General features: G+C 40.9%; 1 long non-coding RNA gene across 3 annotated transcripts; it reads left to right on the top strand.

Moving 5' to 3' along the window:
• Window positions 1–47,152: 47,152 nt before the first annotated feature.
• LOC136794659 (uncharacterized) lies at window positions 47,153–111,219 on the top strand. 3 transcript variants are annotated; one of them, XR_010841728.1, is made up of 4 exons: window positions 47,153–47,302; window positions 61,420–61,505; window positions 67,711–67,746; window positions 89,285–89,515. It is a non-coding gene; the product is annotated as an uncharacterized lncRNA (long non-coding RNA). The 3 variants fall into 3 exon arrangements; XR_010841727.1 differs by lacking the exons at window positions 67,711–67,746; window positions 89,285–89,515 and adding an exon at window positions 110,961–111,219; XR_010841729.1 differs by lacking the exons at window positions 47,153–47,302; window positions 67,711–67,746; window positions 89,285–89,515 and adding exons at window positions 52,847–52,957; window positions 110,961–111,219.
• The last annotated feature ends 32,960 nt before the right edge of the window (window positions 111,220–144,179 follow it).

Below are 144,179 nucleotides of genomic sequence, written 5' to 3'. Positions count from 1 at the left end.
TGGGTGAGCTTGGCTGGGGCCTGTGTTGTATTTAGTGGTGAGGGTGGGGTGAGAGGTGAAGCATCATCCTGATCTTTTTAGCTGGAGAAACAAATTCACAGGTAATTTAGAGATGTTTTCTAAGAAGATTGAGCAAATTCATGTCAGAGTCAGAGCTCTTATAAAATCGACCTTCAGTATCAAATTCACAAGTGGGGAGATTACAGCCCTGCAAAGTCCCCAGAAAAAGAGAATGTGAGCAGTGACTCCTTGGATTCAAAATGCAGCAGCTTGTTGGATCTTGAGGGCTCTGTTCACAGCCAGTTTGCTCACATTCCTAGGAGACGGTTTGCTTTGGCATCCATGTAATCCCTGCCAAAATGGGAAGCCCCCAAGCAAGGTAGAAAACAAAATATTTTCATCATTTGACATGATAAAGCACGTGGCTCTTGAGTAAGAAGAACTGGCACAGCCATGGGCATGTTCTGTCTTATCCCATCCACTCCAACTCCAGGGGAAACAAGTCTCCATCAGCCGGCATGTCTGAAGGGGTCTTCTCGTGGCCTGGGAGGGGACAGGAGCCATGCCCTTTCTTTGAGAACCATATATGGCTTGACTTTCCAACAGCATGGATTCTGCGGCTGGTTCAGCAGAGTTTCTGTTGGAGGTGACTGTGCATCCATCCCCCTGTTACCCTTAGAAATACCCTAGTGGTGCATCTTGAGAGCAAGAAGGAATGAGCTTAGAGCCAGAAAAGCTTGCAGATGTATGGTTGAAACATTTGTTTCACAGAACGACTGCTATAAATAGGATGTGGATAAGCAAGAAGGCAACAGCTTGTATGGGTGGTCTTGTCTTTGTGGCAGAGATATTTCCCATAAGCACACACCACTGGGGCTGACTCTGGATCTAATGAAGCTTCTAAGTCATCACTGTGACATGGCTCACAGCTGCCTTTGTGCCAAGCTTTCCCCCTCACTGTTCAAAACCCATCTATAATCATCTGCAAAAACTGCCACGAGAGGCTGGGGGCTCTCATCCACTGATCCTATGCCACTCCCGTGAAATCCTGTCTCCTCTGTGGATGGTGGAGGGTGTGTGTATGTATATGTTTGCACATGAATGTATTTGTGTGAGAGTGTTTAAACGTGTGCACGTGTGTGTGCTCCAAAAGTCTCAACGAATGCAAAGTTCTAAAATCTCAGGGCCTGTCTGACTCTCAAGTGCATGCTGTGGGAGTTCTCACTCATCCCCCAAGCAGAGGAGAGACTGAAAACTTGGAGCCGTGGCAGAGAGGATGCCAGGGAGACTGCAGATTGAGGATTTACCTGGTGGGTGACCAGGAGCACAGTGGAAACAGTGGTGTGTGGATAGCAGTGGAGGTTACTGAGGAAGGATGCAGGCAAGGCTCACCTTTGGACTCCTGTCTCTTGCTTGTAGCCCATGTGGATCAACCGGAAGTGGAGAGTTTAGAAGCCAATGTGAATACTCAGTCCCAGCAGCTGATGCAAGAGGAGAGAGAATGGGTCAGAAAACAACACTTTTCTGTGACAGAACATGAGCTCAGCAGAGTAGTTTGAGAGACTTTGTCTGGAAGCTGGTTATAATAAAGCTTTCACATGGTTGGGAAGAAATCATGAGTCTCCTTTTCTGTGCTTCCCAAACCTTTGTTTCCCAGCCCAATTTAGAAATAAATGATGGCACTGGGCAGGGTTCTCGTACATCCATTATCTGGGTCAAGGCTCACAGATCTGAGGTCCATCTCGCAAAAGGGGAAACTGAGGCTCAGAAAGGTGAAGCAGCTTGTTCAAGATCATAGAGTAGGCTCAAAGACCAGGTCTTTGGTGACATGCTTGGGCAGTCACAGGAGGTCCTGGTCCTGCTTTTCCTGGGGAGTTTGGAGATACTCTTAATGACAACAGGGTTTCTCTTCTCATGACAGAAACCCCAAGTGCTTATTTCACCTGGGAACTGTAACAGTCACTAAAACACACTATGTCATTTGCTCCCCACAACCCTAAAACCTAGATATCATTACCCCATGGACTGGAATAACTGAGGAGACTTCTCCAAGGCCACACAGCAAGGTCATGCCCAAGCCAGGATTCAACACAGACCTGTCTGGTCCAAAAGGCCATGCTCTGGTCTACTGCACTGTGCTGCTTCCCTAGTGGAAAGAAGGCACAACTGGAGACACTCCCTGTCCCTTCGCCCACGTGTTGCTGGCTCTCCCCAGGAGAGGAGGTGCACCGAGGCCATGATGCCCACTCCACATTCCTCCCAGGCCTCCCAGGCCTCCCAGGGATTAAGCCCTTAGAACTTCCCCCTGGTCCTGGGTGACATCATAGCATAATGAAGGTGACTGTGATGGCCAAGTTCATGCACTAAACAGAGGTCCCTTGTTTTAATTTATCATCCGAGAGCTCCTTGCACAAGACTGAGCTCCTACTGGTAATTAAGGAAGATGCTTTAACCTGGCTGAATGAGAGCAGGGCTTGGGGCAAAGTGGCAAAGTGACAGCAGAAGAGAGCTGATGTCATCTCTTAATTTGACATGGTAATGAGGGCACCGATAAAAGATAATAGGGGTAGGCTGACCATGGAAAGGCAGAGCGCAAAGCTCATCTGAAGGCTTACTTTTATGTAATTTTCTTGTCAAGTAGCTAAATGATTTTTTGTCTCCTTTTATTTCTCAGCTGACCCTTTGATGGAGCTACTACTAAGTGGTCACATGCCCTAAGCTTGATCACTGTCTACACAGAGCACAAAGATTCTGCAGCATAAACTACAAAGGTTCAAACCTAGCTTTGTCACTTTCAAGCTGCGTGACATTGGACAAGTTACTTCAACCCCCAGTACCTCAGTTACTGCATCCATAAAATGGTCATGATGATACTAGTACCCACCTCATAAGGCTGTTGTGAGGATTAAAGCGATAAATGTTGGGCTGAAGACAGAGCCAAGTGAGTGCATACGTAATAATAATAATAATTTGTTATTAGTACCTTGAAAGCTTTAACTATCTTTGAACAATTTTATAGTGTCTTTCATAGAGCAAGTGTTCAATAAATATCCCTTCTCACCACAAAAATGAAATGGTAATTATGTGACAGGATGGAGCTGTTACCTAAGGCTACTGGTGGTAATTATTTTGCAACAGGTAAGTGTATCAAATCAATATCTTAAATTTATACAATGTTACATCTCAATTATATCTCAATAAAGGTGGGAGAAAATCATAATAAATGTCCCTTGAATACATTTTCCTTCTCTTCCTCTTCTTTTTGTCCCTTTCTCTCCACAAATTGGGGGTTCATTTCTACTGTCAAGCACAAGCTGAAGTGAAATGTGGTGAAGACCCATTAGCATGTTAAGACAGTGAGGAAGGAAGATGGCAGTGGTTATGTTTCTGTGTTCAGGCCTTCCCAAGGTGAAGAGGTTCCCTTTCATACTCTCAGTATTTATAATGATCTTTCTTATAACATTTTTTGAATTACTTTCAGTTCAGTTATTCCTGTGTGAATTTTTCAGTTTATTGTGAGTTCTGAAATCTTTTAAAAGCCATTTTTCCATTCACCAAAAATTCTAGCAATTGTAGAATTCTTTGACTAACTTCTCCAATAATTTATGTTTATTTGTTACAAATTTTAATTATTTATATAATTTAAAGAAATGTATATTGGATGATATAGTTTTTATCACTTTTGGAGATATCTACAAAATTACATTTTTTTGATTTTTGATTCTTTTCAGAGTAGCAATTTAAGTAATTATTAAGGAATACAGTAGGATTTGTGCTTCTTATGAACATATTTATTGTTCAGAAAAGTGTATGTTTCCATGTAAGATTAATACACCATTCACCATAAATAGAAATCCTTGAAGGAGGATATGATGTTTCATTAGAATTTAAAATGTTAAAATTTACTATTTTCTTAGAAATAAAATAGTAACGCTACTAAAATAGTAATGTTACTATTAGAAAAACAAATTTAAGAAAAGGCCTTGGTGAAAGGATGGGGAAAAAAAGAACAAATTGGGAACAATAAAAATGATGTTCAAAGATACATGAAAAAAACTACCAAATGGAAGAAGGATATCCTCAAAGGTGAAGCATGGAAGCCTGGTTAATTCATGAATGCATCCAGAAGTGTGTTGTTATTACGTTCAAGAATATATTCATGAATATATTTACAAGATTATAGGTGAATTTAGATATTCAGCAAATTAGTCATTTGGTGATTTGCTTCTTAGAATTCTCTCTGCCTCGTCTTCTGAATTCTGTTATGAAAGAATTCTCTACTTGCCTGTCTGTTACTTGAGAGGAGTTTAAGCAGAAACAAAGTGAATGACTAATTGTTGAGAGAGATGTAGAGGGATCTCCATAATAAATTGATAGGAAGGCAGATCAGGGATTATTCTAGTAACTCTCTACAGTGAAGTATAAGATACATACAAGTATATAAGTCATGAGTGTATGGGACAATGTAACTTATATGCAGACCAGCACATAAAACATTACCAGCCTTCCAGAAAAGTTTCTTGTTCCTCATCCCAGACAATTTCCTTCCCCAAAGTAACCACTGTTCTGTCTTCTGTCACCACAGGCCAGCTCTGTCTTTATATGTATATTTTGAACTTTATATAAATAGAATCATTCATATGAACTCTGTAGTGTCATCTGTATTTCTCAGCATAGTGTTTGTGAGATCCCTTCTTGCTGCATGTGGGTATAATTTGTTCTTATCGTATAATATTCCTCAGTAGGAACATTCTGTTATTGTATCCATTCTATTGTTGATGAACATTTGTATTTTCCTTTGAACCTATTACAAAGAAGTTTGCTCTGTACATTCTAATATTGTACATGTGTTTTGGTGAATATATATATACATTTGTTTAAAAGATTTTGAAGATTTCTGCAAAGTTTTAATTTACTGACATTTTAATCTGACCAATTTGCGGGTTATACCCGGGTGTGGATTTGCTGGGTTACAATAGATGTGTATGTTCAGCTTTAGTTGATGTTGACAAAGAATTTTCCAGAGTGGTTGCAGCAGTCTGAGTTCCAGTTCCTCTCCATCCTTGCCAACTGTTGGTATTATGATGTATCACACACCCTTTCATACACTTATTTACCACTTTGACTTTCTCTTTTATAATGTGTCTACTCAATTCTTTAGTATGTTTTAAAAATTGGATAGCCTGTCTTCCCTATTGATTTGTAGGCATTATTTATATATTCTGGGTACAAGTTATTCTGGTCACGTAGGTATTAAAATCTTCTTACTGCCTTTGCTCTGTGAATCTCTGTTTTAAAATGTAGGGTATTAATAGAAAATTGGAGGTATGGTAAGGCCAACAGACCAGGAGATAAGTGCCGCTGAAGAGATGATTTGTTACTCACAGAGCCCAAGAGGAGGGGGCAGGCCATACCATGAAGGGCCACACGGGGAAGCACCAGGCTGGTCAAGAGGTGGAGCGAGAGGAAAGAAATGTGGGCAAGAGCCTTTGCTGTGGTTTCCATGAGAAGGAAAGTGTGAAGCAGGGTAAACTAGGATTGGCTGGTTTGAATAATTTCAGCAGGCTCTGGGGCACAGGGGCGTTTTCTGGTACCTGGTCCTGGGGTGGTAGGACAGGCAGATAGTGACCCAGAGAGTGAAAGCCCCATAAAGGAGGTGGTTGCAGTGTAGATTTATATTTGTAAAGTATGCTTGTGGGCAAATTGTTTTCTATCTCTAGGAACTGGTTAACTGGAGGAGGGGCAGTCCCTTCAAAATCAGCAAGGCTCCAGATGTCAAACCATCAGAATGCAGAAGTAAAGGTATGGTTACTACAGTCTCTGGGCTCCCTCCCTGCCTGAGAACTGTCTGTACCATAAAATGACTTACTTTCAAGAGACTCCCTATGGGAGGCTGAATTGTCCAGTAAAGCCTGTTTGCTTCTGAGCTGAGCTCCCTGACAGCCCCCTCACCCAAGCTGACTGGTCAGCCTAGGGATTCGAGCCTCACCAGGATCTGCCAGCAGTGCCAGAGTGGTGCCCTCACGTGGTCAGCTCTTCTCGGAGAAGACATTCATCACCTGTGTCTACCTGTCCAAGTGACTGCCCTGCCATCAGGTGGAGCTCTACTCTGCCTTCCCGCTAAGCCTTCCCAATTCCCCTTCTAAGCCCCCAGCCACATCCATGTTTCCTCCCTGAATTTCCATAGTAATTTTTTCTCTTCTTTTATGGAACTTTACAATTTCTGCTACTTGACATACGTTGTACGCACTTCTGTAAAGGGGATAAAGGCAGATGATGCACAAACAACATCTGCCTTTATCCCCTTTACACAAGTGCGGAGTACAGGAACTGAGTTAGTGTGTCTTGTTCAGTCTCCTGTTACTTCTTCCTTCTCTGCACCCCTGGTGTCTAGCACAATCCTTTGTGTATCACAATCCTTTGTGTTCAAGAAGTATTTATTGAATGACAGAAACTTAATATTTTATGTTAAGTTCCCACAGAAGCAGACCCTAAACCAAGTATTCTTAAATGAGTCATTTACTTGGACAATGATCCCCAGAAGCATTGGTGAGTGTAGCGAAGAAAGATGGAAGATTGGGGGGCTGCCAGTACAGCGTGGGCTAGAGAATTATTTACCCCTGAGGGCGGTTGTTGCTCATTCCTGCTGGTACTCTTTATAGGACACTGCCCAGAATTGTTCCATCTGGTTTATGTGTCCATATGTCACTGGGTGTGGGCAGCCCCCTGGATCTGTAAATTCCCTGACACATAGCAGAGCGTGTTCATGTGGTGGAGCAGTCCCTCTGCAGGGTCCTCGGTGGCTGCAGTGAGAAACTAAGCCATAGACCTGTGAGTGCCAATGGGTTATAGGTGGGGCACCAAGGCATCCATGATGTCTAAGTGGTAAAATAAAGGTTATGTAGCCACAGATCCTAAAATCTAGGTACCTATAACTATTGACCAAGAGACAGAGAAGAAAAGGGACAAGTTTACAGGCATTTCCTTGAGGGGAGCAAACAGCTGACATTGGGGGTAGGTAGCTGATGTCCTCATGGGCCTCCCACATTTCCCCACTCGGTACCTGGTTCCCAGCTGGGAACAGCTGGGCTGCGTCCCCGGCTAAGCTGTCCGAAAAACCATGGCATGGCCTGGGAGGCAGGCAGGGGTCCTCCCAGCTGTCCTACGCTCACACGAGCCCTCCCTCAAGCAGCAATATTCCTCCAAGCATGTGCTTTCATCTTTTCCCCTTCATGCAACCGGAGACCACTTCTCCCCTTTGCTGAGCCTGTTGGAGACCAATTCCTCCCTTGGAAACATCTGTGAGTCCTGGCCCTAAGCTAGCTCAGCCTTTTCTTATTTTGCTCCGAGTTCTCTTGCTGCACAGAGGTGGGGGGCCTCTGGGAGCCACTGGCCACATGGGCCTGGTGAAGTAGAGAAGGGTAAATTTAACCAAGGCTAACAGGAATCAAGATCGTGTGGACCCCAGCCCCAGCCCTACCCCCAACCCAGTTTAGGAAACCCAAGTCAGAAAAGCATATGAGAATGCAGTGGGAATGGATAAAAAGTGGAAACCGTGACTCTGGAGTTTGGCTTGAATGCAAACGTCATCACTTTTCCTCAACACACATGGGCATCTCAGCAAAGTTCCCTGTTCCAGACATTCTTGAATTGGCCAATTTATATATTTTTGGACATTCTTCTGGAGTAATCTGTCAATTAACATAGACCAGATTCCTTTTCTTTTTTCTGTTAGCAAAATTCTACAGAAATGTTTCCCGAACCCATCAGTTCCCTCGAGCTTTCTAGAAATCACAAGCAGGCGGCCCCATGTGTCAGCCGACTGCAGTGTTCCTAACAGTCCACTCGCCCCGTGCTTTGAGTAGTTCCCCCAGGACGGAGCTTTCCTCACGCTCTGGAAACAAGCCTAGGCTGAGAGGGCCAGGTACAACCGTGGAGTTGACAAGGGTATTTTTTTAATAGAGCACATTGATTCTGGGTTATGTTTTAAATACAGTAATGTGCTTAAAGGAAAGAAAAGAAGAACAAACAAAAAGGGTACTGCAGATTGGAAACTGGCATGATGTGGCAAGAACACTGGCCTGGAAGATCATCCACAAACGTTAATAAATAACACTGTGACCTTGAACAAGTCCCTCGACATTGCTGACTTCAGTTTCCTCCTCATTTACAAAACTGGGCAACATTCCAGCTCTAAAATTCTTAAGAACACAGAAAATATCAAAATACACAGACATGGATAATCCATACTCTATGGATATGGAAAACAGTGCCTTATGTGATAAACAGATACTTGTTAGTGGACTGAAAACTAAGTAGTGCATATGAGGATTCTGAGCAGGGAAGGCATGACACTGGACCATGATGTCATCTCTTAAATTTAATGGTTGTATATATTTTTATAATGTGTTTTATGAAGTGCATTAGCAAGATCTTGAAGCACAAAGTGCTGCTCCTCTGAATCAACATTTAAAGATTTTTCTCTCCACTCTTTCAGGTGTTAGAATAAAAACTTCAATTTATTTACAAGCCTCTTATGTGCGTGTCAGTATTACGAATCCACATACCAACCCATTCTTACATCCTTCTAGTGATGAAGGAGCTGCAGAGTTAAAGACGTGGCCAAGGTCACGCAGCTGGTTAAGTAGCAGGGCTGGGATCTGAAACCAGCACCTGTTTCTGTCCAGTTATCACCAGCACAATCCTGGTGATGCCATGAGATGCTCTGAGAACAATGCCTTGACTCTCAAAATTCACTTGGCTTCTCTCCAGTGTACTTGACCCTATGAAAAGGACTTTTGGAAACACTAACATATCTTTGTCTTCAGAGAAATTCTAGGGGAGCAGGCTGTGTGATCTGTGGGTGAGCTCAGCACAGTATCCCCAACAAAAGGAAGGTTCTAGGCTATTGGTGTGCTGGGACACCTGTTAGAGATAACACGGGCCAGCTTGTCTGAACAACTGTGATCGCATCTTCTGCAAAGGGGTCATTTTCTCAGGGGTCTTTCAATCTAGGCTTTAAGCTTCATCAAATCTCATAAACTGGTACATTGATTTGCCTTCTATCTTTTGCATTTGGTTTTCCAATATTCTAAGAACAGGTTTTGCAATGTCACCTGATCTGTAGAGTTTCTCACTGAATGCAAGTTTTCATGGTTTCAGCTGAAGCTAGAAACAGGATTAAACTCTGAAATGACCACCAGAAACCAAATTCTATTCTCATCTCCTCCTGAGACAAGGGAAGGGTGATGCAGTTTGCCCAGTCTCAAGTCTGTCTCACACGGCCAGCCTTGAGTCAGTCTTCTTCTTGTTTTAATTTGTTTATTTGTGATGGGGACTTGCTGCTTCTAGGAGGGTCTCATTAAAAAAAAAAAATCTCAGAAGACATCAAAAAGTTCTGACAAAACATCTTGATGATTTAAGTGTAAATATGTCAGAGACATATGGTTTCTATTATTCCTGAAATAACACATGGGTTTAAAAATCAAGGGAAGAAGTGTTTGGTAAAACACATTCAGGACTTGGCTAAACGTTTTTCAAAGGCCAGTTCTGAAGCCTGAAGGGGAAAACACCCAGAGGGGGGCAAGTCCAAGTGCTCCACTCCTATCTGGTTTGTCTCTTTTCTTGATCAAGGATGACAGTTGTGCTGCCACCAGAGCACTGATTTATCTGCCACCACGAGGAATTTATCTGGCGAGTTATGTTTTAGTGAGCAAGTCTAGGTCCTGATCCTATCCCCACTGTTTACTATCAATACTAGTTTTAGTCAAGTTAATGCATCTGAAAAATGAGAAAATTATATATATCATAGGATTGTTGTGAGCATTTGCACTAATACATGTCAACTACCTGGCACATAGTAGATGTTTAATAAGAGGCAGCATTTAAAACAATCATTATTCTATATATCTGTGAGTCTGTTTCTTTTTTGTTATATTCACTAGTTTGCTATATTTTAAAAATCCCACATATGAGCGATATCATACAGTATTTACCTTTCTCTGTCTGACTTATTTCACTTAGCATAATGTACTCCAACTAGGGGTTACCAGTGGGAGGGAGGGGCAAAATAGGGGTGGGGATGTGGGAGGTACAAACTACTGGGGGCTAGGTGGGCTCAAGAATGTACAACACGGGGAATACAGCCAATATTTTGTAGTAACTGTAAATGGAAAGTAACCTCTAAAAATTGTATAAAAATTTTAAAATAAAATAATACACATAAAATAATGTATACAGTAGAGTGATACAGCTTTAAAAAAATAATAATATTGAAACACATGCCCATGTACCCACAACCAGCTTAATAAAAAGAGCAGTAATAATACTTTGGAAAAAAATTAAAATGATCATTATTCATTTGAAAAGTGGTTATGGGAGGATGGGTGATGGAACCTCAAAATTGTTTTGAGGGTATGAAGAATCTGTGGGATCACATGAGATCCTTTACCCACCTCCCCAACCAGAGACACAGCTGGTAGAGGAATAGAGTAACAGTATCAACAACTGCTACACAAGAAAAAACAAAAGTGAGCCCCAAACTGGGAGGCCAGGATGAAGTCAGTCTCCACTGACCAACTCATCAGGGCATGTGCACCTCATTTAGGATATTCATGTTTAACTGATATTTGGATAATGTTTTTTAATTAATTAATTTTAACAACTTTATTGAGCTATGATTGACTTACAAAAAACTGGAGTATTTGAAATGTATAATTTGGTAAGGTTTATATTGTGAAACCATCACCAAAATCAACATAGTGAACATATCCATCACTCCTAAAAGTTTTCTTGTGCCCCTTTGTAATTCCCTCCACCTCTCCCCTTCACTGCATGTCCCCAGGCAACCACTGAAGTGTTTTGTCACTGTAGATAAGTTTGCATTTTCTAAAATTTTATGTGAGTGGAATCATAAAACATTTACTCTTTTTAATCTGGCTTCTTTCAGTCAGCATTATATTTTGAGATTCGTTTTGTCATTGTGTGTATCAGTAGCTCACTTCTTTTTATTGTTGAACAGTATTCCATTATATAAACATATGGTATTTGTTTATCCACTTTGATGATCATTGGGATTGTTTCTAGTTTTTTGTTTTGTTTTGTTTTTATTATTACAGATAAAGCTGGAATGAACATATGTGTGTAAATCTTTGTGTTTTCTTTGCTCATGGTAAATACCTAGGAGTGGAATGGCTGGATATTTTGTTAGGTGTATATTTAATGTTTCGAGAAACTGACAAACTATTTTCTAAAGTGGTCATACCATTTTGCATTCCCAGCCTCGCTGTATTTGTTCGTGTTCTTGTTGTTACCCATCCTAAATGGTCAGTCTTTTTTTTTTTTTTTTTGCGATACGCGGGCCTCTCACTGTTGCGGCCTCTCCCGTTGCGGAGCACAGGCTCCGGACGCGCAGGCTCAGCGGCCATGGCTCACCGGCCCAGCCGCTCCTCGGCATGTGGGATCTTCCCGGACCGGGGCACGAACCCGTGTCCCCTGCATAGGCAGACGGACTCTTAACCAGTGCGCCACCAGGGAAGCCCCGGGAGGCCCCTGGTCAGTCTTTTTAATTTTAGACATTTAAATAGATATATTATGGTATCTCACTGTGATTTTACTTTACATTTCCATAGTGACTAATGGTATTGGCCATCTTTTTGTGTGCTTGCTTACAATTCCTATGTCTTCTTTGGTGAAGTATGTGCTCAAACCTTTCACTTATTTTTAAACACTTAGATTTTTATTATTGTTTTTGGTGTTTTTAAAAATATTCTGTGTAAAATTCCTTTATCAGATGTATGATTTGCAAATATTTCCTTCCAATCTGTGGCTTGTTTCATTCTCTTAATAAATGTCTTTCAAAGAGCAGAAGTTCTTCATTCTGATGAAGCTCAATATATCAAATTTTTCTTTTATAGATTGTACTTTCAGTGTTGTATCTAAGTAATTTTTACCTAACTCAATGTCACAAAGATTTTCTCCTGTTTTTCTTTCTAGAATTTTTATAGTTTTAAGTTTTACATTTAGGCCCATGATCTATTTTAAGTTAATTTTTTGCATGTGGTGTGAGATTTGGTACAAGGCTCCTTTTTTTGTTTTTCTTTTTTTTCTTGCATGTGGCTATCTAATTGTTCCAGCATCATGTGTTAAAAAGACTATCCTTTCTCCACTGAATTGCCTTTGTACCTGTGTCAAGATCAGTTGATCATATATGTTTGGGTATATTTCTGGACTCTCCATTTTGTTCCATTAGTATATTTGTCTGTTTTAAAACAAATACCACATTTGTCTTGATTACTACGACCTTATAATAAGTCTTGAAGTCAGGCAGTGTGAATACTCCAATTTTTTTCTTTTTTTCCAAAATTGTTTTGGTTCTTTGAGGTCCCTTGCATCTCCGTATGAATTTTAGACTCAGACTGTCAATTTCTATAAAAAGCCTGCTAGGATATTGATTGGGATCAATTTGAGGAGAACTAACATTTTAAAGTATTGAGTCTTCTCATCCATGAACAAGGTGTATCTCTCCATTTGCTTAGGGCTTCTTTAATTTCTCTCAGCAATACTTTGTGGTTTTCAGTCTACAGGTCTTTCATTTCTTTTGTCAGACTTATCTCATATATTTTGTTATTATACATGGTATTAAAAAATTTTTAATTCCAACTGTTCATTGTTAGTATTTAGAAATACAATTGATTTTTATACATTGATCTTATATAATCTTGGTAAACTTACTCATTAATTTTAGCAATTTTTTGTAGATTCCATAAAATTTTCTATATAGACTTTATGTTATGTGTGCATAAAGATAATTTCACTTCTTTCTTTCCAGTGTGGACATCTTTTTCCACTTTCTTGCCTTGTTGCATTGGCTAGAACCTTCATGACATAGAAATAGCAAGAGTGGACATCTTTACCTTGTTCCTGGCCTTAGGGGGAAAGCATAGGATCTTTTACCATTAACTACGATGTTAGATATAGGTCTCTGTAGATCTCTTTAGTCAGATTAAAAATGTTTTTTTATATTCCTAGTTTGTTGTGAGCTTTTATCAGATTTTGATGATGGATTTTGTCAAATACTTTTGCTGCATTGATTGAGATGATTGTATGGTGCATTGATTGATTTTCTAATGTTAAACCATTCTTGCATTCCTATTCCTGTCATGATGTATTATCCTTTTTTGCATATTGTTGGGTTCAGTTTGTTAAAATTTAAGAATATTTGCATCTATATTCATGAGGGACATTGATCTACAGTTTTTTTTCCTTGTAATGTATTTGTTTGGCTTGGGTATCTTTTTCATTTTGATGTCATAGAATGAGTTGTGAAGTGTTCCCTTCTCTTCAATTTGTCTTAAATTGATATTCTTTCTTTTTAAAATGTTTGATAGAATTTGCTGGAAAGTAATTTTGCTTGTTGAAATGTTTTAACTAAAAATTCAATTTTTTTTTTTGGTGGTATGCGGGCCTCTCACTGTTGTGGCCTCTCCCGTTGCGGAGCACAGGCTCCGGACGCGCAGGCTCAGCGGCCATGGCTCATGGGCCCAGCCGCTCCGCAGCATGTGGGATCTTCCCGGACCGGGGCACGAACCCGTGTCCCCTGCATCGGCAGGTGGACTCGCAACCACTGCGCCACCAGGGAAGCCCTAAAAATTCAATTTTAAAATAGGCATATGGTTTTCAAGTTGTCTATTTCATCTGGAATGAACTTTGGTAGTTGTGTCTTTCAATAAATTTGTCCATTTCACATAAGTTCTTGAATTTATTAGCATAAACCTGTTCAAAATATTCCATTACTATTATTTTAGTATCTGTAGTATCTGTCACCTCCCTCATTCTTGATGTTGGTAATTTGTGTCTTTTCTCATTTTTCCTGATCAGGTTGGCTGGAGATTTATCAACTTTGTTAATCTTTTCAAAGAATCAGGTTTCAATTTTCTTGATTTTCTTGATTATTTCACTGTTTTCTATTTCATTGATTTGGACTTTGTCTTTCATTATTTCTTTTCTTCTGCTTATTTTGAGTTAATATACTCTTCTTTCTCTAGAGAGTTAAGTTGGAAAATCAGGCCATTTATTTGAGAACTTTCATTTTTTTCTAATAAATGCATTTGAGTGCCATACATTCCTCTCTATGTGTGTACTGCTTTAGCAGTGTCCTTCACATTTGATATGCTGTATTTTCATTTCATTCGGTTAAAATATTTTCTAACTTCACTTTTAATTTTATCTTTGACCCATGAGTTATTTACAAGTTTGGATTAAAATGTATAGGCAAATGGAAGGAGAGGGAATAGAATTGCAGAAAAAAGAAATATTCTTTATTGAGTCCTTTTTGGGCTTAAAACATGGGCTAAGTGTTTTTACAACATTTACAACTGCATTTACAACTGCAAAAACTCCATTTCTAAGGTATGGAAAACTGATGGCAAAGAAATTTATTAATGAGCTCAGGTTACGCAAGAAGTGACAGATTTGGAATTAGACCCTTTGTCTGCCAGTCTCCAAACTCACACTATATCTTCTTCCCACATTTGGGGTGAAAGGTAGCAAATCAGAATAATGGGAGAGTATGCAAATCAAGGATTCGTGCCTTCCTAGAGTAGGCTGATACTGATTGCTAAGTAAAGCATTGTGACACCTAGACTCTGACCTTTTTATGGATTCACAAACCTTAAAGCTGATGGAAATGATCATTAATTTAGAGTTCATGTAAGTCACTGTGGTTGACTACAGCATCAAAAGCAAAATTCTACCTTTCATCCACTGACTTATAGAGAACGGGTAGAGAATAGTGATCTACATGTGGAGAGCCACTTTGTGTGATGGTGGTGACCACGGGACTGAGGAACAGAGGTTGGAAGACAGATGGTGTTTCTTTTCATTAAGGCTCTGTTGTTTCTATTGTCTTTTTTACTGAGAAGCTGATCAAATCTTTCCAGTCCCTTTCTTTTTTGGCATTACTGATGTAGATATTCCTGGTTAGAGATAAATGTTATCTCAATGTGGGGTAAAATGAAAATGCTATACTGAATTAAATCAGACAAAATAGAGGTGTGGAGTTTATCAAGGAAAAATAACACATCTGGGGCTCAGGTATCCCTCATGGAGAAAAGAGAACATCTGCAATGAAAAGAACAAAGGAAGAGAGACCCTCATTGAATAACATATAGCAAGAGTCTATCAAAGAACCTCAAAAAACTGGGAACTACCTACAATGTGCTTTCTTTGTCCAACATGGAGAATTTCCATGTTGATGGCATGTCAGTGCCCCTCATATCAGTGCCCTGTGACCTGCTTTGTTTGCTGTTTGCTTGTTGTGTTTGCCCTTGGGGACACAGTTCCATTTAGGAAGGGGAGACTGCATACTACCCAGCCTAGCCCTGTAAATATTTGTATAGTGTTTATGACAGATGTTTTCCTGTTATGAAGGAATCTGACCTTCATTAAAAATCTGGAACTTTTTAATGTGATGCCAAAACATCAGAAAAAACAGCAGGGATTGCTGGTGATTTACACACATTTAAAGACGCAAATTCTTATCTGAACAAACTAGTAATTATCACAACTATTATTATTTGGTGGGAAAGTGGTCATAGGGTAGAATATAACCACAGTTCCTTTTTCTTTGCTCTAATCACCATCCTATTTCACCCAGCATTCTGCAAGATGGGTCATTTAATGCTCTCACTTCACAAACCAAAAATGTGGCTTTTCCTTACATCCCTTGAAGTGTTCTTCCTGATGTTTTGAACACCAGTTAAGCCACATACAAATAACCCTCAATATCTAGCTTATGTTATTTCTCATAACCATTTTTCATCAAGATGGTATAAATGTATAACAGGAAAAACTGCATAAAGGTATAAAGAAAAAATACAATACAATGAAAAGGTTAAGTCACTTTAATTTCCCAGAGGTGCAGTAACTTCTTTTAAGCTGAGGCATACGCACTAGGCTCACCCACTTAGCTGATATTTTGCCTCCTCATAATTGCTGGGATTTGGAGCCACCATGACTTGTGTTTGCCAGACAAAAGATACATGATGTTCTTCAGGGTTTCTGGAACGCAGAAGATATAAACTAGAAACCATGTGCATGGGGTCACAATAGAATCCATGTATGTTGTAGACCCAGGAAAAGAGAGCCAGAGTGATGTGACCAAGCACCCATCCAGGTGCATTCATTACCTATATTTTACCACCAGTCAGTTCTGGAGCTCAGGGTCTCAGTTCCATACCTGAGGTTATCAGATTCTGAGAAGGGACCCTGTTCATAGTGGGACTTAAAAGAACAATATGCATGAAAATGTTATAGTATCAAAATGCCAATTCATTACTTTACATTTTTAAAGTAAGGCATGTAACTAGAAACACTCAAAGTCCTAATGCCCAGTGTAATCTTTGGTTGATAATCGGGGTGAAAATAGGGAATATCAGGATTGAATAAGGAATAACACTATGTACCCATCATCTCTCTGCAGAGTTGGTTTAGAAATTTGTATTCAGGCTTCCCCTTATATTTGTATAACAGCTGGACTAGCACTGTTGAATTTTGCCCCAGAGCTTCCCATTTTCTGTTTCCCCAGAAGACAGGGCCGTTTCTGATTGCTGTGTTCTTCAGAACATGAATGTTTCATTCAGGTTACAGTTAAATCTTGCCTGGCTTGGGAGTCATTCACTCAAGGGACTGTGAACATCCTTGTTGTGATCCATTGTGGGTGGATGGGAGTTTTTAATCTCAGCAGATGATGTTATTTCCTCACTTCCAATTTCTTGGAAATTGGGAACTCATTAAAACCTGCAACACTTGCAAAGAAAGCAACATAACCTGTTTGCAGAGATACTTTGTATTCTTCGACTGAACATGTCACTTTTTCAGTAAAATTAACAGTGGACTAATATTCATTGTTAATAAAAGTTCTGAAGAGTCCTGCAAAGGACAGGCATGTGTCACACATCTGCTCAAGGGGCCATGGACTATGTTCACAGCAGCAGAGTTTGTTACAACAAAAATTGGAAACAACTTAAATATCTACCAAAAGAAGAATGGATAAAGCAGTTGTCATAAATTCAAAGAAATCCAACAATTAAAAAAAGTTAATTAGCACTCATGTATTAATATAGATACATCTAGAAAATTAATAAGAAAATTAAGTCACAGAAAGCCATGTACAGTATGAGACCATTTCTGCATTTTTAAAACTCTCAGAACAATGCCATAATTAGATTATGGAAGCATACATGTGTTGTTTAAAAAAAAAAAAATGTTTAAGTATACCCAACAATTTCTCCAGATTGTGGCTTCTTCTGGGAAACTAAGGAAGGGAATAGGACTGGGGTGGGCTAAGAAGGGCAAGTAAACTCTATCTGCAAAGCTTCATTTCTTCAGAAAATCTGGTGAAATATAGAAAACATGAATAGTTACATAAATCTAGGTGGCAAGTACATAGGTTATTGTTATACTCAATCTTCTATTTTCTGTTTTTAAATATTCCAAAATAAAATTTTAAAAAGAAAAAGGAATTTATATGGCATGGAAAAACTGATCACAGAAAAATATGTATTGCTTGATACGATTTATGAAAAACATGAATATAGATATGTATATTCATATGTAAGTGTATATCTAAAGTTGTAAAGGCACAGAATAAGGTAGGAGTGATGAATCACCAAGTTGTTACTTGTAGTTACCTACTGGCAAGAGAGAAATGGGTGCAGGCTGTGGGTAAAGGAGTACTTTTACTGTTTTTGACCTCTATATACATCTCTAATTTTATAAAATGTATGTGAAGCATGTGTTGACATATTACATCATAATTTAAAAATTAAAATGCAAATCCACCTTCCTTCTAAGAAAACAGGGAACAACAACAATAGCAATTCACACATCTTCCAAGGTGCCGCCAGCCGCGGCGGGTCCTCAAAGTGTAGCAACAATCGACGAGAGGGGGTAGGGAACTGAATGCACCAAGGTATGGGATCAGAAGGGCACAAGCAACTGATGGTTGCAAGGCAAGTTTAATAACAAAGCATAGCCATCTATGTCCCCCTAAAGCAGGGAATTTGCTTAGTCACCATCTTATCGGCATCAGCTGGTTAATTGGCTTCTCGGCTTAGTCACGCCTTATCGGCATCAGCTGGTTGATTGGCTTCTCGGCTTCTCCCTCAAAGGCACCAATTTCCCCTCCAGGGTTGCTTTTCCTAGCTTTAGGGAAGAACCAGGGACTCCCAGTAACTGAGCAGGTCCCTGGAGCGATTTGGCTAAAGGCCATCTCCTTTTTTACGTTCATACCATAAAGTCCAGGATGCATACCAAGGAGAGTACAATCGGGCCCTGAGGCTTATGAGGGTCTTAATGGCGCCTTCCTCAGAGGGCAATGCTCGCCACATTTCCCTCTCTTTTATTTTTTTAAAGCTTGATAATGCAATTTCAACCCATACACCTCCTGACGAAGAGCAGCGAGACGGCCAACAATAAAGCGTAAAAAACAAGGTAAGGCTATTAACATCAACAATACACATGACCCCACGGTAATCAATCCTGTGAGTCCATTTTGAAACCAATGCATTGGGTTTAACCATTGAAGCTGATCCAAGAGTCCTTGAATTAATTGTTGGGGCCCGTCTTCTTGTAGATGAGCTTCTTGAATTGCTTGTATTTCTGCATTAAGTTTTTGTATGTCCAAACTAATGTGTCCATCAGTCCATACACTTACAAAGTGCATTTTTACTTTGTTCCAATCCCAGTCAGTTTCATTATAAGCGTGTTGAGTCACACAAATCCAAGTATATTTAGCATGGCAAATCAAATGCATTTTCAATTTTAAAGCCATAATTTGGTCTCCTAAACCTATGAGAGCATTTTTTAACTCATCAACCTCAATTTTTAGTTGAGTATCAATATGACTTTGTAATGCTAATGCAATACTGGTATTTTTAGACAATTGATTAACATAATGTGCTTGTTGTACAGTTTTACTTAATGCTAAACCGGCGGTAGCGGCTGTGGCTGTTAAAGGGGCTAAGGCTAATATGATTCCAATGAATCGTTTAGGTCTTTTTAAAGCTTCAGATAATTCTAGCCAAGCTTGCATGCTAGTACTATGATACCATGGTTCAGAAATATTTACAGGCAGCATTACATAGGAAGGTTGTTTTAACATCATAACAGAAAAAGTTCCTTTCATAGGCAGAATGCAAGTACTAAAAATACAATTCTGACAAGTTATATTATATCCTAAGGAACCAGAAATAAACTCAATCTGTAAATCTCCTATTAGCAAGGCATATGAGGGTGTAACACAAGTAATAACCGGTTGATAAGAATAAGACAATGCAAACTTCCCCAAATCCCAATGTTTATAAAAAACCAAACTATTATCAGTAACAGAAACTGAAGAAATTAGAATGGTACCATTATTATAATTTAAGGTGCACCAGATTTGAGAATTCAAAATCAGATTGGGGAAAATCAGAAGGAAAAAAGGAGGGAAACTTCAAGCTTGTAACAGCTTTAACTACCTTTAAACTATGGCCGGCCAGTGAAGTCCCTTGTCCTCCTACATATACTTCAACACAAAAATAGCATCTTTGACTTTGCAGCTTCTATTAGAGCTCCACTTTCAGCTTTATGATTAGACCCATCTTTGTTGCTGTAATTACCAGTCTCATTCTTTCCATTTTTGTTATTGTTGCCCTGTGAAATCATTTTTTCTAGAACAGCAAGAAGATGTAAAGCTTTCTCAGCTTGATAGGTTAATATATACAGGTCTACGAGCAAAAAACACACTGCTTGGGCAAATTTTTCTTCAAAAGGTTCTATGAACTGATAAAGTTTTTCACCAACGGATATGGCTTCTGTATACTGTCGGACATGATACAGGATGACTGCTTGATTGTAATACAACATACTGTTTTCAAGATCATGTAGTCCATCCATTTCTTCAACAGCCGAGTGCACCTGATTCTTCAGTTGGTTAAGTGTCTGTCTTAAACTATCTGTTGTTATCTGGTTACTTTTGAAAAACTCAGCTACTGCCGTGTTCAAAATTATTTTATAATCGTCTTTGTTTATATCTTGTAGGCAGGCAAGATGTTGCAGACAGACATCATAATTTCCAGCTATGAAAGCCTGGAAAGCACTGGTGGACAACTCCTTCTCTTGATCAGTGATCTCAGGTTGGTTCTTGGATACTTTTTGTCCCATATTTTTTTACTTCTGACTATTGCCCCGAGTTAATATCAACTTTACTATGTGGCCACACTTTCACCCTTCACTCCGGGGATTCACCTACCGAGATTCAGATGTCCCTCTTGTCAGGTCCCTGTTCAGGCGCCACTTGCTGCCAGCCGCAGCGGGTCCTCAAAGTGTAGCAACAATCGACGAGAGGGGGTAGGGAACTGAACGCACCAAGGTATGGAATCAGAAGGGCACAAGCAACTGATGGTTGCAAGGCAAGTTTAATAATAAAGCATAGCCATCTATATCCCCCTAAAGCAGGGAATTTGCTTAGTCACCATCTTATCGGCATCAGCTGGTTAATTGGCTTCTCGGCTTAGTCACGCCTTATCGGCATCAGCTGGTTGATTGGCTTCTCGGCTTCTCCCTCAAAGGCACCAATTTCCCCTCCAGGGTTGCTTTTCCTAGCTTTAGGGGAGAACCAGGGACTCCCAGTAACTGAGCAGGTCCCTGGAGCGATTTGGCTAAAGGCCATCTCCTTTTTTACGTTCATACCATAAAGTCCAGGATGCATACCAAGGAGAGTACAATCGGGCCCTGAGGCTTATGAGGGTCTTAATGGCGCCTTCCTCAGAGGGCAATGCTCACCACACCAAGGTTGTCAGACTCTCTCTAGGGAATTCCAGGAATTTATTTATTATTTATTTATGGAATTTTATTATTTTTTTATACAGCACTTTCTTATTAGTTATCTATTTTATATGTATTAGTGTATATATGTTAAATGCAATCTCCCAATTCATCCCACCACCCACCCCCCCATTTCCCCCCTTGATGTCCGTGTGTTTGTTCTCTACATCTATGTCTCTCTTTTTGCCTGGCAAACTGGTTCATCTGTGCCATTTTTCTAAAGTCCATATATATATGTGTTAATAAACGATATTTGTTTTTCTCTTTCTGACATACTTCACTCTGTCTGACAGTCCTTAAATGACCCATTTTCATTCCTTTTATGGCTGAGTAATATTCCATTGTATATATGTACCACATCATCTTTATCCATTCGTCTGTTGATGGGCATTTAGGTTACTTCCATGACCTGGATATTGTAAATAGTGCTGCAATGAACATTGGGGTGCATGTGTCTTTTTGAATTATGGTTTTCTCTGGGTATATGCCCAGTAGTGAGATTGCTGTGTCATATGGTAATTCTATTTTTAGTTTTTTAAGGACCCTCCATACTGTTCTCCATAGTGATGTATCAATTTACATTCCCACCAACAGTGCAAGAGGGTTCCCTTACTCCACACCCTCTCCAGCATTTGTTGTTTGTAGATTTTCTGATGATACCCATTTTAACTGGTGTGAGGTGATACCTCATTGTAGTTTTGATTTACATTTCTCTAATAATTAGTGATGTTGAGCAGCTTTTCATGTGCTTCTTGGCCATCTGTATGTCTTTGGGGAAATGTCTATTTAGGTCTTCTGCCAATTTTTTGATTGGGTTGTTTGTTTCTTTAATATTGGGGTGCATGAGCCATTTATATATTTTGGAGATTAATCCTTTGTCCGTTGATTAGTTTGTAAATATTTTCTCCTAATCTGAGGGTTGTCTTTTTGTCTTGTTTGTAGTTTCCTTTGCTTTGGAAAGGCTTTTAAGTTTCATTATGTCCCATTAGTTTATTTTTGTTTTTATTTCCATTACTCTAGGAGGTAGATCAAAAAACGTCTTGCTGTGATTTATGTCAAAGAGTGTTCTTCCTATGTTTTCCTCTAAGAGTTTTATAGCCTTCAGTCTCACATTCAGGCCTCTAATCCATTTTGAGGTTATTTTTGTGTATGGTGCTAGGGAGTGTTCTAATTTCATTATTTTACATCTAGCTGTCCAGTTTTCCCAGCACCACTTATTGAAGATACTGTCTTTTCTCCATTGTATATTTCTCCTTTGTCATAGATTAGTTGACCATAGGTGCATGGGTTTATCTCTGGGCTTTCTATCTTGCTCCATTGGTCTATATTTCTGTTTTTGTGCCACTACCATATTGTCCTGATTACCGTAGATTTGTAGTATAGTCTGAAGTCAGGGAGTCTGATTCCTCCAGCTCCGTTTTTTTCCCTCAAGACTGTTTTGGCTATTTGGGGTCTTTTGTGTCTCCATACAAATATTAAGATTTTTTGTTCTAGTTCTGTAGAAAATGCCATTGGTAATTTGATAGGGATTGCATTGAATCTGTAGATTGCTTTGGATAGTATAGTCATTTCCACAGTGTTGATTCTTCCAATCCAAGAATATGGTATATCTCTCCATCTGTTGGTATCATCTTTAATTTCTTTCATCAGTGTCTTATAATTTTCTGCATACAGGTCTTTTATCTCCCTAAGTAGGTTTATTCCTAGGTATTTTATTCTTTTTGTTGAAATGGTAAATGGGAGTATTTCCTTTTTCTCTTTCAGATTTTTCATCATTAGTGTATAAGAATGCAAAAGATTTCTGTGCATTAATTTTGTATCTTTCAACATTACCAAATTCATTGATTAGCTCTAGTAGTTTTCTGATGGCATCTTTAGGATTCTCTATGTATAGTATCATGTCATCTGCAAACAGTGACAGTTTTACTTCTTCTTTTCCAGTTTGTATTCCTTTTATTTCTTTTTCTTCTCTGATTGCTGTGGCTAGGACTTCCAAAACTTTGGTGAATAATAGTGGTGAGAGTGGGCAACCTTCTCTTTTTCCTGATCTTAGTGGAAATGGTTTCAGTTTTTCAACATTGAGAACGATGTTGGCTGTGGGTTTGTAATACATGGCCTTTAATACGTTGAGGTAAGTTCCCTCTATGCCTAGTTTCTGGAGGGTTTTTCTCATAAATGCGTGTTGCATTTTGTCAAAAGATTTTTCTGCATCTATTGAGAAGATCATCTGGTTTTTCTCCTTCAATTTGTTAATATGGTGTATCACATTGATTGATTTGTGTATATTGAAGAATCCTTGCATCCCTGTGATAATGCCTACTTGATCATGGTGTATGATCATTTTAATGTGTTGTTGGATTCTATTTGCTAGTATTTTGTGAGGATTATTCTGTCAATATTCATCAGTGATATTGGTCTGTAATTTTCTTTTTTTTTGTAGTATCTTTGTCTGCTTTTGGTATCAGGGTAATGGTGGCTTCATAGAATGAGTTTGGGAGTGTTACTTCCTCTGCAAATTTTTGGAAGTTTGAGAAGGATGGTTGTTAGCTCTTCTCTAAATGTTTGACAGAATTTACCTATAAAGCCATCTGGGCCTGGACTTTTGTTTGTTGGAAGATTTTTAATCACAGTCTCAATTTCATTACTTCTAATTGGTCTGTTCATATTTTCTATTTCTTTCTGGTTCAGTCTTGGAAGGTTATACTTTTCTAAGAATTTGTCCATTTCTTTAGGTTGTCCATTTTATTGGCATAGGATTGCTTGTAATAGTCTCTTAGGATGCTTTGTATTTCTGTGGTGTCTGTTGTAACTTGTCTTTTTCATTTCTAATTTTATTGATTTGAGTCCTCTCCCTGTTTTTCTTGAGTCTAGCTAGTGGTTTATCAATTTTGTTTATCTTCTCAAAGAATCAGCTTTTAGTTTTATTGATCTTTGCTTTGTTTTCTTTGTTTCTATTTCATTTATTTCTACTCTGATCTTTATGATTTCTTTCCTTCTGCTAACTTTGTGTTTTGTTTGTTCTTCTTTCTCTATTTACTTTAGGTGTAAGTTTAGATTGTTTATTTGAGATTTTTCTTGTTTCTTGAGGTAAGCTTGTATTTCTATAAATTTCCCTCTTAGAACTGGTTTTGCTGCATCCCATAGATTTTGGATTGTCGTGTTTTCATTGTAATTTGTCTGTAGATATTTTTTGATTTCTTCTTTGATTTCTTCAGTGATCTCTTGGTTATTTAGTAACGTATTGTTTAGCCTCCATGCGTATGTGTTTTTTACGTTTTTTTCCCTGTAATTGATTTCTAATCTCATAGCATTGTGGTCAGAAAAGACACTTGATATGATTCCAGTTTTCTTAAATTTACTGAAGATTGATTTGTGACCCAAGATTTGATCCATCCTGGAGAATGTTCCGTGTGCTCTTGAGAAGAAAGTGTAATCTGCTGTTTTTGGATGGAATGTCCTATAAATATCAATTAAATCTATCTGGTCTATTGTGTCATTTAAAGCTTGTGTTTCCTTTTTATTTTTCTGTTTGGATGATCTGTCCATTGGTGTAAGTGAGGTGTTAGAGTCTCCCACTATTATTGTGTTACTGTCAGTTTCCTCTTTCATAGTTGTTAGCAGTTGCCTTTTGTATTGATGTACTCCTATGTTGAGTGCATATATATTTATAATTGTTATATCTTCTTCTTGGATTGCTCTCTTGATCATTATGTAGTGTCCTTCCTTGTCTCTTGTAACATTCTTTATTTTAAAGTCTATTTTTTTCTGATATGAGTATTGCTACTCCAGCTTTCTTTTGATTTTCATTTGCATGGAATATCTTTTTCCATCCCCTCACTTTCAGTCTGTATGTGTCCCTAGGTCTGAAGTGGGTCTCTTGTAGACAGCATATAGATGGGTCTTGTTTTTGTATCCATTCAGCGAGGCTGTGCCTTTTCATTGGAGCATTTAATCCATTCACGTTTAAGGTAATTATCAATATGTATGTTTCTATTACCATTTTCTTAATTGTTTTGGGTTTGTTTTTGTAGGTGTTTTTCTTCTCTTGTGTGTCCCACTTAGATATGTTCCTTTAGCATTTGTTGTAGAGCTGGTTTGGTGGTGTTGAATTCTCTTTACTTTTGCTTATCTGCAAAGCTTTTGATTTCTCCTTTGAATCTGAATGAGATCCTTGAGGGTGGAGTAATCTTGGTTGTAGGTTCTTCCCTTTCATCACTTTAAATATATAGTGCCACTGTCTTCTGGCTTTTAGAGTTTCTCCTGAGAAATCAGCTCTTAACCTTATGGGAGTTCCCTTGTATGTTACTTGTCATTTTTCCCTTGTTGCTTTCAATAATTTTTCTTTGTCTTTAATTTTTGTCAATTTGATTACTATGTGTCTTGGTCTGTTTTCTTTGGGTTTATCCTGCCTGGGACTCTCTGTGTTTCCTGGGCTTGGGTGGCTATTTCCTTTCCCATGTTAGGGAAGTTTTCAACTATAATCTCTTCAAATATTTTATTGAGTCCCTTTTCTCTCTCTTCTCCTTCTGAGACCTGTATAAATCAAATGTTGGTGCATTTAATTTTGTTCCAGAGGTCTCTTAGGCTGTCTTCATTTCTTTTTATTCTGCTTTCTTTATCCTGTTCCACTGCTGTGAATTCCACCATTCTCTCTTCCAGGTCACTCATCCATTCTTCTGCCTCAGTTATTCTGTTACTGATTCCTTCTAGTGTATTTTTTATTTCAGTTATTGAATTGTCCATCTCTGTTTGTTTGTTCTTTAATTCTTCTAGGTCTATGTTAAACATTTCTTGCATCTTCTCAATCTTTGCCTCCATTCTTTTTCTGAGGTCCTGGATCATCTTGACTATTTTTATTCTGAATTCTTTTTCTGGAAGGTTGCCTATCTCCACTTTATGTAGTTGTTTTTCTGGGGTTTTATCTTGTTTCTTCATCTGGTATATAATCCTCTGCCTTTTCATTTTGCCTATCTTTCTGTGAATGTGGTTTTCATTCCACAGGCTGTAGGATTGTAGTTCTTCCTGCTTCTGCTGTCTGTACTCTGGTGGATGAAGCTGTCTAAGAGGCTTGTGGAAGCTTCCTGATGGGAGGGACTGGTGGTGGATAGTGCTGGGTGTTTCTCTGTTGGGCAAAGCTCTGTAAAACTTTAAACTACTTGTCGGCTGATTGGTGGGGCTGAGTTCCCTCCCTGTTGGTTGTTTGGCCTGAGGTGACCCAGCACTGGATACTACAAGCTCTTTGTTGGGGCTAATGGCAGAGTCCAGGAGAGCTCACATCAAGGAGTACTTCCCAGAACCTCTGCTACCAGTGCGCTTGTCCCTGCAGTGAGCCACAGCTGCCCCCTGCCTCTGCAGGAGACCCTCCAACACTAGCAGGTAGGTCTGGTTCAGTCTTCCCTGGGGTCACTGCTCTTTCCCCCTGGGTCCTGATATGCACACTACTTTGTGTGTGCCCTGTAAGAGTGGAGTCTCTGTTTTCCCTAGTCCTGTCGAAGTCCTGCCATCAAATCCTGCTAGCCTTCAAAGTGTGATTCACTGGGAATTCCTCCTCCCTTTTCCAGACCCCCAGGTTGGGAAGCCTGACATGGGGCTCAGAACCTTCACTCCAGTGGGTGGACTTCTGTGGTATAATTGTTCTCCAGTTTGTGAGTCACCCACCCAGCAGTTATGGGATTTGATTTTATTGTGATTGTGCCCCTCCTACCATCTCATTGTGGCTTCTCCTTTGTCTTTGGATGTGGGGAATCTTTTTTGGTGAGTTCTAGTGCCTTCCTGTCAATGATTGTTCAGCAGTTAGTTGTGATTCTGGTGCTCTCGCAAGAGGGAGTGAGCACACGTCCTTCTACTCCACCATCTTGAACCAATTTAAATTCCAGGAATTTAAATCAAACCAGTTCTTCCCAGATCATGGACATCTGTATTTTTCACTCCCAAGACCCCCAAATAAAGGCCAAGGTAACACTGTCCCAATGGCTATTCCTGGGGATGGGGGAAGGTTGGAAATACTGTGGATTCAATCAGGGACAAACAAACAAGGGCACAGGGAAAGACTGGAGGAGAGTCTAGTTCAGGGTCTAGTAGTGTCTCTGAAGCCACCTGAAGGCCCTGGGCCCCTATGACTGAGTCCAGTGTTCTAACATAATTCATGAGAGAGTGCAGGACTATATTCTTGCAGCATGGAATGTCCTCTCACTTCACTTCCCTCCTTAATTCCCTAATCTCTTGGCTTGATTATTGTACCCACCTATCTGGTGGGACCCCCAACTTCTGTTCCTGGGCTCCTGGCCCCCATGGTGGAGGGATGGCGGATGACATGAAGCTGCACAGCTGTGGGCCATACTGTCTCCAACCTAGACTCAGTCTGGCCCCTAGCACTGCTCAGAATATCACCATATTACTAATGTTGTAGTGCTTTCACATCTCTGTAGTGGTTATTTTAAACTTTCTGTACACCCTTCAAGTCTTACACCTCAGCAGATGGTCTCAATTCTTTCTTTTCAGAGAAAATAAAAGACACTAGGCAAGCAGCCCTTAATTTCTAGCAGCACATTAAATTCATCTGCCCTGTGTCCATAATGCCCACCCATCTCCCCTTGTGCCATGGTTCATCCCTCCACCGGTGCCCCTGAGCCATCCTTCCATCACCTTAGTAGCCCCATATCATCAGCTGTCTCTCCTCTCACCTGTGTCTTCAACATTTCCCTCTCTGCTTTTAGCAGCACTGAAACACACTCATATCTCTCATCTTTGACTAAGAGATCCTCCTTTAACCTCATTCACCTCCACCTGGAACTTTATATTTGTCTTCACAAGACTTTCTGAACCACACTGGGTTTTCTCCCCCAGGTTACCTGGTCCTTTGTCTTAATGCTGCACCTCAGTCCTGCTGCTTGTACTAGTCAGAAACCATGGGTATCCCTTTCCTCACTGATTCTCTCACCCTGCCCCTCTTCAAGCCACTTCGTCCTTTCAAAGGAAATCCATCTTTGATTGTGCTTTGCCATCTTTGAAGCTGCAGGGTAGGCCCTAAATTTATTACTGATGTTTATGGCAGTGCCCAGAGGCAGTTCGGTCACCTATACTGAGAGCTGAGGGTGGTTTCCTCACTAGCTACCTCAGAAACAAGCTCATCTGGAAAAAGGTGATAATTTTCTACTAAAAACTAATAGCCTGGTTTCATAAAAAGAAAGCTAAATTCTGCCTTTGAACATGACTTTGACTATCTTTCTTGTGAAATAATAATCTTGGTGTTTTTATTTGAAGGAACTTTGAGTCGCTCCAGAGCCCAAGCATCTGATCCTCAAATGTCGATCCTGATGGAAGGCTTCTCTGAGATAACAATGCATCTTGTTTGCCACAGCATCATAACCCTCCTCTGAATGTGCCCTGTAGTCTAACTCGTTGTTTACAGGTCTAGCTCCTCTGTCAGATTGCAAGAGGGACCATCTCTTCACGCCATTGTCTTGCTATGCTTTGGCAATGGTTTCATACCTTGGGACAATGGGGGAGGGGCTCTCTGGATTGTGCCATAATTAGGGTTTGTGACTGGACAAATCTGGATTCAGATCCCATCTCCATTACTGACTAATTATATAATTTTGGCAAGGAACTAATTTCCCTGAGTCTCAGCTATCTAATTAAGAGAGAAATAATTTCTACTTTAGAGATTGGTGTTAAGAGTATTTTGTCCATAGTAAATGCCAGAAAAATAATAGCTATTATTTAGTATGTCTATTATGATTAGTCGGTACACTGTAGGGTTAGGGAGAGTGTATAACTTTGTGATACCGTCTTTAGTTTCCATGAAGGAGGAAAATGGTTGTATCTTCTGAGGTTTCAGTTGGGGTATCCTACAATTGCCCTATACGGTGAGATCCTGTCATACATCAACTTAATCTGTGTTATCTGATCATGTACTGAAGCTTTAGCATAACCAATCTCTATACCTTCCAACTGCAAACCACTCTTTGGAAGGAAAAAAATGTGTCCTGGCCGACAGTTCTATGGCCATGTAACAGGACACCTTGGTTCAGCTCCAGCGGTAGGTGGGGGGAGGTTGGTTTGGGATGTTGGACGTTTAAAGGATCCCAGGATGAACAGAAATATCATCTGGAGAACAAATTTTCTGTCCTCCCACTGATTTGCTTGCCTTTCTTTTTCTTTTATTTTTTGTTTTTGGTGCAGGAGAGAGAATAAAAGGAATAAAGGAGAAAAGACCAAAAAAATGTGGATTCTCTTTGAAGGTCCCCAGAAGCAAATCCCCTAATTTCTGGGTTGGGATGGGATCACATTCCACTCATCAGTGGGCCATTGGTGCTCGCTGGATAACAGCTGCTCAAGCGGGTAGGGTGAGGGTGAGGGGCAGGGGCAGGTGCTCTAAAAAGAAAACAATATTCTGCTGTTGTAGCCTGGCCCCTGCCTCTACAGTTGGGAGAAATGCTAGGAAATTGGCTCCCAGGCTGTTCAATTATACAGAATACGAAAATTTTTTAATGAAAAAAAAAAAAAAAAAATCCCTGAGAACTACAGAATCTGGAAAGTTTGAGTTTAAAAACCTTAAAGTTTATAAACTAAACGTTTAAAAAAATGCTATCAACTCCTACCACTGTTTAACAAAAGAAAGAACAATTTTAACACCAAAAATGAAGTAAAAATATATCCTTGGAATAAAAGAAACTCCTTTGCAGAAAATGTAGTTTCAACCTTGTAGTTCTTTTTTTTTCCTCTTTCTCCATCCATCCATCCAACCTTCTAGTTATTTAGTTATTGTATGTCTCCCTAAATATTTATATGATACTAGGCTGATTTTCCCTATTTCTCTGTGGATCTTTCATTATGAGCTAGGTCCAGTCCTCAGAAAAGGAGTTTAGAACCCTGCCTTGGAGGTTATCTACTACAAGATTTAGTTTAAAGATGAATATTCTGAAACACAGAAATTAAGTGACTAGACCCTTATGGTTGTACAGCTAGTGGCAGATCAGAGTTGGGGCCAGTCATCAGATTCCTGGTCTTAAAACCAAATGTTACTGCCTGTCTCATCATTATGTCATCAGCAAAGGACACAGTCAACATTCAGGTATCTATTGCAATGGGGTTCTTATCCACTGGTCTCCACCAGAAACTCAGGGTGGCTGCTTCAGACACTGTCTTCTGTTACAGCCCCAGTCCTGTCTTCACTGATCACAGTCCTTTTCCTGCTTGACCTCCCCAACATTGGCTCTGTGGGTTAAGTGTGCCCCCACATTGCCAGTGCCCAGTCCCAAGATGGGGGAGGCAGGCACTGCTTGCTGCTCCCTTTCCTCCATCCCTTGGAGATACCAAGTTTTCCCAATTCCATCTCTGAAATGACTCTTCTATCTTGTTATTCCTCCCTTGCCCCAAAGATCTCATTCAGACCTTCATCATTTCCTCTTCAGAATTGTTGCAGCAGTCTCCTCATTGGTCTTCCTAGCTGCAGATGCTCTTTTTCTATTTATTCTCTGAAATAAAATATCAAAAACAAATAGCAACAAGAAAATAATAACAGCAACAGTAAACTGTAATGACTCCAGTTGCTTCCACTAGCAAATTCTCTTCCTGCTCTCATCTCTGAGCACCATGTCTGAGCTTCACCCAGTTACTGGCCATTCCAGGCCATGTGCTTCTGAGCCTTTGGTCATGCCATTCCTTTGACCTGGAATGCCTTTCCTCTCATTCTCTGTTTTAAAATCTCCCACCCTCCCTTAACGCTCACTTCAAATGTCACTCCCAATGCCACTTCATTTCTCCCTTCTCCAGCAGAATTAGTTTCTCTCTCCTCTTTGTCCCCATAACTCTTAGCCCACCTCTATCCTTGAGTGAATATCAGGGGATGTCATGGCTGGTTGCGTATTTCTCCTCCACAATAAATTGTGAGCTCATTGAAGCAATTTTGGGGCCTTCTCCATCACTGTGTCCCTCCCAGCATCTAGTTCTACACCTGGCTCCAGGTGAGCATGTGACTAAAATGTGTTGAATGAGTGAATGAGAGGTCTAACCGCATCTCTTTTAGGAAGTACAGAAGCAGAACTGGGAGGATCGATAGGCTGGATTCAATGTCTGGATATGTAAGAATTGAGTGGGAAGAGATTTGAAGTGAGAGACTTGGCTGGGTATGGGGGGAAATGTTCCCAGGCTAGAGCTTTCTTTCTGGCGGTTAAAATACAGAAAATCTTCACTCTGGGAATGAAGCAACGTCTTGTCAATGGGGCCAAAATATTCACACAGATTTATTAGAGGTTGAAAGACTCTGAGACAATCCACCTTAATCCTACACCTGTCTGTAGGATTTGTATTAAATTAAAATTAATCATTAATAATGAATGAACTAGATTTTGATATCAAAAGCCTTTGATTTTATTTTCAAACAAATATTAAAGAATAACTAAGAGTGAGATGTTTTGATGCCATTCTAACTGAGGTGACCATGCACACAGTGGAGAGACCCAGGGAACTCTGCACAGTTTCGGGAGGCAAGGTGGGAAAGTGAGTCTGTCTACCTCTGTAAATTATTGTTTTGTAATCTGACATCTTGAGCAGCTTTCGATATAATGCTCTTAAAAATCAAAGCCAAACACTCCAATGGAAAGTAGTAGAAGACCTGAGCTCTAGCATCTGATATCTAAGTGTGGTTGGGCCACTTAAATTCCATTAGCTTCAATACCCTCTGTAAAATGGGAATAATGACACAGCACATCCCTCACAAGATTATTCTGATAACGTAATAAGATAACATATGAAACATAACTAGCTAGAACCTGCAACAAAGTGGATTCTCAAGAAATATGTGAATTCCTTTCTAAAATAGGTAAGACAACTTGGATAAAAGTTACAGGGAAACATCTGAAGGTCATAAGCAACCTTGAATTGAGTTAAACAGCAATGTTGGCAGAAAGGACATGCAACTCTCCAGGCCTGGTCTGTAAAATCCTCCCTCATAAGATGTACTTCTCTTCCCCATCTGCCAGCCAGATAGAAAGGATCCAACAGAGGGGTCAGAGGCTGTAGAAGATGGCAAAGATGTGGACAGCCTCGGTCCCTAAGTCACTTTGTGGAAGGCAGCCTGCTGAACCTTTATGAGCATGAGAAACAAATTTCTATCTTTTAAGCCACTGAGACGTGGGTTGGTTGGTTACAGCAGCTAGCCTACCCTGACCAAGGGAGTCCTGAAACTATCATTGCTCTGATGCTCTGCATTTATCAGACTCTTAACAGAATATTTATTTCCTGTTTTGATATTTGTGTTCCAAAAAGGCAAGAAGAAGCTGGAGAAAGATGAGAGAAAATTAGTCACGTATTAGAACAAATGATGGCAAACTTGTCCTTACAGAGATTTAATTTAGAAAAAGGGCTGAGGGCAACTTTATTTTTTCAGCTTTAGAATACTATATTTATTGTATTGTGTCGTTATTTAAATTTTGTGAAAAACCTATCAAAGCTTTATCTCTTTTTCTTTAAACTTTTAATATGAAGTATAGTTGAAGTACAATATTATATGTTACAGGTGTACAATATTGTACAGGTGTACAATACATTCACAATTTTTAAAGGTTATACTCTGTATATAGTTATTATAAAGTATTGGCTATATTCCCTATATTGTACAAGAGGGCAACTTTATTATACAAGTCCCTTCCCATTCCAATGTATGTAGACTTATATCTGGGCACCTGTTCTGAGTCTGTGTCAGTGGTTCTCAACTCTGGCTGCACATTAGAATCACCTGGAAGCTTTTAAAACTGTATCCCCAGACCAGTTCAGCTGTAATCATAGTCCTAGAAGTGCATATGCATTTGAGAACCATTGATTTATATAAATCACAGGCCACTTTTTATGACTTAGATGTTCAGAGTCATAATATCAAATAGACATTGGCTTGGAGAATCAGACACACTAGAAAAATCCTTGGCAGGAGTGGATTGTAGAAAGGGTTTGGATTTGGGAGCCAAACGAACCTGGTTTGAAACCAGGTTTGCTTGGTTGATCACTAGCTGATGGCCTTGAGGGAGTTACTTCAATGCTTTTGACCCTCTGTTTCCTCAGCTATAAAATGGGGATTTGACAGTATAACCTACAGTGTTGTGAGGAGAAAAATGAGCTAAAGTCTGTACAGCTGGAAATAGAGTAGATACTCAACAAATGGCAGTTATTATCATGCCCAGTGTTTATAAACAAAGAATGTCAAATTTACAAGCACCACATTAAAACTGCTGAAGAAAGATATCCTGAAAAGATTCTAGACAATAAGCAATGGTAAATTGTGATTAACTGAACAGTGTTCATCATGATTATTTTCGGATATATAAAGTCCTGTTGACATTATCTTTACAGAGTGTCTTATCTTTATTGCTTTAGTTTAATGGATATAAAAATATTTATAGGGATCACTAGTGACACTGGTCTGCAAACTCTATTTTTCCACACACTCCTGACTTATTCAATTTGAGGACTAAATACTGCACTTTTTTTGCATAAAGAAATAGTTTTTAAGATGAGGGTTAACCTAATCAGTCAGCTCTTGTAAAGCAGGTCTTTGAAATATATAGTGATAGACCCTGATGAGGCTCGGGAAGAGAAGCGAGACACTGACCCTGTGTTCCAGAAGCTTACAGGCTCCGGGGACTGGTATTGTTGTTGTTGATGCCCTGGTTGTTCTTTTGCTTAGTTTTATGTCATTACAAAAATAGCAGCCAAGGATGCAAATCAGTATGATCAGTGCCAAAAGAGAGGTGCAGAATGTAGGCATGGCAGAGGTCAGAGAAAGAGGTGTTCGTTTTCGTTTTGATGATTGGAGAGATTTCCCAAAGGAAATAGCCCAGGGTTCACATGCATAAGGGGATTAGAAACATTCCACTCTTGGAAAAGGAGTCGGTGAAGGAATGGCCCATGCATGTCTGGAGGACAGCAGTAGAATCAGTTTGCCGGCATTCTAGGGAGGGTTAACATGGGGGACACAGTAGGAGATGAGGCTGGTCAGGCCATGCGGGCCAGCTTGTTGAGGGTACTGAATTCCAGACTTCTCCTTTGCTACATGCCACATCTTCACAGTCCATGCAAGGTCCTATCTTGCTTCATTTCTTTTTTTTTTTTTTTTTTTTTTTTTTCAGTACGCGGGCCTCTCACTGCTGTGGCCTCTCCCGTTGCGGAGCACAGGTCTGGACGCGCAGGCTCAGCAGCCATGGCTCACGGGCCCAGCCGCTCCGCGGCATGTAGGATCTTCCCGGACCGGGGCACGAACCCGCATCCCCTGCATCGGCAGGTGGACTCCCAACCACTGAGCCACCAGGGAAGCCCCATTTCTTCCTTTTTATCCCCATTCCATACTCCCATTCTGCCCCCTCACTCCAACTGTATACAATAGATACATCTAAAATGTATTTTTACAAAACAGGACTGGTGATTTTGTAGCAGGTACTTTAATTTCTGAACATGGTATTGTATGTCTCATTCTGATTCATATTTCTTTCGCTCAGTGATACCATCTTAGGACCCATCAGTATTGCTACAGGCCCATTGCAAATATCGCTTCCAAATGCTGGATAGTATCCTATGCTGTGCACCCACCACATTTTACCATCCACTGCCCCAGTGCTGGATGCCTAACTTGGCTCTGCTTACTTGTCACAACCTTCTTACATGACCTGTGTGAAAACTTCTTTGAGATACATACTCAGGAAATGAATGGCTGGGTCATGAGTATGCAACTACATCATTTAAGTCAATTGAGCTAGATTGCTTTCCAGGATGGCTGCACCAGCTCACTCATCTTTCAGCAGGATATGGCACTCCTGTACTCTCACATCTCCACTAACACTTGGTGACATCCAGCCTTCTAATCGTTGCCAGTCTTACAGCTGTTAAGTGATAAAATAGTGTTGTTTTATTTTGCCTTCACTGATCACTAATGAATTTGGACATCTTCATATGCATAATAGCCCTCTGGATTTCCTCTTTTGTAAACTATCTATTCATATCCTTTCTCTGTTGTTTTTCAGGTTGCTGTCTCTTTCCGAAAACCAGTTCTTTGCATAATATAGGTTAGATCCTTGCTACTCAAAGTATGGTCTCTGGTCCAGCAGCATCAGCATTATATATTAGATATGCAGAATCTCAGGTCCCACTCCAGACCTACCACATCACAACCTGCATTTTGACAGGATCCCCATGAGGATATGTACATTGAAGCTTGAGAAACATTGGTCTACATCTGTGCCGTCCAATATGGTAGCCACCTGCCTATTTAATTTCATTAAAATTAAATTTGAAAATAGTAATTTAAAAATTTAATCAATCTAAATGTGCAGTTCTTCATTCACCCTAGCCACATCTGGCTAGTGGCTACTGCATTGGGCAGTGCAGATACAGAACATTGCCATCACTGTAGAAAGTTCTGTTGAACAGCACTGCCAGATCCCTTGCCAGATTTTTACATTGGAAATCATTTGTTCAGTTTTTATTTTTTCCTCTCTATGCTGTGGTGAGAAGCCTGAGGAGTGGGGGAGAAAATTAATGACAGTGGAGTTTGGTGTTTGTATGGAGGGCTCATGGGTTGGAGGGAAACAGCACTAGGTGTGAGGGGCCCTGGATGAGGAGTGTTTGCTCTCTCCACCTTTATCAGGAGAGTGAAATTCTGGGATGGATGACTGAATGAGGCTATGGAATCCCTACTTATAGGTAGAGTCAATGAGAAAGGGAACGGCAGGATGACGGGGGAAGAATATATTTTGAGCATGTCCTATGAGCTTGACTCTGTGCTAGGCAACCGACTCACCTGGTTCTTCTTTTCACAGCTCTATGGAGTCTCCAGCTATCTCCATCCCACCTATGAGACCACTGAGGCTCACAGGCCTTAAAACTGTGACTGGCTCCAAGTACTATTCCTTTCCCACTGAACTATTAATTCTAGATATTTGGGAGATCATCTGATGGCATGGATTTGGACCTGCTGATCACTCTAACTCTTTTCCATGTCTCTACATGAACATGCTCAGCTCAGAAAGGAATTTACTTGGGATGAGATAAAATTGCAGGGATCTAAGGCTTTGAAAGTTTCATCAGCTGGCCAGCCCCCTTTGTAGCACTTCTCTCAAAGCTGCCCGGGTGGAAGGCAAATTTAGTGTTCTGTCATCACATGGCACTGTCATTCTGGACGTCCTTGGTGTTCCCACCAGGTCACTCAGTGTGGTCATGTGACCCTCCCTTGGGCCCAGAAGGTGGTGGGTTTGAAAGCAAATGCATGTGAATTATGACACCAGACAATTAGAACCATAGGGAGAGCTCCAAATCGCTATTTTTTTTAAGTTCCTATAGGACATGATATCATAATGAGACTTATCCTAAAGATTGAATGCAAATACACAGGAAGGTTCCCTTTCTATTAGCAAGGCTTTAGCCACAAGATGGTAAATGTGCTGAAATCAAGAACCATGTGAGAATGAAATGAAGAACTTAAAAAGGAAGAAACCACTTGCTGGGTGAGAGCTCTTTGGGTAAGAATTTGCCAAAGAGAAGGAGGGGGATTCAGGGGTCTAATGGGAGATACTGAAATGTAGTTACTTAAAAAATGATTTCTTCTGCGAGCTTTTACTTCTGAATCCACCTTGGTCACAAGTTCACAGGCAGCAGTGAGCGACACACCTCAGTGAAGTTCATGTCTCCTAAGAGAATGGAGGGGAATTTTTTATCAGTGGAACCCTTTATCATCTCAATTCTGCCTTCTGACCCTTGTCATCACGCACACATGTTCTGTAATATTTACAACAGTCTCATGAAAATGTTGGAACCACATTTACACTAAAGTATAAATGACTAATAAAATGTCAATAACTTGGCCTAGTTTGTGTTAGGAACAGAGATCAAAGCCTGAGCTGAGCCTTATTCAGAACTGGACTAAAGTATTTATGAGCATATGCTCTGTGCAAGCCTTGAGCTATGGTTTATAGGGGGAGGGGAAGCTGAAAAGGATAAATTGAGGTTCCCATTTCATAGGATTTCAGAGTGGTAAGGGGTGGTGGTGGTAGATAAGTATAAATTACTCCAGCAAGATAGAACATGTTAATGTAGATCCAAATGCTGTGAGTGATTGTTTGGACAAATGAATTCCAACTGGGAGGGTGGGAAGGGTAACTTGAGAGTAACTTAAAGGTTACTTAGGGTTTAAATATGCAGAATTTAAATATGTGCATGGTTAAAGCTATTCCAGGCAAAACAGAACAACTTGAATAACATTTATTAAAAGAAGGGGGCAAATGTGTGTGGAATAGGAAAGATGAGTAATCTGCATTACCAGCAGGTAGAGGATAAGAGACAATGTAAAGAAAGACAGTGGCAGTAAGGTCAGGTAGGGGTTAGGTAATTGAAGGCCATGAGTATCAAGCTAAAACTCTGTTTTGTGTGCCACAGGGAACCACAATGAGTAGCTAAGCTGAGCGGGATGGATTCTCTTCCAGAGCACTTTCAGGTCTAAGGGTCAGTACAGTAGGGAGGATTTTTTAGGGTGGAAACTGGGTGCGTATTTCAGGATTTAGCCCTAAACTTATATTATATTAGGTATCTGCTATGCTAAATAATTTCTAGGACATACAAAGAGTGGAAAAAATACAGGATATGATGAAGTGAGATTTGTCAATTACAGAGCAGAGGGAAAAGTACTTTGTGAATTTAGACAGGAGGAAGTGTTGAGTTAGATGGGGAATCAACATGTCTCTGTGGGTCAGCGGAGAAACAGATATTCTTTCTTAATTTTGGATTCCTTTTCATTCCCCACAGAGTCCAAATACATATTCTTCAAGGTCTCTTTCTCTTTTCTTAAGAGAACAGTTGAAGGACAAGGTGAAAGTGACTGGGGAAGTTTCACGTGGGGAACAGCCAGATGGTTGCCCATGGGATATGCTGGTTATGCAGGATATTAAACAGTTCTCTTTCTTCTGTGGAAGCAGGACAGGTAAGTTTTACAGTCCCTGATTTGCACATGTGAAGACTTAGGCAGCAAGATACGGAAGACATGAAGCTATCTGTCTTCTCACTACTCTAGAACTATCTGGAGTCTCTAGAATTGTCATGGCATTTGTCCTCGGCTTTTCAAGATTGAATTACATCTTTCCAATAAGGAGGAGCTAAGGGCTGTCCTGTAGGAGATGATCCCAGTCTTCGTTCTTCTTCAATTGTTCTGGTCTAGGAGCATGTTACGTGTTGAATTGTGTCCCTGTCAAAAGATATATTGAAGTCCTAACCCTTCGCGACTGTGAATGTGACTTCATTTAGTCAATAGGATCTTTGTGAACACAGCCAGCCTTCCTCTGCAGGTTCCACCCATCCAACCAACTGTGAATGAAAATACTACGCCGGGTACTGTTGGTTGATCCAGATGCGGATCCGCAGATAGGGGAGACTGACTGTAGGGGAATTGAGCATCCTTGGATTTTGGTATCTGCGGGGGTCCTGGAACCAATCCCCCACAGATACCAAAGGATTACTGTATACTCAAGTTCAGACATGATCATGAAAATGTGCCCTAAATGACAATTACTGGTGTCCTTATGGAAAGGGGAAACTTGGATACAGAGACACACACACCCAGAGAAGATGATGCAGAGATTGGTGGCATGAAGGCAGCCATGTGATGACAGAGGCAGAGATTGGAATTATGCTACCATGAGCCAAGGAGAGCCCAAGGCTGGAAAAGGCAAGGAAGACTCCTACCCTATAAGGCTCTGGAGGAAACATGGCCCTGCCCACACCTTGAATTAATCTAGCCTCCAGAACTGTGAGGTAACTAATTCAAGTTGCTTTAAGCCATGCAGTTTGTGACGTTTTGTTATGACAGTCTTAGGAAACCAATAAAGAGCACCTGTCAGCTATTTTTTTGAAAAAGTCTTATAACTGAGTTGGGAATATAGCACATGGAGAGAAAGCATATTCAATTGTGTTTTTATTCTAAAAGCATCCAAATAGCTCACTGATCTCCAGAACTCTAGCTAACATCATCCTTTGAGTATAGGAAAGCACTGTCATATAGTTTGAAGGGTGTCAGAGGCCCCCTTTGCCCCCCACTATTTTCTTTCTTCATGTCCTACCATGAGAAATTCTTCCCCTTGGGTTAAATATAGTCTGTGTGCCAACTCCCTTTTAAAATGCAAAAGATTCTTGAGAGGGGCCACTCCTTAAAGAATTAATATCTTGTTCTGTGCTTCCTGGGGGAGGGAGGTAGAGAAAGAGCCCTTGAAAGTGAAAAATGAGCCAGGAACTTGAGAGGGAACCTGGAACTGAAACTCTACCTTACTTTACCATATTTTCCTGAGCTATTCCTAAATGTTTTTGAGGAACTTCAGCTATGTTTTAATAATCTAATTACTGTAGAAATCCGAGAAATTTCCAATGCATATTTGGAAAGTAGTAAAGAAGGAACACAGTCATTGCAGGTCATCATAAGACTATTATTACCCTTCCCTTCTTGGTGTGCTTCTTTCCTTTGTGTGTGTGTGAAAAAAATAATTATTTTTTTCTAATTCCCTGAAGAGATCCAAAGCAATGCTTCTTCCTAGCTAATGAGTTGTGTTTAGAGTTTAGACAAGTAACCCTAAGAGCTCTTGAGGATGGAGACATGGAGGCATTTGCTAGGGAGTTGGCTTAGGGTTCTATTTGTTGGGGTTCTTTTAAGGGTCAAGATAAATTTGTATGGAGATAAAAGCAACTCACTTGGCAGAGATGAGAAAATGCTTGTTTCTCCAGGGGATTTTCAGGCTGTTGACCAAAGAACTACTCTTTCATCCCTTCCTAAAGGGAGTTTCTGACAGCAGTCCTCAAATCAAGTGTTTCCAAATATTTATTGAGTCCAGGTTTTACTCATAAAGTATTTCTAATCAGGAAATACAACTAGATATCACCCAAATTCAATTTTAGAAATAATTTCCATGCAGCTGAGTTCACATCTCAACTATTGACTTGCTCCATTGGCGGAAGAAGAAAGACTATGAAGTTATATATATATATATTTTTAATTGAGACTGTTTTGTTCACAGCATCTCATGATCAGGTCACCAGTCTTTGGAGTTAAGTTATTCACACAAATGAGTCAGTTTTCAGGTTAATAGCAGAGATAAGGATGGAATGTTTCAGTCTCAAAAGAAAAATCAAAACATAGTACAGCATTAAGGAGGAGAAAAAGAAAATCTAAGAAAAAAAATTCAGCATGAAATTAAAGGAGAACCTGACTATGGTCCCATTTCCCCATCTGAGCCTAGAAGATAAAAACGGTAATAAATTCATTCATCTACACCCACTTTAAATATCGGAGCCGATCAGCAGTTTCACTGATGTACAGCCAGACTTTGAAGTCTGTCTTAGCTCTCTGGAACTCGACCAGCCACTTTCCAGACCATGTAATGTATTGCAGATCTTTCCACATTATGCATTCCAGATGGCCACAGTAATTCTTTGTGTGTTTTCTCCTTTCTTATTTGGGTTACTGGGGTAATTTGGGAATAAAGCATGCATGCTGCAAAGTGAAAATTGACATACAGTTACTGCCCTGTGCTGCTCAGATGATGATGGATATTAAAGAAACTGAAAGAGTTAAAAATATATACAGTGAATGGAAAGGGGTGGGGAGAAGGGATGGAGGGAAGCTTCCTTAACAGTTGTTTTTGCTGCTCGCCAAGTGAAGGGCGCTGGCTGGTTATTGCTTCACGACTGTTTGGGGGAGTTACTAATCATCCTCCTTCCCAACACTCGCTTAGCCAACGTGCAATCACCTTGACCTTGAAGTTAGGTGACCATATGATTTATCCACAAACTGGGATGAATCTGAGAGTGAAAGAGGTGCTATTAATAATTACACCTGGGGAATGGGTTTAAATCCCCTTTACAAATAAGGACATGTGTTCATGCAACGTTGAAAAGTAACTTCTAGCAGGATGCTGAGCTGTTCAAATCCTGGCTGTATTTAATTCAGCTCTTGTTCAGTGCAAAGAGGCCGCCAAGTGGCTGTTGACCCTTGGGCTTGTGGTAACTGGACTCTCTATTTCCACACACAAAGTCAACACATGCACTTCATAGGCAAAAAGTGTTTGGTCACCAGACGGCCTGTTTTGCCTCGGCAGCTCTCACCCCGCTTGGTCCAGTTTGCCCAAAGCTGATTTATGTGGCATCCTAGGCCTGTGACTGGGTGTGCTTTGGGGTTGCTTTATTGTTCCTATTCAGACTGTGAGAGGATTCTGTGAATGAAGTGAAATAATGGCATGTAGCCCTTTCTAGCAAAGGAGACAGTCTTTTAAAAAAATAATTTTAAGGCTGAATTTAAATATCATGACTGCAAATGCTGCATGTGCTTTAACTGCTGCTGTTTTTCGACTCGAGTTCCCCTTTGGTGTACTGCCATAACAGTCATTCTCAAACTTTGCTCTCCACCACAGTCGTCTGTAAATCTTATTAAAATGTAGATGCCAGAGCCCCATCCCTGGAGATTCTGACTGAATAGATCTCATAAACATCTGGAAGAATCTATAGGAGGCAAAAATCCTATAGAAATCAAGGCCCCTGAAATCTTATTTCTCATTTTCTCATAAGGTTCTCCATCCTGTCCATGAAAACATAGTTCTGGAAAACTTGCCAGCTTTCCAGTTTCAGAGCAGGGAATGATTCCCCCTCCAAATCATCTGCAAGCGATGACTCTCATCTGGTGAAGAAAGATGGATTTTATTTTGTGAGACACCAAACAAACTATTGCAGGCATCTTGCTGTTTTTCCAAGCGGTTCTCATTTTCTGCCCTGGTGGTGAGGCCTGTGCACACAAGGGCAGTTTTCTTTGCGATGAGGCAGGAAGCTGAGGAGTGTCTTCTCCCACGGGAGCTACAGCTTGCATTTCACAGATGCAAGAGGCTCCCAGATTTGGAGGAGGCAACTGGAATTCTGGACTTGGAGCCAAGCTCCCAAATATTCCAGGTTAACACAACAGAAAAGGCATGTGTATTTGTGTCTGTGTTTTCTTGCTCCAGTACAGACATGGACAGATAATTCTCAGAAATGTTTCATTTTTCTGGAACCTTCTGGAAAATCCCACCTTTGTTTATTTGCACAAAGACTGCCATGTGATTCAGATGCACAACCAGTCAGGAAAACGCGCTGCCATGTAAAACAGGATCTTCTGAATATTTTTTTTTGTCTTCTTTTCTGACTATAACAATATTACATTTTTTAACACTTGGAAAAAAACAGAAAAGAATGACAAGAAAAGCAAACCACCCAAAGCCATACTTTTCAGGGAAAATGAATGCTAATATTTTAGAGTATTGCCTTCTGAGTTTTGTATCTTCTTCGTACACGTGTCATGACATGGAAATCATAATTAGTATACTGTTTGATAATCAGATTTTAACTTGGTGTATTTTGAGAACTGCCCCATACTGTTAAATATTATTCAAGCACAAGATTTTTAGTTTTTTATTTTGTGGCTTCCCTAGAAAGACAGATTAAAAAAAAAAAAAAAAAAAAACCTGCCTGTCGTCTGACATTTACATGGCTTCCTTTTAAAAAATGTTTGTATATTCTTGCAATGAATACCCTTGTATTAAAATTTCTATTTAACATTATTGATTAATGTGTGGAATGTCCATTGGTGCATAATGCCAATATGGAACCTGGGCAGTCTAGCTCTACCAATGGCCATAGTTGATTGGCTTCCATGCGGACAAACTCTTGGACAAGCTCTTTGACTCTGTAGTGGGAGCCACAAAACCTCACCCAATTCCCTGGAAGGGTTGAGAACTCACTAATCTATGCCAACCTTTCTGACACTGGCCCTTTTTCCAGTTTTGCTCTAATGGCAGGAGCCATGAATTCTAGGATTTGAAGAATGGGGTTTGTGGTGGATGGGATTTTTCTTGGTTTCTTAGTAGCTGTCGCCATCATTACCTATGTTCCCTTTGTGGGGGAATAACATAGGCAAGACAGACATCATGCAAATTAGAAGCAAAAGAGCTTTTACTCATTGACATCTTCCTATGAATCTACAACATACAGTACAGGAAGCAAGTCTGATGAGGGGAAGTGACTAGTGTCTTCTTAATCTCTGTGATCTGGACCACCTACTTATATCTTTAATCTATCCCTTGTCACTTTCAATCTGCAGGTTCCAGTCTCAGTGTCTCAGCTACACGGCCCTGCTAGTGAGTTCTCCTGTTTTCTCTGCCAAGACCACTCCCCATCCCCTCCTCTCCTCCTCTTGGGTGAACTTCTGCTTGCCTTCAAGGTTTCAGCTTAAGCGAGCTTCAAGCCAGGTCAGTGCAGACAAAGTGGGGCCTTGAACTTTGAGGAAGCCCCTCCCATAACATTGGGGGATACAGGTACTTTAAATTTTTGTGAACTTGGTAGGTAGAAACTGAAAGCAATCTTTTGTTAAAAATTGCAGATGTTGTTATTGCAGGAGATGGAGACAAATGCTTCTTGAGGGTAGACTGTCCTTTTATCCAGGAAAAACCACACTGAGGGAACACTGGGTAGATGTGTGTAGAACCAGGGTCTGCACATGCTGTGAAGATGTTGTTCTAAGATGCTCACACTGCTTCATGAGTGAGAAAGAAAAAGGTATTTCTATGAAGGAGGCAGGGAAGCATCTCTGTAAGCTACCTTTATTTTTAGGTTGCTTTTCGAGAAGTATCACAATGAGTAAGATGTCATTGTCTCACCTTGACCCTGGAGCTGGGTCAGGGCCTCCATGTTTGGAGAAGAGAGACTAGGAACTGAGGAACTGTTTCCATTGGAGACTTGGTGAAGCCATGGGCACGATCAGAATTCTTTGGAGCTCAAAGGGACAACACTCAGCAACTCTATGATACGCCCAAAGGCTTCTGTTTTCCATAATATGTTCCAAATGGTTTTGTAGGTAGGTGGAGAAACCATGGTCCTTTTGGTATTTATTGGATAGCCATCAATGTTACCAAATTTTCTTATTAGTGCCAGTGATGTTTTAACTAATTCTCTTGGGTATCTAGGTAAATAATCATAGCACCTTGAATAGATAATAATTTTCCTTTTCATTCCTTGTAATTATACTTCTAGTTTCTATCTTATGTCTTTTCATAATGAAATAAGCCACATTACACCCAAATCCAGTGCTGTACAAAAAACTTAAATGCTGTTAAGTTTCTGAGCAGCTGTTGGGAATGAAGGATTTGTGAGCAGACAGAATGAACAACTGAGACACATTTCTAGCATTTTGAGAGTGAGGTAAAGATGTCCTAAGGTAATGATTTGTTTTGTTTTGATTTGAAAATAAAAAATATGTGCACACACATACACACACACACATTCCTACATATGTATATATTTTAGATGCCATATTGAGTGGGTTTGGTGATATGGTAAATCAATAAAACAACTCTAAGGCTCAAAGCGTGAAGCTTGGTGGTCTAATTAATTGTTAGCAGGAAACTATTTTTAATAGACAATGAAATCATTCATTTATCTGTAAAGAGGTGATAGGAAGTATTTTAATTAAAATACTCCGTTTACAACAAACACATTTAATACTGTGGATTTGGGGGAAATTTTTAGTTCAATTTTTACTATACTTTTGTGGTCTGAACTGTAACCCAGCTGTACACCAAACTCTGTTAATTATCATGTGTGCTATGCTTTCCTGGCCTTCAGAGCCACTTTATGGGAGTGTGATCTCATTTCGGTCTCGAAACAACGCTTCGATATGTATCATAATAGAAAATAGCCTCTGTTGAGCACTTTACAACCACAAAACACTTTCCCCTGATACAGCCTTTCAAGGTCATGTACATATGCATTGCTGGTGACATACAGTCCAGCCTCACGGTGGCACCACTTGGCACCACTCTGGACACAATGCGCCATTTTGTGCTCTCGTGCCTGGGCGTCTCTTGTTCCCTCTGGTGAAATGCCCCTCCCTGCCTTATCTAGCTGCTGAGCCCCCTGAACATTCAGGAGGTGCTCCCCTTCTTCCCCAGGGGGTGATGGAGTTGGGTAGTGAGGAAGTAGGAGCAAGCACAGGAAGCATGGTCCTTGAGAGGGAAGGATTTGGCTCAGCTAGTGACCACTGTGGGATGGGGAGGGGTCACCCCCCGATCTGCTTAAGTGACAGAAGCTCAGGCCAACAGATGCCCCAGCCGTCCATGGCTATGCCAATGGCGTCCTGACAGCGCAAAGCTACATCACCTTGGTGATGTATCTTTGCAGAAGGAAGGTATCTTCCTTCTGCACTTCTGATCCCTAATCAGCTCGCTTCCATCTCCAGGGAACAATATTGGGCGCTCATCCCAGGATCCCGCCACCCACCCTTAGAGAGGCCCATCGAGTGTGTGCGCGTACGTGTGTATGTGCGTGTATAGTACACTTCTTCTCAGAGGAGAAAGGGAAAGAAAATGAGTTGTTTGTTCATTTTATAAAGGGGAACAAAACAATGGAGCTGAGCAGCTCGGAGTCTTGTTGTTGTTAGCTCTATCTGTTTAGGTACCACTTCCACCAGGAAGCCTCCCTCTGGTCCCCAGCCTGGGTCCGGTGCATCCATCCACCCTCATGCTCTCCAAACTCCTGCCTATACCCATCTTTTGGTACATGGAATAAATGGCACTCTCTTGGCAACAAGGGACAGAGTCCCAGTTCAAATTCTCTCAAGAAAAGGAAATAAAAGGAAGAGGGGGTTTATTGAATCAAATAGTCAAACCACAGAGAGGTCTGGGTGGAGATGGCCCTGTGTCTCGATGCTCTCAGGAGGCTGTGTCTCTGCCTCATCTTTGCTCTTCTCAGGGACTTGGCACTGTTCTTTCCTGTCATGGTGGCTTTGATGGCCTGGGTGGTGAGCAGAGAAAAAAGACAGTCTTCCTTACCAGCTTGGATAACAGGTTTATTCCCAGACCAGTCGCTCCGGTCAGAAGGTTGACATGGGTTGATTGCTGAGGTCGTGAGGCTAGAGCTCTTCCTGGAGGAGCACTGGGGCACTGCCCCTGACAAATGGAGAAATCTGTGACCTGAACCATCCTCCTTTGTTCTGTCTTCTGGGAGCACTCACTCCTCTGCTGTAACTGTTATTTCTTGTCTGTCCTTCCCTCACCCACAACGCCTCAAGGATGAGGATGATATCTGTACCCATTGTGTGTCTTTGCTTTAGCACAGGGCCTGGAATTCAACAGCTCTTTAATAAATATTTGAAAAATGAAGGAATGAATGAATGAAATCATATGTGACAGTAGGGGCCATATTAAATCAGAAAGGAAAGCCATGCTCGGGCTCAATGACAGCACACATGGTCTCAGGTATGTTCTTGTGTGAAGTGGGATTTAGTACACATGGGCTCTGTGCTTCTGGGTGATTTTTTTCACTTTCTAAACCATAGGCCGTACTGGAGATTAAGACTAGAGCTCATGAGGCAGATCTGAGTGCGTTCAAACTGCTCTGGCACCCCGAAGGTTGCACGCCATCCTAAAACCTCTAGCTGGGTATCTCGTCCCCCCTGAAAAGGCAGATGCACTGAATTTGTCTAGAAATCTCCATGTCCCCCAACTAATGTCAAAAATCTCACATTATGATCGGGTGATCTAGGAGAACGTTTTTCCTGCATAACCTTCCTAAATGCCTAAGTGGCAAACATCACCGTCAGAAAATGCTTAAGCACTTTGTTTTTCACGACCCTGTTTGCAAATAACAAATTAGGTTGACTTGACTTTCTCCTGGAGCATTGTTTATATTGCACTTTGCCCATGAAGAATGTTTTGAATTCGAGCAAATTAAGCACTCTCCAAATGTGGTGTTTAAAATAATAAAGAACTCTCCGGAACATTTAAGCGAGGCTGGAGGCTTTCCTGACAACACCTGTGATTCACCAGCTGTTGCCATGGAATTTGGCCACGGACCCTCAGTGTGTTTTTCCTAACATTAGTTTGGCAGATGTCATTACATTCAAAGTCCTAAAGAGAACCGTTTCTCTCCCTAGGACTTGCTACAGGGAATGAAGTTGTCTTAGCATCTAGTCGAGAGTCGCTAGCATGAAACAAAACTGTAATGAGGTTCCTTAAAATATGGGGTGTTTATGTCCCCAGGCTGCTAAGACTTCTCAGTTCATAGGAGACATTATTTTGGAGTTCTGTGGAGGGGCTGCCCTTGAAAAGTAAAAAAACAAGAAAAAAAGAAAGACTCTCACCTGAAAGTTTAGTAGGGTGGCTTTGTTTGGCAGGGGACCTGTTTACCACAAAAGTATATGAGGCTATTTCAGGACGTGTCTTGTTGACTTCTGGAAGGATTTATGAGGAAATGTGTCATGTGTCATGGTGGTAATGGAATTATCATTGCTCTGTCCTTGTTATTTCATAAAGTACTGGAATTTTTCACGCTGAACCTCCATGATAAAAGATCATTTCAAATTTTGGTTGTGCAGGGTCGGGAGAAGACCAAATATGTAAGTTCTGTGCTCTTTTCTTAACACACTTTTAAAAACTATTATTTTCTTTTAAAAAGTGAGGGATAGACTAATTTACTACCTCAGATTTAATGAATTTAAGAATTTATAGTGGTAAAAGTGCTAAATTATGCCCAAATTAGTTTATATATTGAGTGCAATTCCAAAACAATCCCAGAGATTTTCTTTCTTTTTAACTTGGCAAACTGATTGTAAAATTCATCTGGGAGAATACTTTTATGAAAATAGTTAAGACAATTTTGGGAAAGAAGATAATAAGGGAATATTTGAATTATCAGATATTAACAAATATAAAACTATAGTGTTTTGTAAAACATGACACAAAATAGATGACTTACTTGAAAAGGAAGTGTTCAGAAGCTGTCTCTGATGGCTACAGGAATTTAATACAAGACAAAAATGGCATTTCAGATAAGTGAAAAAAAGAATAAACTATTCAATCAATGGTATCGTGACAATTGGTTAAACATTTGGAAGAAAAGCAAAGCTACTTACCACCACAAACATAAATTCTAAGTAGACTGAAGATTTGAATACTAAAAAGAAAGTAAAGCAAAGGAAGAAAAAATAGGGAAGGCTAGATAAAGTGTTTGCTAACATTTCTGATATAGGTTTTATATGTGTGCGTACGTGTGTATATGTGTGTGTGTGTATGGATGCCACATGTATGGTCTCCATTTTAACCTTCTTTTTACCCTGAGAATGAATGAGAACTCAAATATAAACATGTCACTCCCCTATTTGAAGTCCTGCAGTGGATCCATACCACCTGCCTTGAGATGGTTAAATCCTGAACCCTGCATAATCTTTGCAGTCTCGGCTCTTGTCACTTTCCCATATATCCTCCATGAGAACTATGCAAGTTCTCAATTTTTTTGAAGAAGCAACCACCTTCCTTGCCTCTGTACCTTGTCCATGCAGTTCCCTTGGTCTGAAATGCTCTTCTCTTCCTCTGTCACTTGAATGGCTCCTGTCGTCCCAGATGTATTTGTCAGGGTTTTCCAGAGAAATAGAACCAACAGGATATTTATTTATACTTTATAGAAATTGTCTCAAATGATCATGGATGTTGAGATTATGCACGCTGGAGAAACAGGAAAGCTGGTGGTATAACTCATTCTGAGTCCAAAGGCCTGAGAACTAAGGGAGCGGATGCGATAAGTCCCACTCTGAGTCTGAAGGCCTGAACCAGGGGCACTGATGTCTGAGGGCCGGAGAAGATGGATGTCCCTACTCAGGCAGAGATCAAATTCCCCTTTTCTCTGCCTTTTGGTTCTATTCAGACCCTCAGCAGATTGGGTGATGCTTACATGCATTGATGAGGGAAATCTTCTTTACTCAGGTTACAGATTCAAATGCTAATCTCTTCCAGAAGCACCCTTACAAACACACCCAGAAATCTTGTTTTACCAGCTATCTGAGCATCCCTTAGTTCAGTCAAGTTGACATGTAAAATTAACCATCACACCAGGCAGACTTGGACCTACCTCCATGATGTTGCAGATCAGGGGTATCTCCGTTGAACACTTATCCAACTAGGCTATAATTACTGAAGTTTGAAAGTTATATCTTGATATATGATAAATTTGCCTCCTAGGAAACAAATAAAAGAGAACAAAAGGATATCAAGTATAAAGTTTCCCTCTTCCCCATTCCAACTTCCCTCCAGTGCCACTTTCCAGAGTTAACTTCAGTTAACAGTTTCATGTGTCTTTACAGAGATCATCTGAAAGTATAGCTATAGATACATGTCTCACCATCCTTTTCTTACACAGATGGGATCATAGCGAATATACTGTCCAGCATATTGCACTTTATATAATTATTGCTTTTACTTGTTTGTCTCCCTGAGCTCTCACATAGACATTGGCGTGAAAGGCAACCCCAGAGTTGTTCAGCATAAAACCTGCATAACTGTACATGGCAGTACAGCTGTCTTCCTTGCTACATTGGGAGCCACTTAAAGACAAAGACTGTGCCTATCTTTTATTTCCATATCTTTGCTGCCTGCTACAATTCCTGGTATATAGAACTGAATGAATGAATGACTGAAAATCTCTAAACATAAAGTCTTATATTCCCTGGGTTATTAATATTCATGGTCACATAAAACCCTCAGTTCTATAATATGAACACAGCTATGAATGTATCCTAGAGAGGTAACCACTTTTCCAAGCCATCAGTCAAACTGGGGTGACTATTAGCACTAGTCCACCTCTTTGTGATATACTTGGATCTATTTTAAGTAGAAGAAACTTTTGGGATCAATTACTCCAACCATTTACATCTGTGGTTTAATTTTACAGATGAGGACATTAAGGTTCAGAGAGGCAAAGTGTCTTGCTCTTGGTCATGAGATAAGTTAATGATGGAGTTGAGAATTCACTTTGGGAGTTTGGACTCTGAGACACACATCCTACTACAGCCCCTGGAAGATGCAACATGGAAGAATATACAGAATTGTAGATGTTTGGGTAAAACTTTGGGAAGTGCTAGGGATTCCTTAAAGAATTTGGTGCTTTATGTCTGCCTAATTATTCCAGGAAGCCTGCTTTATCATTTAGGATTCTTTGGGTTGCAAAAAACAGGAAGCCTAATGCACACTGGCTTAAACAAGAAGGTTATTCATTGATTCTCCTAACTGGAAATTCAACTGTAGGCTGAGATTTGGGATTTGTTTCATCTGGGGCCCTGGTTCATTTCTCTGAGGTTCCATTAATTATGACTTGCTCTCTGTGTTGGCTTTATCCCCATACTGACCTTCCTTTTTGGTAGCAAAATGACCGTTGCAGATTCAGGCTTCATATCTCCCTTCTGCCAATTCAGGTGAAAAGAGAATGCTTCTGTCCCAGGCTTCCCAGCAAGAGTCCTGAAAGTCACCTGGATTGCATCAGTTTAGGTGGCATGCCCACCCCTGAATCAATGACTATGGCCAGAAGAAGAAAGCACAATGATGGGCTTAAGCTGGTCATGCCCTACTCCTGAAGATTCCCCCCAAACAGAGATCACATGGGGTGGCAGGAGGAGTCGGAGGCAGTATGAGGTTCTAGATACTGTTAGGAAAAGGAAGGGTGAAGTTGGATGCCAGATTAGGCAACCAATAAAGCCTGTTTTCAGTGCTGCCTGACAGTCTCCTATATACAGGACCCAACCAGTGACGCCTTCCCCACCCCATAGATTTCCAAGCTTCTGCAGAAGAATGCTCATATGGGTTCACAAACCAGTCTAATCGGCCCAATGAAGATATCTGAGGGATTTTTCCCCCCATTTCCTTCTTTTCTTCTGCCTATTCCATCTCCACTGGACACTGTCTTATTGGCCAAGCACTGTTAACATGTAGATCAGAGATGACAAGCCCATCATCCTCCATCTGACATCACCACCATCCCCATCAGGGCATTCGCCTCCAAAGAAGAGAGTCTGCATTGATTTCACAGTTTTTAGAGAGGTCTGGAAGCATAGTTCCTTGTGCCCCAGTGTCACAAGGAACTCTTAGGAAAATGATTCTTTCAGTATTTTCTTTATGAAATGATTTGAGGAACAATCTGAGGTCAGACACCTCACTAGTTGGAACTGATTTTCCTCTCCAATGCTGAGGTCATTTGGCTGCCTGAAAATGCCTTCCTTAGGATAAGGGCTCTTAACAGGAGTGTCCATGAACTTGAAGGGGAAAAGATAATCTCTATTTTTAACATCTAGCTGAAATTCAGCATTCCCTTCAATTATAAATGTAAGCAACTGACCACAAATTGTAAGGGCACTGCTTGCGACTTTGCCACCAATGGAAACCTCAGAATCCTACATATCATACACAATAACTGAAGCTATCCAGGACTGCTCTTTATGTTCACCAGGAATTGGGAATCATAGTAGTTACTAAACTCACGCCTGGATCTTGTTATTTAAAGAGTCAATAAAGAAGCACAGGGCTTCCCTGGTGGCGCAGTGGTTGAGAATCCGCCTGCCGATGCAGGGGACGTGGGTTCATGTCCCAGTCCGGGAAGATCCCACATGCTGTGGAGCGGCTGGGCCCGTGAGCCATGGCCACTGGGCCTGCGAGTCCAGAGTCTGTGCTCCGCAACGGGAGAGGTCACAACAGTGAGAGGCCCGCGTACCACCAAAAAAAAAAAAAAAAAAAAAAAGCACATATGTAAATGACTTTGAAATATTTATTTTATTGGAGTATAATTGCTTTACAATGTTGTGTTAGTTTCTTCTATACAATGAAGTGAATCAGCTATATGTATACATATATCCCCTCTCTCTTGGACCTCCCTCCCACCCCACCCCTCATTCCCACCCCACCCCTCATTCCCACCCATCTAGGTCACCACAGAGCACAGAGCTGCGCTTCCTGTGCTTTATAGCAGGTCCCACTAGCTATCTATATTACACATGGTAGTGTATATATGTCAATCCTAACCTCCCAAGTTATCCCACCCTCCCCTCCCCACCCCCACTGTGTCTACATGTCCATTCTCTACATCACATCTGTGTCTCTATTCCTGTCCTGGAAGTAGGTTCATCTATACCATTTTTCTAGATTCCACATAGACATGTTAATATATGATATTTGTTCTCTTTCTGACTTATTTCACTCTGTATGACAGACTCTAGGTCCATCCACATCTCTACAAATAACTCAATTTTGTTTCTTTTTAAGGCTGAGTAATATTCCATTGTATATATGTACCACATCTTCTTTATCCATTCATCTGTCATTGGATATTTAGGTTGTTTCCATGTCCTGACTATTGAAAATAGTGCTGCAATGAACGTTGGGGTACATGTGTGCTTTTGAAATTATGGTTTTCTCAGGGTATGTGCCCAGTAGTGGGATTGCTGTGTCATATGGTAATTCTATTTTTAATTTTTTAAGGAACCTCCAACCTGTTCTCCATAGTGGCTCTATCAATTACATTCCCACCAACAGTACAAGAAGGTTCCCTTTTCTCCACACCTTCTCCAGCATTTATTGTTTGTAGATTTTTTGATGATGGCTATTCTGACTGGTGTGACACCTCATTGTAGTTTTGATTTGCATTTCTGTAATAATTAGTGATGTTGAGCATCTTTTCATGTGCCTCTTGGCCATCTGTGTGTCTTCTTTGGAGAAATGTCTATTTAGGTCTTCTGCCCATTTTTTGATTGTGTTGTTTGGTTTTTTTTATATTGAGCTGCATGAAATGTTTTTATATTTTGGAGATTAATCCTTTGTAGCTTCATTTGCAAATGTTTTCTCCCATTCTGAGGGTTGTCTTTTTGGCTTGTTTATGGTTTCCTTTGCTGTGCAAAAGCCTTTAAGTTTTATTAGGTCCCATTTGTTTATTTTTGTTTTTATTTTCATTACTCTAGGAGGTGGGTCAAAAAAGATCTTGTTTATGTCAGAGTGTTTCTCCTATGTTTTCCTCTAAGAGTTTTATAATGTCCAGTCTTTAATCCATTTTGAGTTTATTTTTGTGTATGGTGTTAGAAAGTGTTCTAATTTTATCCTTTTACATGTAGCTGTCCAGTTTTCCAGCACCGCTTATTGAAGAAGAGTGGCAAGAGTGGCCATCCTTGTCTTGTTCCTGATCTTTCACCATAGAGAAAGTTTGCAGTGAGTTTGTCATATATGGACTTTCTTATGTTGAGGTAGGTTTCCACTATGCCCACTTCTGGAGAGTTTTTAACATAAATGGGTGTTGAATTTTGTCAAAAGCTTTTTCTGCATCTATTGAGATGATCAGATAGTTTTTATTCTTTAATTTGTTAATATGGTGTATCACATTGATTGATTTGCACATATCGAAGAATCCTGGCATTCCTGGGATAAACCCCACTTGATCATGGTGTATGATTCTTTTAATGTGTTGCTGGATTTTGTTTGCTAGTATTTTGTTGAGGATTTTATTTATTTATTTATTTATTTATTTATTTGTTTATTTATTTATTTATTGCTGTACACGGACCTCTCACTGCTGTGGCCTCTCGCATTGCTGAGCACAGGCTCTGGACACGCAGGCTCAGTGGCCATGGCTCGTGGGCCCAGCCACTCCGCGGCATGTGGGATCTTCCCAGATTGGGGCATGAACCCGTGTCCCCTGCATCGGCAGGTGGACTCTCAACCACTGCACCACCAGGGAAGCCCTGTTGGGGATTTTTGCATGTAAGTTCATCAGTGATATTGGTCTGTAATTTTTTTTTTTTTGTGATATCTTTGTCTGGTTTTAGTATCAGGGTGATGGTGGCCTTTTAGAACGAATTTGGGAGTGTTCCTCCCTCTGCAGTTTGTTGGAAGAGATTGAGCAGGATGTGTTAGCTCTTCTCTAAAAGTTTGATAGAATTCGCCTGTGAAGCCATTTGGTCCTGGACTTTTGTTTCCTGGAAGATTTTAAATTACAGTTTCAATTTCATTACTTGCGATTGGTCTGTTTATATTTTCTAATTCTTCCTGGTTCAGTCTTGGAAAGTTGTACCTTTCCAAGAATTTGTCCATTTCTTCCAGGTTGTACATTTTATTGGCATATAGTTGTTTATAGTAGTCTCTTACAATCCTTTGTATTTCTGTAGTGTCAGAGGTAATTTCTCCTTTTTCATTTCTAATTGTATTGATTTGAGTCCTCTCCCTTTTTTTCTTGATGAGTCTGGCTAAAGGTTTATCAATTTGGTTTATCTTCTCACAGAACCACCTTTAAGTTTTATTGATCTTTGCTATTGTTTTCTTCATTTCTATTTTATTTATTTCTGCTCTGATCTTTATGATTTCTTTCCTTCTACTGACTTTGGGTTTTCTTTGCTCTTCCATCTCTGGTTGCTTTAGGTATAAAGTTCAATTGTTTATTTGAGATTTTTCTTGTTTCTTGAGGTGAGATTGAATTGCTATAAACTTCCCTCTTAGAACTGCTTTTGCTGCAGCCCATAGGTTTTGGGTCATTGTGTTTTCATTGTCATTTATTTCTATGTATTTTTAAAAACTTCCTCTTTGATTTCTTCAGTGATCTCTTGGTTATTTAGCAGTGCAGTGTTCATAGTGTGCTGCTAAATAACCTAAAGGCTAAATCCTCCATGTGTTTGTATTTTTTATAGTTTTTTTTTTTTCTGTAATTGATTTCTAATCTCATGGTGTTGTGGTCGGAAAAGATGCTTGATATGATTTCAATTTCCTTAAATTTACCAAGCCTTGATTTGTAACCCAGGATGTGACCTATCCTGGAGAATGTTCCATGTGCATTTGTAAAGAAAATGTATTCTGCCACTTTTGGATGGAATGTCCTATCAATATCACTTAAATCTATCTGCTCTATTGTGTCATTTAAAGCTTGTGTTTCCTTTTTAATTTTCTGTCTGAATGATCTGTCCATTGGTGTAAGTGAGGTGTTAAAGTCCCCCACTATTATTGTGTTACAGTCGATTTCCCCTTTTATGTCTGTTAGCATTTGCCTTATGTATTGAGGTGCTCCTATTTTGGGTGCATATATATTTATAATTGTTATATCTTCTTCTTGGATTGATCCCTTGATCATTATGTAGTATTCTTCCTTATTTTTTGTAACAGTCTTTATTTTAAAGTCTATTTTATCTGGTATGAGTGTTGCCACTCTGGTTTTCTTTTGATTTCCATTTGCATGGAATATCTGTTTCCATCCTCTCACTTTCAGTCTGTATGTGTCCCTAGGTCTGAAGTGGATCTCTTATAGGCAGTATATATACAGGTCTTATTTTTGTATCCATTCAGCTAGTCTGTGTCTTATGGTTGGAGCATTTAATCTAATTACATTTAAGGTAATTGTTGATATGTATATTCCTATTACCATTTTCTTAATTGTTTGGAGTTTGTTCTTGTAGGTCTTTTTCTCTTCTTGTGTTTCCTGCCTAGAGAAATTCTTTTAGCATTTGTTGTAAGGCTGGTTTGGTGGTGCTGAATTCTCTTAGCTTTTGCTTGTCTGAAAAGCTTTTGATTTCTCTGTCGAATCTGAATGAGATCCTTGCTGGGTAGAGTAATCTTGGTTGTAGTTTTATCCCTTTCATCACTTTAAATATATCCTGCCACTCCTTTATGGCCTGCAGAGTTTCTGCTTAAAAATAAGCTGATACCTTATGGGGATTCACTTTTATATTTTTTGCTTTTCGTTTGCTGCTTTTAATATTTTTTCTTTGAATTTAATTTTCATTAGTTTGATTAATATGTGTCTTTGTGGGTTTCTCCTAGGATTTATCCTATATGGGGCTCTCTGTACTTCCTGGACTTCGGTGGCTATTTCCTTTCTCATGTTAGGGAAGTTTTCAACTATAATCTCTTTGAATATTTTCTCAGATCCTTTTTCTCTTCTTCTGGGACCACTATAATTTGAATGTTGCTTCATTTAGTGTTGTTGCAGAGGTCTCTGAGACTGTCCTCAATTCTTTTCATTCTTTTTGCTTTATTCTTCTACTTGGCAGTTATTTCTACCTTTCTATCTTCCAGCTCACTTATTCATTCTTCTGCCTCAGTTATTCTGCTATTGATTCCTTCTAGTGTATTTTGCATATCAGTTCTTGTGTTGTTCATCTCTGTTTGTTTTGTTCTTTAGTTCTTCTAGGTCCTTTCTAAACATTTCTTTTATTTTCTTGATCTGTTCCTCCATTCTATTTCTGAGAATTTGAATCATTTTTACTATCATTACTGTGAATTCTTTTTCAGGTAGATTGCTATTTCCTCTTCATTTATTTGGTCTTGTAGGTTTTTACCTTGCTCCTTCATCTGTAACATTTTTTCTGTCATCTTATTTTTTTTGATGGGTGGGACTATGTTCCTGTCTTAACTGGTTGTTTGACCTGAGACTTCCATCACTGGAGTTTGCAGGCAGTTGGGTAGAGCTGTGTCTTGGTGCTGATATGAGAACCTCTGGGTGGGTGACTTCACTCTGATGAATATTTCCTGGGGTCTGAGGTTCTCTGTTAGTCCAGCAGTTCAGACTCAGTGCTGCCACCACAGGAGCTCAGGCCTGACCCCTGGCCCATGATCCAAGATCCCACAAGTTGTGCATTGTGGCAAAAAAATAAAAAGGAGCAGAACAATAACAAAGAATAAAAAATAAAATAAAATTACAAAACTAACAGATATATTAGAAAAAATAAAAATATAAATGAAACAACAACCAGAGGTTAAAACAGAAATACAGTAGCAAAAAACTAAAGCCAAAAAAGGTCTTGGCTATGAGGGGCAGTGCTTAGGTTGAGCAGAGTTTAGGCGGGGGTGGGGCCTATGTTCAGGACCTATGGCCAGAGAAGGCCCTTGTGGGGGGTGGAGAGTAGGGCTTAGGCTCAGCACAGCCAGAGGGGGGTCCCAGGGTGCCTCCAGCCCTGGAGGGTGGAAGGCCAGGCTCAGGACCTCAGCAGCCTCTGCAGGGCCTGAGTGGGGGGGGGGGGGGGAAATGTTAACCAAGTTCCCTCCCCATCCTCCTCTCACAAGGGTCCCTCCCCACTCACTGCTACTCTTCTTCCCCCCATCCCTTCCATGGCCCCAGTACCCATGCAGCCAGAGGAGGTCTCGGAGGGTGGAAGACCAGGAGGCCTGGGACCCCAGCAGGCTCCCCAGGGCCTGAGTGGCGGGGTAAAAACTAGCCATGTTACCCCCATCCTCCAAACCCCTGAGGTTCTCCCCTTGTCCCGTTGATTCCCTCTCAGTGAGTGGGCCTCTTCAAGCATGGGAATCCCTCCCTTCCCCCACCCACCCCTCAGGGGTGCCAGTCCCATCCGGCCTCCACTTTTCCTCCCCCCTCGTTCCCCCCAACATCCTACCCAGTCACTCAGGGGTTCCTCCCATCCCCTTGGGTGTTGAGGTCCCTCACCAGCATCTGGTAGGTACCCCAGTTGTGAGGAGATGCGAACTCTGGATCCTCCTACTCCACCATCTTGACTCCTTCCCCCCTCGACTTTTTGAAATATTTTGATAAATAAATTTTAATATCATTAATTGTCTTTATAATCTTATGTGTTTTGCTTAATTCTAAAAAGATTATTTATCCATAGGCTTCACCAAACTGCTAAAGAGATCTATGGCCCAGAAAAGATCAAGACCCCCAGCCTTAGGAGGACTTGTTTCTCTAGGGACAAAGCAGAACTGGTGTTTCAGTTTCTAAGTTAATTTTTCTTTCTATCTAGCAATATCAATGTGTCCAGTGCTATAAATTTAGGATCTGATTATTCTCCTTCACTGTCCCTACACTTTACCCTCAAACTATCCCCAAGGAAAATAGCAGACAGGATCCCTTCCCTCCCATCACTTGCCACATTACCAGGGCCCCAGTGGTCAAGGGCTGCTTGTTATAAAGGCAGATTGGTCCAGAAGACATGTGCCTTCACTCTGTGGTCCCAAATGAGCTCTTCCTCCTTCCCAACTAAGGATTACTCAGAAATAGCCAAATGTCTTGGTTTTCTTCAAATTATTTGGAAAAATTCATTTCTTTACATCTCAGCAATGTGGCATTTCCCCCCCCCTTCAATTTCCCTCTTATAACTGGGGAGGGGGGAGTCATGTGTGAATCTCACATCTCTGGTGATCTAATCACTTATTGCCCCAATATTTCCAGAGTTCCCATCTTACATATTTTCCCTCTTGCATACTTTCCTATCACAGATTTTCCAACCTGTTTCTGAAACCTCTCTGGCCTCACTCTCTCAGCCTTTCCACTGTGTGTTAAAGAGAATTTCAAATGTTCAAATAAGAAAAAAATTACCACATCGACATGTCCAAATGCTTATCACTGTCGCAGGCAGCACTTTTGTATAACAATTCAAGCTACGTCTGTCCTCCGTTTAGACCTTGAATCATTTATAAAGGCAGGTCCCTCCCAAAGACGCGCAGAGAGAATAGCCGCCTGCGTGGGTGGTCTGGGGCTCTGGAGCCCATACTCTGAGGGAACAGATGACATCATGGATTCACATGGTAAGTTTACGAAGCCACAGTTCAGCTCTCTGGAGCAGTAGTTCCGAGCTGCCTGCATTATCTCTGCTGTAGCATTCAACGCTCCAGAGTCACAGGACAGGACCGGGACGCTTAAAAATATTTTTAAACTTGACATTCAAAAAGACTGGAAGATTTACAAGCATTAGCGAGATACTTCTGAAACTACACATCCCGAACAGGAAGGTCGGAGCGCTGGGAAGGGGGGGTGGTCATCTCACGGAAGGATTTTGCAAACTGGCACACCAGTCCCTTTGCATGCCTGAACTACTTATTTTTTTTTCCCTCCCCAAAGGACTGTTATCTTTCTTTTCCCAGACTTCTGCTAGGCATTCTGGGCTGGCACAGAGTGGAGCAAGACACCTATTTCTGCAGGGACCCTGCAGGAATTTCAGTCTGGGAATGAGGCTTCTAAAAACACAAGTTAAATCAGACTTATATGGAGTTTTCACCAGATTTCAAGGTTATTGGAGAACACCTGCCTCTCATGAGAATGTTCCTGAATGCCAGCCCAGAGACCCAATGAACTTTCTGCTCACCTTGGGCTCTGCCTAAGCTGAAGAATCTGAGGTCAGCTGCCTCAGGCAGCATCACTCCCTTTCTCCAGGATTCTCATCAGCCAGGATGTGCAGGTGGCATTTCTCATCTCTAAATAGCCATTCTATTATAAGCAATTGCTCTTCTCCCCTAGCTATGCATTATCTTTTAATAACCAATATATTAGTTATGTTTGGGTATTTCCTCCAATAATAACTATGACTCTTCCCCTCAAATTAAATAATTACAGTTTCAAGCTATAATCATTTCAGAGTATCCCAATATTTAAGAGCTCAATGGATCCAGCTTACCTGATTTTAAATCTTGGACTAACTCTCAATAGTTTTGTGAACTTGGGCAAGTTACTTAACTTTCTTGCATCCTAGTTTCCTCTTCTGAAAAATGAAATCATAATTATTAGTATTTAACTCATAGCTCTGTTTGGAGAACAGATAAGTTAATACATAATATAACACATAAAAAGCTTAGAATAGTTAACATATAATAAATATTGAGTGAATATTAGCTATTTTATTACTATTGTTATTGTCATTTTCCAGTTTGTGATTGACATTTTCTGATGTCTTGCCCAGGCCATTTCTGTTGAAATCGTCTTTCCCTCCCTCACGGCACATTGTCTTGATAAGGAACACTAGATATTTGAGTGTAAAAGTCTAAAACTCACATGACTTTCATACCCAGCTGAAACTGGTCACTGCCCCAACATTCAAAATAGGAGGGAGGCTTGGGAATGTCTGAAGGAGATTTATTGCTGCTTAAAAAGGGAGTGGGAAAAGTGTCATCAGCAAAGGGAAACCTTGAGTGTGCTTTTCTGACGCATTCGCAGCATCTAAAGCAGCAAAGGGGAGTTTGTTGTCCCAGGAGGCCACGCAAGGACACGGTGCAGACAGCAGATCCCCAGCTGTGCCTGAGTCTCTCTTCTTTTTGCAATAATAGCACTCTGCTATCCAACAAAACACGTCTGGTCTCTCAGGACAGTTGCCAGGAAACATTGATCAGCAAACAAATAATGTTTTTCTAAACCTAGGTACCTGGAATATTTCTCTTTAACAGTGTTTAAAACGACTTTATCATGCAAGAACTTGGATGAGAATAAGATGGGGGCAGATAGACTAGGAGTGAAGAGTCTGCTCAGCCTTTCGAGACCGACAGCCTCAGCTTTCAATCCTGGCCGCCGGCCGATTGGCTGTGTCACATTGGGCAAGTCACTCCCCTTCTCTCAGCCTTGCATTTACCACGTGAAAAAAAATAAAGCATAGTATCTGCCTCCTTGGGCTGTTTTGAAAGATAAAATGAGATAATGTATCAGTAGAAGGATGTAAAAGTTTAGTGTTAACAGTGTCAAGTATTGGGGGGTGGGGTTTGCATCTTCCCTTTCTTGGCTGCTTCAGAAGAAGTGGGTCATCACCTCTCCCATTTCTCTTGAGAAACAGTGAACCAGTTTTTCTGCAGCTAATGACTTGGGATTTGGCTTTAACAAGTTATAAGATCTATTGTGAATAGTGAACCCAGACCTGGGATTGAGGATCAAGAGAGTGCAGGGATGGGAACCTTAGGGGATGGGGGATGGAGTGGGATAGTGGGGAAAAGGATGATGGGGTTCTGATGCTTAGGATGGCATCCTGGGGAGTTGTCAATGGGGGAGTGTGGGTGCTGGGCGAGGGCATCAAGAGAAGGATCACAGGGAGGGCCTTGATGGGCATTCTTACCACCAGACCCCTGAGCCTCCATGCATCCCTTCCTCCAGAACATTCCCCAAGTGATGATTTCATCTTCGCTGCTGGCAAACCTATGCCACCTGAACTGACTCACCAGTGGACAAAGATACCCAGCCAGGCTTGCAGATTTTGCTCTGCTGTCTTCCTACCAGGAGGTGGTGTCTAAATGGAGACACTCACACTGGATGAAGCCATGGTTGAACTGAACCAAAGTCTGTGAGCCCCATGTTACACCTGGAAAGTCCTTGGCACACTGCTGGACCCTCAGAGCAGCTGTCATCGTTGTTTCCCCTAGTTGTTGAGAAAACTTTAAATGCAATTACACATGCAGCTTGTTTTTATTTTTATTTTTTTAAGTGACTACTGGAAAGCAGTTCTCTGACGTAAAGTATCTCTTAGATTCTCATCTAAATTTCTCTGCAAACATCACCCTCGGGGATTTTCATCTTTGTGTGTGTGTGCGCGTGTGTGTTTTCTGCTTTAAATTATTATTTTTTTCTTTTTTACTTGAAGTATAGGTGACTTACAATGTTGTGTTATATGTTCAGTTTTTATATTCTTTTCCATTTTGGTTCACCATAGGATACTGAATATTGTTCTCTATGCTATACAGTAGGACCTTGTTGTTTATCCATTCTATATATAATATGAAAACTTACATCTGCTAAAACAGAATCACTGACATAGAGAACAGGCTGGTGATTGCCAAGGGGGAGGGGGTTGGTGGAGGGATGGAGTGGGAGGTTTGGGATTTTCATCTTGAATATAGGTGTGTGGTTGTAGTTACTTGCATGAATATTTGTAGCTCGTATTCAGCTTGAACATTTCACCACTTTGTCCTTTTAGAAAATTCTGCAAATAGTTTCTTATTTTATTTCTTTATTTTTCCTTAGACAGACTCCTGGTGGAAATGAAACTTCTTCTGAAGAATGGCTGCCTCTTTCGGGACACACAGAGAGCGTCCAGAGAGGATGGCAAGGTATGATGGCTAAATCACATACATTTTCCATCTTGGTGTTTTAGTCACTTTTCTTTGCATTCTATACATCTTCTCTCTAGCAAAGCCAGCACCTAACTTCTAGAATTAGGTGAGGAAATAATTTTTCAAAACAGTGTGCTAGTTATCTATTGCTGTGTAACAAACTACCCCAAACTCAGCAGCTTAAACAAGAAATGTGTATAATGTCACAGTTGCTGAGGGCAGCATCACTGGATGGCTCTGGCTTAGGGAGGCTATAGGTTACTCAGCTAGGAGCTGAGATGCTTCCAAGCCCACTCTTGCGGTTGTTGGCAGGGCTCTGTCCCTCCAGCTGTTGGCCAGAGATGTCAGTTCCTTACCACATGGGTCTCTTCATAAGTTGCCTGAGTGTCTTCAAAATGTGGCATCTGGTTTTCCTTAAAGTCAGTGTACCAAGGGAGAGATCCCAAGTGGAAGCCGCACTCTTTTGTAACCAACTCTCAGAAGTGGCCTCCCATCCCTTTCGCTGCATTCCACTGACTGCACACATCAGCCCTGATGTGGAAGGGGCTCCACGGGGTATGAATGTCAAGAGTCAGGAAGGCTGGAGGCTCCTCCCATCTTGGAGGCTGGCTACCATCAACTGGAAGTCTTTCATATTTTCAATATTTGTTCTCGTCAACACACACACACACACACACACACACACACACACACACTTCTTACTTATTTGCCTCTAAAACTGATTTTTCAGTTTTTAAAAGGGTCTTTGTATTCACTTATATTGGCAGCTTTTTTTTTTCCACTGCAAACTTCAAACTCATGTCCTATAGTTGCTTATTTATTCAACAAACAGTGACCAAAACACACAGTGTTTGTGGCACAAAATAGAAAATCAGGTTAACAACCAAGGCAAGAACTTCGGGGCTTACATTTCTTGTCCCATGTGGGTCTGATTGTCTATAGCTTCCATGTATAATTGCCCAGTATCCAATCACAAAGCACTCTCTCCCCATGCTGGAGTCCACTGTCTGATGGAGCGCACTCGCTAAGGGCTATGGTAAAGGGAGTTGGGAAAGAAAAGAAGGGGGACAACACCATATGCTAGAGCAAAGCAGGGAGGTTTACACAGTAGGATCAGTTTGAGGGGTTTCTTTGTGTATCTCTGCACACAATAACAACCAAAGTACAAGATATTCTCTAAGTGCCCCTTCATTTCATAGGAACTTTTAGACCAAGTGAAGTTTCCTATGGTTTAGGGTCAAAGTCACATTGCAACTACTTTTCTACTTTCGATTTCCCTACCCTCTCAACCATCTCTCATAAAATCATGCTCTCAGTGTTGTACCTCAGGAAATAATCTAATCCATCACACTTGTTTACATCATGTACAACATCCTGAACCCATTTTCTTTAAACTCTCCTTCCCAACATTTCTCCCCACATTTCCTACCTTGGTTTGGTTAAAGATTGTCTAGGTCAATTTATGTTTACAGCTGGCAAAGAAAGCGTAAAAGTGGAGTCCATCACCTCAAACCAAGTTTTAATCATCAACAAAGGAAATTCAACTAAGTAATGTAGGTTTTCTTGTTAACCCATCTTTTTCTTGATACCTCCCCTTCTCTCTTAGAGTAGTCAAAATCATAGAGACAGAATGTAGGCTGGTCATTGTCAGGGGCTGGGAGGAGAGAAAAATGGAGAGTTAGTGCTTAACGGGTATGGAGTTTCAGTTGGGGAAGATGAAAAAGTTCTTGAGATGGATGGCAGTCACGGTTGCGCAACAACGTGAATGAATGTCCTTAATGCCACTGTATGCTTAAAAATGGTCTAAATGATAAATTCCATATTGTATATATTTTACCAGAATAAAAAAATCCCAGAAAATTCACTTAGTTTCAATATAAAAGGAGGTGTCAGAGCTTAACTGTGAGATTTGAGGTTACTGGTAGCTGTTCAAATTCTATGGCTTTAACCTGAGAGATGGAAAGTGTCTCTGCACTCTTCCAGTACCTTTGTTAAACAATTAAACAGGAATGAAAATAATTAAAATGTCATGTGTCTTGTTGTAGGCCAGCCACAAATCCCCTCGTGTGCTTCCTAAGACATCCTGAAATTGGGCCTTAGCATAGGAGACAGGAAGAGGGCACGATTCTAGCCCACTTTAAGTCAGCATTACTGAAAGTCTAAATTAGTGTTTTATGGGGAATTCCCTGGCAGTCTAGTGGTTAGGACACTGCGCTTCCATTGCTGGGGGCACGGGTTCGATCTCTGTCGGGGAACTAAGATCCTGCATGCCACACGGCATGGCCAATATTTTGTAACTCTCACTTCAATCCAAATTACCTGGGGTGTTGCAGAATCCATGAAGCCCCCATTTCTAGGAGATTCCCTGATTTAATTGATCCAGGAGAGAGCCCAGGTATCCGCATTAAAAAAACCAAAAAAAAATCGTCTTGTGATTCTAATATGCAGAGTTAAAACCACTGTCTAGAGACGATATGTACTAAGGTGTAACACTATTGGTTGTCTTTTTTTTTTTTTTTTTTTTTTTTTTTTTTTCAGTACGCGGGCCTCTCACTGTTGTGGCCTCTCCCGTTGCAGAGCACAGGCTCCGGACGCGCAGGCTCAGCAGCCATGGCTCATGGGCCTAGCCGCTCCGTGGCATGTGGGATCTTCCCGGACCGGGGCACGAACCCGTGTCCCTTGCATCGGCAGGCGGACTCTCAACCAGTGCGCCACCAGGGAATCCCTGGTTGTCTTTTTAAAAAATAACTGATCATAGGCTTCTTTTCTTTTTAATATTTATTTATTTATTTTTTGGCTGCATCGCGTCTTAGGTGTGACACACAGGATCTTTTGTTGAGGCACGCAGGCTCTTCGTTGCAGTGCGAGGGCTTCTCTCTAGTTGTGGCACACAGGCTTAGTTGCCCCACGGCATGTGGGATCTTAGTTCCCTGACCAGGGATCGAACTGGTATCCCTTGCATTGCAAGATGGATTCTTAACCACTGGATCACCAGGAAAAAAAAATTAGTTCTATCTTTCTCATCAGGAAGAGCAAATGACTAGCTTAAATCTTCATGCTGTAGGTGTCATAACTAGGACAGGTTCAGTCATAGACATGAAAAAATTAACATGCCCATGATTTGCCCATGTGGGACCTCAGAGGGATGCCTGAAGGAAAGAGTACCATGCCAAGAGTGAGCAGAGCTGGGGGCTGAGGAAGTAGCATTGCTCCTACCCAAGTCCTCCAGGGGCCAGAACGCAAGAGCAATGATAAGAAATTTGTTGCCATCCCCAGGGACTCAATCACAAAAGAATTCCTGGAAAAATGGAATTTCCCAAGTCAAGAGGGAGAAAATAATCATGTTCTGGGCCATCTTGTTTGTGCCATTTTATTTTGTCAGTGGTAAGATGCACCATAGTTTATATGCCATTAAGAAAGAAAGAAAATATGGTCCCTATTCAAATGTACCACCACACTTTCAGATCACTTGGACTTATTTAATACTTATTGAAAGAGCTCTTTTGGATTCAGAGATTACCATCTTATATCATTCTTGTACTCACCTAAGAAGAGGAATAGAAACAAATTATTTGACTTCTTAAACCTTCTTCTCATATAGCATGTGCTCATCTGAACAGTTTTCTCAGCTCAAATCTGTCAATGTACATGCTTTTCTGCACACAGGATCATCCTCTGGGCCATCAAGAGGAGAGCGCTGGTGATGCAGCGCTTCATAAAGATGGCTCCGCTATTGTCTTCAGGACTTTCTTTCTAGTCTTTGACACCCCTCAGCAAGATTTGATGCTTGCTTTCCTCATACCCCCAGAGGTGTCAATGGGAGGCATTCAGACTATGGTCTTGTCCCTCCATCAGGAATAACCAAGTTTCCAGGAACAACGATATGCGGGCAGGCAACAGCAGCCATGTCGCACCAGTCTCCTGCCTGCGGTGATGGAGATGCTGTCTGTTGCAACACACATTCTGATTTCAGAGATATTAAAATGTGAAAGGAGACGTTCATTTCACATGGACAAAATATGGTATTAATATCCCCCCTTCATTGAAGGCCTACTTGTGTGGGTCAGACATGGTGTTAAGAGTACACACTTGAGGGCTTCCCTGGTGGCGCAGTGGTTGAGAATCCGCCTGTCGATGCAGGGGACGCGGGTTCGTGCCCCGATCCGGGAAGATCCCACGTGCCGCGGAGCAGCTGGGCCCGTGAGCCATGGCCACTGAGCCTGCGCGTGCGGAGCCTGTGCTCCGCAACGGGAGAGGCCACAACAGTGAGAGGCCCGCGTACCACAAAAAAAAAAAAAAAAAAAAAAAAAAAGAGTACACACGATATAATTCATTCCTCACAACAACCTCAAAGGTGCACATTATTATATCATTTTATAGAAGGGTATACCGAGGTTCAGAGAAGCTAAAAACTCATCCAAACCACACTGCTAAAAAGAGGCATGATCAGACTCAGAATTAGGGCTGAGTAACCCTAAGACCTGTGTCTTTCGTGAGATCATAGAGTCTAATACTCGTTGTCAATGGACAGGGATACAGGAAACAGAATCCAACCCTCAGGAGGAGGAGACTGCAGGGTGCCAGGACCATGCCCAACCAGCTGGTGCTTGGGACAGGACTCTCACCCCAGCAAGGCACTGGAGTGCCAGGTGAAATGATCCCCAAAAAGCAGGTGCCAGGAGAGAGAGATTGCGGGCCTGGCTCAGGCTCAACCCCTTGACCCAAAGCACCCCTGCCAGGAACAGATCAAGGGCTGGGCCTGGCTGAAGGGTCCTTGTCAGAGTTAAAGTTTAGCTTAGGAGGACAGGAAGGATGGGCTGAGAGTAGAGACACCCGCCTATTTTCCTGGTTTCTTAGGTGGCACAATGTGCTGGAAAGAGCTCCACTTAATGAGGTTGAAAATTATTTTGAAGGAGCAAGAAAACCTCCAGGCTTGTCCCTCACTCCTCCTCCCCACTGGCGATAAAGAATTGCCACCAGGGGTGTGAGAAGACAGACTGTGCCGAGAGCAATGAGGTGCCAATGAGGGGCTGTCTGGTTTTTATTCAGTAGCTTAAGGAAAAGAAAAATTGAAAAATTCGTGTGACAAACAGAGCTATTAATGCTGTCACATTGTAAGTGCAGTTTCTGGTGGGAAATAAGAAAGTCCCTCATCTGCACTTGAAAACTATTAGAGGATTCCTGATTTGGTTTGAATGCTGATCTGGAAAGGATCTGCCTTAAATCTTGGTTCTTCAAGCTCCTGGGAAAGGGGAAGTCTTAGTGGATTAAGGGTAAGAAAGGGGATAAAGACAGTGGAGACAGTTTGTGAGGTTCTTCCCCATTGTTCCTACTCACTGGAGATTGGATATAACCTAGTTAACAGAAGAAGGAAAGAAAAGACTAATTTAGAGTCCATTAATAATTATCATACCTGATATTTACAAACACTGTTCTAACACTTGACATCTAATAGTTCTTAAAAGCTCTGTGATATAGATACTATGATAGTCTCCATTTTACAGATTTGAAAATTGAGTCTCTGGGAGATTGAATAACTTGCCCAAGGTCATATGGCTGGGAATGATCAGAGGCAAAACTGGGATCTGAATTCCAGCACCTACATTTTTTATGGGTATAACATATAAATTCAAATATCACACATATGCAATTATTTACATTACACCTCTTCTCCTGGCAATTTACATTTGTATAGCATTTTAAGCTATTTGTAAAATCAATCTTATTTATTATAAGTTTAATGAGTTTTTATAAATGTGTAACCACCACCATACTCAAGATGTGGAATATTTCCATCACTCCAGAAAGTTCCCTTATGCTACTTTGTAGTCAGTTCCCAGGCAACCACTGTTTTCTGTCACTATAAATGAGTTTAGTATTTTCTAGAATTTTATATAAATGCAATCATACTGCATATATATATATATATATATATATATATATATATATATATATATATACTGTATCTGTCTCCTTTTGCTCAGCATAATGTTTGTGAAATTCATCCACATTGTTCTGTGTAAGTGGTTCATATCTTTTTATTGCTGAATAGTATTCCAATGTATGGATATACCATCATTTGTTTATACATTTACCTGTTGATGAACATTTGGGTTGTTTTCAGTTTCTGGCTATTCTGAATAAAGCTGCAATGAACTTTCAGGACAAGTCTTTGTATGGGCATAAGTTTTCATTTCTCTAGGATAAATATCTAGGAGTGGGATTTCTGGAACATATGGTAAGTATATGTTTAACATACACTTTTTCTTTATAGGAAACTGCCACACTGTTTTCCAAAGTGTCCCATTTTATATTCCCACCAGCGGTGTATGAGGGTTTTATATTCTCCATATCCTTGCCAACATGTAGTATTTTAATTTTAACCATTCTTAGTGATATATAGCAATTAACTCGTTGTGGTTTTAAAATTTGCATTTCCCTAAAAACTAATGATGCTGTACACATTTTCATGTGCTTATTGACCATTCGTATATTTTCTTTTGTGATTTGTGTGTCCCAATTATTTGAACCTACTTTTTAAAAATATGGGATTGTCGTCTTATTTTTGAGTCATAAGCAAAGCTTATACATTCTGAATTCAAGTCCTTTATCAGATAAATGTGTTGTGAATATTTTCTTTCACCTTGTGGCTTGCCTTTTTATTTTCTTAACAGGGCCTTTTAAGAATAGAGATTTTTATATTTGATAAAGTTCTACTATACTTATTCATTTATGTCTATTTTTCCTTCTCTGCAGTAAGTTTGCAAGAATATTTCTCTACATTTACTTCTATAAGTCTTATAGCATTAGGTTTTACATGTAGGTCTGTGATCAATTTTGAGTTAATATTTATATATGATGCAAAGTATGGTTGAGGTGTTTTTTTTTGCACTTGAATGTCCAGTAGTTCTATTGCCATTTGCTAAAAACACAAAGCACAGTCTTCTCAACATTGAACTGCCTTGGCACGTTTGTATGGGCCTATCTTTGGATCCTCTTCTCTGTTCCATTGATATATTTATCTGTCTCTGTGCCAACACTAGGCTGCCTGGATTATAATAGTGTTATCATAAATCATAACATTTTTATTGTTTACAGATGCCTTTTGCAAGTGACAGTAGCATTTCCACCCATCCATTTTCTCATAAAATCGTAATGATAAATGATTCATCCCAGGTCACAAACTGGGAAATGGCAGTCAGAAGCCAATTCCTGGGCTAAGACTCCAAGTTCAGGGCTCTTACCCCCCACAGATCTGTCTCCTAGAGCCAGAGGGGTATTCTACAGTGAAAGCACAGGGTTAGAGTAAACTCCCACAGCTGAAATCCCAGAATTCAGTTTTAAAATACTCCAAAACTTTAGTCAGCATCAAAGTGGAAATCATGCACTAATTGGTATTCAATGATGCAGATAATATGGAATGGGTAACAGAAAGCTCTCTCCAGCAGCTGAGGTACTTTCTCTACATTTCAGCATTAGCAGCAAGAACAGAAAAACAACAAAGTTAAGAGAGGAAAGCAGTTGGGCAAAACGTGTTCCATGTATCTATACTTTTCAAGTCTACCTGCCATCCTCTCTCCTTACACCATCTTTGAAAAGCCCAGACCACTGTAGAATTCATTGCTAATGGTCTTCATTGTAACTAAAGCTCACAAAGAATTCTTGTGTGCTCCTGGATAGGGGCATAATTGGACCAGCAACCATTTGCTAATAAGAGTCCATGGATATGTTCTCAGCGTTGGCAGGAAAGTCACTGCATTCATTGCCATGACCTAAACATTACATATGGCTAAATGGTTTTAAAAGTTGATACTGCTTAATAAATAACCATAGCAACTGAGGAAAAATCTATGTTTTCCTTCAATGTTTAATCTTGAAAAGAAATGGCAAACACAAAAATTCTCTTAAGGAGACAGAGTTAGGATTGATCCCATTTTCTGAAAAAGTTCACTTATATTATTGTGATAGTTTTATGCAATTAAAACAAACAAGAAAATCACCTATTTACAAGTGAAGGATTAAGTTTCTATATAAGCATCTCATTAACGTAGGTAGCCATTAACTTCAAAATTAACTCAATAATTCTATTTAGTTCTGGTTTCAAGTAACTGAGTCTTTGGGAACACCATGGAAGGAAAATACCTAAGAATCAATTCCATTATTCTTTTCTGAAGAATTTTATATTTTCACTCTTTATGATTCACAGCAGTGCTTAAATTCAAGTAAACTCTATAATGAGTTGTGTAAACTAAAGAATGATTCCAAATGATCCAATTTATGAAGAACTGTTTGAGAATATTAAAGAAACGTGAAATTTCTAAAGTAAAGGAGAGATTTCAGATCCAAGGTTTAATTCATAAGGCTTATTTATTTTCTGTTTTAAAACATGTCAGGTTTTAATTGCCTCATGAACACACCCCATGATTTAAAAGGGTAAAATCTTGAGGCGGATGCCAAGAGACAACAACAGAAAAGGTTCTGTACGCATTATTAGACCATCGAAACTGGAAGGCACAGCTCATTCTAACCTCTCATTTTACAGATGAAGAAACTGAGGTCCAAATTGGTGAAGTGACAACAGCCTAAGTGATCCCCTGTGGAGTGGGCAGACAAAGAATTTCAGGAAGGGATGGGGAAGGAGTTAATAGGGGGAGAAAAAAAACATCAGTTTTGGTGAGTAGAAATAAAAGGAGTTAAGTTTGCAAATTTAGGGGAAAGGATACATCAACATGCCCTTGTGGAGAAACAAACAAAACAAGAAAAAAAGACTGTAGAATGTTTTGTATTTTTACAACTAAAAAACTGAGGTGAGCCAAGAACAAGGTGAGCATTTAACCAACTGGGGTTAAGTCTTGAGCAATAGTCATACTGGGCAGGACCCACTTCTGATCTCTAAAACAATGGGCGCCATTATATTGAAGGAGAAATATCAATGTAAAGTGAAGGTAAAGGTTATTGAAATTTAGCAACATTTGGCTTATTTACTTCTATGTGTTCGAGGGGAAATCCCGGAAGAAGTTTTGGAGGCTTTGTGTCAGGCACAGAATTTGATCCCAAAAGGAAAAATTTGATTGTATAGAAGGGTGGACTTGAGCCTATGATCCAAGAATTCTCAGGACGCAGCCCACATGCAGCTAGGTGGGGCCACGTGTTCTGTTCTGGCCAGTGGAGTGTGAGTGCAAGCGCCAAGGTGAGGTCATGAAGGTACCATGTGACTTCTCAGCCATCTCTTCCCCTTGTGAGGGGATCACGGAGCCAGGAGCTGAGTCAAGCGATACGGAATTAAAGAAGACTGATCACTCTGTCTCCAATCAAGGTGATTATCCTTGAGAGTCAGCAGATCTACAGTGGACTTCACATGAATGAGGAAGAAACACTATATATGAAGTCACTGCAATTTGAGGGTTGTTTCTTACAGCAGCATACACCTAGCCTAGCCTGATTCATTCATCTCCTTGAATTGCATACCTACACCATTTTGCCCATTCTTCGTAGTGGCATCACTGCCTGGGAGGAACATTTGTCTGGGAAATTGCAGTCCGTTCTCCTGTTGATCCGTGAAAATGTATTTGGAATTGAGCAGTTATAGCAACCAGAAGGGTTGCTCCTACCAAGAATGTAGATGTGGATATACAGTCATCCTACCTTTCACTTTGTAAGCTCAGAAGTAAAAGGTGTGGGGGGGCTCACGTGGGATCTTTCCAGGTCCTGTGCGGGAAAGCCACCCTCAAAACAGCCACGGGCACGAAAATCTAAGTGCAAAGGGGGAGCTTTTTAAAATCCTTCAGGAGGGCAACATATCAGCACCCAACAACCTAGGTTTGGTCAAGATTGGTCTTTTGTTGAGTATAGTCACAAGAGAATGATAGGAGGAACTCAAATGGAGGTTCAAGACTCTGTTCAACTGATGCACACTGAGGATAATCTACAGACCCCCTAGTTAAGCAGGGCCACGGTTTTCAGAGTCCTTTGCGGTCTTTGTGGTCCTTGCACTTTTTGGCTCGAGTGGCAATTTTCGTTTTTAGCGAACCCTTGTGGTTGGTGATTAGTTGATTCTTGTTTTTGCGCCTCTTGCTTGGGGTCATTGGTGCAATTCCAATAATTTGTGAAAACTGTGCAAACCTCGAGTTTCTCAGCTAGTCAAGGTTCGTGGGGAGGGGACATGGAAGAAAATGAAGGAAAGGAAAAATGGAGGATAAGTGTAGAGGGCAAGGGGGAAATGGGGCCTCTATCTTGCCTATTTTAGTCCTTTCATGGCTAAGTTGACTTGCATCTGTGAAATGGAAAATGTGCATCTGTAAATGCTAGATGGGAGATGCCCACACTTAGGGAAGGAGCAAGCCTCACGGAGGGTGCAGAAGACACATCCCTCACCCCAGAGCTCTCTTAATGGGCAAAATGGCAGGGCAGAAGGAGGTCTGCTCTCTTTCAGTGATTTTCTCTTTCCCTCCATCTCCTTCTCTACTTCCTTCCTCTCCCCTCTTCTTTCCTCATTCTTCCTCCTTGCCCTGCCCCTCCACCTTTTCTCTTGCATCTATGGTTGATTTTGAGTTGTTGAATTCATGATGAAAGCCAGGTAGTTCCTCTAGATTAGATCTTCTCCCCAGTCATCCTTGATGTCAACTTCTACATTTCTCATTTTATACAATGAAATTGAAATTAATGACTAAAATAAAAAGTAGGGCTTCCCTGGTGGCGCAGTGGTTGAGAGTCCGGCTGCCGATGCAGGGGACACGGGTTCGTGCCCCGGCCCGGGAAGATCCCACATGCCGCGGAGCGGCTGGGTCCGTGAGCCATGGCCGCTGAGCCTGCGCGTCAGGAGCCTGCGCTCCGCAACGGGAGAGGCCACAGCAGTGAGAGGCCCGCATACCGAAAAAAAAAAAAAAAAAAAAAAAGTAAAAAGTAGAAAGTAAAAAAAAAAAACTATATATATTTTTTTATTTAAAAAATAAAATAAGACAAAGTGCACCCACATTTGCTTAGCCTCGCCTTCCCTCCTTCCGGGCTTCCTGGTTTCTCTGCCTGGCAACACGTACTGCCCACACTTGGCCTCCATTTTATCAGGGTTGTTAATGTCCTTGTGAAGCCAAGGGGCCCTGAGTGCTCACTGGAAACCTGCCTTTGGAAAGAGACTCGTGCGTCTGTTCTCCGGCCCTGCAGATTTCCCTTGCAGCCAGTGTGCGTGTGACTCTCCCACCCCCCAGGAAGAAAGTTCTGGGGAATACAAGGCATGAAGGGTCCCACTTGAGACCCCCTTTTCTATTGAGTTTCTCCTACCCTGGGGTCCCCAGGACATCTGTCAGCCTGAGTGAGGCTGGGAGATAATTCATGTCCTCAAAGTGCTGCATTTGCTTCTGTTTTCCCTGACATCAGGGGCTAATGCTCTGTTTCAGGTGTTGTTAGTGTAAAGGAAAAACCACAGAAAAGGGGGACATTTTGTGGAAGAAAAGCTTCAACCAACAGCATGATTAATTAAATGGTAATAAATAATAATTTGAGAAATTAGATATCTTGTGGTTGATTTTTATGACTTTTAAAATAATATAAGTGGTGGCAAAAACCCTCCAACATCCAAAACCACAAGTCACATTTTGGTTGTGGTTTTTCATTCCCTACTAAATACAAAACACTTGGAAAAGACCATTTGAACTATATTTTTCTCACAGAGGTTGAAATTCTCCTTTTAAAAAGGATCCCTGGAAAATTTACACATCTTTGTACTTTGGAACCAACTCTTCTGCTTGAAGACTTACCTCAGTAATATTAATGTTAATTTATAAAAACACCTTATAGTTATCAGGGCAATGTCACAGACATTATCTCATTTTATCCCATTGCTGGTTGGTAGGTTCTCTGACTTACATTCTCAGAAGGTAAGGCCTGTCTGAAGTCCCTCATCCGGGGATCTCCTAGATCAGGGCTCAGCAATTGTCAGCCATGGAACAAATCCTAACAAGATTTTGTATACAAGATATGAATGAATTTTACAGTTTTCAGTGGTTAGGAAAAAAAGAAGCTGCTTTTTTTTAAAAAAAGAATTTATTTATTTATTTTTGGCTGCATTGGGTCTTCGTCGCTGCACGCGGGCTTTCTCTAGTTGCGGCGAGCTTCTCTTGTTGCGGAGCACAGGCTCTAGGCACACAGGCTTCAGTAGCTGTGGCACGCGGGCTTAGTTGCTCCGTGGCATATGGGATCTTCCCGGACCAGGGATCGAACCCGTGTCCCCTGCACTGGCAGGTGGATTCTTAACCACTGCGCCACCAGGGAAGTCCCAGGAGCAGCTTTTGTAACACAAGGAAATTACATAAAATGCAAATTTCAGCATACACGAATGAAGTTTTCTTGGAACACAACCACGTTTACATACTATCTATGGCTGCTTTCTTGCTACAGGGCAGAGTTGAGTAGTTAATGACAGAGACCATATGGCCCGCAAAGCCTGAACTATTTACTCTCTGGCCCTTTACAGAAAATGTTTGCCGACCCCTGTCCCCCATCAAGGGCTTATTCCATCCCACAAGAGCTGTCTTTCCAGAATCCTAGCAGACTCCGGGACAAAGGCAAAACCCGCAGGGATCTGGTTTGTAAGCCTAGTCAAAGAGGCTTAGAAATTGGACTGCAGTAAAAGGCTAGTCCTTTAAAGCCTTCAAATCTTTTTGATTGGAGGAGACTGGGGTCCTGCCTCCAAGCTGGCAGGCAGCTCCCTCCCTGGGGGTGGGGGGACGGCGCTGGAGGTGGGTCCTTATAAGACCTTTGCCAAAAAGAAAGGGTGGTATTTCTTCTTCCCCTCCTCCACCTCCTCCAACCCAACAGATGGGCGTCCTTAGAATTAGGAAGGGTGAAACATCCCAGCTTAGAGGCCGAGGAGACACGTGGTGAAGGGAACAATGTAATGCTCTGGGTTTGTTTGCTTTTTAACGCAGAGTTATTTGATATAATGTTCTGCTGTTCCTGTACCCCATTTCCACCTATGGCAGCTCTTGTCTGCTGTAAGTGGAGTGATGGGCTTAGGTCGAGTGGGGAAGGGCAGATGAGATGGAGAAATCAGGCACAGAAGGCTTACACTTCTTTCAGTAGAGCTTCTGTTTCACTTTTACTCCCTCCTTTTTCTACCTGCATCCACAAAATGTAATATCAAGTCCCCTTTTCTGAGTGCCTATTATATGTCATCCAACTCAGATGGAAATGCATGATCTCATGTAACTGTCTCCATAACCCCATGGGGTTTACAGAGGTGGGAGCTCAACCCTGGGTTGTTTAAAATACTTCCCTGGTGGTGGGCTGATACCTGATCTCCAACATGGTGATACCAACATCTGGGCTCTTCCTACTGAACCTCAAGAGCTCCACAAGGTCACAAGGTCACAGCCATGGGCATGGTTTGGTTCTGAGCACTGATGACCTCCCCGCTATCGAGAAGCATCCTCCCAAGTGCATTTTCTCAGGGCACCAACTCCTAGGACCTTATAAGGAATCATCTTAAAAAACAAAAATCTGTTTGGGGAATAATGAGTTGAAAAAGCATAACCAGGTTTCTTTACTCCTGGACTCTCTGTGCAATATGCTGCGTTGGCTGTCATTTCTGCCTCTATGATGTTAAGGCATTTTACTTAACCTCTCAGAGCTTTAGATTCCTCTGCTGAAAAATGAGTAATAATATCTGCCTCTTGAAGTATTAAATATGATTTCTTTTCTCTTTCTGTTTTTGGCCAGGTTCACCTAATTTTTTTTTTTTTTTTTTTTTTTTTTTTTTCTGTACACGGGCCTCTCACTGTTGTGGCCTCTCCCGTTGCGGAGCACAGGCTCCGGACGCGCAGGCTCAGCGGCCATGGCTCACAGGCCCAGCCGCTCCGCGACATGGGACCGGGGCATGAACCCATGTCCCCTGAATTGTTAGGCGGACTCTCAACCACTGCGCCACCAGGGAAGCCCACTTAATTTCTATTAAATGAAGTGAATTCTAGCAACCAGAAAGGAATCTGAATAACTGTTGCAGAAAAAAATCATTCTGATAATAAAATAAAGGTAATGCACACTAGTTCAAAGGATAGCAGGGCACGTATTTTCCATTTATTGTATTGGTTTTCATAAAGGGAACGATGCATCTAGGGTAGGTTAGCTCATGATGAAGCATTCTGGGGGCAAAATTGCATATTAACGTGGCATCACTAGGAAAGAAAGCCACATGTGTAAGCACCTAATGGTGGAAATGCAGTCACTGTACCAGCAAGTTAGGGGGCTGCAGTTTGCCAGCCCCTGGTCTAGATGCTGCATGTAGATAGACAAGTTGATCAGCATGATATTTTGCTCACTTTAAAAAAAACCATTTTTTGTTTGTTCAGCAGAACACTTAACATCTTTCAGAACTTGGTTCTTTTGTCTTCATTTTTTATTATAGTTGATTGACAATGTTGTGTTAGTTTCAGGTGTACAGCAAAATGATTCAGTTGTACATAATTATATAAATCTATTGTTTTTCAGATTCTTTTCCATTACAGGATATTGACTATAGTTCCCTGTGCTATCTAGTAGGCCCTTGTTGATTATCTATTTTATTTAAAGTAGTCTGTATGTTAATCTCCAACTTCCAATTTATCCCTCCACCACCTTTCCCCTTTGGTAACCATAAATGTGTCTTCTGTGTCAGTGAGTCTATTTCTGTTACTATTTCTATTTCTTTCAGAACTTGTATTCTGAATAACATGAGTTTGGGAAAACTTCAGAACTTTGAGTTTCAAGGTCATTTCCTCAGAAGAGTGGACACTAGAGCAATGAAGGTGGGGGTGAACTGGCATTAGGCAGAGGGGTCAAGTATCTGGGGAACTGGGCTGTAGGTCTTAAAAGTTCAAGTCCTCAGACAGCCAGAAGGGGTCTCAGACCCAGGGTCCAGGCAGAGGCTTGTCCACCTGCTCATGATGGATGGAACTTACAGAGCAGGGCAACAGTATGGCTTTCTCAAAAAATTTCGTTTTACTTGTTTAGTTAGGGAATGTCTGCAAGTAACCAAACCTACCTGAAGACCCTTTGGGAGATAGAAGAATACCAAGATTAGGAGCATGACCTCTGGAGTCATACTGCCTGGATTCAAGTTATTGTTCCACCCTTGGCTTCAGCAAGTTAGCTAAAATTTCTATGCCTCAGTTTTCTTGCCTGTAGAATGGGGATATCTAACTCACAAGCAAGAATTAATGCATTATGTTTAAAGTGCTGGCACAGGGTGAACACTATGTGAGTATTGCTGCTAGCATTAATTTTCTTTTTTTATTATGATTTGTTTATGTTTTTGTTATTTCAGGGCTTATTGAATCACCTAGCTTCACATGAGGTAAGAGGTCATTATAAAACTTCTCCCTCCAGATTTTTAACTCTTCTTCTTCTGTTTGTTCACTCTTCTCTCTGCATAGGACTATTTCATTTTATTATATACATGGTCCATCATGGCTGACTTAAAATGGAAGCCCAACCCCCCAGCCCACATCCTCTGCTAGGCCAGAATCCCACAGTGCCCCACAACCATGCCCAGTTGTGTCAGGGGCCCAACACCCTGACCCCAGAGGTCCTGTAATCCGTAAGTCTACCCCTTCCACATCTCTGGGCAACCCTGGGTCTCCACAAAGGCAATGTGTTCTACAGGTGGAAATGATGGGCATGTCTGGTGCTGTGTCCTGAAGCTAAGTTCACCCCAGGCACACCGGACGCAGATCAAGACATCAGATGTTAGCTAGACACTGAGTCATCAGTGGAGAGGAAATTTTCCATTCCACCCAACTATCCGGGCTTCCATTGACTCAGGACCTGGGTAAGATTCAGCACATGGGTAGCAGGATTTTATAGCAGACCTATGGGTTGACCTGGGCTGGGTGGAAACAAACAATGTATACACAAATAACTCTAAAACATGGAAGAATTTGCTTATTTTCATCCATTTGCTCACTTGCTCGACAAATATTTATTGAGTGACTTCCGAGTGCCATACTAGGGAATGTGCATTTTTAAAAATTAATAGAACAGGGCTTCCCTGGGGGCGCAGTGGTTGAGAGTCCGCCTGCTGATGCAGGGGACGCAGGTTCGTGCCCCGGTCCGGGAAGATCCCACATGCTGCAGAGCGGCTGCGCCCGTGAGCCATGGCCGCTGGGCCTGCGCGTCCGGAGCCTGCGCTCCGCAACGGGAGAGGCCACAACAGTGAGAGACCCGCGTACCACAAAAAAAAGAAAAAAAAAAGATGTCATTAGTCTTGTCTACTCTGAAATGTCATATAAAAGGAATAACATTGTACATGTTCTTTCTAGATAGATAGATATTTCATATATATTACATATATATCTCAACGTTATAGCTTTAAAGTTTATTAAGATGGATACATATAGCTGGAGTTCAGTTATTTTATTGTAGAGATATTCCATTGTATGACTTTATCATTGATTGGTTGATTGATTGGTTCATTCAGTCATTCCCAAGTGACCATTTTTAGATTTTTTTTTTTTTTTTTTTTTTTTTTTTTTTTTTGCGGTATGCGGGCCTCTCACTGTTGTGGCCTCTCCCGTTGCGGGGCACAGGCTCCGGACGCGCAGGCTCAGTGGCCATGGCTCACGGGCTTAGCTGCTCCGCGGCATGTGGGATCTTCCCGGACCAGGGCACGAACCCGTGTCTCCTGCATTGGCAGGCGGATTCTCAACCACTGCGCCACCAGGGAAGCCCCATTTTTAGATTTTTGTTATTAAAAACAATTAATCTATGGGCTTCTCAGCCAGATCTGTGGTGCAGCTGGGCACCACGTTGGGGTGGAGGTGCTGGGTCATCAGGCATGTGCATCTCCATATTTACCAGATAACGACACATTATATTCTAAAGGAACTGTACCACCTTACATATTTGTCATATATACATGAATTTGTGCTGGATTGATAGATGAATTTGAGAACTGGTACATTTATGATATTGAGTCTGCTTATCCATGTGTATGATCTATCTCATTCATTCTCTTTGCATTGAATATTTGGGTTACTTCCAGATTTTTGCTGTTAAAAATATTTAATTTATTGGGATTTTGTTTGATGCCTTTCAGCATCATTGTATAATTTCCTCCTTTTAAGACTTGCACATCTTTTGTTAAATTCTCTCCTAGGTACCTTACACTCTTTTGCTGCTTTACATGTGGCAACATGTTTTAATGGAACATCACTGTTGTTTGGGAGCTTCATTGTAAACTACATTCTTAATGTGCTGCATTGCCCTTCAAAGACTTGGAGGTGGATGAGATCAAAAAATAATTATAATAAAGTGGAAAAAAATAGGAACTTTGAAGTCATAACTCAGAAAGCACTGTCCAACATTTGTAACTTAATAAAATTTTAGGTAAAATTCTTAGGAGAAAATGAATAATATCAGAAGTATTACTCTTGTAAATGCAAGTCAGTGAAGCAATGGCAACCCTCATATAATTAATGACAGAGAGGTTGCGTGTGTGGACATGGCGTTAGAATTCTGGGGCCATTTGACTAATTTCCATGTTTATAAAATTCTAAGTTTCTAATTAAGCTATGTCAAAAATCTAGCAGAAAAGGGTAAAATTGGACTTTAATTGAGGTGTATTGTTTGATTGCCTAAGGAAAGAGCCAGCGTTGTCAGGATAATTAAGGCATGGTGCGTCACAGAATAAGAGGCCTGGTTACAGAAGCCGAGGGGTAGGGTGGACTGACCATGAAAAATGGCTAATGCCTCTGAACTATGAGACCATTTAGGTAGGACAGTGGTACTGCTTGCTTTTTTGTTTTCAGAATTACAGAGTGACATTGTGGTAGGATTACTGTTGTTCTTCTCTCCTTCAGGAAATTTTAGGTCCTCACTTCCTTGAGCTGAGGTGTGGTCATGTGACTTGCTTAAGCCAGTGAAATGTCATTGTGTCTTCCAGGGAAAGCAGTTAATTCTGTGTCTCTCTTTTCCTGACTGGGTGGGGGGTGGAGGGGTAACACCAGAAGCTCACATGGAAAACAGCTGCTGGGGTTGTTTATAAAGACCTGCAGTGGACCTGAGTGAGCAAGAAAGACACTTTTCAAAAAAAATTTTATTGAAATATAGTTGATTTACAATGTTGTGTTGTTTTCAGGTGTACAGAGAAGTGATTCAGTTATACACATACACACATATATATATATTCTTTTCTGGATTATTTTCCATTATAGTTTATTATAGGATATTGAATATAGTTCCCTGTGTGGATGGACCTAGAGATTATCATACTAGGTGAGCTAAGTCAGACAGAGAAAGACAAGTATCATATGATATCGTTTATATGAAGAAATACACTTTTGTTGATGAAGAGTTTATGTTGTCTGCACAGCAGCATAGCCCGATGGTCCATTTTTGGGGTCATGAATTTCAGGATGAGCAGTCAGGACCGGGAATCTCAATTTCGGAGATCTGGAATCTCTCTTTCCTCACACGGACACTGCCACACTCGAGGAACATGGGACTTGCTATTTATTCAAGAAAAATTCACACTCACAGTTTGGGGATAAGAGTGAAGAGGACAGTGCAGTTACATGACCAGAAGGATTCCATTCCCCTAAACCATAATTTGACTATCTTTCAAGGATAAAATAAGACATGCATGTATACACATATAATATGCCTACATACACTTGATTTGAACAGATGTGCAAGCTCTGTGTCTTCTATCCTAACTTCTCTAAGATCGGCTAGCTCTAGAAAATAGCTACTTCTCACAACAGGGCTCTGTTCTTAGCCCATCCATATATCTTACAAGTACCAGTGGTACAGACTTTATCTCAAAAGTGCAAAATGTAACGTTAATTTAAAGGCTTCCCTTTGAAGCTAGTAACTCGCCTTCCTTTCTTCATCCCTCATGTCTCTTGCCTGGTGAGAGCTGTCACTTCACTTGGGGTCACTGAAAATCAAGGTGACTTTTACTCTTGGCATTTCTCACCCCCAGTACTCTTTTCTCATGCTCCCACCTCAAATGGTCTCTGTCTTTGCCTTTCCAGAATCTGTAGTCTACACACTAATAGCTGCCTTCCTAACTCTTATGCAAGTGACCTTGTTTGCTCTTCCCCAAAATTAACAAACAAAACCCTTCAAAACTTGTAAGATCACACGCAGATCTCTCTCTGATTTGGCAAAGAGGGAAATTCTATTTTCTTTTTCATCTCTCATTTTTTTTTTTTACCGCTGCCCATTCCCCTCTCCTCCTCCATTTCTTCACCTTTTATACCTGCAGAGAAATCTCCACCCTCTCTTTATGGTACATTCCAGTCCTAGAGCTGTGTTACAGGTAGTCACAGAAACACTGGCTATAACAAACCAACAGGAGCTGAAATTCAGACAACCCCATTTTACAGGATGGCAAGAAGACACAGGGGTGGTGCATTAGGTTCCTACTGCCTTACACACAGTACAGGGGAGACCTGTTGGTGGATCTGAAACCACAAGGGAAACTAAGCTAATGGGGGCAAGGTGAACGCAGGATGTATTTTTCACTCAAAGACCTTTTATGAAGGAAGGGAGAAGGGAGAGAGTAAGTCACTGCGCTAGTAAATAACTAGTAAATACAGTTTTAACATTTCCTTCGAATGAGGTAAGTCTCAAAAGTTAGGGTCCCATAATAATTAGAGTTATTTCTTTTCTTTTAATTTCATGTTTCTAAGCACCTAACAGTTTTATAGGATTTTAATTTGGAATCCAATACCCCTGAATGATTACTCCAATACACAACTACTGTTAACTTCGATGTAATAATAATAACATTATCTATGATTTATGAGGGCTTATGATGTGCTAATAACTGCTTTAAACACTTTCAATTCTCATAGAAATTCCACAAGTAAGGTGTTATGATCTCTGTTTCTCCAATGAGGAAACAGCCCTTAGAGACAGGGATTAGTAACCCTTGGGCAACTTCCAAGGTGAACATTTGTGAACACAGAATGGGAACTCAGTCCTAGCAGGTCCCACCTCAAACTTCAGGCTCTAAACCCTCAGGGCGTGTGCATCTGCTCTGATTCTGAGACTTAACATGCCTCCTGGAAGAACTTAATATACTTGATTTGGGTCAGCTGGAATTTTTTCTTAGCACCCAAACACGGAAGTGGAACTCAGGATCTTGGGATCTTACCCTTACACTGTCCCTTTTCCTGCTCTGTGATGACAAAATGGTGATCACCAGACAGCCAAAGGAAAGGAGGCTGGCTCTGGAGGTGTGGAGCCTTGCATCCTTACAAACTGAGTTTCCTCACCCAGGATTTGAAGAGTTTGTGGCAATCATAGGTTTACCCCAGGGGACTCTTCCAGATGTGAAATTTGCTGGCTCCACCCTCTCAGTGTCTGGCTTTTATGTGGCCTCATATCTGAATTTAGAGTGACTCTGGCTTCCCCACAGGCATTTTTCCTCCGTTCAGAGAACAGCAACAACGTTTGCAGCGTTTGAGGGGCGATTCCCGTGAGAAGACTAAAATCCATTACTTTCAATGGCCTAAAAGCTTTTTTACTTACAAAGCTTTTAAGGCAGATGAAGCTGGTGCATCCCTGGAACCTCTCACTCTCCTTTTTCCCTCGCTTCAGGCCTACTGGAGCCAGTAAATTAAAACCTTTGCCTTTGACATTTGGGTTGGGAAAAAGTGAAAACTGATCTAATAATAATTAGTTATGGTTTTATATGCGAGATTGGACCCTTCTCATTTTTCACTCTGGAGCCTGGTGAGAAAGAGCTAAGAGCAAGGAGAGATTGATGGGGGGGCATAAACCCCTGAAATGTTCCCCTGCCAAAAGAAGTAAGCGATCCTTGGGCACCTTCTTATATCATGTTAAGAGCCCATGACAGCCCTAAAAGAACTAGGGAAACCCAGGGAAGGTGGGGGATAAAGGAGTTTTCTTTGCTCTCTTAGGCCAGGCACCTTGGCCTGTGAATCGCTGCCTGTTCACCCTGTAAAGACTGTGGTCTCAGGCCAGTCCCCCTCTTCAGGCTCCAAGAAAGAGGGATTGGGTTCAGATAACTGGCTCTGGGTAAATAGCAGCTTGTTTTGGTAACACTAGAGATGTATTTACTTTTCACTTCATGAAGGGGAGTGATGTCTTGGGTAAGACATGACCTGACACAAACTACAAATTTGAAGTCCAAACATTATAGGGCAAATTCTTTCCAGAAATTTCCAATTTGTTACTATGTAAAAATCAGGGTCGGTGGTTTGAGTTGCTGTGGGGATATTTCATTAACTTTCTGAAGGGAGAACACTATGGAATGGAGAGGCAAACCTGTGTGTGTGTGTGTATGTGTGTGTGTGTGTGTGTGTGTGTTTTGTGTACTGCACAGCTGTAATTTGACATAATCTGGTAAAATCAGCCTATTTCTCACTGGTGGGAAATTTAGTATGGCTCAGAAAGTTGCAGAGAGTGTGAGGGGAAATCTATGAGAAGGTTGAGAAAGAAAGTGCTAAATAATTCTTGAAGCATCACTCTTAGAAAGAATGTAGATTAGGAGAGGGAAAAAAAGCTGGTACAGGAGAGAAAAAACAGATGGTGTCTTGCAAAGATTGGTCCTGCACTTCTTCTTTGTCTCCCAATAGGGATTAAAATGTGAACGTAGAGCTCAGGCTGAGCAGGGACCAAGCACACTCCTGAGGACAGGCCAGTGACAGCTGATGACCCCAGCATGTCAGAAGCCCTGGAAGCTGATGCCAAGTGAAGCCAGGGGGTGGGAGTTGGGGGGGGGTAGACTGGGGATCAGATGCTGCTCCCCCAGGAATGCTGATCAGAAGTCAGCGGGGATGGCAAGCCAAAAGCCTGCTCTTATCTATCCATCATGAGTGAGGTGGCAAGAATCCAATGATAAGAATTTTAGCTGAATGATTAAGTGTAAGGAAATAGGGATAGAACAAGACAAGGCACGTGGTGGGGCTTACCACAGAGGACAGTGATTTCATTCATGGGAACGAGAGATTAAATTATGACATTTTAAAAATAGTTGGGCTTCCCTGGTGGTGCAGTGGTTGAGAGTCCGCCTGCCGATGCAGGGGACGCGGGTTCGTGCCCTGGTCCGGGAAGATCCCACGTGCCACGGAGCGGCTGGGCCCCTGAGCCATGGCCGCTGAGCCTGCGCGTCCGGAGCCTGTGCTCCGCAATGGGAGAGGCCACAGCAGTGAGAGGCCCGTGTACTGCAAAAAAAAAATAAAATAAAATAAATAGTAACATTTTCCTAAATACCAAGAAGCCCACTGGCAAACTTAGTGGTAGATAAAAAGTGCATAACCACCGAAGAGAGGGCATTCTATGTCCAGTATTAGAGGTGCTACCAGGCAGCAGTTTTGGACTTTTTCATATTAACATGATGTTATTTATGTTAACATGACTTTTTCATTTCCTACACCGGTGGGAAGGCTTGATGTAGTGGGTCTCAAACTTGAACAGGTGTCAGAATCACCTAGAAGGCTTGTTAAAACACAGATGGCTGGGCCCTCACTCCAGAGTTTCTGATTCAGTAGACCTACGGGGGGTGAGGTGGGAGTCTTCTAACAAGATCCTAGACACTGTAGCTGCTGCTGGTCCTGGGACCGCACTTTGAGAACCACAAGCCTAGTGCATTCAGAACCGATATATATCAATGCATAAAATACATTTATATTTACTCACTTCTGCACCTGTCTTAGGCAGGAAGTGTAATAGATTATAATAAAGCCAAAACTTGTTGAGCTGAACCGAGATCATTGCTGGTGGTAAGAACCCAGGTGTTCTGGGTTCCTGGCGTGTGCTGCTGGCTGACATAAACATGGGATTGAGGAAGGGAGCTGATAGATTAGGTAGAATGCTAGAGTGGAAGGGAGCTGTGTGAAAGCATGATGATCACCTATGGATGCTGACTCAGGAAGCTTTGAATTCCAATTCCCACTGTGACACTCACTAGCTTTAAACACTTAGCACATTACTTAAACCAGATGAGCCTCAGTTTCCTCCTCTGTAAAACTGGGATCCCTACAGGGCTTGTGTTTCAGCCACAATTCTTAGTTGCAATCAACCGAAGTCCACTCTGGCTGAATGAAACAGAGAAGCATTGCATTAAGGATATTAGGTTCTATAGGAGAAATGAAGTGCTTTACCAACAAGTCAATGGTATGAAAAAAATGTAAGAATGCTGTTGTTGAATAAAAGAGAAGACATAAGAAACCTAACAATCAAAGGCAACTGGTGGGCTTTGTTTGGATCCTGATTCAAGCAAACCTACCTTAAAAAGAAAATTAGGGAAATTGTACTATGGCTGGATATTTGACATGAGGGAGTTCCAGTGAATTTTGTTAGTGTGATATTGTCATGAAGGTTATGATTCTTACAGGGGCCTTAAAGAGAGGCTAATATACTAAGGTATTTACAAGGGAAATAAAATAATATCTGAGATTTGCATCAAAAATTTTCCAGGGAAAGAAGTCATGAGGTAGGGAGGAAGCAGAATTGGCAAAATGTTAGTTATTGCTGTGAATACATGAGGGATTTATTTTGCTTTTCTCATGTGTCGTGTGTGTGTGTGTGTGTGTGCACTTAAAATTCTCTATAATAAAACATTAAGGGGCTTCCCTGGTGGTGCAGTGGTTGAGAATCTGCCTGAGGATGCAGGGGACATGGGTTTGTGCCCCGGTCCGGGAAGATCCCACATGCCGCGGAGCGGCTGGGCCCGTGAGCCACGGCCGCTGAGCCTGCGCGTCCGGAGCCTGTGCTCTGCAACGGGAGAGGCCACAACAGTGAGAGGCCCGCATACCACCAAAAAAAAAAACCCCAAAAATCATTAAGGCAAAGCAGAAGTCATTCTCTACGAGGGCTGGAGAACAATTCTCAGACTTGTCTCAACAAAGGAGACTCTACGTCACACAGAAGAGCACGTTTTGACAGGGACCCTGCTGTCATTGTCACGATGCCCTGGATACTGGAGCTTACACTGCCAGAAAGTGAGGCTGGGAGAGTGATTTTCTTGCATTTCCAAATTGTACACTGTGAGGTGACATTAAGATGCACAAGGTAGGACATTCCCTAAAGTCAGAAAAAGGATTCAGGTGATGGGTGGCCAAAACAACTAAGAATGTCCACAATGGGCACATAGTAGGTGCTCAACACACGTTAGTGCCCACCTCCACCCCCATCCCTAAAATGCATATTGCCCCAGACTCCATCCTAGGTAAAACTTTCTTCCTCAGCATCCTAGATAGCTGGGTCTCTAATCCAAAAAATTTGCCAATCTCCTTTTAAATGATCAAATTCAGCAAAATGCCAGGAAGTTCACTCATTACAATTCAATTATGAGACCTTCCCAACAACCAGAAAAGATTTCTGTATTCTGAGTGTAAAAACCAGCATTTCCAGCCATTGTTCTAAATTCAGCACCTGCAGAACATGTTGAATCCATCTTCTATGTGAGGTCTTTTCAGATACTTGAAGATTCTTGTAACTGTGCCTCTTATTCACCAACCCCCAGCCTGGCCCCAGCACCATCTCTCATCCAAGTCCCCTTTTCACCAGATTAAACATATATAAAATAGGTAAGAAGCTTAGTCCATAACTTTAGGTGTAGAAGGATTATGACTTCCTTCTCTAAAATTCAAATTAATTCTCATTTGGAGCACTCTTTCCACCAGTGTTATGGAAACTTTATATTAATCTAAAGTTCCCCCATAAATTCCTCTGAGGTTGTGCTAAATCCCAAGGGCCCAATACTGCTGAGGCATCTAGGAAGGTAGTAGCAGAGCTCTGGTCTTCAAAGTCATGTGTTCTGGCAGACACCTCCTAGGCGTTCATGCCTTCACTCATCTGTCCATGTGGGCACTTTTAGTAGCCTGCCCGGTTCCAAGTGACTTAAACCACTTCTGAGCCACTCTTCTTCATCAAGACCTCCTTGTGCTAAAAGATATGCTCCTCCTGGACACTGAGCTCTACCAAGTCACCGATGGGGTTCCCTTTACCTGTTATTTGTGAGTAATGATGCTAAAAGTTGCTTAATGCTCTGGCTCCTAGGGGATTTTCAAAATGAACATGGAGGTATCAAAAAAAAAAAAAAACTCTTGAGGTTTATTAATTCCTTTCTTGACACACTTTTTCTGCTTCTATTCACTGTACTCACTGCCTTGCATCACAGCTGGTTCCTTCCCAGACGATAGAGCCAAGTGTTTGAACATCCCTAATGAACTAGGTGATCCAGCGTGGCTTACAAACAACATCCTACATCACCAGGCCAGCCCATCAGAGCAGAAGCTGCATAAGATCAAGATTGCATCAGAATCCGTTATTTTGTTGACTATGTTATTGCCCCTCCATATTCCCTCCTCCATCCTATTTCTTTCCCCCAAAACCCACAGGAGCCCTCCACCACCAGTACACTATTTACCTGTGTCATGGTTGTCTGTGTGATAGTCTATGCTGCCCTATTCTGCGTCTCAGTTCTGTTCCAGGTCCCTTAGTCTTTTCGTTGTGTAGACTGAAGGCCTCCCACTTGTAGTAACGATGCTTCTCTCACTGGCCCTTTCCCCAGAGCCTCTGAAGCTTTGTATCGGGGTTATATATTCTCATGCCACTTTCAGTTTTCCTCTGTGATCCAAGTGGTTGTGGGAAAGATAGCAGCCCCCCCATTGGGATGGAGATCCAAGTTACCTAGAATAGGGGCTGCAGGTATATCAGGCCACTGAACCCACAGCAGGAGAGTAGAGGGCATTTTCTTGGTATATTCTATAGTACCTAGCAAAAAGTAGGTGCTTAAAAAATAAGTAATGATAAAGATAATTCTCAACCTAAAGAAAACTTCCAATCGAGGAAATTTCAGACAGGCTGTGGGTGGAGGAAGACATATTTTTGTGCAAGTGTCCTCCAAATAATGTTACAAAGATGCCTTCTTCCTTCCTTGGGTTGCCTCTGGGAAATGAAGTGTACATACTAATCCCCGTAAAAGTATTAGAGATGAAAGCTGGAAGCTTCCTTACAGCCTTGCATGTGTGCATATGTATTTATTTAATGCTGAGTGGGTATTAAATGTGGCCCTGAGCAGCTTATAATAGCTTTCAAAGTCAATTATGGGCTGAAAGAAATCAGGGTAACAATGAGAATTATAAATCAGGTCTAAAAGAAATGTGATCTGTTCAGCCTTTCTCATCTGTCAATTTAGAAGAAATGCGTGCTAACTGCAGATTCTGACAAACTAATCTTGTTTGGGACAGGAAGAGCTGTAGCTGTCTATTCATCCTTTTCCCCCAGTGCCTAGCACAGGGCTTGGCACAGTCGAGGCACATAAATAGCTGTTATAAATAATAAATAATAATATTATTTATTTTAATTATTATTTTATTATTTATTTTAATATTATTTATAATATTTAATATTATTATAAATAATAATATTTTGGATATATTGGGTTAATAAGATATATTATTTAAAATAATTTCACTCTATCTCTTTAGTTTTTGAATGTAGTTAGTAGAACATTTATAATCATAGGTGAGGGGCTTCCCTGGTGGCGCAGTGGTTGAGAATCTGCCTGCCGATGCAGGAGACACGGGTTCGTGCCCTGGTCCGGGAAGATCCCACATGCCGCGGAGCGACTGAGCCCGTGAGCCATGGCCGCTGGGCCTGTGCGTCCGGAGCCTGTGCTCCGCAACGGGAGAGGCCACAACAGTGAGAGGCCCGCATACCGCAAAAAAAAAAAAAAAAAAAAAAATAATAATAATCATAGGTGAGGTCCTCACTGTATCTCTGTCAGGCTATGCTGCCCCAGAGAGATGGGGTTGGGCTAGGGGGAGCAGCTGGTGGGAAAGGAGAACAGCTCTACTAGCTGTGGGGCTGTCAGACCCAACTTCAGGCTGGATGTCAGAGCTGGAAGAGACAACATTGGCCATCTCTGCTGACTTCCTCCTGCCTGTGAAGATTGTTCGGGTGGACCACCTGTACTGCTCAGGCGGGTCTACCAGAAGTCAGGACTGTGAAGGCCAGGCCACACCCTTCTCCGTGCTCCTTTCATGCGGTGCCCTTGTCTGATCATTTACTTCAAGGAGTCAGTGACTGCATGTGTTCCCCTCTCAGGAGCATCTGTGTTTCTAACAACTTTTTAACTAACAAAGAAGTGTCCAAGGTAGACGATTTAGAAAACAAAGAAAAGATCCAGGAAAAATCATTAAATATCCATAATCCTATCCCCCAGGAAAAATAAGAGCAATCTTATATTGCACTTACTGTACCAGATACCATTTGAACTGCTACATATCTCGTATTTCATCAAAACTAAATCACCAATGAGTGTAAGATGCAACTCTCCTCTATGGAACAGCAAGAGAAGGAAAAAGGTACTGTCAGTTAAACACTGATACAGGGCTTCCCTGGTGGCTCAGTGGTTGAGAGTCCGCCTGCCGATGCAGGGGACACAGGTTCGTGCCCCGGTCCAGGAAGATCCCACCTGCCGCGGAGCAGCTGGGCCCGTGAGCCATGGCCGCTGAGCCTGCGCGTCCGGAGCCTGTGCTCCGCAACGGGAGGGGCCACAACAGTGAGAGGCCCGAGTACCGCAAAAACAAACAAACAAAAACACTGACACGATGATTCCCTGTCACTTGGAATTTCTCTTCAATACTTAGTTTTAAAAAAGTTCTTTCAGATTTATTTAGGCATGGAGGTGCACTGTGAATTACTGTTCATATGTAGAAAGGGAAATGAGCAAAACGAAATGATTGAGGTATTGCTAAACTTTTTCACATTCAGAGTCATCAACATTTGTTTTGTTTCCATGCAATTTCTCCTGTGACAACAAGAATGTCGGGGACACAGTCATTTTAGAGAGAGTCCGTACAGGAACTAAAAGTCCCTTGTCCTGGATGCTGAAGCTGGCTTTGCAAATTATGCAGGACTCGTCCACTTTTGGTTCCGGCTTCCAGAACACTACAAGACATACTTGGCTCCACCCCTCACCTACCTCCTCTCCACAGCCATCTGGTTCCTAGAAACTAAGAATGCTCCACTGTCGACGCCAGGATTTTCTTCCATGTGCTGATATCCATCCTGCAAATGTGGTTGCTGGAACGTTTTTGCTGTTGTTGCTGGAATTTTGATGTTTTTCCAGGTGTAAGAATAACAGAATGATGTCTCACCAACCGTAAACTGAGATTCCATTAGTGGTGAGGATTTCAGATATGCAAAAAAATGGAAAATGGTGTGTCTTAGAGTCGGGAAAATGGGATATAGTATACTTATTTTTTCTCACAGGAACACTCTAAGATAGTGTTCGTGAAAACAACCTTCCATTTTATAGATGGAAAAACTCAGGCACAGAGAGGTACAGTAACTTATTCAAGATCACCATATTTAACACTTATGAATATATCTCAGAAGCACCAGGGTGTTTGTATGTACACTAACGTTTATCACAGCATTGTCTTGACAACTGGGAAGATCATGTTTTTTGAAATCTCTAGAATAGGAGAATTTTATAATCAAAATCTCAAGACATTATAGGGGAAAATAAGCTTATGAATACTAAAGCTATGAATAAACATATGCAAAGTTTTATAATATTCTTATGTTCACTAAAATAAAACAAAGACAGAATATTCTCAAGATCTCAATCCTCAACAGTTTTAAGCATACTTTAAAAGTTTTCTTTTATTTTATTGCAGATAAAACACCCGCTAAGAGGTACTTTCTGTTTTTCAGTGTGTCTCTCCATCCAAATGTTCACAGTTTGTCTTATTTAAGCCTCAGAATGGTGGAATATATTCAGCTTTTGGACCACTCTGTGTGTCTAGAAAAGCATAATAACTTGAATACTTCAAATTTTTTAAAAATTATCAACCTGAATTTGATCTACTCAGTTTACCATGGCAGAATTGCTGTTTCACAGCTATCCTATTTCCAATACTTGATTACAAAATTTTTAATTGGTTTTGTTTTAAACTTTTCCTATGAAAATTCTACTCCTGGAGCTCTTTTTAAACCTTGGATTATTGTGCAGTGTGTTTCAACAAAGGACCATGTTCTTCATCATTTGTAACCTTAGAATTTTAAGTTGCATGAAATTTCAGCAGGAGAGGTTTTTGGACAGTTGTTCTGCAAATGCTCTCAAGTAACACTGTGTAAGTAGCTGTCGGATGCATCATGGACCAAAGGCAGAAGGCACGTCTCACACTACATTATTTTCTGATGGGGAGAGCAGGTAGGTTAGGAAAAGCGCCTGAAGGCTGGATACATAGTGAAGGGGAGGATGTGATAGGAGTACTTCCACCCCACTTCACTGATGAGGGAATTGGGGGCTGCCAAGTTTGAATGATGTGTCTGAGGTCTCATGACTGGGTCACATCCCTGACCAGTAGAGGATCCAGAACCAAAACACTGCAGTCTAGCTCCAGAGACCCTTATAAGAAAGTAGTGCCGATTAGGGTGTGGGAAAATGAGCCCCAAAGCGTTTTCGAGTGGTAGAAGGGGACTGTAAAGTGATTTATCTCTCTAGAAGGCAATTTATCAATACATGACAAGAAGAATGCGTTTCAATCCCAAACTTCACTTTTGAGAATTTGCACCTATCAAATTATCAGGGATGCTGCTCAGAGGTATATAAATAAAATTGTTCATTATAGTATTGTTTAAAATGTTGGAAATTTGGAAACAACTTGAATGTTCAGTAATCATAATTGAATAAAAGTAATTAATATTACAGCTAATAAAATCTCATAGAAAAATGCTTAAGGGTCATGAAAATCTTTTCATCACATTTTATTAAGAGAAGAAAAATGTTATGGAATGATAGGTACAGGATGATCAATCCTGATTTTTTAAATTATGTGGCACCTCTACTCTGCCTTTATTAGGTAATTACTAAAAACTCACAGTACTACTCAAAACCCTTGGTTGCAAGTAACAGAAGCTCAATAAAGATTGTTCCAGCTCTCTGCTATTATCATCATGATATTTAACTTTTCTGAGGGATCCTATTGAGCTTCTCAATGCTAGTCTACTGCACAGAATGTGAGCAGGATGTAAAGTGTTCTCATTCCTTCCCTTTGGTGACAAATTGAAGTCACTGTGTGTTGGTCTGGCCCTTGCCATTTCTCACAACCTCTGCCCAATCCACTGACAAGTACTGAGCACTATCTTTGGGCCCAGCACCGTGAGTGGCAAATGTGGAGGCGAGAAAGGAAACCCATAACTTGGTCCTCAAGGAGTTTATTGTCTCTTTGGGAACATACGTCTGTAGCTACCGAGAGTGGTGACATTTGTGGAAGACAGGTAGTAAGCATGAGACCCTGTCCCTGGAGTGGAGACACAAATACATAAAACACCTGAATAATCAGGCAAGGGGGTCTGAGTCCAAATGCCACGATAGAGGGCTACAGGCTGGCAGTGCTACAGAAACAGAGGGCAGCCAAAAGTGTGGAGAGTATGGTTGGAAAATGCTTTCTAGAAGAGAGACAGTTTGCTTGAAAAGCATGAGTTGTTTGTAGGGTAAACTTTTGGGCGAGGATAGAATATGCCTCAAGCAGATGGCCAGGGATGATGCAAAACAGGACGATCTGAAGCAGTCAGCAATCTTAGACCATCTTAAGATTTAAGCATCATATTTTCTTTCAGCAATCACTGTTTGCAACAGGAATACATTGTGTTCCCCGACTCCTGACTCCTGTTACTTGCCTCATGAATGATGAGTCCAATATTTTAATATAGTAAGAGTTCCTACAAATCAATAAGAAAAATATAAAAGGACTGGGATGATGGATGTTTCAGAAAACTAATCAACAGGGCTGGGTAACAGAAATAGTAAGGCTAGGTGAGCTACTGAAGGTGACTTTTAAGTTCAACTGGTAAACCTCAAATTTAAACAACTGGAAAATAATTATCTTTTGGCTTTTATTATTCTTTCCTAAAAATACAAATGCTAGGGGCTTCCCTGGTGGCGCAGTGGTTGAGAGTCCGCCTACCGATGCAGGGGATGCGGGTTCGTGCCCCGGTCCGGGAGAATTCCACATGCCGCGGAGCGGCTGGGTCCGTGAGCCATGGCCGCTGAGCCTGCGCGTCTGGAGCCTGTGCTCCGCAAAGGGAGAGGCCACAACAGTGAGAGGCCCGCGTACTGCAAAATTTAAAAAAAAAAAAAAAAAATACAAATGCTAAAACCAACATAGTCAATGCTCAAAACAATATCGTTGAGTGTTTGCAACAGGAGTCATTATCCCAAAAGTTACATTGATTACGTTTGTATTTCTCAATCTTGCTAAGTCAAAAAACAAAAATAAAACATTGGCATAAGAAGAAAATGCTTGATGACTGAGAATAATAAGCTTGCTTAGATGTTTCCCAAACCTAACGCTCCATTAATAAAGAGCCAGGCATTGTGAAGGATAATACTTAGTCCCAAGCAATGTTTCAATTTTGATAACTTCAGGAAACATTGACTTCTGTCAAAGAACGCTAATTATATTTTTTCTGATTTATTATAGCCAATTCAATCGAGTGAACTGGAGAACAAAAACGCAAATAAAATGTGTTTTTGCTACAGGACACATATCTGTTCTTAATGAGGCCACCATTGCATGTTGGTACCAGGAGTAAGTGATCTGGCCCTGGTTGTATCTCAGGCTGGTTCTGTTCACCTGCAGACCCAGGCGCACCCACTACCATCCCACCCCCTCACACAAGCACATCCACGCAGGTGTACCTGCCAGCTGTCCCAGGCCCACCACACTCTCTCTTTCATTACACCACCGAGGGCTTGCTTGCTACGCAGAGTGCATGTGGCAGACCGTCTGAGTAATCCTTGCCATCCACTTCCTTTGCCTGAGTACGCAATTGAAATCAGGCTTAGCACGTGATTTGCGTTGGCCAAAGAAATGTGAGCAAAAGTTACAAGCATCACATCAGGAGAGACGTTTTACAAGTCCTTTGGAGCCTTGTCACAATCCATTTCCCTTTGCCCTGGGCCCAGGCAGTGTGGCGCTGGATTCTCACAGAAAGGACCAAGGTGGTGATGGGTCGAGTACCCAGAACAACAGACAAGCACTATGACCCAGATGTAAAGCTCCCGTAAGGTTTGGGCAGCAGAACTAAGGCGGTGCCAACTAGTATGCTGGACAGGGAAAAAGAAAATTTGGATGTTCAGAGAGGTGCTCCTCCTGCAAAGTGTTGCCTTGGTAGTAGTCTGGTTTCTAGGTCTCTGAGTCCCATCCAGTGCCTGGACACTTAACCAAGCCTCTCATGGAGGCCTTTTGTTGAGATGGTCCTTGCTCCTCTCCACTCAGTCCCCATTAAATCTAGCTGTTCTCTCCCAGCCCCACCCACCCCTCTGCTCTCATTACCTCCCCCTTCATCTCATCCCATGTGCCGTCCCCCTCCTCTAACCTGGGGAAATCTTAAAAGTCCCAGGTGTGGCAGGAAGCTCTGCTCATAGTTGTGTTTTCCCCAAGCATTTTCTCTCCACTGGAGCCCTCTCTACTTCCTGCAGGGATGAGGATTTTGGAAGCTAAAGCCAGGGAAACAGCTTTTTTTTTTCTCTGCCTCAACCCTGTCACATTTCTCCATAGAGGCAATAAGCATACAGCCACAACTGAGCTATTTGAACAGAGAACAAATAACACATTGCTTAATATTATTTCACAGTTATCATGCTGCCACTGATTTTTGAAACGTCTTGTTTGGAGTAACACGGCCCATTACCTAAACTAACCTTAATTGTGACACACCTTTCTTCCTTGACATTGATTTCTTTTTCCTAACGCTGACCCTCTAGGCCAAATTTAGTGAAAAAAGAAAGTGACCATGATGGAACATAAAGTTACTCCTCAAAAAATGAATCAAAAATAGAATAAGTCATACTGATATTTCTTGAACGCTCTGTAAATTCTTTCGGATAACAATTTGATTTTTAAAAACTGTATTAAAAAAACAACTTATTTTAGTTGCATACTTCCTGCCCTTTGGGGACATTTGTAAATATGGCAACATAGAAGCAAATGTACCACAATATAAGCAAATACTACAGTGACAAAGGAACAACTCAGAAAAGCATAAGCTCCATGAGGGCAATATCACACCTACTGGCTTACTGTTACACACCCTGCAGAGTGGCCAGCACAGAGAATGTGCTCTGTGAACTGCTGTCGAGTGAAAAAATCATAAGGACCCGTGGAAGTGAACAGCAGGGGAAGGACACTTCCTGCTTGACTCCAGTGGAAGTTTCTTACGAGAGCATGGATTCCAGCTGATCTTTCAAGGAAGGGATAAGGAAACAAATTAAAGTCGACTCCATCTTTCCCTCACCCTGTCATCAGTTTACTAAACATGGCAATTGTCATACATTTCTGGCTTATTTATGCACATGTGTTTGTGACCTAAGTACAAGCCTGATTCATTCATATTTCTAAGGATTATTCCGCATGAACTTAGCTTTGCATGTGTCTGCTAGTTGTCTCTTAGTCTGTTGGAATCGCCACCATACAAGGCCATTTGATGATGGACTGATTAAAATACTGAATTCATTTTGTGTTTCAATTCTGGGTCAATTCATCGACAACAATTTCGGTAAGTGTCTTTTGTGGCCAATGAAGTGCTTTGTTTGGTTAAATTGCATATATGTAAAAGTTTTATAAAGTAAACCCATTTGGGACTTTTCAGGGATAACGGAAATGTAATGTGTGCGTGCGTGCATGTATGCATGCCTGCAAGACTGTAAAACCCAGATGTTTTAGAAAAATTTTTGTTTTAATTTGCTCTCTGAAGTAGTTAGCCAAGCTAGAACTTCAGTTTCTTCTCTTTTGCAACGTTTTGCAAGAAGGACCATGTGACCATCAATTTTGCTTTTTAATTCAATATTTTTTGCATGGCCCCTTTGAGCTCAATTTTGTTTAAAGTCGAATACAGTATTCAACATTTTTTTTTTTTTTTTTTTTTTTTTTTTTTGCGGTATGCGGGCCTCTCACTGTTGTGGCCTCTCCCGTTGCGGAGCACAGGCTCCGAACGCGCAGGCCCAGCGGCCATGGCTCACGGGCTTAGTTGCTCCGCGGCATGTGGGATCTTCCCGGACCGGGGCACGAACCCGTGTCCCCTGCATCGGCAGGCGGATTCTCAACCACTGCGCCACCAGGGAAGCCCAGTATTCAACATTTTTAAGAAGATGTTCTCATGGGTTATAGCATGCAGAATTCAGTGCAACTGTGGTTCTATATTTTCTTCATGGGGTTATAGAAATTGCACCAACTCTTTGAGGAACACTGAAAATTTGGCCTTACACTTGTGGCACTTGTCACATGATACTTTAAATAATCTTCCAAATGTCAGCTGTAATGTTTTCTCTCTCTGCTAAGACAATGGATGGGCCTAAAATTAACTAGAAAAAGACAGCTGAGTCGATCACGCATTCTTCAAGGAAGATGCCAGAAAAGTCTTGATTAATACCATCGTTCCCTCTGGAATTAATTTTCAGTTCTCCCATCAGGTGTGTTGATGGAAAGCAGTCATACAGTTCTAGTAATTGCCTCAGATTCCTGTGCTGTCCTTCATCAGGGCCTCTAATGAAGTCTGAGCTGTAGCCTGGGGTTGATGCCAGACTGGAATGCAGGGAGGCTGAAAGCTGACACCAGTTCAACAGAGCAAAGGGCCTTGGCTAAGGTTGTCTCCATGACAACCTAAGTATTTTCCTGGTGATGCATTTACACAGCAGGGTTAAAGTTCTGTGAAAGCAACAGCTGTTGTAAAAACAGTATATTAAATATGTTTAGGACTGTAAAATGTGCATTCTTCTCTGTGGCATTTCATTTGGGGAAATTCTAAAAATGCAAGATGTATTTAAAACAGAATTACTAAATGGAGGGATGTTCCTTTTGTCAAATCTCTATTTTATCCTTGTTTTTATATGAGAAAATTTTTGGTGATCTGCTTTTTTCCTGGCATTTATTTTTTTAAAATTATTTTTTCATACCAAAATATCCAACCTACTACCTGATCCCTTTGTACTGACCAGTACGTATGCAATAAGTCACTTGACAAATAATTTGGAGGAAGGGGAGCAATATATAAGCCCTGTAACTGAAATCATTTGTCATGCTTCTTATTTGAGTTTGTTCTTCTCTACTTACAACCTTTTAGTTTTTCATGCTAACTGATTATTCTGACAGGTGTTTGAAAAATGAAACAAACAACTTTCCAACAATCCAAGACATATATTAATGTTTTATAATAGAAAACTTTTTTTTTTTTTTTTTTTTTTTTTGTGGTATGCGGACCTCTCACTGTTGTGGCCTCTCCCGTTGCGGAGCGCAGGCTCAGCAGCCATCGCTCACGGGCCCAGCCGCTCTGTGGCATGTGGGATCTTCCTGGACCGGGGCACGAACCCGTGTCCCCTGCGTCGGCAAGCGGACTCCCAAACACTGCGCCACCATGGAAGCCCTAAAATAGAAAACTTTTTGTTGACTTTCTGCAAATGATGTGCCCCCAGATTGATGAGACACACAAATTTGCAAGAGGTAAACTCACCTTAACTCAGAATTCTGCAAGTCGGTGAGCAACTCTGTGGCATTCTGAACAGTGCCCAACCATCTGATTTGTCCTTGACATTGGAATTTCACTGCTAAAATCAAGAAAGTGTTGGCAAACCAGGCCAAGTTGGTCAGTCTAGCATTCAAAAACATTGGCCAGCATCTATTAATATGTCAGGCTCTGTACTATAGGAGTGGGATCCAAAGTCACATAGTCCTTGGTCTGTTCCCATCTTCCTCAGTAATTTAGTGGAAAAATGCAGTAAATCAGTTTTGGCTCTCTACCTGAGTGCGTGCATATCTATAATAAGAGGTGATAAAAGGTGCACCTTCCTTTGTGTGGTGTTGTGAGCCAAGGCACCCTTAGGTAAATGTATGGTGGGGCCCCTTTCTGCCTCAGCCTGCCATCTTGGTGGGATTGAAGTGGACATCTGCCAATGGCCTCTTGATTTCCTCTGTCTCTATGCCAGGAGAGGCCAGCATTGGTCAGGCAAGTCCATTCACAAGGTACTCCTCCTGGGTTCTGGAGATGGAGAATGCAAGAAACTACCCATCCTGACCAAATCATGACAGACCCAGAAAAGCCAATTATGTGGCATTCTACCCTTGCTTCTTTCCATTCAGGGATTGAGCAGAGAAAAAATTTTAAAAAAAATCTGTGGACTCACTAGCCACAGAGAATATTTGCTGAGAATATTTTCCTAAATCAAATGAACTAAAATGTATTGGTTGCCTGGCTACTCTGTCTAATGTAGGTGGCCCTGGAAAATTCAAGGACGCACTTCTCCCTTTCCTTGAAAACAAACACCAGAAATTGTTCATAAACTGCCTCTGTTTATGAATAAAGAAAGGAAGTAGCTTGCAAATCTTCTAGAAAAACATCTCAGAAATTAAAATGGCAGCCAAAGGAATACACACTTTCTATTGTACTCTACCCACCAAGATTTCAAGATGAAAATCTCCCAGTCTGGCTGAATTCCCCAGTAGTGTGTTTCAATGGTGGGAGTGAAATCTCCCAGTCAACCACACAAAGTAGAAACCCCATGCTTGAGTATTCATTCATTCATTCACCCAGGTGTTTATTGAGGGCCTTTTACATGTCAGGCACTGATCTAGGTTCCAAGAAAAGAGCAGTGGGCGGGGGAAAGAAACCAAAAAACAAGACAAAGATTTTTGCCCTCATGTAGCTTGCACTCTAGTGAGGGAAAGTAAATTAAAACTCCATCAACACACACACACTCATAAATATTTTCTCACAAATAAATTCTTTAGAACAGGATTATTATAAATTCCTCATTTCAAACAAGTTCTTCAGATAAATTTATAGATCAGAGTTTCTTCTCAGATGCTAAATTCTAGGATCTTGATTAGTACTTCAGATAGGTGTTTAGTTTCCAGAGAGTCACGATGTGCATAATATGAAAGGAAAACTAGCAAGTATATGTTAACAACTGTTCTATGAAATTTGTCTACAGTCAGTAGGTCTGTGAGCACAATACAAGGCTTATTGTGGTCAAGGTCCTTACAGAGGCAGTTCATACTCCCCTGTATTCTTAGCTGAATGAGCTAATTTTACTGCAAGTTGACAAACTTTGCAACTGAAGTGCACTGTAAAATTTTAGAACAGAGATTTTGCAGATGAATTGAACCTGATGTGATCACCTCACTTAATCTTGAAGGTGGTTGAGATGGACTGCGTTTTAGAAACAAGTTCTGCCCAATAGTCTATGGCTAGATTGAGTTTATACCACGTGAGGGCTACAGAACAGGATAGTTTTGAAAAACTGCAGTTCTTAATGGACATAATAGTCCCAACGAAGAAATGTTCTTCACTATTCATTCACTTGAATCTCATGTTCCATGGTTGTGCTAAGCACAGACTTCTCATGGTAGCTTTTCTTTTTTTTTTTTACTTTAAAGCTTCCATGTCTTTAAATCAGGTATCACAAATTGACCAATAATATTTGATTTACTACTCAAATGATTTTTCCATATAATTTGGTAGTTTTCCAAAAGATTGACCAGAAACTGGACCACATGCATTAATTTATGTGAATAAACTAATGGATCCTGAGGATAAGCGACTATAGTTAACGCCAGATCCTCTGAATGAAATCTGCTACAATGCTTTGTTCATGACAAATGCTGTCTGTCTCTCAGAACACACGCATGAACAAAGATAGGGTATAATTCTGGTAAGCACTAAATTCCACATTCAATACTGTCAAGTATTTTTAAAAATTTTTATATTTATTTATTTATTTTTAATTAATTAATTATTTTTTGGCTGCTTTGGGTCTTCGTTGCTGCACACAGGCTTTCTCTATTTGAGGGGAGCAGGGGCTACTCTTTGTTGCGGTGCGCAGGCTTCTCATAGCAGGGGCTTCTCTTGTGGCGGAGCACAGGCTCTAGGCGTGCAGGCTTCAGTAGTTGTGGCACGCAGGCTCAGTAGTTATGGCTCGTGGGCTCTAGAGTGCAGGCTCAGTAGTTGTGGCGCTTGGGCTTAGTTGCTCTGCGGCATGTGGGATCTTCCTGGACCAGGGCTTGAACCCATGTCCCCTGCGTTGGCAGGCAGATTCTTAACCGCTGAGCCACCAGGGAAGTCCCCCTGTCAAGTATTTTTAAAGAATCTCTCCCATTTGTAACATGAGTAGGTGATAAGATTTTTCTTACTTTAAAAACAAAGCTCCATTGTCAAGAGAATTTTACTTTAAATTATTTCATAGACAAAAAAAGAAAGGTCAAGTTTTTGTTCTTTATGAATTAGAAGAAGCTGTTTGGAGAAAAGGAGAGGTACATCTACTATATTCCTAGTAAGACTATGACATAAATTTGACTCTTAGAAAATAAAATCTGTTTGAGAGGACAACCTTGAAATTGAACCTAATAGGCACCTGCTAAAATATCTTCTGCTAGGCCATTTCCTTCCAAACATGACATAGTTTTGAAGCATCTGAAAAGCCTAGATGATTTCCACATACAGCTAAAGGTCTAGGGAAAGTAGAAAGGGCTTTGGTCTGTGGCTTTTTTTAGAGGTTTGGTTTGGATTTGCAAGCTACTCTTGAAAGGTATGAATAAATATTTTAAAAAAACAGTTTCTGGATATGGGAAGGCAGGGATGTAGTATGAAGCCCTGGATTGAAAACCCCATGTCCTAAAACTGCCCTGCTGGACCATTTCAATATGGAAAAGTGCCTCCAGAGGTGGCTTCTAGAATTGCACCCCCTGGGAACATCTAAACTGCAGGGGCAACAGAATACAGATGGCTGTGGACAGGAAACCAAGAGATGGAGCTTCTTGAACTGGCTTTCTCATTAGCTCATTGACTTTCTCATTAGCTCATTGGCTATGTTTCCTTAGGAAAATTATTTAACTTATCTAGGAGTCCATTTTCTCATTTAGAGATGAGCTCTGTTCCCTTTCAGTTCTTCTCTTCCACACAGGCAGAACTGGCTGCTCCCATTCCAGGGCAGTGCCTCAGCTCTTAGGATGATCCCAGCTGCCTGTACTTGGCACAAAGAGAGGTCTGCCAACCTCTAAGAGAGAAGCTTCTCCACTCCTAGTGAATCCTTTTAAAATGTTAAAACAGCAGCAGATGGGAGTGCTATCTGATATAATTTTTTAAATAGGGGTTTAGTTGCTTCACAACGTTGTGTTGTTAGTTTCTGCTGTACAATGAAGTGAATCAGCTATATGTATACATATATCCCCTCCCTCTTGGACCTCCCTCCCACCCCACCCCACCCCATCGCACCCATCTAGGTCACCACAGAGCACCGAGCTGAGCTCCCTGTTCTGTACAGCAGGTTCCCACCAGATACCTTTCTGATGATAGATTTAGTATCTTTCTTATTGCGGGATTCTAACAATCTTTTGAAAGTGAGCCTAAGAAAGAAAGCTTGAAAAGAACATAGGCTGTTTTTTCAAAACCCAATTTTTCCTAAATTATAAACCTTTTCTAGATAGATCAGTTTCACCTATGTTGCAGCTTGTTGATTTGAAACACATACAATTGGTCCCTTAATGTCTAATGTGCTCAAGAATTTTTGGATGTAAATTTTCAAAAGTTTCCAGGAAGCTACCTTGTAGTATAGCCAGTTTCCCAGAACCTAAAACAAATTAGATTAATCATGCTAGAAACTAAATAAAAGTGCCTTGTTGGGGCCTGTTTGGGCAAGCCCTAATTCTCTCTCCTGTTGGCCAAGAGGAAAAGAGCATCTGGGAGGGCTTAGTTGCCACCCACCCTGCTCGAGAACAGAGATGTGACTCTCTGAGCCTCAGTGTGACTTCATTTCAGATGGTTCGTCAAGTATTCTATCCGATGCCAGACTCTTGCTCTCTTCAGGGAGAAAACAAGCAACAGGCACAACTTTGGGAGATTTTTATTTGCCGTAAGTGTGATTTTTAAACATTTGAGCTCAGAACTACCAAGGTTTTGTTTTAATGATCATCCAGCAGGGCTATTTTTGCTCCTCTTCCTGATTTACTGGGCATCTTTCCCCACCCATTCTCCAGTTCCATACTTCTGTGAATACTGGCATCTCTGTCTGTATGGGGGTATTTACAAGCCTTGGAGAATGCTGGGCTTGACAGCACTTGACACTTGATTTGTTATTGTTGTTGATTTCTTCCTTAGAGATGCATAAACTCCCGCGTTCACAGAGCTGCTGGAGGGACTTTGCCCTGACCATGTGTGTAGGAAGTCGTGGCCTCCCAGCGTGCACAGAACCCAGCCTCTGGTGCACAGGCTGAGTTGATTCCCAGGCACTGTCACTTGATCTCTCCCCTGCTCTTGCCAGCATTCAGAAACTGAAAATATTTACTTTGTGTTGGCTTGACAAAACCCAGTAAATAGCAACATTTGCAGGGCCCAGAACACATGCCAAAGGAGCAGAGGAAAGAGGGTCCGAATAGGCCGTTATACTTACAAGAGGGGTTCTCTGAGCTGGGATGCGAAACCCAGAGACAGTCAAGTCTCAGATTTCTTTGGCCTCTGAAGTCAGCATTTATTGACCAGGCTTTGGAACCGAATAAAAGTATGATCTGCCCCCATTTTCACTTCTAAATCTCTTTCTGGGAAATGTAGCTGAAAAGGGTTTTCAAGTCATTTTCTTTGTTTCTATTAGGCGATTGCTCATTCACTCAATGAGTAATTTAATACATTTTTACTGAACTACCACCATTTTCTAGGATCTATTCTGGGTGATGGAGATTCAATAAAGACCAAAAAGAATCTCTCAACTCAAGAAAATAAATCAACAGGTTAATTTCAGATTGAGACAAAAGGTATGAAAGAATCAAACTAATGGATTTGATAGAGCATAACTGTGAAGCTGTGTTAGATAAGGGATTAGAGCCGGTTTCTCTGAGATGCTAGTATTCGACTCAAGACCTAAAGGGAAAGAGGCAGCCATGAAAAAAACTAGTACACCAGATTTTAAGGCAGAAGGAACTGTAAATGTAAAGATCCTATTGGGGCAAGGGTGAGCTTCATAGACTAAAGGAATGAAAAGATCCTGGAGGGCAGGGACCAAGTGAATGAAGGATATGGGGTAGAAGATACCTATATCACTATCTCACTACCGTTATTTTTTCAAGCTATTTTTTTTTATTCTTGTACACGACGCTGCACCTCTTTAATCACCAGGAACATAAAAATGCTTGATGTAAGCAGAATTTCTTACAGAAGTTAAGTGGAAGCAAAATGAAGCACTGTCAACATCCTCCAAAGACGTGGTGAAATGGTGAAGCCCAGGAGGCTAGGCGACACTAGGACACATGGCCACACAACAACCTGATCTAAATTCTAGGTAATTCCACCTTATATTTCTTTGGAATCCCAGTCTTACAGAACTCCAAGTCATCAGGGTACTGCAACTCCCCAAGTGAGCCCAGAGTCAATGTAAATCGAGTTGACCATTCGCATCACGCAAGATGGCAAGCGTAGGATTAGAGTCTGCTGGACCTGGATGGGAGTTTTGCCTCTGCCCTCTCTCCCTGTATCCTTAGGAAAGTGACTTGCCTTCCTGAGCCTCAGCTTCCCCATCTGTTAAGTGGAGATGGTAACACCTAGTTCCTAGTGTCAATACCATGAGATAATATTTGAAAAAAATCTCTAGCATATTTTCAAAAACTGCATGGTAACTTTCACATTTCATTAAGTGAACAGTCTTATTACATTATAATCATATGCAAATAAAGACTTGGCGCATAATCACCCAAATAGTGGCTTCTGGCCTGAGCACTTGTCATTTGAGTCAATTAATTTTAAATAGCAGAATGGTAATTAAGGAAAATGAGCAAAAATTCTCTGAGAGCATTCCAGAGAGAATCACAGTTAGAACAGAGAATTGCTTCTGTCTTTCAAGGGTGAAGTTGGTTGGGAAAATGGGGGACACAGAAAACAGCTGTCTCAGGTAGGGGCACCAGGCCCCCTACAGCTTTCATGAATTTTGTCTCAAGGTCTCCACCTGTTTTCAGCAGCATTTGCTATCACAGTCATGTCTGCTGTGATTTCATCCTGGGGGCTCCTTAAAGCTTCCTTCAGGCTCCTGGTAGTACACAGCACATGAGAACCATACTGACAAACACTGGGTGATTTTGTTGCCATTAAGTTCCATGGACTTTAGTCTCTTCTTTTGTAAAATGAGTTACATGGTCTAAAGGATCACTGGTTTCTTCACACTCTAACATTAAACACTCATATGATTCTATAAGTGTAATATTTTATGTACAACTTCCTGTTCCATGTAAAGTAACAAATGGTCCAGAGAAACTAGTTAATTTCTCCTGCATTTCTTGGGTCAGCCACCAGAAAATGGTTTTTCTTTGGACGAAGATGTCAATGGATCTTCCTGCCTTAGAGTCTTTACATCAACCAGATGCTTTTTGCCTTCCTTTCACGAATACATGTATATTGTATTTCAGATTATTTTCCATTATAGGTTATTACAATATATTAAGTATAGTTCCCTGTGCTATACAGCAAATTCTTATTGCTTACCTATTTTATACATAGTAGTGTATACTTGATAATCCCACATTCCTAATTGATCCCTCCCCCCTCTCTTTCTCCTTTGGTAACCATAAGTTTGTTTTCTATGTCTCTGAGTCTGTTTCTGTTTTGTAAATAGATTCATTTGTAATATTTTTTAGATTCTACATATAAGTGTTATCACACAGTACTTGTCTTTGTCTACCTTCCTTCTCTTAATATGATCATAGTTAGGTCCATCCACGTTGCTGCAAAAGGCTGTATTTCACTCTTTTCATGGCTGAGTAATATTCCCTTGTATATACATACCACATCATCTTTATCCATTCATCGGCTGATGGATACTTCGGTTGCTTCCATGAAGGACTCTGTTTCTTTGTGTTTTGTGTTTTTTAAAATATCTTTATTGGATTATAATTGCTTTACAATGGTGTGTTAGTTTCTGCTGTATAAAAACGTGAATCAGCTATACTTATACATATATCCCAATATCTCCTCCCTCTTGTGTCTCCCTACCACCCTCCATATACCACCCCTCTAGGTAGTCACAAAGCACTGAGCTGATCTCCCTGTGCTATGCAGCTGCTTCCCACTAGCTATCTATTTTACATTTGGTAGTGTATATATGTCCATGCCACTCTCTCACTTAGTCTCAGCTTACCCTTCCCACTCCCCGTGTCCTCAAGTCCATTCTCTATGTATGCATCTTTATTTCTGTCCTGCACCTAGGTTCTTCACAACCATTTTTTTTTTTTTTAGATTCCATATATATGTGTTAGCATATGGTATTTGTTTTTTTCTCTTTCTGACTTCACTCTGTAGGACAGACTCTAGGTCCAACCACCTCACTACAAATAACTCAGTTTCGTTTCTTTTATGGCTGAGGAATATTCCATTGTATATATGTGCCACATCTTGTTTATCCATTCATCTGTCGATGGACACTTAGGTTGCTTCCATGTCCTGGCTATTGTAAATAGAGCTGCAGTGAACATTGTGGTACATGACTTTTTTTGAATTATGGTTTTCTCAGGGTATATACCCAGTAGGGGGATAGCTGGGTCATATGGTCGTCCTATTTTTAGTTTTTTAAGGAACCTCCATATTGTTCTCCATAGTGGCTGTTATCAATTTACATTCCCACCAACAGTTCAACAGAGTTCCCTTTTCTCCACACCATCTCCAGCATTTATTATTTGTAGATTTTTTGATGGTAGCCATTCTGACAGGTGTGAGGTGATACCTCATTATACTTTTGATTTGCATTTCTCTGATGATTAGTGATGTTGAACATCCTTTCATATGTTTGTTGGCAAACTGTATATCTTCTTTGGAGAAATGTCTATTTAGGGCTTCTGCCCATTTTTGGATTGGGTTGTTTGTTTTTTTGATACTGATCTGCATGAACTGCTTGTAAATTTTGGAGATCAAACCTTTATCGGTTGCTTCATTTGCGAATATTTTCTCCCATTCTGAGTGTTGTCTTTTCATTTTGTTTATGTTTTCCTTTGCTGTGCAAAAGATTTAAAGTTTCATTAGGTCCCATTTGTTTAGTTTTGTTTTTATTTCCATTTCTCTACGAGGTGAGTTAAAAAGGATCTTCTGTGATATATGACATAGAGTGTTCTGCCTATGTTTTCCTCTAAGAGTTTTATATTGTCTGGCCTTACATTTAGGTCTTTAATCCATTTTGAGTTTATTTTGGTGTATAGTGTTAGGGAGTGCTCTAATTTCATTCTTTTACATGTAGCTGTCTAGTTTTCCCAGCACTACTTATTGAAGAGGCTGTCTTTTCTGCATTGTATATTCTTGCCTCCTTTATCAAAGATAAGGTGACCATATGTGTGTGGGTTTATCTCTGGGCTTTCTATCCTGTTACATTGATATATATTTCTGTTTTTGTGTCAGTACCATACTGTCTTGGTTACTGTAGCTTTGTAGTATAGCATAAACTCAGGGAGCCTGATTCCTCCAACTCCATTTTCTTTCTCAAGATTGTTTTGGCTATTTGGAGTCTTTTGTGTTTCCATACAAATTGTGAAATTTTTTGTTCTAGTTCAGTGAAACATGCCATTGGTAGTTTGCTAGGGATTGCATTGAATCTGTAGATTGCTTTTTGTTGTATAGTCATTTTCACAATGTTGATTCTTCCAATCCAAGAACTTGGTATATCTCTCCATCTGTTTGTATCATCTTTAATTTCTTTGATCAGTGTCTTATAGTTTTCTGCATACAGGTCTTTTGTCTCCTTAGGTAGGTTTATTCTTAGGTATTTTGTTCTTTTGGTTGCAGTGGTAAATGGGAGTGTTTCCTTCATTTTTCTTTCAGATTTTTCATCATTAGTGTATAGGAATGCAAGAGATTTCTGTGCATTAATTTTGTATCCTGCTCTTTATCAAATTCATTGATTAGCTCTGGTAGTTTTCTGGTGGCATCTTTAGGATTCTCTATGTATAGTATCATGTCATGAGCAAACAGTGACAGTTTTACTTTTTTTCCGATTTGGATTCCTTTTATTTCTTTTTTGTCTCTGACTGCTGTGGCTAAAACTTCCAAAACTATGTTGAATAATAGTGGTGAGAGTGGGCAACCTTGTCTTGTTCCTGATCTTAGAGGAAATGGTTTCACTTTTTCACCATTGTGAATGATGTTGGCTGTGCGTTTGTCATATATGGCCTTTATTATGTTGAGGTAGGTTCTCTCTGTGCCCGCTTTCTGGAGAGTTTTTATCATAAATGGGTGTTGAATTTTGTCAAAAGTTTTTCTGTATCTATTGAGATGATCATATGGTTTTTCTCCTTCAATTTGTTAATATGGTGTATCACATTGATTAATTTGTGTATATTGAAGAATCATTGCATTCCTGGGTAAACCCCACTTGATCCTGGTGTATGATCCTTTTAATGTGCTGTTGGATTATGTTTGCTAGTATTTTGTTGAGGATTTTTGCATCTATGTTCATCAGTGATATTGGCCTGTAGTTTTCTTGTTTTGTGACATCTTTGTCTGGTTTTCTTATCAGGGTGATAGTGGACTCATAGAATGAGTTTGGGAGTGGTCCTCCCTCTGCTATATTTTGGAGGAGTTTGAGAAAAATAGGTGTTAGCGCTTCTCTAAATGTTTGGTAGAATTTGCCTCTGAAGCCATCTGGTCCTGGGCTTTTGTTTGTTGGAAGATTTTTAATCACAGTCTCAATTTTAGTGCTTGTGATTGGTCTGTTTATATTTTTTATTTCTTCCGTGTTCCATCTTGGAAGGTTGGGCTTTTCTAAGAAGTTGTCCATTTCTTCCAAGTTTTCCATTTTATTGGCATATAGTTGCTTTTAGTAATCTCTCATGATCCTTTGTATTTCTGCAGCTTCAGTTGTTACTTCTCCTTTTTCATTTCTAATTCTATTGATGTGAGTCTTCTCCCTTTTTTTCTTGATAAGTCTGGCTAATGGTTTACCAATTTTGTTTATCTTCTCAAAGAACCAGTTTTTAGTTTTATTGAGCTTTGCTATCATTTTCTTCATTTCTTTTTCATTTATTTTTGATCTGATGTTTATGATTTCTTTCCTTCTGATAATTTTTTGTTGTTGTTGTTTTTCTTTCTCTAATTGCTTTAGGTGTAAGGTTAGGTTGTTTATTTGAGATGTTTCATGTTTCTTGAGGTAGGATTGTATTGCTATAAACTTCCCTCTTAGAACTGCTTTTGCTGCATCCCATAGGTTTTGGGCTGTCCTGTTTTCATTGTCATTTGTTTCTAAGTATCTTTTGATTTCCTGTTTGATTTCTTCAGTGATCTCTTGGTTATTTAGTAGTGTATTGTTTAGCCTCCATGTGTTTGTATTTTTTACAGATTTTTCCCTGTAATTGATATCTAGTCTCATAGTGTTGTGGTCGGAAAAGATGCTTGATAAAATTTCAATTTTCTTAAATTTACCAAGGCTTGATTTGTGACCCAAGATATGATCTATCCTGGAGAATGTTCCATGAGCACTTGAGAAGAAATTTATTCTGTAGTTTTTGGATAAGATGTCCTATAAATATCAATTAAGTCCATCCTGCTTAATGTATTATTTAAAGCTTGTGTTTCCTTATTTAGGTTCCTTTTGGATCATCTGTCCATTGGTGAAAGTGGGTTGTTAAAGTCCTCTACTATGTTTGTGTTGCCATTGATTTCCCCTTTTCTGGCTGGTAGCATTTGCCTTATGTATTGAGGTGGTCCTATGTTAGGTGCATAAATATTTACAATTGTTATATCTTCTTCTTGGATCGATCCCTTGATCATTATATAGTGTCCTTCTTTGTCTCTTGTAATAGTCTTTGTTTTAAAGTCTATTTTGTATGATATGAGAATTGCTACTCCAGCTTTCTTTTGATTTCCATTTGCATGTAATATCTTTTTCCATTCCTTCATTTTGTCTTTATGTGTCCCTAGGTCTGAAGTGGGTCTCTTGTAGACAGCATATATATGGGGCTTGTTTTTGTATCCATTCATCCAGTCTATGTCTTTTGGTTGAGGCATTTAATCCATTTACATTTAAGGTAATTATTGATATGTAGGTTCCTATAACCATTTTCTTAATTGTTTTGGGTTTGTTACTGTAGGTCTTTTCCTTCTCTTGTGTTTCCTGCCTAGAGAAATTCCTTTAGCATTTGTTGTAAAGCTGGTTTGGTGGTGCTGAATTCTCTTAGGTTTTGCTTGTCTGTGAAGTTTTTAATTTCTCCATAGAATCTGAATGAGACCCTTGCTGGGTAGAGTAATCTTGGTTGTAGTTTTTTCCCTTTCATCACTTTAAAAATGTCCTGCCACTCCCTTCTGGTTTGCAGAGTTTCTGCTGAAAGATCAGTTGCTAACCTTATGGGGATTCCCTTGTATGTTACTTATTGTTTTTCCCTTGCTGCTTTTAATATTTGTTCTTTGTACTTAATTTCTCATAGTTTGATTAATATGTGTCTTGGCATGCTTCTCCTTGGATTTATCCTGTATGGGACTCTTTGTGCTTCCTGGACTTGAATGACTATTTCCTTTCCCACTTTAGGGAAGTTTTCAGCTATAATCTCTTCAAATATTTTCTCAGTCACTTTCTTTTTCTCTTCTTCTGAGTCCCCTATAATTCGTATGTTGGTGCATTTAATGTTGTCCCAGAGGTCTCTGAAACTGTCCTCAATTCTTTTCATTCTTTTTTCTCTATTCTGCTCTGAGGCAGTTATTTCCACTCTTTTATTTTCCAGGTCAGTTATCCGTTCTTCTGCCTCAGTTATTCTGCTACTGATTCCTTCTAGAGAATTGTTAATTTCACTTATTGTGTTGTTCATCATTGTTTGTTTTCTCTTTATTTCTTCTAGGTCCTTGTTAAACGTTTCTTGTATTTTCTCCATTCTATTTCCAAGATTTTGGATCATCTTTACTGTCATTACTCTGAATTCCTTTTCAGGTAGACTGCCTATTTCCTCTTCATTTGTTTGGTCTGGTAGGTTTTTACCTTGCTCCTTCATCTGTTGTGTATTTCTGTGTCTTCTCATTTTGCTTAACTTACTGTGTTTGGGGTCTCCTTTTTGTAGGTTTGTAGTTTCTGTTGTTTTTGGAGCCTGCCCCCAGTGTCTAAGGTTGGTTCAGTGTGTTGTGTAGGCTTCCTGGTGGAGGGGACTGGTACCTGTGTTCTGGTGGATGAGGCTAGATCTTGTCTTTTGGTGGGCAGGACCGTGTCTTGTGGTGTGTTTGAGGGTGCCTGTGACTTTATTATGATTTTAGGCACCCTCTCTGCTAATGGGTGGGGTTGTGTTCCTGTCCTGCTAGTTGTGTAGCATAGGGTGTCCACTACAGTAGCTTGCTGGTTGTTGAGTGGAGCTAGGTCTTAAGGTTGGGATGGAGATCTCTAGGAGAGCTTTTCCCATTTGATATTATGTGGAGCTGGGAGTTCTCTGGTGGACCAATGTCCTGAACTCAGCTCTGCCACCTCAGAGGCATAGGCCTGACACCCAGCCAGAACACCAAGGCCCCATCAGCCTCACGGCTTTTGGGAAGTCTGAGGTCCTCTGCCAGCATTCGGTAAGTGTTCAGTAAGAGTTATTCCATATATAGATGTATTTGTGGGGAGGAAGGTGATCTCCACATCTGACTCCTCTGCCATCTTGAAGGTCCTTCAGGACTCTGTTTCTTAAAAGTTCCAAGTACCTCTGTTTTTCTCTGGACATTTAAAAACATATTAAAATAAAATAGTTTGTGGGCTGAATGAAATGGGTGAAAGGGGTCAAAAAGTATGAACTTCCAGTTGTAAAATAAATAAGTCATAGAGATGAACTGTACAGCATGGTGACTACAGTTAATAATACTGTATTGTCTATTTGAAAGTTGCTCAGAGAGTAGGTTTTAAAATTCTTAACACAAGAAAAAAATTTGTAACTATGTGTGGTGACAGATGTTACCTAATCTTTTTGTGGTGATCATTTCACAATATAAACAGATATTGAATCATTATCTTGTACACCTGAACCTAATATATTATTTGTCAATTATACCTCAATTTTAAAAATTAAATAAAATAGGAATTTAAAAATAACACTCATTTTTATCACATAAAATAGAAACCACATATATGCTAAAAATTGATTGTCTTATTAATCTGTTTGCCCTTATGTTACTTTTGTTATTCCTTATTAACCTTAGGTAGATACTTCCTACTTATATTCAACTTATATTTGTGTTTTAAAAATCTTATTTAAAATGAATCAGTGGTATAAAACATTGAATCAATTTTTAAGGATAATATTCTTTAATATATGGGCAATGTCATTATAATAATGATGCCATCATAATATTTACCCCAATATTTATCTGTATCCAAAATGTACACTAACCAGAACTATATCTTTACAAATGTCAATGTTAAGGTGCTTTGCATGAGGTATAATTTTTCTGGCATGACTCTGTTTTACATGCCAAATTATGAAACTGCAAGTAGAAAAAATAGCGTGTGTTCCTTAAAATTTTCAGGTGTACAGCTGTCTAGTTTCCATTATTGGTACCATGGTGGTGCACGTTCCTGAAAGATTTTGTCTGGAATTCTCCTCTAGCTGGAAGGAGAACAGAGCAGAGTCCGCTTTTAACCTGGCCCTGAGCTGCTGAGAATGAGGAAGAGGCTGCAGCAGAAGGCCATTTGTCTTTGTTATTAGGAAATAAATCAACCTTTGTTTTCCTGGCCAAACTCAAGGAATGTCATTATTACCAAATAAATTGTGTCATTACAAATCAATCAAGCCACCTTTCATTTAAATGTGAATCACTTTAATTGTCTGGGCTTCAAACTTGATTCCACCCCATGGAAACAAATGATTAGATATATAGATCATTCAAACTCTACATTTGGTACAAAATTTTCTACAAAAGCAAATTTTTTTTTAAAATTAGTCGACAAACTAACTCATCTTTCAATATTCTCTATTAGTGAAGGGGGTATCACAAAGCTTTCCTTGTGAGTATAAGATCAATTTGGCAAAAAGTATTCTCTTTCTCAGAATATGGCAAAAATTACATACTTGGAGAAATCATGAAGTATTGATGTCTGATTACCATTTGTGCATTTTAAAATCTAGTCTTTAATGATAAATAGAAAACAGATATTGGTGCATATTTGGAGGAAATTTCCTAAGGATTTGAAGACTGGGTGGATTGATATTTACTTTTAATGAAGGTTCAATCTACCTTTTGCAGAATAGGGAATTTATAACTAACACAACCGTAAGTCTTAAGTTCTGCTGTGGGAATTTTTCATATGGCTTACAATTTCATTAGTGTAGTTAATAAGCAACATAACCAGGATTTCTGAATTAATGATGCTACTCAGCCAAAAGATTGCCCCATTTCCCCCCTAGTTTTTGCTGTGGGTTCTCACACTGTCCTTTCTCTGTGACCTCTCTCCCACCTCTGACCTCCTCCCAGTTTTCACCCTTGCTTTAACAATTGATTTATGATGGGCCCATGGAAGGGTCAACCCCACTTTTATGGTTTGCTTAAAATATTTCTTTTAGAGTGAGCATCAGAAGTGGTCTTCAATCCCTGCTAAACAGTTTCCCCAAGACCTCAAAAGAGCTTCCTTTACTGCCCATCACTGCACCTTATTTATATCTTTTGTACTTGTGAAGAGAAACTCATTAAATAAGGCAATTCTGAAACTTTTACCAAAATGAATAACTTATAAAAGATGTGGGATTAGCTTTTTTTTGTTCCCAATGAGAATGTCTGTGAATACATGTATAGCTCAGTGTAGGGAGGTATAAGGAAGAGAGAAGAAAAAGCCACTAAAAATAATTATAAGCCTGGGACTATTTCTTTTACAGGATCTATTTTTCTTTGCATTTGACAGTTTGATCTTTGCTGGCACTGAAGCCTGCAGGCCCATTGGGTATACCCTTACATTCATGGCCTCAACAGTAAATTCTGCCCTTTTGTTTAATCTGACTTCCTGTTGTTGTTTCAGTATACTAAATAATTGCCAAATTTAGGAATGCTTTTTTAAAACTCTGGTTTACAGAACAGCCTTTTTTTTTTTTTTTTTACATTTTGAAGATTCTGAAAATAGAAAGAAATTTGCAAGACATACAACTATTTATTTTTAAACACATGTACAATTTGAAAGACCAAATAATGCCTAAAAAAAAGGAGGATTTAAGCCAAGATTTCTGGCCTGAGAATTAATGTAATCTTAATATTCTAATTTGGATCTTAACATTGAAATTTTGATTGCTGTGAAATATTTACCACCTTAGTGATCTTACATTAAGTAGCACCATATGATACGTCTATAGATGGCTTTCCCAAACTTATTGATCTCCCCTCCATCCGTCATTAAAAGTGTGATTTATTAGTCTGACGTTTTTAATAGGGCAAAGCTCAAAGGTTTATTACAATGGATTTCTTGCTTCCATGTTGCCTTTGGCTGCTACCAGGGCCGCACAAGCCTTCAAGATAACTACATGGCTTTCTAAGGAGAAGCCGGCTTTTAATTAATTTATTTATCTTAACTAAATGCCAGCCTCTACATATTTCAAGTGTTTTACACCTATTACATAGCAATGAATGAATTTTTCTCATTCACCCTTTGAATCTCTCATGTAAAGTGAGGTGTCTCCCCCTTACCCCAATCAAATGCCATCATTTCCTTAGTGTGAGGCTTGGCAGGATTCCAAAAGTGAGCAAGCTTGAACCGAAGGGTCTGTTGCCAAGAGTCCGTGTGATCTTAGAAGAAAGCACAGGTCTCTGACCCATTGCCTTCCTTGGTCCCGGAAGGGGACACAACCATGAACGAGGAGTCTCTCACTCATGAAATCGCAAATCCAGCCACCTAAGCTGGACTGACCTGGTGTATGAACATAGTCCAAATTAAGGGCTGTGGTCTACATCCTAACTTCCTGGTCTTTGTGGTCATGGCTCCCTATGAATGGGAACAAATGTGTGTGCTCACCATCAAATTTAGACTCATACCTCTGGATTCTAGCTGGTGCCCAGGAGAAATTTGAGGGGATGAGGGTGAAAAGCATGTCAGCAGCAGGGGGGATGCAAATGTGGGGTTGGATTCCTGCCCTGATTTGGACCTTCAGTCCCACTCAAGTTAGGTAGCTCCCTGTCCAGGGTCTTCCAGTAGTGCATGTCTAATTTGCCTGTATTTTATTAGTAGGAGCTGAAAAAGAGAAGAAGGAGGAGGTGGAGGAAGAAGAAGAGTAGAAATAAAGTCGTTTGAGAGAAAGAGCTATGGTCCTTTTGATGTTAGCTTATTAATTAGCCACCACACCATGTATACGGCATAAACCTAGAATATCAGCTTCACATCTTCCAGAGGTTGTTCAAATCAGAATCCTTTTTTTCACATTCACTTCAATTGCAGGCACTGGTACACAGCAAAGGAGACACTAGGAGAGGAGGGGACTCTGGCCCAGGCCTGAAACCAGGAGCTTTTCTGGGAACGAGAAATGATTGCATTTGAGATGGCTGTGATGTGCATTCTAGGATACTAGGACTTTTGCTGATTTTTTTTTTTTTTTACAAATACATTTGAAGCCAAAAAATGTGGTGCAGGACTCATTTTATGATGAATTATAAAATGCTTCCCATGCTTTTAACGTCCCTTTCCACTTTCCATTTTTATCAATACTTCCTCCTGGTGAATAAATGCAGCGGACATGTCGGCAGTCACTGTAGGGAAGAAGGTGCTGACCAGTTCACCTCCCTTCTGCAGCTGTGGGCCCTCCGCTGGGGTTCCTTCAGGAATAGGGTGCTGGGATGGTGTCTGAGGAGCAGTCCTGGTCCACACCTGTCATCCCGCATACTGATCAGTAGCCCCTCTTTCCCTGCCAAAGGTGTCCTGGTTCCGACCGGATATGTGGTCCTCCTAGCAAGGGACACTTCCCAGAGGTGGGATGGGAACGGAACTTGGCTTTGGGTTCACATTCTAACCCTTAAGTGTGAAATGCGGCCGCAGGGAGGACCAGTCCTGTGTCACATGTTTCAGGATCATACAGACCTGAGTTTTGGAGTCAGTTGACATCCTTTTTTTTTTTTTTTCCTGACAATACTGTTAACCTAACTAGTCTTTATTTGGATTTTACCAGTTTTTTTTTTTTAATTGAAGTATAGCTGATTTACAATGTTGTGTTAGTTTCAGGTGTACAGCAAAGTTACACATAAAAAATGTATCTATTTTTTTTCAGATTCTTTTCCCTTACAGGTTATTTATTACGTGGTACTGAGTACAGTTCTTTGTGCTAAGCAGTAGGTCCTTGTTGGTTATATATTTTAAATACAGTAGTATGTATATGTTAATCCTAAACTCCTGTTTCAGTGACATTCTTTAGATACATGAACTTGAGGAAGTTCCATAATCTCACTGAGCCTCAAATTGCTCACCAGTTAAATGGTACAAATGATAACCATTTACAACAAATGATTAAATGTAATGTGCCCAACACCAGTGCCTCTAATTCTTGCCGCCTAAGTGTAGTGGCAAGATCTTTTCGAAATGATGTCTTTCCAGCTACACATCAATTCTGAAAGAAGTAATTAAATCTATGGTGTAATAAAGGTCAGAGACTAGACTACTATTTCGAGTTTTGTCATGGACTTGATCCCTGCAAGCTGTTTGCAAGCTGGACAAGTTGCTTAATAAGGGTATCATGAGGATCATGATAGCAACCAACAAAGAACATTGAAAGATTATTTTCTTTCCTTTTTAACAGAACAAATATTTATTGATCACTTTTAATTAAATTCTATCAGTTGTGCCAGGAAGTATACTATATGAATTAAAGAAGAGATGGCCCACGAACTAAAGGGATTTGATGTCTACTTGGAAAAGTTATCAGTGGACCCAAATGCTGTGGAGTTTCTCACTCTGGGCACCACTGTCATTTTCGGTCAGATAATTCTCTGGGCATTGCAGGGTGTTTTGCAGCATCCCTGGCCTCTACCCACTAGATGCCAGTAGCACCTCCCCAGTCCAGTTGTGACAATCAAAAATGTGTCCAACCGGGCCAACTACCCAGTGCAAAATGTGGTTCAAAAAGCAGGGAAAATGTGACACTAAATGTACTTAAATATACAGCTTTTCTCTTTCTTACACATTCTCTCTCTCTCTCTCTACTTGCCATGGTGTTTTTAGAAATTTGCTATTTAATGTCATTCTAACAAGAAAAATTAAAACTTTAAATTGTTAGCATGAATTTCACTGTTTATATTGCAGAATACCAGTTTTAACGCAAATAAAAGCCCTTACATCATATGCAGAATCACCGAAATAACACAACTCATATTTCACTCCACCTAGAACAGTGAATGTGCACATTCTACCCATGCTGTCTGCCTTTGGGTCACTGCTGAGTTAGGAAAGTCTGAAAAGAAAAGAAACTATATTGTTGTATCTTTCCCTTTCTTTCTATGGCATCATTTGCAGGATAAGTGGTGGGCTAACACAGGGAAGCAATGTGAATAAGAAAGGACATGATAGGGTTCCTCAGTCTTTTGTGTTTCTCATAATGCCACTGTCTTCTTTCTGCACTCAAAGAAAATTCTGGTTCACACAGCAGGTGTGGTTTATTGGGGCTACACATGACCCTGCTTGCTCAGTCACAGGTGAAACACACTTAACGTGCACCACCGGTGAGTCCTGTTGGACTCCCTCTCAGGGCAGGCCCACCAAAATTCTGTGCCCATGGGGCATCGTGAATGCTGAATGCGAATGGGATGGTGAGGAAAGGCAGAGCCACACACAAGGCATGCATCTCCTCTGTTCACACGCATGCTCCATTGTCCCATCAGATCCCACATGAGAAATACAAGTTCAAAGATAGAATGATTAAGAATTATAAAGGGTGACAGCGGAGCATTAAACCAGCCCTGGGGTCCTCTGAACTCGTGGTCCTGTGAGCATGCATAAGCTGTACAGTCAGTCTGTAGGTCTTGTCAGCAGACACTGCAAAGTGTTGGGGCAGTGGCGGGGCAGGGGAGGTGGGGAGCATTACCCCTGATTGGAACCAATGAGGTGGAGCACACAGTAGGCTATGCTTAGGGCCTCAGTGAAGCAAGACAGTCATAAAGGATTTGAAATGTGTCTTCTGATTGAGAGGGGCAAGGAAAGCCTGACCAAATAGGTGAAATTGGAGTTAGCCCTTAGAGGATAACAGTTTGGAAATTCCCTGAGCTCATTCATTTCCGCTATGTCATTTGCTCGCTTTGACAAAACATGGTTTTGAAGGTGTTTTGACTTTTTAAAAGTACATTCTATTCATAGAATATTTTAAATTTTGCTTTAATGCAAGAAAAATGTTATCAGTTTGTACAATATGAAGTGGAATAAAAGTCATAGCAAAACTTGGCTAACTGTACTTATTATGTATGTATATGTATTTTACTCACAGATGAAAAATTCTGAGCAATTCTATACTTTCCCAGGTGATAATTGCAGTGTAAAAATCCAAGTTTCTAGATGTCATTAATCATAATATGGAGTAGATGAAGTTGCACAGCCCCCTTCTCTTTTTTATAAAAGTCTAACTGAAGGAATTAGAATTACCATGAGCACAAGAACCTCGGCCATGGTGAAGGCTTGGCACAAATAGTGAGGGTAAATATTAAGTTGAAATATGAATATTAGAAAATAATCAGATAACAAAGTTCAGCATCCTTTCAATCTCTTTAAGGAGTCTCTGCTAAACATAAACAGTGGTAGCTGAAGGGAGGACTAAATGAGGATTCAAAAGCAGTTCCTTCCATTTACCTTTCTGCGCCTCTGTTTTCTAATCTCTACCAATGGTAATAAGCCCTATTCTGTACCTTCACAGGTTACGTTATAAGCATTAAATAAAATAATGTGTGAAGGAGCTTTGTTAACTACAGAAAGTATATGCTTATTTAGTAGTCTGTTGTTACTAATTACATCAGAAAGATCTGAACCACCTATATGTGGAATCAAATTTTTCCTAGACTATTTCTGAAAAGACAAGTAGTTATGTATTAGTCAGGTCAAGTAGTGTTGGTTGCTGTAACAAATAACCCTCAAATCCCAGTGGTTTAACGCAATATGTTTATTTCCCACTTGTGTTCCAGTTTGATGCAGGTCAGATGGCTCTCATGCGTGACTTTCCTCCAAGCTGTAACTCCAGGATCCAGCCTTCTTCCGTTTCATGTTTACTCCATCCTCAACATGTAGCTTCTGCAAATGTTGTAGCATGGGAGTAAAGGGAGTTTAGAGGTTTGTGCAGGGGATTTCTATAGGCAGTCCTGGAAACAGTGTGCATAACATCTGCTTGCATTACATTGCCTAGAATGCAGTCAAATGACCTCAAACTAACTGCAAAGGTGACTGGGAAATAGAGTCTTTAGAAAGAAAGAACAATATTTGGTAACAGCCTATCCAGTCTCTGACATATTTTAGGAATAATATAATGGTCCATTTTAAGGAAAAATGGTATTTTTACTTCCGACAGAATAGATCTCACCAAGGAAAATCTGATGAGTCATTGTTTATCACTTAAAGTTTATCACTAGTTAGACTTGGGTTTGAGTCCCAGGCTCTACTTTACTAGATGGCTGAGATAGTATGCATATTTGAACTAGTCTTCAGAGAAACATTTTTTTAAATAACATTTGATTATATTGACAAAATCAATGATATTGACTGTACATTTGTAATATATATTAAGCACAAAGATAGGAACTATGTGGAGGCCAGTATATACACACATACACACATACACACAGAGGCCACAACTCCTTATCCTAACCCCCAGCTCTAGGAACTAAAAAGAGTTGGGGAGTCAAAATTAGTCCCCTGAAAAACCACAGTGAACAAAACTGGGAAATCTGCAATTAAGTGCTGAATTTTAAGGTTCTGACTATAAAGCCAAGTTTGCAAAGTCTCAGCCTATCTGCTGAATTGATTTCATTTTGTTTGGACCACATGGTGTTTTGTTTTAAAAGTCTGAACTGATATTTTAAAAATCTAAAGATATTACTATAAAATTCTCTTGGACAAATAGAAAATCTGGCAACACTGGGCCGACGTTCTTCCATGGTAGCAACAAATGGAGCTGCATGGTGGCTGGTCCCTTGAGATGGGGGATGCCTCTCTAATCCACCACAGGCCACACCACTCCCTAATATGGCCCCACAGCAGGGAATCATCGATTATCATTTGTTTGGTGATCATAATGTTGCTTCCTCTAGTTTAAGAAATATTTCTCTATACTCATCTCTATCAAAATTAGGAAGTGAAAAATAGAAAAAGAAAACCTTGTGTTTCATGAAATGTGGGAGACAGTTATCTCTTTGCAGGTTGAAGGACATTCTTAAACATTTACCATGAAGAAAGAGTGTGTCTATATCCCAGCAAATATAACCTGTGCCTACTATACATTACCAGTCTGGTCTGGTAGACACATTTTTAAAAAGAACAGTATATTGAGATATAATTTACAAATACAAAATTCACCTGTAGTAATTGTACAAGTTAATAATTTTAGTAAACTTTTGATATGTTCAACCATCATCACAATCAAAACTTTTAGAGCATTGTCACCACCCTCAAAGTTACCTTGTGCCCATTTAGCCTTTCTCTGCACCCACCCTCAGCCCCAGGCAACCACTGGCTTGCTTCCCTTCTCTACCCAAGACACATTTGAGCTTTCAGATTATACCTTGAGAGCCACAAGATATTGAGAGAAGAAGGACATTGTCCCAGTCTGATAGAGGAATGGCCACTTCATAAGAAGGTCAGATTTTGACAGTTTTTATAGATGGTGACAAAAGAGCGAGGTATTCTGGGGGTATGATCGTTTTTTAACAGCTATTTGCAACATTAGATTCTTCCATGGAGTAATGTTATTAGTGGCCTTAAGATTGACTAGGCAACTTTTCTTTGAACTTGTGATATAATAAGTCAAAATTTTAGTAAAAAATACGAATTACTTTATATGACTATATTTATGTTTTTCATTGTTCCTTATAAATAAAACAATAAAAATGGATAATATACAAATCAAATGTCTCCAAGGCCTCCTCTTCTCCTCTATACCTAGCGGGGAATCAGAGGTCCTTGAAAACTTATAGGCAGTCATCCGTCTTCATAGAACCATCAGATTATGCTAACTCCTGGTAAGTCCTCTCTTTTCAGACCTCAAAACATTTGTAATCTGTACCGCTCATTAGGATAATTGATTGTGTTTTCTCCTGTGACATCACTTCTGTACTTTCTTGTGCTGTTCAGCTCTTGTCTTTATAAATTTAGTTTGACATGTGTTTATCATGTCACCCAGAATATCATTTCCTTAATATTGAGGGACAATTATAGTTTCTCAAGCATTTTTGTATTCTTTGCACAAAACCTTTATCCTGCCATTCCTTTAGTAGGTGCTTAACAAAACTTATTGAAGAATAAATGTCACTTGTGAAATACATTTACAGATTATAATTCAGTGATTCTGTAGCTTTGAATGCAATAAAAATAAAATGAGTTTCTTTTGTCAATATAGAAAGGCTTTAGCAAGGCTTTTTTTTTTTCAATATTGCAGCTGAGATCACTGAAACAGCCCCCAAACAAGCAGTTAGTCTGGTCATTTTAGTATCTTAACAACTGAATTAGATCAATGGTTCAATTTAGTCCATTGTTCACAACTCAGCCATTTAATCAATTAAACAAGGAAGTCTGTGCCAGCCACTTTTCTTTTGCTTCTGAATTTTTTGGTTTTTGTTTTCTTTCTCATGCTACCTTGGTGTCCCTCTGTGGCTTTGTGCCTGTCTACTTTGCCCATCTCCCCTTGACTCTCTCAGTCTCTGTCTCTGTGTCTCAGTCTCTCTCCCTCTCTCTTTTCTCTCTCCTACCCTTTGTCCATTTGTATCTCTTCTGTGGCCACTGTTTGGTGCTTGGTCTCTGGCTGGCCTTACACTGTGAGCACCCTCCAAGTTCAGGGACATTTTCAGAGTGCCAGCACTGGCTTGCCTCACATAGCCCAAGCTCAAGAAGTCATTTGTGAATTCAAAATGGGCTATATGAGACGTACAGGCAGGCTTTAACTTTCCAAAATAAAGGTATTTGTGCTAATAAAATGAAAAAAAGATGAAGAAAGAACAAAAGGAAAAATAGGAAACCCTCCAAACAGAAAATCTGAAATAGTTTAGAACATATGGAAATGCCACATCATAAAATCTTAATCTTTGCTTTGATCCAAATGGAATTTATTTAGCAAAGGCCATTTACTAGGAAAGGAGTCTGTATATTTGAATGGGCTGCAATCTTATATAGAAAGTATGTAATTCCTCCTTTTTCTGATGTTTCTTTCTCAAAATACAAGGACAACACTTTTTAAAATTCTGTAAAATCATCCTTTCAGGCCAAGGTTATAATTTGATCGGAGAAAATACAGTATAAACAGGATTTCCCTTTTTTCACCCACATCTGGTATTCTCCATCGAGACACTGACATCTTGAAAAAAAAAAATTTCTAAAATAAATAAGTGCACCTTCCTGGGGGAAAATAATTATACAGATGTCGTATCCTCACCCCACAACAAGACTGTTCCCCTAAACCCCCCAGCTTTCCCACTGCTTCATATTCATTAATTAGTCTGAGATTCCCTCCGTGTTCCGTTTACAAAGCCACTTAAACCCACGCACCCATTTAACATATTTATGACCCCAGTTTTCTTTCTGTTCTCTGAGACTGTACCGTAATTGTTCTCTGGACCCAGGGACTGCAGAGAGCCTTCCCTGCTGAAAAGAGACAACATAAAGAAGGAAATGAATGTGTGCGGGTTGAATACCTTCAACAAAACGACTGGGTGCAGTTTGGCCCCTGCCCCCCCTCCTCCCGGGGTCACTTTAATTGAGTGAAGCCTCACCCTCTATTGAGTGTATGGGAGACTATTAACTCTTAACAACACTCTGTCTCAGGTTATTTATTTATTGCTTAAATGATTTGTTATTGCTACTTGAATTTAATACACCCTCTGGGAACCAAGATGGCAGCATCATGTTACAGAAAAACTACAAGTTATTTTAAAACTGTAATTGACGTTTTATGAGAGCCATAAAATCTTTCTGAACAAATAACTTACCATTAGTCAGAAACTTCAGCAGGAGATCTGTAAAATTAAGAATATGGTAGAACAGTACTGTACTTGTGCGTGTCTGTCTGCATGTGTGCCAGGGAGGATGGGGCAGGAGGCAAGCAAAGGAGCAGCAGAGAAATTCCAATTGATTATTTTGCATTGCTTCCACGGGTCTTGATTTAAATCATCATGCTTTTGAGTCAGAGGAATCTGGGAAATGGTGCAAGGGATTCCCAGGAAGGATAAAGTGTATCCGATGAGCACATTTCAGGTGACCACCACGGGTCTTTCATTTTGCTATTAACTGAACCCATTCCCAGCCAGACACCAGTGTCGTCTACTGTGGCACTGCTGCCCAGCTTAGCCGAGTCAGCAGTTACCCGTTAGAGTAATAACCTTCTTGGGCTATGAGTGCCCATAATATGTGGATGGTTCAGACCTTCCTAAGAGCTACAAGAGCCCATCATTGACAGATTTGGACCATCCCATTTCCTGGTCCAGCAGAGCTTAATATTTTTGATGCTGCTTTGAGACAAAGGTAGGAAAGACTGGCTTTAAAATCCACAATTCTGAAAATATTATGTGCCAGTTTTCTAGTTCATGGGATGCTGAGTGGATATGTCACCCAGATCGCATTCCGGAACTGAAGTTCTCACTCCTCCAGTTGTCCTGAGTGTTGGCTGTTGATGTTCATAGCTGCATCTCCATGAACCGCCTTTGTCTTCCCCAAAGTAGCCCAAACCCAACAAGAAGGTACAGAAGCCCAGCTTCTTTGTCTCGATTGAGGGCAACTCTAAACAGCCACCCCAGTTCCAGAATTACCTGTAGGATCACCTGAGGTTGGTTGCAATCACACCACAGTTAGCTTTCTCCCTCTACCCCATCTTTCTTCCCTCACCTCCTTAGAAACCTTGATCCCAAGAACACTCCCCAAAGGTTTGACCCTTTGGGCCAACCTGACACCCTTGGGAATCACACGTTTATCCATCAGCCAAGGGAACCCCAAGGTTGTTTTATAAGTTGCACAGGGATGTGTTTACTGGCTTTTAACCTATTTTTGCTCTGAAGTCCCCCTTGTTAGGTTCTGAAGGCTTAGCTCTGACACTTCCACCAAATCCTACTTCTGGCTCCCAAACTCCAGTCATATTTTTCTCCTGTATGTATTCTGGCTTTTCTAACTGGCTTTGTATCCTGTATCTTGGAGGTGATTTTGTAACTACCAGTGAGAAGCTCCTCACAAGAGTTCCAGATGAGAGAGGAGCCCAACCCCAATGAGAGTTAATGCTAATTGTTTACCTGCTTAGTTAATGCTGACCTCCCTTCTCCGCCAAGCTCTCCATCTCACCTGCACCACCAATATTTTGAGGCAACCATGCCAGACAAAGACAGGTTAGGAACACTTACAAAATGACACACTATATAGCTACTCATGACAGAAGAGCATGATATCAGATTTCATTAGGCTTAATCTTTTATAAGTACTAGCAGTGTGCCAGGCACTCTCCAGAACATAGCATACAAATGAATATAAGTGCATAGGCACAGAAATAAGTAACATGACCTAGGACTTTTATACTGCATGTATCTGATTATACAGAATAATACACATAAGAGGAAACTTAAAAGTTACGTAAGACACTAACTTCCGTCCCCAATACACACACATGCAATCTGTTAAACTTCATTTTCTGGACTGCTGGCTTCTGATTACTCTGCTTCAGGACAGGGAACTGCTATATCCATGGAGGCCCACTTCATTTCCAAAGAGATCTAGTTATCTGAAAGTTCTTTTCAGGGATGTTTTAAAATGCACCCAAGATTTGTTTTAATTAGGTATGGTGAGACACACAGTTATAGAAATGACTGTCATAAAAGAACGTTTTATACCCACATATTCTTAGAAACATTGGGCATGGCACACCCCAGAGGACCACACGGGGAAGCACCAGGGTTGATCAGGAGGCAGAAGGAGAGGGAAACGTGGACAAGAGCCTTTATTTCAGTTTCCATGGGAAGTAACTGGTGAGGAAGGGTAGGTAGATTTATGATTGGCTAGTTTGAATAATTTCAGTGGGCTCTGGGACAAAGGAGCTGGTACCTGGCCTTGGGGTGATTAGAGTAGGTGGATAGTGGCCAAGAGTATGACAGCCCTATAGAGGAGGTGCATTGCCGTGTGGGCTCTGGATTGGCTGGTTTGCATATGAAAGGCACACTCACAGGCAAATCATTTGCTCTCTCCAGGAATTAGTTAGCCCTGGGAGGGGCAGTCCCTGCACTGCCCCAGATGTCAAGGCATCAAATACAGAAAATGGAAGGAGTAGTTACTATGAGGGATGAGCTATAATGGCCTTCCTCTCTTCTACCCAGAGGTCCTGGTTCAGACCTCCGTGCTAAGCAGCATAAACCTGGGAATTAATTAATTCCCGTAACTGTGATGGTTCTCCACCTCTCGAAGTCAACTATCTTCCTCCCTCTACTTTTCTCTTAGCATCCTGGGTCACAACGTCAAACCACCTCCCCACCTTGTCTCACTCAACAGACACTAGTATATCCTTTTCTTCTTGTCTAGCCAGCACATTACCCAGCACAGAGTTGGAAACTCTCTAGTTACTTGCTAATGCATCCTGAGCACTTATAAGTATATCCATAGGATATATCCCTAGAGGGGAATTGTTCACTCAAGGGAAATATGAATTAGTAATGTTATAGATATTGAGAAATTCCTGCCATTGCGGTTCCTCATTGCTTTGTTCTTCATCTACTTTTTGTATATTCTACACCTAGTAAATTAATATTAGTAACACTGGTAATTGTTCTCCTATTTGTACTTCCGTAACTTATTAATATAAGAAATAGAAAATCAATTTTCCTTCCGTAGTCCCCTGCTCCTTTTATGTATATACCCAGAGTGAGTTACAATAATGTTCACTTGATTCCACTCGGAAAATAGTTGTTGCCACTTTGTTGTCTGGAAAAGCAACCAACAAATCAGTAAATATCTGGGAATTAATGAAAAACACAAATGATGTAAATATTTTGATTAAATGAAAAAATGATAGTCAGGAAAAGTTATAGAGAAGTTGGTAACTTGTTTTTTTGTAACAAAAGGTGGAAAAATCCAGAACCGTGTCATCATATCAAGTTTATGAACAATAGTAGCAGGAATTTACAACCTTTATGTCTTATGCTTTGTATTGGGGATCTCAAAATACTTTAGGAAAAAACAAATATGAAGGGAAACTACTGATAATAAGACATATTTACCTTGAAATAGAAACCACTGAACTTTCGAAAAAATACGTTGCTGTGTTGGAAGAAGAAACATAAGGACGTGCCTTCCTTGACTTCCCCGTTTAGCCAGCAAGCCCCAAAGACGCACAGTCTTGGAAATTCCACAATCTTGAGGAAGTTCAGGTGTGGGGAAAGGGTTCAAAATTGGTACTTGTTGGTCACTCTGCATGAGGACTAATAAATGGGTAAAATTTTTATTTTCTGAAGCTTATTTATCTCTCTAGGCACCTCAATAGGTTATTTTGAACTCTGGTTTTGTTTTGTTTATTTGTTTCTTACATCTTAAAATTCTTTTTTCTACTGAAGAAGAGCAAGAGAAAAGCTCATACTATTCAAGTTTTATCTAATGTTTGGAGGTGTGTGATCTGTAATCTAAAACCTTTTCGCTGGCAGTGTTTTATGATTAAATGATGCAGCATACATGTCGTGGATGTGACCCAAGGAACAGCCTGCATATAGACATTTCTCCGACATCTTCCAGCTTGTATATGTTACGGGGGTAGGGATGGGGCCCTGCAGAGGTAAGTGGAGTGTGTTCCAGCTCCTTGCAAGCCTTACAACCCATCCTCGTGGTCACCCAGAACACGCACCCCAACATCATCCTTGACTTCTCCACCTTCCTGGGAGGATTTATTGTCCCATCTGTCTGAACCTCAACAAACTCCCCAGGCTTTATCAATTCTGCCTTCAACACTCTACTTCTGGACTTCTGAATCTGCCACTTCATTTACCACCTCCTCCCCAAGTACAGCTTCCTCCAAAGGATTTACGCTGTTGCCACACTCATCTTTTAAAACATGTTTCTTCATAGTGGCTGTGTCAATTTGTTCATTAGCCAGGACATGGAAGCAACCTAAGTGTCCATCGACAGATGAATGGCTAAAGAAGATGTGGCACATATATACAATGGAATATTACTCAGCCATAAAAAGGAACAAAATTGAGTTATTTGTAGTGAGGTGGATGGACCTAGAGTCTGTCATACAGAGTGAAGTAAGTCAGAAAGAGAAAAACAAACACCATATGCTAACACATATATATGGAATGTAAAAAAAAAAATTAGTTCTGAAGAACCTAGGGGCAGGACAGGAATAAAGACGCAGATGTAGGACATGGGGAGGGGGAAGGATAAGCTGGGATGAAGTGAGACAGTAGCATTGACATATATACCCTACCAAATGTAAAATAGATAGCTAGTGGGAAGCAGCTGCATAGCACAGGGAGATCAACTCCGTGCTTTGTGACCACCTAGAGGGGTGGGATAGGGAGGGTGGAAGGGAGACGCAAAAGGGAGGGGATATGGGGATATATGTATACATATAGCTGATTCACTTTGTTGTACAGCAAAAACTAACAAAACATTGTAAAGCAATTTTATTCCAATAAAGATGTTAAAAAAATACCATGTTTCCTGGTATTGTTCACATCACTCCCCTGCTTTCAATAATTTTCCATTCTCCAACAATGGGTACCAAAGGCTCCCATTGACTGACCACTTCCCCTGTGCTAGGCACTTAGTTCATCTATCCCCCACCCCAGACAAAAAGACTCACTGCCTCAGTTACAGAGGAGGAAACTGATATGACCCAAATTTATAAAGGTAGGAAGTGGAAGCCCCAGGGTTTGCTGTCTGATATGATGTCCCAGACTGTGTTCTTATTAAGTACTTGTCCATCTTGGGATTTAAGGTGCCGAAAATCAAGACTCATTATTTCTCACCACTTGAACTCTGTGCCTCATTCCAAGCTACATTATTTCTCTATCTAAATGAGCCACTTAAGCACCTTTGATCCTGTATAGTCAGAATATTCGCTCCTGAGAGACCGGTGCATTACCTTACACTTCCCTCCATTTCCCTTGACTCTCAGATCAACAGAAATACTTAGTTATTTTGGAGAAACTTGCTCCTGCTTCAAGAGATCAGTGAATTTTGTCTTGAGTTCTCAAACTGCTTTCACAGCTACGCTAATGGGCTCTGCCTCCTTGGGATGTTAGAGATGCTCTCTTCTGCTGAGAAGGGTCAGAGAATAGACATGATGAAGTTGCATGCTAGGCACGATCTTAGACGTATGTAAATTTATGGCTTGAAACATCTATCCATTAGCTTTAAAAGAAGGGAAAGGATGTTTTTGTAAAAACATCAGTGCATAGAATGGGAATGTGTGGTGGTATGAGGAGGACTGTGGGGAAGTGACACAGTTACCCATGAGACTTTGGATTGCTCATGTAGACCCCTGCAGCCCCAGCTATACATTTCATAGATGAAGGAAAGGGAAGATTACCATTGTCATTCTCACTAAATGCTCCCGCAGTTCTAGGAACAGAGGTATGTTGGGCTTCCTGGGCTGGTGGTGGTGAAAACAGAAGTGCATACCTCACGGAACCAGAACATATGGAAGTGTAGTAGTCACGTCCTTGGAAACGGATACCTCCTTCTCCTTTGTGGGCCCTCAGGGATAGGGTTGGTTCAGTGTCTGCTGCTCCTTAACCATCAACTAATATCCCTCTCGGACAGTGCTTTTCAACCTTGGACACACGTTGGAATCACCTGAGGCTTTAAGAGACTGATGCCCACCTCCCATCCCCAGAGACTGCATTTTTTATGAAGTTCTCAGGTGCTTCTAGTGCACGGCCAAGGCTGAGAATTATTGCTTGTCTGGACGCTTGCTATCAAGGGTGGCCTTTGAGCTAGCAGCATCTGGCATCATCGGGCAGCTTGTTAGAAATGTAGATTCTCAGGCTTCATCCCAGCTCTATCAAGTCAAAATCAGCATTTGGGCAAGATGCCCAGAAGACATGTTGGCACATTAAAGTCTGAAGAATCACAGGTCTAGGTTTTTCTCTTCCCGTAACTTCTGACTCCCTGAATGTTCAGAATCTTCTGCTAACTTGTTGTCTTCTGCTTTCCCTGCCTATGAATTTCTAACTCTTTGCAGGTTTAGGGCCTCCCATCATCACCCCTCTAGCTTCAAGTGAGCTTGTAAAGAGGGTCACTTAGCCCAGTCGGGCAGGCCACCTTGGGCCAGCTGGCCAGCCCTCAGAAGAGTTACTTGGGAGAAGTTCTCTCACTGGCTAATCTATTCCGCTGTAGGCGGATTCATAGATACCCAGGACCCAAGCCATTTTTCCTTAGGTGAGGCCATGGGCCAGGCAGGTACTCAGAGAGGCCCCTCCTCTAGAATTCTTTTCTGCCCAGAGCTCTTATCCTGAAAAACTGCCATCATATGTCACTTTAGACGTTAGACCTCGCAAGGTGTTGTTCACACCTATAAGATGCTTCGGGCGGGGTGGGGGGGAGTTTTGTTGTTGATGAACCAGCCTCTGAGGGTAAATGGCACTCAAATTATTCATCCTGTGAAATAGACCCCAAGGGTGAAATTAAAGCAGCATTCTTCCCAAAGCCTAGCAAACATTTTCTGTTTCCATTCAGGTCAGAGAAAGAAGGTATGGTTGTAAGCTGCTGGTTCGTTATAAAAGAATTTTTTTTACAAGGTGTGCATATATCTTTATCTAAATCCAAGACATATCAACAACAGTGATGAACCACATGTTGTCTTTAGAGACAAAGGCCATTTGGAGAAAGCAGTAAGCCACTGGGAGTCTGCAAAGAGGCCAGCTACGGAGTTTGTCTTTCTGCACCATCTCTGAACACCACACCACACACCAGTCCTGTTATTATGTTTCTCTTCCAGCAGCATCCCCAGTAAGGTGTTAGGAACCTCACTGAATAGACCTCTCCCAAATCCCCTGTACTATCTGCATTTGAAAGGAAGACTCTCAGGAAAAGAAGGGAGAGACCACGTGCGAGGCATTTTAGGGAAGTCTTATCTGTTGGTTTGTTTTGATTTTTAGTGATCATTTCAAATGATTTTCCTCACAGGATCTCTGAGTTAAGGGTTTGTTCCAAATCCATTAGACCAGCTAAACAAAGCAAAGGACGATTACACATTGACTTTTATGAGTTTTAGCTGAGATGACTCAACTGTAAATAAATTAAAGAATTTTTGTCTTCAGAAATATGCCAGAGATTGTTTGCCAGAGGGAGATTTATAATCAATGAACTCTCCAGCCATCTTAAAATCGACCTACAGATGTGCCGACCTTTAGAAAAGCAATGTTAAAATGCAAACTACAAGTTAAACTGGGGAAGGACTACACTGTAAAATGATGGTTAAATAATATGAGCCTATGATTTATCTGATAAAAGAAACACTTCGATGAAAAATCTGTGGGGCAGAAGAGTCAATTGGAAATAAATATAAAATGAAAAGAAAGTACCTTTGAAATATTTTCTATACATCATTATGCATAAATACAATCTATTGGCAAACAATTAGAATAAAGTATGATATTAGCATAAATTGAGATGATATGAATCTTTCTATACACACTGGGAAGTGTAAAAAATGATATGACTTTGACCAAGTTTAGTTTGACACTGTGCTGAGCTGGTACAAATTCGATCTGAGTGGTTTGGGGGTGTGGTACACTGTATTTTCCAAAACCTGCCCAAGATGCCTCATGCCATCCACTTAGTGTGGTTCTGACAATTGTCCCATTGAGAGATGAGGTTGATGTCCCTCCCACTGAACCTGAAGAGGCAGGAGAGACACCCTGTGACTTCTGAAGTTAAGTTTCTCTGGGTCTCTTAGGACACCTGCTCTTAGCTAGCAGCTGCCATGCCATGAGAGGAAGCCGAAATAGCCTTTGGAGACACTGTGCAGAGAAAATCTGAGGATCTGAGATCCTTAGCCCCCGACACTCGGGCTCCCAGCCAACAGCCAGAACCAAATCCTCAGCCAGGTGAGTAAACTCTCTTGAAAGTAGATTCTCCAGCCCTAAATCAAGCTGCTCCCTCAGGCCCTAGGTGGAACAGAGACCAACAGAAATTGCAGATTCATGTGCAAAGTAAATGATTTTTGTTATGTTAAGCCACTAAGTCCTGGGGTGGTTTGTCCCATAGCAATAGATAATTAATCTGAGGCCTTCCCCAGACATCCTACAGTGTTGTGCAAACTTCCCAGGCACCACAATCAGAGCTAATGTTGGGAGGAAGGAGGTTTGGTATTGGCCAAGCCAATAACGGATCCTGAAGTCTAGCATCTTTGCTTCCACATTGGGTAGAAAATGAGTTGGAGGTACTTGTCTATCCCAAAGGACCACCCATAGACATCCTTTCACTGCCTGCCTCACCCTCACCACAGGCTCATGGACCAAGAAACCCCCATCACCTCCATCTCTTTCTCTTTGGGGGGAACCTTTACCCTCCATCTTCTTGACTATGCTTCTCCATACTCTCCTGTGGCAAGGGACGTCAAGGGGCCTTCTAGGAACAGAAAGGAAATGATACCAAGATGGGAGGACACACACACTAATAGCTCAGTAATTTACCTGTCATAATTCTATTTTTTTTGGAGGTCACTGAGGGAACAGAATGGCCACAAGAAATAGAATAGCACCGATAATTACAGGAGTAAAAAATTAAAACAACCACCACAACATTATGAGCCAGGTGATTTTAAAGTACATTCAGGGAGGACTTCCCTGGTGGTCCAGTGGGTAAGACTCCACCCTCCCAATGCGGGGGACCCTGGTTTGATCCCTGGTCAGGGAACTAGATCCGCACGCATGTCGCAACTAAGAACTCTGCATGCCACAACAAAGAGCCCGAGCGCCACAACTAAGACCTGGTGCAGCCCAAATAAATAAATATTTAAAAAGAAATAAATAAAGTACATTCAGGGATCAAATATTTCTCAACTTTTATGCAAATACATATACTGTACACACATTATTGGAAAGCATTCAGAGACTGACTATCCCCAGGAGAGTAAAAAATAGCCACAGTAACAACATGGTCAATTAGATTTTAAAAAAGATAGAATACTGAATTGGGGTTCAGGAAGTCAGAATTTCCATTTTAGCTTTGCTGCCTTATCCTGGGAACGTAACAATCTGTTCCATAGATTAGTTTTCTCAGTAGGAAGATAAAAGCTTGAACAGGATCATCTGAAGATCCCTTAAGCCCCAGAGTCCTACAACTGTACAAGTCATGCTAAGGCAGGCTGGTCCAATTCACCACCAATCTATTTTGTTCCATGAGAAAATGTATGGGAATTTTGGTTCAAATATCAGAATTATCTGCCACTCTGCAGAACATTCCCAAAAGGCAAAGTAGTCTCACAAAACTTTATATATCTCTAAAGTAGCCAAGAGTAAGCAATGAGATATGGGAAAAGGAGCAGTAAACACAAAGAGGTTCTATGAACACTCACTGACAGATAGTTAAAATAATCCATGACTGACGTGGCATCATGCTTTCCAATGACTGTCTTTTAGACCACAGTCCGGTGGGCGAATGCTCATTTACCTGTCTTCACTCATGTATGCATGCACACATGTAACAGTTACTGTGAGATCCTCATCAAGCAGAGAGCTCACAAATGATTTGGATGATCATAATTTATATATTCCATTTATAGATCATGAAGAAAATTCCAATTGCTTATATGTAATGTTAGTTCTTAAAGCAAGTAATATTCTTAACATTTTTTACTTTTTTTCTTTGTCTAGGAATACTTGTGTAACACACACAAAAGTGGGCAAAATCCCAGGAGGACAGCTAGTGAAGAGTTAAAATATTGGGAAGTCTGGGAGGTAGGAGATTTGGTTAGGCAACAACTATGGGATGCAGTGTTGGGAGGGTAATAGTGCATTGTAGAATATAACAGTCATGTGTAAGATGGCATGGAGAGGGAAATATTCTTTCTTCTCACAGAAAAGCATTTTGACAGTGGTTTCCCAATATTTTAATATAAAAAGACAACTTTAAATGAGAATCCCTGCTTGAGAAATTTAATACCTTATGACAAAAAAATAATAATTTTGGGACACTGAATTTGCCAGAGATCCAGTGAGTCATAAATAATCTTCACGTTTCTTAAAAATTAAAAATATCCCACTGAAATGGGCTAAATAATATTTATAGTAGCATTGTTTATACGAGTAAAACATTGGAAACAATATAAATATTCATCAGAAGAGGATCCATTAATTCAATTATGATCTATCAACACATTGGGATACTATGCAACCTTTAAAAAGAATAAGGACATTTTCTATGTGTGCTGTCAAAGTGAAGAAAGCATAGGGCAGAACAGTGTGGCTGACATGTGCCATGCCAGGCTCTGGAAAGATGTACAATGTAACTGCTAACGGCAGCTGCCTCAGTCTGTGTGGTGGGAAGGAGTAGGTGGCATAGCCAGGAGAGCAGGTCTTGATTTCCACTGTGCACTCTCGTACCTTTTGGAATTGTGTATCATGTGCAAAACAAAACAAGAAAGCATACTAAATAAAGATGACATCAATGCCATTTTACACATAGGAATCAAAAGGTGAGATGCATACATTGCAAAACCTCCGTTTCTATTCTACTTTCTGCTTCTCCTATCTCCTTTACTCCCATTCCTCAGCTCTTTTTTGTCTAGTTTTCCCCCAATGGGATTAACTTGAAACATGCAATGTAAAAAAAACAAATAAAAATATTCCCCCCAAACTGTAAAACAGAACAAGAAAAGAGAGATTTTCAGAATTAAGAGAAAGCTATACAGAAGTCAATCTGAATATGCTGGACTTTTGGAAAAGATTTTATAGTGAAGGAAGAAATACTGTCTTGTCTCCCTGGACACAGCTTTTCTTCCCCTCTAATTTTGTATTGAATGCTTACACAGAGGCAGGGGTGGAGGTGGTTATGGCTGCAGGCGACTAAAGCCACGCCCACAGAACAGATATTCTCAAGAATGATGAGGAAGGAACTGCCAAATAAAGATGATTTCTCTAAAATTAGTGACTTTATATAAAGATACTGGGGACATGCTTGCCCTGGGAAAGATTTATTTACTTATTATTAGCGGAGAGGCAGAGTATTGTATGACTGTCTTAGTTCATTCTGGCTGCTATAACAAATATCTCGTAGACTTGGAAGCTTATAAACAACAGAAATTTGTTTCTCAGAGTTTTGGAGACTGGAAGTTCAAAGATTACAGGCAGATTTGGTATCTGGTGAGGTTCTACTTCCTGGTTCATAGACACTGTCTTTTCACTGTAACTTCACATGGCTGAAGGGGCTAGGGAGCTCTCTCAAACCTCTTTTATAAGGTTATTAGTCCCATTTGTCAGCGCTCTGCCCTCATGACCTTATCACCTCCCAAAGGCCTCACTTCTTAATACCACCACACTGGGGGTTAGGATTTCAACATATAAATTTTTCAGATGATAGCAATGACCTTGGAGTGGAAAGCTAGACAAGGATTAACAACATCTATGAGGGCTTTTTTATACTGACTACACCTTTTTTCTTGGTGGTTTGACATTTTTCTAGTATGTAAATAACGATATATTTAAGGTAATCTTAAAGCTAGATGAAATAAGGTAAAGCTTGCTACTAAACAGTAGCAAGCTTTCACTTTGTTTGAATAATGATGTTGATAATAATGGTGGTAATGGTAATGATGATGGTAGTGATGCTGATGATGAAGCTTGTGATGGTGATGTCTGTGACGATGGGTGATGATAATGATGATTATTGTGATGATGGGTGATGATGAAAGTGATGGTAGTGGTGATAATGGTGCTTATGATGGTGATGGTGATGATGCTGATGGTGATAATGGTGGTGGTTGTGAAGATAGCTCTCACTTATTTTTTAATATGTGCCGATAATTGCGCAAATTGCTTTACTCACATTGTTTCATTAAGTTCTCACAACAATCCTATGAGACAGGAATTATCTTTATTTTCTAGACTACAAAGAAAGGCCCAAAGAGATCAGGAAACTTTAAGAAGGTCACAGCTTTCTCTGTGGAATTGCACCAGAGATAATTTAGTGCTGTTGTAAATCATGCAGCATAACTGAACTCAAACAGAGGACACACATGATATCCTTCCCTTTGTAACTAAATATCTCTTCACCAGCCCTGAGAACTCTTCTTGGAAACTGTAAATGTGAATACATCAGGTGACTCCTCATCAGCAGTTTTGTTAGTCAGAAAAAAAATGTGTGCTTCCTTTATTTTGTTTATCCTCAGGAAATATAGCTGAAAATCAATGCCATAAGCCTCTCTAAAGTAATACTTTCAATGGGCTGGGGCTTTAGCTAACACTGGGAACTGCACACAACTCACAGAATATCTCATCCTTGCTCACAGGGCATAGAACATCTGGGTATGCCTAGGTTACACATGCGAACATCACCATGTCAATATATGTTGGCTCGGAAAGACTGAAAACCATTTCTCTATTGTCAAGTCCACCTGGGAAGACCCCCGCCCTCCTTGTCTCTGGTAATATGGTGATGCCACATGGTTCCATTTAGTCTTTTACGACATGGGGCCTTTTGACCTCAATTGTAGTGTCAAGAACCCAACTCTTAGGTTCTTGGGCAGATCTCTTAGTGAATTGGGGCACGGATTAAAAACAGACAGCAGCACCCAGAAGACTTTGTTAACTTCATCATTGTTTGAAAAGAAGTAGATTGAAGGCATCAACTGTTAAGTAATTTGACAAGACAGACTGTTTTTGTTTACCATCTAGAAAGGAGAGAAATCCAGCCATTCTGGTACGTAGTCTCCATCAACAATCCACTTCAAGATGTTCCTTGTACTCTTTATTGTCCTTTTCCTTGGAAATCAGGCTGCGTGATGATATCCATTCAGGTGATTTACCTGTTCTTAAACCCACCTAAACAACTCTGTGGTAAGAGGCAGTGGGTTCTGTATTGTAAATAAGAGACTCCAGCTGTCATTTGCCTGGCAGATCCAAGAGCACATTGAATAATTTTACAACAGAACCCACTAATGTCAATTCTTCTTTTGCAACAGACTGTGTGAACATCATGACCTGCTTAGATGTCTGCACGTTGCTCAAGGAGATTGGACTTTGTGTTAGTTTCTGTTGCTACATAACCAGTGACCACAAACATAATGTAATGGCTTAAAACAGCACCCATTTATTATTTCTCGGTTCTTAGGTCATACACCCAGGCACAGTGACAAGGTGTTCTGCTCAGGGTCCCACAAAGTTAAAATCAAGGTGTCCACCAGGCTACTTTCTCAAGTGGAGCCTGGTGCCCTCCTCCAAGTTCACATCCATTTCCTTGCAGTTGTAGGGCTGGGTTCCCAGTTTCATTGCTGTCAATCAGCTAAGAACTGCTCTCAGCTCCTGTAGGCTGCTCACAATCCTTGCCATATGACCCCTTCTGTCTTCAAAGCCAGCAATGGAGACTCATTCTTATGTTAAATCCCTGCCATACTTCAAATTTGTTTCACCAGGAAGAGCCTAATCCCTTTTGAGGGCTCACCTGATTAGATCAGGCCCACAGAGGATAGTTTCCATTTCTTCATGACAATTGTGCCATCCATATAACATAGCCCAGTCATGGGGTGACTATTTCATCATAATCACAAGTCCCAGGGAGCTTGAATCTTGGGGATCAGCTTAGAATTCTGAATTTTATGTGTTACTGAGACACATTTGTTCTGCCGAGACCTGCATGGGTAAGGTGAAATATCTATGGGAAAAGAATCGTCCTAATGGTGAGGTCATCCACCCAGGTAAAGACTGGATTCCCTAGACAGGAAACAAGAATTGGGAGACTGGGACTGAGGTAGATGGAAGAGACAAAGTAGGCTCCTTTTCTTGGCTTTTACTTTGAGAAACTTGAATGTCGAGGAGTTCACTCCTGGGTAGTGTTGGTTAGAAATGGTCTCCATCATTGGGCACAACCTGGGATCTGGGCAGAAGGGGACCCCTGGGAGGCATCAAAGGCTAAAGATGAGTGATTTCCATTTTATAAGCCAGAAATTGATAAGATATTGTCTACATTTTTTTCTCCTTTGTTCTCTCCTTGCCTCAAGAAGTCTTTTTGAATATTACAGCTGTGCAGCCAATTATAAGGGAGGAACACACATGGGTTAAATGAAGAGCAGCCACTCCTTGAAGCTAACAGAGCAGTAGCAGAAGTTTTCAGCCAAAAACATGAATGGAAATGTGAATCCTGGAGAGAAGAACCAGGATTGGCTTGTGTGGCCCAGATTTCTTTTCTGACCAGCACAATCTCTCCCCCGGTCTGACAAAGGAATTCTGGGTTCTGTGCTGTTAGAGAAACTGGACAGAGTCATGCACATGACTGACACAGTCATGCAGATTAACATGCATTTGTGACAAAGGTGAAGCAATTGGTGGATTACTCTGAGGAGCTGAGATGCACCACATTTCATGATCTGCCTTCCCCTTCCCCTCCATGCACCATCAGAGTCAATTCAAGTCACCAGGTTTGGCATTTATTCAGTGTCTTTAAAGTGACCAGTTGTGTTAATTGTGACCTTTTATTTTCTGTATTTCTGAGGCTTTATCATCATGGGCCTTGCTGACACTGGAAGGACTGCCCCTCTGAGGGGCAGTAGAGTAGAGACAGTAAAGGGTAAACCAATGAGAATGTCTTTCAAATGAAAACCAACCAATACAGAGCCCATATCCACCCCTCCTCCTTTACTGGATTCTCACACTCCAGGCCACTATTTCCCTTCCCTAATCACACCAGAGCCAGATTCTGGACAATTAGAGACACTCCCTACACCCCAGTGTCTACTGAAATTACTCAAACAAGCCAATCCTAAACCTGCTTGTACTGCCTCACCCATTCCTTCCTGCAGAAACCACAATGAAGGTTCTGTCCACCCTTTCCTCCTGCTCCCTATGGAGCCTGCCTGACCCTGGTGCTTCCCCATGTGGCCCTCGGTAGTGTGGCATGGCCCCTCCTCTTGGGAACCGTGAGTAACTCTTTGTCCATTGATATTCATTTTCTGATCTGTTGACCTCACCATTCCTGAATAACAGCAAAACCCACATTTTAAAACACCAGCTTCCAGATGTGCTCATATTTCCTAGGCCCAGATAATGTGATGACTTCCTTTTTTGTGGCACTGTTGCAATTTCCCCCCTACAAAAGACATCCTTTGTGGGAAGTTAACCCTAGTGGTGTATGTACACAGAATGAATTCCAAACACTCTCTTCAATGGCCACTTTTTTGACTCAGAGAGTAAGACAAAAGTCAGTTGGAAACTTAGGGCACATAATTGTGTAATTTCAATCCATCTCAAAGCAGGGGGTTAGGGACATTTTCTAATATCAAACTGTCCTCTGGTAAATGTTGTACAATATGCTCTGAAACCTGCCTTTGAACAGAGCTGAGGGCACTAGCACCAGGAGGGGACCGAGGTGCCCTTCTTGGGTCAAATCCTTCTCCTGTTTAAAATTTCTGTTAGCTTCCCCTTAACCTCATCAGCAGCTCCAACTTTTGTCAGTTGCCAAAACACTTTTCAGTCTAATGTGTAATCTAACAAAGCCCCTTAAGAACGTTTTTAATCATTTCTTGACTTTTTATGGAATGTGATAAAAGTTACCTCAAGTAAAATATTTATTTTATGTGTAAGTATATTTGCACAGGTTGTAAAATTCATTTCTAACATAAAAAATCAATAATCAATAACATCAGTAGTACATAAAGATAAGTTTTGACTTTTTCCCAGTTAATAAGCCCCAAGTCCTCAGGAGACTATAAATTCATTGTGTGTAAGGAAAAAGATTATTTGTTGATGAATATATTACTAAGTGATGTATTATATTTGGTTTGGGTAAAAATATATCTTACATTGCAGATTGAAACTGAACTAACTTGTTGCAGCTTCACAATTGACATAAAAGTCTCTTTATGGCCTGATATTTGGAACTATTGAATTTGCACTTAAAAATTATGGTGTTTATTTTTTTAATAATTTTTCTGTTTGGTTTTTAAAAGATGAGGAAAGAAAAGGTTTCAGGTCACTGTCTACAATCATTATACAAATGAAACATTATAAATATCAGGGATCTTTATCGGTAGTAAGTGTAAAGCCACACTGGTTATAAGTGCCAGTATCTTCTTTCCACAGGAGTTTTGAAGGACTTTTTTTTATCAGGGCAATCAGTAAATATACTGATATGGTGATGGTCATCTGGAGGCAATTTTTGAGGATGATTTTCACTTTTATGCTCCTCACTAGTCTGTTGTGTTTTGACACCTTTGTTCCTTATGATTCATCCTCAAACCAACGATCCATAAACTTTGTATGACTAAAAACCAAAACAATTTTAAAACCAAGTGATAATTTTCATCAGGGTCATTGGCATCCACTAACTGTCAGTCACACTCACTGTCCTCTTTTTAAGGGAATAAAAACAATAGCTCATTTGTTGATTGTTTTTAACAAAACTTTAAATATATCCCACAACACCTTTAATGACTTGATCTCCAGGAACACCTTCCTGATTCCCTGGAGGGGTCTGCGATCCACCTGTTAGAAAATGGGCTACTTAACGAGGCATATGAAACCCTCATGCTCTGGTCCTTGCCAAGCTCTCCTCCAGCCACAAGTGCATTTGCTCCCCAAATAGGCTGCTGACAGTCCCCAGAACATACCTTGATGTTTGATACCCATCAGCCTTTGCGCATGTGTGAAATGTCATCTCTCCACCACATTTCACCTGAGTCCTACTCCAAGCTCAACTTCCTCACCTTCCCCTCCTCTCCAAGACCAGTTAAGTGCACGTCTGCTAGATGGAGCACTCCTGGGTGGTAGGGACAGTGTCTTGTATATTTTATAACTACAGTGATGAGCCCAGCTAGCACCTAGCAGAAAGCAAATACTCACTAAATTTTGGGTGAGTGAATGAATGAATGAATAAACAAGTGAATGAGTTGAAGGCAAAAAAAAAAAAAAAAAAAAAAAAACTTGAATGCTGAAGTGAGATGCCTGCCCAAGCCACTTTTGGGGAAGTGGCTAAAGAGATGGCTTAAGTGGCCATGTTTATGCCTGGTGAATTTGGTTCTTGGCCATATCTGATTAGACCACAGTAATGCGTGGCTGTATGGAACCAGGCATCAAATCTTTATATCAAAAGTTTGAATTAAAAGAGTCCAGGGCTTCCCTGGTGGCGCAGTGGTTGAGAGTCCGCCTGCTGATGCGGGGGACGCGGGTTCGTGCCCCGGTCCGGGAGGATCCCACATGCCGTGGAGTGGCTGGGCCCGTGAGCCATGGCCGCTGAGCCTGTGCGTCCGGAGCCTGTGCTCTGCAACGGGAGAGGCCACAACAGTGAGAGGTCCGCATACCACCAAAAGAAAAAAAAAAATTAAAAAAAATAAATAAATAAAAAATAAAGAGTCCAAAGTTATAGTCAGGATGTTGTTGGACATTGAACCTATAAGGTCTCATGGAAGTGGGGACATAGTCATTGCCATTGGAAACCACAGCTAGAGGCAAGCCAAGGTCATGGAGAAAAGAACTCAAGAGGTGCCAAGGGAGCCCTATTGAAGAGAGGCAAAAGGAGGAGGCCCAGAGGGGAGGACAATTTAGAGACTCCAGGTCTCCTGATATTGAGTCAATGCTCTGCCTCTTGACCCAGAAAATCTGTAAAATACAGCTCCACACCTTAAGTCTAAGGTCTCCATGTAGCATGAGAAAATTCCAGAAAATCTGCACAGGAAGGAATCAACTTTCAATGCTTTTGATTACTATCTCCTCAACAGACAAGGCCTGTTATAGTGCAGCCAACACCTCCAGAGAGAAGAAGATTAATTGCAATAACTGACCAAGTGTTTTTGAATAAATACCTTGTGGTCCATTTCTAGTCTACACAAAATCCGCCTTGATACAAATTTAGCTCTGACCAATTTGGAATTGTAATGATTCATCTCCCCCACTTGTCCCTAAGCAGATTGTACATTTTGTGCTTTCAAATACCCCAATGCAATAAATAGATTCAGGTTAAAGGTGACTTTATTATTTCCCTCCTTCTAAGAATAAGCATCTCAGAGAACATCTAGGAATGTTTCACACCTGATTGTTTAACAGTATCTCCTTGAATGGAATACATTCCTCATGGTTGATCTGCTCCTTCACAAGTAGCTTTGGGGCCTCACCTTCCCTTCTGTGGATATGAAAGAATAACTTTTTTTCCCTGTAATGAGGCTATTATCATTGAACTCTCAGGTTAAGACTTCCAGCAACAGCAACTCTGCGCTCTTCGTTGACCATTTAATGATGTTATAAAATGGCCTCCCACACTCAGACGGGGGAAGCATTTTTATTCACAGCTCCTGATGGCAGTGTCCTATGTCTAGGCTCCTTTCTAAGGAGCAATGAACCACAGGCTCTCCTGAGGCAGTTCATTCTCTCACACAGTCTCCTCTCTTCTTTCCTGAATCTGATCCCAGGGGATTGTTGTAAGATCTTGGCAAGCACAGACTGACCAGTCCCCATGATGGACCACATTGCATTGACAAGCCATCTCTGCCTTGGTGTGTTATGCATTTTGATATGAGAAACTGTTCTGTTCTGAATGTGTGACACGACAAAGCCCACACAAAAAGGCTGAGGTCTTTTATTTCACTGTAAGTGTTAAATGCTCTTTGATTGAGAGCTGTGATTGGAACAAACATGAACTACTTCATTAATGAGGAAAAGATGTTTTTTTAATCTGTGCTTTGTATTCGATAACGCTATTTCTGGAAATCTATGCTAAGAAAATACCAGTAATACGAAACATCCTAGCAATTTCAAAAACTAAGATATTTGGGATGGTAATATTGAAAAGTAGAAAAAAATAGAAATGTGTTTGGAAAATTATAGTATATTATTAAAATGATATATTTTACAGCCTAAAGAGGTAAACAAATATAACTATTAGCCACACAGAGAAGTACATAGAAAATAATAATAACTGCAAGTAGAGCAAAATTTTAAATTTATTCTATCATTACAATAAGTTAAATCCACATAGGTGCATAAAAATCCAGAGACCATAAAGAAATTTAAATTGCTGCTGCAAGATGGATTGTGAAGTAAATGGAATTATTTAATTTTTTGTGGTTGATGTGTAAAATTGTTTGATAATAATTAACATTGAAAACTTTTCAAAGAAAAAGCTGTATCTGTCTTGAGAGGGACTATTTTGAGTCCTCCAACTGGAACACACCCCTTCAAAGCACGCATGCCTGAGCCAGACACAAAACATCACATATAGTATGATTCCATTTACATGAAATATTCAAAATAGATAAATCCACAGAGACAGAATGCAGACTGGTGGTTTCCAGGGCCTGGAGGGAGGGGGAAAAGGAGAGGAAGTGCTTAGTGGGACCAGGGTTTTATTTTGGAGGGATGGAAGATGTTGGAACTGGATACAGGTGGTAGTTACACAACACTGTGAGTATACTAAATAAACCGTTCCCTTTAAAATGGTTAATTTTGTTATGAGAATTTCATCTCAATACATTAAAAAAAATTTTTTTTTAATGATGCTGCCTTGGCCCAACCCTAAAAGCCCTGACCCAGTGTATCTGGGTCAGGCAAGGCTCTGTATTTATAAACTTTTCCAGGTGAGTCTGATGTTCCATCAGGAGCAGAAACCTGTCGTCAGAGAGTTCCCTCACCCTGCCTGCTTAATTTGGAAGGCGAACAGAATAACTATAAAATCTGTACAAAATGCATAAACTCTGTATAAAATGCTGTGATGGTACTGCAGCTTGTAAATGCAAAATTCAAATCATTGAACCCTGACTGGTGATGGGCAGAAGTGCACGCCAATGACAGTCCTCATTGGGAGATGCACCTCCTTGCTGACAGCTCAGAAGGATTAGGGCATGTCCGAGAGTGCAGGGTTACCTCGGTGGCACCACGCTTGAGCATCCCACAAGACCAAGAACTACTGTCACTGTTTTTGTTCTCTTCCATCATCTCAGTATATGAGTCCTTGGAAGTCTGTTGACAGCTACCAGACTTTAAAATATGGACCAACACCATCTTTTAAGAAGGGAGCTTGGGGCTTCCCTGGTGGCGCAGTGGTTGAGAATCCGCCTGCCGATGCAGGGAACACGGGTTCGTGCCCGGGTCCGGGAAGATCCCACGTGCCGCGGAGAGGCTGGGCCCGTGAGCCATGGCCACTGAGCCTGCGCGTCCGGAGCCTGTGCTCCGCAATGGGAGAGGCCACAACGGTGAGAGGCCCGCGTACCACAAAAAAAAAAAAAAAAAAAAAAAAAAAAAAAGGGAGCTTGTTCCAATCACAGTCCAGAGACCAGATACAACATTTTATCAAAAATAGGAAGAACAGATTGACTCTATCTGCTGTCCTCACAATTTTCTTAGGCTGGATCCCATTTCTACCACCAGAAAAAAAGTTTTATTGAGGGACAGAACATTTAGGAGCTGAGTAGCCTTCCCTACATCAGAAGCTGTTTGACGGCAGCCTGTTGGTGAAACGAAAGAAAAGCAAAAGGCTCCAAAATGTGTTAAAACACAGCACCCCGTGACATACAGAATAGGTAAAAAGGCAACCGCCAAATGGAATCAAGGGAAAGCCTTATGCAGGGTACTCCTTTCTGTAGAGTCGTTTGCCCTCTGCAGAGGTTATTCAGTTGCCCAGAGAAAGCTCGAAGGTTTGCAAAGGTGTTTTGAAGATAAATGCAATATTTTGCTTGGTTAAAGAATACCTCTTGTCTTGGGATTCTTTACTTGGATATTACAGCTAATTATTTTAGGATTGTCAGGTCTCCAAAAGGTCCCTTTTGGGGAAATACATTTTGCCAAAAATTTAAACAAGTATATGCACATTAGGATAGGTTTTTACCTTTTGCTCTCGGAAATACGTAAAATGATAGAGGATAAAGTGGGTTTGGTAATACCCCACTTTTCCTTTCAGCGGTTTAATCACACGGGAGGTCTCGCATTTCATCAGGGTGTGAAATGCCTTATATTTCTCCCGATTTCTTTTTTCTTCTTGCACAATGAATGCAAGTCCAAGAACGCGAATAAGGCCTCTCCCCACCACACACATGCCCTCCTCCCACCCCCTGCCAGCTACCCCTGCTCTGACCTCCCGGCCTCTCGAGGACACTGAGCTCCTCCTTTTGCAAGTTACAGTTCCTGCAGCCCTGCCACCCCTTCGCGCTTGCCGGGCCTCCGCGGGGGCGCCCGTCTCGTCTGGGGAAGGCGACCACCGAGAAAAACCTCTCTTCCACCGCCTTCACCTCCGCAGCCTCCATCATCTCCACCTTCCACCTCTGCCATCCCCGCCACCACCTGCACGTCTCGGCCGCCCCGCGGGGTCGAGGCGGACCCAGCTCTCAAGGCCACTGCAAGGCGCAGCACGGAGACCCCGATTTCTATGCACCCTGGAAAGGGTGATTAATTTAAAGTGAGTGGAGTCTGTTTCTTTAAGACAAGCTCATAAATCGTGAAAGATCACCACTTCTTTTCAAAAGCCTCTCCACGGTCTGAGTTTCCCTTCTGGGTCAGTAAAGTCATTGAAGCTTTAACGGCATGCCATGGCAGATTACACGATACAGCTGTCCCAGCACCGTGAAAATTAAGTTATGCCCCGTGTCAGCAAGGGGGTTTTCCCCTTTCTTTTCTCTCCCCTCCCCCACCCCTTTCTCTTTTTTTCTCTATTCCTTCCCACCCCTTTCCCTCTCCCTACTCCTCTCCCTCTCTCTCTCCCTCTCCCTCTCTCTCCCCACTCCCTCTCTCTCTCTCCCCTCTCTCTCCCTCTCCTCCCTCCCGCTGGCCTCTCCTACTCCTTCCTCTTTGCTCTTTCACGGTCCTCCTGGGAAGTGCACATCCCTCCCCAGAGAGGCACAAGTTGGCCCACGGGGCTGTGCTCTGAGCCCCGCTATTGAGCCACAGTAAATGGAGATGATGGGCCTTTCAGAGAAGAGCTATCAAAATAGTGCCTTTTGTTCTCCACCCCACTCCCACATTTTTTGCTTCCTTCCCCCCATTTTTCCTCTTCCTCCTCCTCCTCTTTTCCCTCCTGCCTACCATCTGAGTTGAACGCCCCCCGCAATTTGTTGCAGCAGCCCAGAACGCAAGCAGCACCCCTCTCTAAATGGACAAACGCCCCTTCCCTTCCACCTCCTGGTCCTAATTCACCCCCTTTCTCTGGACAGCCCGTCTGCTTGGAGATGACCCTCCGAGGTCAAGAGCAGCAGTCAAGCCTTAGTTTCCTTCCAAAGTTAAACACTGCCCTGGCTGTGGCTGCTGCTCTTTTCTCTTTCAGGGAGAGGGGATATAAAGAGTGTTGGAGCAAACTATGAGCATCACCTCTCCATCCCACACTCCCTGATGTGTAAACAGGGCACATACATATATGACCTCTTAAGAGCGCTCATGGCTCCTCAACACATAGTACATATTCACATCCAGAGAGACAAAATTACACCTTAGCTTCATGTCCAT

This window comes from Kogia breviceps, chromosome 8 (assembly GCF_026419965.1).
Source record: "Kogia breviceps isolate mKogBre1 chromosome 8, mKogBre1 haplotype 1, whole genome shotgun sequence".
Taxonomy (NCBI): Eukaryota; Metazoa; Chordata; class Mammalia; order Artiodactyla; family Physeteridae; genus Kogia; species Kogia breviceps.
Note: the sequence above shows the minus strand (reverse complement) of the source record. Positions and strands in the feature narration are given on the sequence as shown.